The sequence below is a fragment of the Lytechinus pictus genome, chromosome 2 (assembly GCF_037042905.1).
Source record: "Lytechinus pictus isolate F3 Inbred chromosome 2, Lp3.0, whole genome shotgun sequence".
Lineage (NCBI taxonomy): Eukaryota > Metazoa > Echinodermata > Echinoidea > Temnopleuroida > Toxopneustidae > Lytechinus > Lytechinus pictus.
This window is the reverse complement of record NC_087246.1, coordinates 11629738-11739284: the sequence shown is the minus strand read 5'-3', so window position 1 is coordinate 11739284 and position 109547 is coordinate 11629738. Positions and strand designations below refer to the sequence as shown.

General features: G+C 34.9%; 5 protein-coding genes across 12 annotated transcripts; 2 read left to right on the top strand and 3 right to left on the bottom strand.

Moving 5' to 3' along the window:
• Positions 1 to 4991: 4991 nt before the first annotated feature.
• Positions 4992 to 22121, top strand: LOC129253546 (bicaudal D-related protein homolog). Of its 4 annotated transcripts, none has more exons than XM_064109525.1 (5): positions 5023 to 5150; positions 6068 to 6192; positions 9123 to 9827; positions 10671 to 10854; positions 20150 to 22121. In XM_064109525.1, the coding sequence occupies exons 3-5, from the start codon at positions 9616 to 9618 to the stop codon at positions 20453 to 20455; spliced, it is 702 nt and encodes a 233-aa protein (XP_063965595.1). In that variant the 5' UTR covers positions 5023 to 5150; positions 6068 to 6192; positions 9123 to 9615; the 3' UTR covers positions 20456 to 22121. The 4 variants fall into 4 exon arrangements, with proteins under 4 accessions (XP_063965605.1, XP_054747955.1, XP_063965595.1 ...); XM_064109534.1 differs by having other exon boundaries at positions 5031 to 5058; XM_064109535.1 differs by lacking the exon at positions 6068 to 6192 and having other exon boundaries at positions 4992 to 5058.
• Positions 22122 to 34390: 12269 nt separating this feature from the next.
• Positions 34391 to 46375, top strand: LOC129254821 (uncharacterized). 4 transcript variants are annotated; one of them, XM_064109496.1, is made up of 8 exons: positions 34391 to 34506; positions 35612 to 35758; positions 36134 to 37324; positions 37748 to 38092; positions 39452 to 39649; positions 42899 to 42999; positions 43349 to 43442; positions 44465 to 46375. In XM_064109496.1, exons 1-8 carry the CDS (start codon positions 34450 to 34452, stop codon positions 44597 to 44599), a joined length of 2268 nt encoding a protein of 755 aa, XP_063965566.1. In that variant the 5' UTR covers positions 34391 to 34449; the 3' UTR covers positions 44600 to 46375. The 4 variants fall into 4 exon arrangements, with proteins under 4 accessions (XP_063965566.1, XP_054749327.2, XP_063965574.1 ...); XM_054893352.2 differs by having other exon boundaries at positions 44462 to 46375; XM_064109504.1 differs by lacking the exon at positions 39452 to 39649.
• A 6686-nt stretch (positions 46376 to 53061) lies between these two features.
• On the bottom strand, positions 53062 to 65695 carry LOC129275615 (sn-1-specific diacylglycerol lipase ABHD11-like). Its single transcript, XM_054912132.2, has 7 exons — positions 65467 to 65695; positions 61042 to 61194; positions 60138 to 60285; positions 57087 to 57263; positions 56304 to 56474; positions 55711 to 55895; positions 53062 to 55146 (listed from the first exon to the last, which is right to left on the bottom strand). The coding sequence occupies exons 2-7, from the start codon at positions 61173 to 61175 to the stop codon at positions 55005 to 55007; spliced, it is 957 nt and encodes a 318-aa protein (XP_054768107.2). The 5' UTR covers positions 61176 to 61194; positions 65467 to 65695; the 3' UTR covers positions 53062 to 55004.
• A 1001-nt stretch (positions 65696 to 66696) lies between these two features.
• Positions 66697 to 79090, bottom strand: LOC129254823 (small ribosomal subunit protein mS23-like). Its single transcript, XM_054893355.2, has 5 exons — positions 78653 to 79090; positions 72182 to 72343; positions 70675 to 70755; positions 69897 to 70041; positions 66697 to 69287 (listed from the first exon to the last, which is right to left on the bottom strand). Exons 1-5 carry the CDS (start codon positions 78697 to 78699, stop codon positions 69198 to 69200), a joined length of 525 nt encoding a protein of 174 aa, XP_054749330.1. The 5' UTR covers positions 78700 to 79090; the 3' UTR covers positions 66697 to 69197.
• Positions 79091 to 83829: 4739 nt separating this feature from the next.
• On the bottom strand, positions 83830 to 99817 carry LOC129254824 (trithorax group protein osa-like). 2 transcript variants are annotated; one of them, XM_054893356.2, is made up of 13 exons: positions 99691 to 99817; positions 98840 to 98994; positions 97933 to 98148; positions 97346 to 97421; positions 95694 to 95837; positions 95127 to 95278; positions 94218 to 94535; positions 93785 to 93914; positions 93288 to 93436; positions 90693 to 90884; positions 88712 to 89066; positions 87904 to 88403; positions 83830 to 87116 (listed from the first exon to the last, which is right to left on the bottom strand). In XM_054893356.2, exons 1-13 carry the CDS (start codon positions 99812 to 99814, stop codon positions 86970 to 86972), a joined length of 2658 nt encoding a protein of 885 aa, XP_054749331.2. In that variant the 5' UTR covers positions 99815 to 99817; the 3' UTR covers positions 83830 to 86969. The 2 variants fall into 2 exon arrangements, with proteins under 2 accessions (XP_054749331.2, XP_054749332.2); XM_054893357.2 differs by lacking the exon at positions 90693 to 90884.
• Positions 99818 to 109547: the final 9730 nt, after the last annotated feature.

Below are 109547 nucleotides of genomic sequence, written 5' to 3'. Positions count from 1 at the left end.
TGTCAGAATTTGTATTGACGGATGTTTTAGTTTGGAAATACCGTATCTTCATGTCGTCATCGCAGAGTAGAGTCAAAGCATATATACTTTTATAATTTTTTTCTCTGATATAAATGTGTGTCACACTCATCTGGTACGATGCAGTGTCTTTGAATAATACTACATGATGTGCATAATGTATAAGGGTTTAAGTAATTTGTTCGAATTATTCTTTATAATAGTTACTTTGTGAACTGCATTGTATGAATTTAATTTGAGAGAAAAACAATAAAACATCTTTTAAAAAAGTGATAATGGATACGATAAAATATCAAATCCAAACTAGTCGACGATAATTTTATTTGTCGTGCATGCTGGAGACGCATCTCTTGATATACAGCATTCCACACCCTCTCGGCTCTATCTCTCTTTCTCTTCCTGTGTTTTGCGTGGTTACCACGAATTAATTTTACCCCCAGTTTTGACTTGAAAATGACATTATCGATTACGAGCTACTAATTGTAACTGAATTAAATCCTAAAATGCCTCAGGCCTAAATATTAACTTCTCATGAGTCATGACAGTCTGTGAAATCAAATTCATGTTTAGTGCATTCGAGGAAAAAAAATCAAGCGTCTGCAAAATACATGCAGCAACGCTACAATATATGCATTTTGTTCATACAGATCATTTTACATAATAATACCCCCTCCTCATTAGGACGCGCCTGTTGGGAATCATCCAAAGAATATGCTTGTTTTTCCTTAATGATTCGAACACACTTGGGAAGGGAATTCTTTTAAAAACATCGCGAGATATGCTATACCGTGCGTGAGATTGGGCCCTTCACTTATGTTGTTGAAAATTCGGCATAAGCTGGGACCCTTTTCTTTTTCTCACCTCATGCAAGTCCAATATATTTTTTGCTGTTAACGTTTTCGTTATTACCCATTATCCGTTCCATTTTACCGGTAATGTACACCTGGGGAGTGTTTCATCAACATTTTCATCCGACAAGTTGTCAGATCTGACATCTTTCTCTGATGTTGATTGGCTGAGAGGTACTGTTACTATGGTAACTGTCGGATAAAATGGGACTTGTCGGATAAAACGTCCGACAAGTCCTTTCATGAAACGCTCCCCTGATGGGCCCGTATTATTTTTTATACAAAAAGTTGCGATTGATCCGATCAACCACAACTATGGACGGCCAGCAACGTCAACATCTAAATTGCAAATTTGTTCAAAATGTTTTCTCAATTATGATGTAAATTCATACTTTTATTGTTCTCTTGAAGATTCAGTGTGATTCTCTTCGTTTAGCAAGGAGAATGTGCACATTTCCTGGAGAAAAATTATGGTATGGATGGAAGTTCCATAGAGTTGAGATTGATTGGATCAATCGTAACTCTTGAAAAAATAAAACAATTATGTAATAACATAAGAAAAAGGAAAGTGGGGATATGACATCATCAGCCCACCGAATTCATGACGATGTGCATAATTTTTATAACTGTTTAAAAAAAATATTGCTAAACTTTAAAATTCAATAACTTCGTTATTATTTTGTTATCCGATTTTTATGAAATTTTCAGCATTTTGCTCCATGAATTTTACTCTATTTATTTAGATATAAATATTTTCAGCCCGGACCATACCTTTAATGATTGTATAAATGCTGAACTAGGCTATGACGGGGGCGGGCTAGATATGACAAGTAAACGATCAGCAATATGAAAGAAACAACGTTAAAGAAACAATATTCATACTTCACTCGATGCATTCATGCTTTATAACAAAATCACAAAGTGCAAATGGCAAATTCTTCATAAAATAATCCTTAAAGGACAAGTCCACCCCAACAAAAAGTTTATTTGAATAAAAAGAGAAAAATCCAACAAACATAACATTGAAAATTTCATCAAAATCGGATGTAAAATAAGAAAATTGACTGGGCTGCCAACGCTAGTGAGGGCGCGAAGCGCCCGAGCGAGGGAGCGAAGCGACCGAGCGGGGGGAGGGTGTGGGAGGGGGGTGTCCCCCCTCCCACGGTAGGGAGCTTTTGCAATTTTGAACTTGAAATCGTGCAATCTGATGCATACTTAATGAGGTAAAATAACACACACAAGCGCGCACGCACACACACATATACTCACACACACACACACACACACGGGTGCGCGCACCACACACATAATACGCCTTGAATGGACAGACATACATAGACAAGATCTACACACCGTGGCATACGAATACAGAATGGACTGACACATAGTATTGCATATTGAACCACACTACCGGTACGTATTTATTTATCTCTGTGAATTTTGCTGTTACACCTCTTCAGAAAAAAAACCAATGTCAACTGTGTACACGCAGGTATAGTCTTTGTTGTCTTGATATGGGTATGTGATTATGAATGAAAACAGCCTCTGTGGCCATTTGTGAATAGAACACATAAACAACAAACAAATAACAATATGTCTGTTCATTATAATAAGCATAATGAATACGTACATACTATGCTTTTTTTTACCTCAAAGAAACAGGCATAGTATCCATAGATGGATATTGGCTGGCGGCTCATTAACATACAGATACAAAAAACATAAACAGTATCACTATGATCCATGGAGTAACAATACTGCTTTGTAAGTTTGTGAAGAAATCGGAACCATAACGGCATTGCATCGTTTCAAATTAGGGCATTATTTACTTCTATTTGATCTCAGTCTTATAATAGTAATAATAATAATAATAATAATACAAATAAAAAATAATACTAATACAAATAATAATGCTAATACTAATAGGTTTCTTTTATCTCGCATTTCAAGACAGGGTAAATTCACACTGCGCTTTACATGAAACAAACTTCTTTAAACATTTCAAACTTATGTCTTCATGCATCAATCAACATACTTTAAATGAATACAAAACAAAGTGCATCTTAAATAAAACAAAAATAAATAAATAGTTAACAATACAGAAAAGATGTAGCTGCTGCAAGCTTAACAACAAACTAATGTATACCAGTCAGTCCTGATATCAGTATTAGTGTAACAATAGTCATATAGTGGGAGCCTGTTCCAAACCACAAGATAACCACAAAATACTTGTAAGATTTTCTTTTTTTACCGTCTGAATTGGCTTTCACCGTGTGAATGCGGCTAATAACAATAAACACAATTACAATAATGATGAGGATTATTATTATCATCATCATAATTATTATTATTATTAATATTATAATTGTTATCATTATTATTATTACTATTATTATAATCATTATGACTTATTAAGTAACCAAATATCATTCCCCAAAACCTGGGGGGGATGATTGTACATGCCATCCCCCCCACCTTGTGAGGTGGGGGGGATGCATCCCCCTCATCCCCCCCGTTGTCTACGCCCCTGCCAGTCAGTCCTGATATCAGTATTAGTGTAACAATAGTCATATAGTGGGAGCATGAAGTTGAACAATTCATGATTATACATAATTATATATGTTTGTTTGAATAATACTTGTTATAAAGATAGTAGTATGGTACTCTCTGTCACGAATTATTATGTATATTGTTGTATCACATTCATTTTCTATTCTGTTTTAGATTGCGCTGATGCATTTTGCACACAATGTATAATGCCTATAACACGAGTGGGCCAGACCACACATGTATTTCAATAAAAACCGACTTGAGAAAATAACGTGTATATAAATATATAAATAAATAAATAAATAAATGCATATAATGTATATATATATGTATAAATATCATATACCTGTAATATAATCTGATATAAACTATTAAATAAATAAATAAATATAATACATATCATATATTCGAAGGTATTGCTAGTACTCGGTTCGTGCCTGAAAAGTAGTCTCGATGAAAAGAAAAAGTTGTTGCTTCATTCCCATACCAAAAACAGCTTGATTAACAGTTGCTAATCAGATAATAGAGACATGCGGTAAGTTGGTAAACTTACTTAAGGAGCATTCATGGCTCAACAAACAAACATATCGGTCTCTTAGTCAGTTTTACTTTTGTAGTCTTGCAAATTTGTGTCTTAGAAACCAAATATCTTGCGCCTCTTTTCGTTCCTGCCCAGTAAATACTTGTAAGATTTTCTTTTTTTTACCGTCTGAATTGGCTTTCACCGTGTGAATGTGGCTAATAACAATAAACACAATTACAATAATGATGAGGATTATTATTATCATCATCATAATTATTATTATTATTAATATTATAATTGTTATCATTATTATTATTAATATTATTATCATCATTATGACTTATTAAGTAACCAAATATCATTCCCCAAAACCTGGGGGGATGATTGTACATGCCATGCATCCCCCTCACCCCCCCCCCCCCCCGTTGTCTACGCCCCTGCTCCTCTGTATATATGGTGGCCCCACTTTTTTAATACGCGAGCCAAAAATTTATGGCATAGGGATGGATTCCAACCTGAAAACTGGATATTCTAAGCCGGGTAAGCATAGGTTTGTAACCAGGAACAGGATGAATATAGGCCTACCTTTAATACTGACAATAGGCCCTAATTGATGCGAAGCGCGAGCCAAAAAAATTGTGATTTTCTAAATAAAATTTAGGCTTGCTTAATTCATAAAGGTTATATTTCATTTTGAAAAAAAAGAAGGCATTTTCCATTTTGAAAAAAATATGCACACTTTGTTCCCTGGTCCGCTGCCCCTGTGCATGATTTTGTTATTGTATTTAAGTCTCTATCAAACGGGACAGATCCCGGGGACAGATCTTTTCCCTTCTCTCTAACTCATATACTTCCACCAGGGACTTCCACTTCTGCCCTGTCTGATGGATGAGAAGAAAATCAATGTCTATAACGATTAATTGGCATTCTCGCGCCATCTCTTTCCACTGGCCCGCCACTGCCTAGTACGGTACCGTACGGTACTGCACTCGACTCCGGATCCGCCGGAGAAATACCCGAGCAGCGCGCGCTCGCTACATACGTACCCGTATACCGTACCGGTATTATGCAGCGCCGATATCCGACCAACCAAACAACATAACTACCGGGACGGTAAATGTAAGTTGCACGGTTTGTGGAATAATTTGTGGATTATTGTAGTTTTTTCTGTGATTAGAATCAACCCATCATGTTAACTGCCGGAATACAAGGTGAGTTATGGTATTTCGTTAAGTGGACTACGGTATATGGCAACCCAAATTTACATTGGGAAGGGCTTCAATCATGGAACAAACAAATCGTGCAGCAGGCTAGTAACGCGGGATCTTCGTCGCCTCTCGCTGCGGGGTACCCGTAGGTCAAGATCCCGAACCGGTGTACTAGCGGGGGAGGGGGGGGGGGGGGTGGTTCAATTTTTACGTTAACATTGAGCCGGGGGGGGGGGCAGTCAAATATATTGATGTACACATGTGTGACCAAAAAACATGTTTAAAGGTTTTTTTTTTCAGTTTTGGACGCGGGCTGTGCGTGCACTCGCTATTAAAAGTAAATTATTAAGACAAGAAGTACTGAACTTCTGAAGTAGGAGGTCTAGGCCACTCTAGCCTAGGCGACACCCCAATACTTACCCGTGCTAATAAACTGGGACTCCACTCACGCGCATTTGGGCCGCCCTAGCTTAGAACTAAGCTTTGTTTTACTAAAAAATAAATCTTGTAATGATTCAATAAATGTTACTTAATAAATTAGTACTGTTAAATCGGTACTCACCGGTTCTTTTCTTGAATTTTCTGGCAATTTCCCACGCTTCTGGCTTCAATTCTGCGGCTGTTCCTGTCGCGGTAGACAGCTACATATGCAACTTTATTTATAAATAGAGCGCCCCTTACGATAGTTGTTAAGAACGCGGCCAAATTGTTAGGTTTTTTGCACTGTGTCCAAGGCGTTTTTATTTTGTTTGATTTTTTATTTTTTAATAAATATTTTGTTAAATAGCGATTTTTACGTCAAATATTAAATTCATATCACAAAATATTTTTAATTGTAGAAATATATATAATATCATGCAATTATTTATTCTATATATATTTTATAATAAAATTTATATTTGTTGCGGTCTTTAAAAAAGGATAGTCGATCGATCAGGTGATGACTACTCGTATCACGTGATCTGAAAATCAGCTTCGTACCGCTTTGATCGCACTCGACGGGACCGGACTGACTGCCAAGAAAAGATCGAAAAAGGACTCAAATGTAAGTTTCCCTTTATTTTATAACATTTATAGTATGAGTAGGATTATAGTTAATGGGTAATTTTTTAATAAATGCTAAACAAATGAGGACAAAGCTTGCATTTTTCGAGTAATAATCACTAATATCATAAAAATACTTGGGTGCAGGACTTCTAACCTGTTTTTAACGCATTGTCGCCTATGAGGTCCATACATGTTAATGTTTGGACCTCATTGGTACTAGGAGTGGTCTAGGCCTATATCTAAATCTAATGTCTGACTTGTTTGTGAAACACCCCCCCAGACTAATTTCTCTCCCAATTTACGTTTACTTTTTGAAATATTTTCATACACACTGACTTTCATTCTGTACGTTTGATTCCCCTTTCAAACTTTCTGGCAGAAGTGAGGTAATCTCAAGATATTTCTCCAGACAAAAGGAATAAATAAAATGTTTTAATATTCAAATTTTACTTTGTTATTATTAATCTTGTTATTAATAAACACATGTACATGCACATGCAGACCTACCAATTTTCATTTTATGTAGAAATTAAAATTAAATTTTCACATTTTCAAGTCCTTTTAAAAGTTTTATATAAACAATAGATCTAGAAAAAAGATGAAATGTGTGTTAACTTTAAAATTAATGTTATCAAACTGTATTAAAAACATTATTGGTAAATCAAACTTCAAGAGAAATTAAAATCGGTATGATTTCTTACATGTATTTTCAGAGTTTGAATATATTGGCAGATATAAAGATTGTAGGAAAGATGTGATGTACATGCACAATGATATTATACGTCTATACAAGTGGAATTAATATTTAAATGACAATATTAAAAAAGGTGAGTCTATGGTTAAACATGTATTAAAAATACATTTTGGCATAAAATGTCTTCTCGACCATGGAACGGAATTAAAATTTTAGAATACTATTGTGTCTATAGTTTTTTAAGAACATAACTCTGTAAAAAAAAATTTCTAGAAAATATGTGTAGTATTGCAAGTATCTAATTAATTAAATAAGTAAATTTGTATTGTTTTTACAAGATTCATTAAACTCTGCACTGTTGTTACATTTGAATGAAAGTGTAGCTTAATCAATATAAAAATTCAATTCCTATGTACAGTATTTTTTTAATACATGTAGGATAAATTCACTTTACTCGTTAAAAGGGGAAACAAATCACAAAATTAATCAATGAAAAGAATGCCTGACTAAGTACTATTAAGTGTACATACATGTAACTGGGAACAATTTTTTTATAGAGGGGGTGCTGATTTGAATTTGGCAAGCAAAAAAAAAAGAAGGGTTTCACTACAAAATGAAGGCCATTTTGGTTGCAAGAAATTTGACAAGCAAAAAATAAAATATAAGGGTTTCACTACAAATGGAGATACCTTTTCGTTGTATTTTTCCATTTTGGCACACCTTACAATTGCAGGGGGTGCTACCTATGGAGAATGACACACGCACACCCCCCATGAAAATATTGGGGTGCTCTTTAGCACCCGCGCTTTCCAGGGCCATGAACATGCTTACCAAGGCTGGAAGTGGGGGGGGGGGAGGATGGTGGAGGTGGAGGGGCACTGGGGTTAGCAGTTCTTTATATTCATTGGTTGCCTTTCATCTTGAACATTACTCCTGTACTTTTATTAAAATGCCATCACCATCACAGTTTTTCTTATTTTTTGCTGCAGCCAACGTCAGTTATTTATGATATTGTTAGATACGTATGCTTTCAGCAAATGTAGATAATTTTCTTCATTTCGATAGTTCTTTAATGTCAAAAACATAATTATATGGAACTGACATCCAAATCCGATCAAGTCTATCAATACTGCTAGTGTTTAAAATGTGTGCATGTACAGTGTAAAACAGTGTACACAAAATTAAAGTTCATTATTCTTTTATAGATCTACAGTATTATACAGGGTATAAATCTGTTTAATGCTAATTCAATGTATTTTCACAAAACACTGGAATGCACAAACAGTGGAGTCTATGATGCAATACACTCCACATGGTCAAATTATTATTGTATTTTATAAAATATGAAATGTTTTCCATTTTCCCTCCAATACAATTATGTAAATTATGATTTGACCCCTTCATGGGGAAAAAGGAGGAAATTGTCATTCTTAATTTAATCATTTTGTACTTTATGAAAAAATGTTGATGAGAATGTATTAGAATGTACAAAAGAAATAATGGGGTCTGACGTTAGCAGGACGCCAGGACCCCATCTTACAAAGGGTTACGATTGATCCAATCTATCTCAAGTATATGGAAATCCATCAATATCATAATTTTTTCTTTAGGAAATTTGCTCAATGTCCTTTGAAAACAAAGAGAAGTGCTATACTACCGGTATACTGAATTGTCAAGAAAACAGTGAATACATCATTTCTAGAAAATATTTTGAACAAACATGTATTTTAGATGTTGACATTGCTGGCTTTCCATAGTTACGATTGATCGGATCAATCATCTTTGTAAGACGGGGCCCAGCTCTCTCTCTTTTGCTTACTTATACTGTATGCCCAATAAACCTGTGTTTGATATCATACATTGATGAAATTTCTAGTTAAATCATCCTGTTTGATTTTCTTTTGTTTTAATTGCTATTCGGCTGTCTACCCTTGTAAATTCTTGTTCTGCAAGTATTTGTGAAAATAAAAATTTGTTCTAGAGTGAACAATATTGACTTATTCTTAAAATTTCAAATGTTTATGAAAACCAATCAAAGTGGCTCTTCGGCATTTGCAAAATTTTAACACATTATTTTCATACTATCTTTTTATCAATTTTGATTTATCCTTGAAATTTCAACATGTAGATTGAAATGATGAATAAGCAATCATACAAGATTACGATCTGAGTCACCTCGATGCTAACATGATTTTAATGGCAGTTTTTTCCCCCTTTTTTTTCTCTTGTTACAGATTGTATGAAGCAGAGCCAATAGGATCAAATCATGTAGGAGGCACATTGAGACCAAGTGATGTACATTTGTAGATAATTATCATTATGTGTACATGGCTTAAAAAGGGATGATCTAGTGTAAAAGTTCTACATTGAAAATCTCAGTCCTGCTATAGATCATTGTACTACTGTAGCATCATTATACTCTGCTGTCTGCACCGCAATTAATCTCTCTATATAATTTATTCCAGTAACTTCTTGCCTACACATAAGATATTGGAGTTTAGGAATATTATACCCCACACACAATTTTATTAGAAACTTAAGGAAGGCTGAACTTTAGGCACTGTAAATTTAAAGAGACTTATCTGTATTGGAACAGGACCATGCATTTTTGGCATATCTAGTGGTCCCATAGATCTTATAAAAAAAAAAAATAGTTACCAATCCTGAATAGTATATTAGGGCCCAAGATGTCTACCCTACTTGTTGGCACTTCTCTATGGATCCAAGATGGCAGTAGCGCGTGAACCAAGTCCTCCCATTGCCATGCCTCACTCCATTCAGTCATACCAGGGCTCTTCGGCCGATGGCGGAGACAATGAGTCTGTCATGAGTGATCTGTCTTGGGATGGTACCCCTGATGAGAATATTTTGAGTGGTTCAAGCCGTGCAGCGACATCGCTTGCCATTCATGAAGAAGACGAAGGGGAGCCTAATCTAAGGTAATGATGAGGTCACTTCTGTCTGTAATTAAGAATCCTTCTTTACTGCCCCTAAAGCTTGCCAGTCATTGAAATCGAGTAATGAAAAAAAAAAAAAAATCAAAGTTGTCCTTTTGCAGTTTATTCTGAAATGCTCAAAGAATGTGAAAAAAATCCTCCATATTTAATTACATTGTACAAATCATTGAGATACATGTATTAGTCATTTGAGACTTACTTACATACATGTACACCCTTATTTTAGTCAAATCTTTATTGAAATGAATCCTGCTTGAAATGCCGTACATGCTCCAGTGACAGAGAGTGGATGTTTGATTTGCTATCAAACAGTGAAATTCAAATAAATATGTGCATGCATAATGTAAGTGTAATCTTGAGCTGCATTATGCACACAGAGAAATGAGTGGTTTTGTTGGTTTACACTATTTGCTTGATGAGTTCTCAATACGTGACAAGTATTGAACCGTTGATCTATGTTTAAATTATCTCAGACAATGTTTTATATTCCACTCCAATTTGTTTGTTATGATTAAAGGATTTATACTCCAATGAATTTCAATAACTATTGCATGAATTTCATGGACAGCATCCTCTGTTAATAAAAGAAGGTTCTTTAATTAATTTATTAATATATCTGCCCACTGCTCCCACAAACACAAATCTGATAAGATGTACTAAGTACTTGTACAAGTTGATACCTTTTAGAACTTGTCAAAGTGTGACATATTTATTATTCATAGTCCTACGGTCCTGAATAAATGTGTAGAATTTGTATGAATATTTGCTGAATAGTCGTGAAGTTGAACTAAACGTGACCTTTAACCTCTGCACTTTAACCTGTAGGTTCCTAGATGACCCCGATGGTGACCACACCCTCATCATGGAGGATGATGTCTACCACCAACTAGCCGAGATGGAAGAGAAGCTCAAGATGGCTGGAGAGTTTGGTAATGCACTCCTGGAGGAGAACCAGGAGCTACGTATCCTCAATCAACAAGCTAAGCAGGAGACGAGCGCAAGCATTGAGGTGAGCTTAGCGATGAATGAATATGAAATACTTTCTTCATTTTTTGTTTAGTATTGTTTTTCAAATTTCAAATATAATAGATATTATCAGTGAAGATTGGGAATGATATACTTCCTACAGTTATCTTGGATTCTCTTAAAACATTTCCCTTCATTTGGTAATATAGAAACCTGCCGTATACTATTAATAAGTGTTTTGCCCTAAAAATGTACAATAAAGGCCTGATATCTTAAATTGCAGAGATACACAGAGAGAAGTATGTATGGGGGGGGTATTTACAATGCAGTGAGTCAGAAAAAGGGAGATATTCCGAGATTTTAGACATGTTGAAATGTTAGAAAGAGTTTGAAAGATCAGGGCTCCGTAACACAAAGTTTGCGATGAATTGCAAATATGAAAATATGATTGGTTCCCGGTCAGTATTTTAAACAGAGTGCGCATGCAATGATGATCTTGATTCAGATTGGTCATTAGTATTTATCAAACATTCGTGTTATGGAGCCCAGAAGATAAAGGGGTACAAAAAGTCAAGAGGACATACAGCCAGATGAAAAAAAAAAGTACATTGTAGACAATAAAGCAGCTTGAAGATACCAATAATTTGAGTTTATAAATTTGATTTATCAGCAATTTTTTACTTCATTATTTTAATTACATTATGCTTTGATAGAGACACATTACAATGTGCATGTTTGCCTCTGTATGAACGAAGCAAAATGACGGGAAAATGACATTCAGAAGGCTAGATAGAGCTCTTAAAAACATAAGTGCTTCATGTGTATCTACAGGTAGAAAATACAGCTTGTAAGACAGTCATTTTGACATACACTTTTATGGTTCTGTTATATTCTTTCAACTTGATATTAAAATGAGTGTTGTTCAATACGTCAAAGTACAGACCTATTTCTTTTGAGAGAAAATGAAAAACAGAATATAAAATTGAAAACAAAAACTGCTGGATTGGAGCCAAACAAAAAAATTGTTTGATTATGGAAATTGTATATTGCGGCTTGTGTGTGGGTAGGAATCACACTGAAAACCACATTTAGCTTTGGAATGGTATTTGAATCTTCAGAATGTGGATGATTTGAATGTCTGTATAATGCCAATATGCTGACATTCTGGTGAATAATTCCAGATCTGGCTTTAGAGAAATGAAGAATTTGTCTTTTTTAATGCATTGCTTTATTAGTCTTATTCACATTGTTTATAAATTTAGTTTGAATAGTATTGTGTTTCATTTATATCATTTATTTTTTGTTAATATTCTATCTTGAATCTTAGCTCTATTTCTATTATTTTCTTGTCCTATTATTTGCGATAAATTTTTTTTCTACCCCTTTCACGCTCTCATGTGCTCTTTTTTTTCTTCAAAGTTTCACCTTATTATTCATTTTGTTCTTTTTCCATTTCCTAAAAATAAAAAATAAAAAACCTAAAATCTTCCTTCAACATTGTACTGCATGTACCATGCGAGTTATCAGCAAAGTGAATAAGGAAAAAAGTGATAAAGAATGGGGGAGGGATAAAGAAAGAATATGAAGAAATAAAAAATGCACAGTTTGAAAATTTGTTAAGATTTCCCAGTTTTTACTGATCATTGGAAATTTTACTTTAATAACAAGTTTGATATTGTTTCCATTAATATGGATTAAATTTCACCTGAGCATGGTTAAACATGGGTATACTTGTACCATATTTGATATTTCTTGCTAAGCTATGGCAACCAAGGTCATTTAAAAAAGCACACATATTTCTGGTCATTTTCATTTATTGATATCCATTTATTATGCCACCCTGTTTAGAATGATTGATGAGGGAACACTGCTTGAAGTAAATAACCTTGATGCATTTCTCTATTGTCACGCGTGCATATGATTACTCCAGTTTTCAAGGAATATGATAACCTGTGAGGTTATGATGAATGACCTCACTGTCTACATGTACTGTTTGTACATGTATGTATTTTTTTTCTTTTGTCAAAATGAATTGACTTTATTTGTCCATAATACAAACTTCCAGTTAAATTCATCCTAATAGAGACCAACCAAAAAAAAAAGAGTTCACAATTTAAGCAAAGGAGTGTAATATGGTTTTGGCGAATGTGTTACATTTATGTAGATTGATCAGATTCATGTACATTAATAAAGAGACTGCATTTCTATAGGAGAAAAAAAAAAGATCTTTAGAAACCCAAGTCTTATCTTTTATTCTTGTGGTAGAACTATAATTTAATGATAGAGTTTCTATCAGCCCCTTAGAAACAGGTAATTGAGACCCATTGGAAGTGAGAGTTTATTAGCATGCTGTCAAATTGAAAACTTTGTTCACTTTATAAAATAATTAAGGGATCAAAGCAGAAAATATATTCTTGGAACAAGAGAGAGAGAGAGAAATAGAGAATTCAGATGAATGTAGATCTTTGTTCATGACAGGTAATAAAAAAGATAAACACATGAGAGAGAGAGAGAGAGAACGGGTGCAGGTGATAGATGTAGGCTTGATATTGAGAATTTACGATGCTGTACACATCAAGATTATTTTGCATATCATGTACAGTATGTTAATAAACGTTCCACAAACTCAAGATTGCATCAGTCCCAGGTATTGTATTAGATGTAGGCTTCCGAGAGTAAAGATGCTTGATTTGTTCACCAAGTTTGGCGTAATATTAGATATAGGTAAGAAGACGTGCAGTTAAGAAGCCATCACTGTTTGCTCAGGTGTATCATCGATACCAGGATCATGGCAGTCAGAAAAATTGTCTACAAGTCTAGATTGGAGATTATGTAGCAAAGTAGAAGAATATGATAGAGAAGGTGTTCAGGAGAAGGGGAAGATGAAGAAAAGATGATGTTGATGAAGTTGAAGAATGGACAGGGGGAGGAAGTGGAAGAAGAAGAAGGGGAAAGAAAACAGAGAAAAATAACAAAATAGGAGAATAAGAACTAGTGAAGTCATTCCTTTTAATTAAGTTGCTTTAAACTATGGCAAGCACAATGGTATAGATCTGAACTAATTATACTGGTCATTTGAAATGACAGTTGATATAAAATGGAGAAGCAGACTACCCAAACATTTAAAAAAAAGTAACATCTTTAGTGTTGATTCTGAATTTCAATTACCATGGACATTGTTATTGGCTCACTTTGGCTGGATGGTGCATCACTGCACTGAATATGATCATTATTATTGTTGTTTCTATAGCAAAATTATTTATGTAATAATTGTCAAATTCCAATGCCACAGAACAATGCAGTATACGTCATGATGCAATGCATCAATACCCAAATTTTTTATCAAAAGATCAGTCGGTCCAATCACACATACAGTGCCTTACTTTACCTGGTCCTCATTTTTGTAGCTCAGAGTGATGTGTGCATACATGTACATGTAGGCTATATTCAAACTGAGAATAATCATAGAAAATAAAATGAACATAGAAAATATGGTATACTATATACTTTGGTATAAATATTCAGGAGTCAGTTTCATTCATGCTGTTAAAGCTGAAAATTAAAGTAACCCTGTATTATAACACTGTTTCTAATTCCTTTATATGCTGTACGACTATTGTTGCAAATATACATGTATAAAAAAATACATGTAAGGTTAGTATTGATTGTACGTGTGTCTGTTTTGTGTTGAGCAGATGTTGAGATATTTTAATTGATCAAAACCATTGTGTAGTGGCCTGAACTGTGAAGCCTTAAATAAATACTGCTTGTGTCAATACAAAAAAATACAATCATAGGCAGTAATTTTGACAAATAAAAACATTTTTTTCAGACTTGAATTTGGTTTGTAATGTAAGGAAATTATTACGCTCAGAGTCTCAGATTTTGAAGAACATATAGATTATAATAGTAGTAAATTAATTGTTTAGGACCAGTGTGACAACAAAATGTCCATACATGTACATTGCACAGTACATAATGAGTGTATGTCTGCCTAAAAATTATATAAAGTTGGAATATATTTATAATACATATTTATTCTAACTTTATATTTTATGAAAATACATTGATGTGAAAATTATAATGTTCCCTTTTAAATATCAGTCTTTTAGCCTTTGACTCTGGAGTTTGGTTACTGTTATTTTAACTTGATAATTTATATGAACTTTTGAATAAATGTAGATATTTGCAAGGGGTAAAAGCAATTTTTATTTTAGAATTGAAAAATTTCATGTTTTTGTAATGACATTTTTGCTACGCACCCCACCCAAACTTTATTTTCTTTCCCGAATGGCTTGGTCAAGTACTGTACATGTACATGTGAAGTTATGTCGTTTTTCTCTTTCTGCATTCACAGGAAGTGATTGGTTTTGATTACATCCGGGTTATAGGTTCATGTCAACCACTTATCTATTATAAATCAGTGTATTCATTACAAAACCAACCAGGGGAAATACCATATTTTCTTAAGTTCTGCACTTTAGACAGAAATTAGTGAAGTCCTAGTAAATTTTTTTGTGAGTCATTTCTAGTTCAACTCAGCATTATACATACAGGTATGTTTCTAAAAAAAAACTGTAAAGGTGAAAAGATCTCGGTTTTAATTTGGTCATTGCCCTTTTCTCAGCTTACTTTATGCTGTACATGAACATGTATATTACATCAAGTCCTATAAGACACTAATTCGTTCATGCTTATGAATTAGAAAAGGAAATCTAAAATCGTAGGCTTTAAATATGTATGTAGAATCATGTCCAATGACTGTTCATTTGTACCACAACCATTCCAATCCACCCGCACATCCTTGTTTACATCCATAGAGCATCAAATATATATCATATATACATATATGTATATATATATATATATATATAATTGTGACGAGCAAGGACCTAAACATTGCGTGGGTGCTTCAGTGAGTAATATATTGGCGAAGAAGCTCAAAAAGCATTGAAGCTAGAGACGTAGCCTGGATTTCTTCAACTTTTATTAGTACAAGCTTTCAGCCATTTAGTTGGGCCTTCTTCAGGTATCTTCACGTCTCTAGCTTCAATGCTTTTTGAGCTTCTTCGCCAATATACATGTATATATATATATATATATATATATATATATATAAGCTGTTGTACATTTATAACTTTACACATATTTGTATACTTTCTCCCATACGTGTACTGTATCAAAGCAATAGCTTTGATCCAGCTGAAGCATGGCGGCTTGTCATTGTTCGAAACCCACCTTCACCCGACAAAGGAAATTATAATTGGTATAGTGTCGAAAATCTGTCTATCTGACGGTCAATCGGATCGGGGTTGCCCTAGCCACTAACCCGTCTCTGTGGTCTAGTGGTTAAGGCACCGGCGTTCAAAGCTGGGGGCCCGGGTTCGATTCCCGGCAGAGACATTTTTTCGGCGTCACCAATTTTTCCAAAGGGTAGATAGCTCTGGGGAACCTTGATTTAAGCTACGCCTACCATTGTTCTCTTCATCCATTTCTTTACAATATTTAAATAAAAGAGTTGCCAAAGCTGTTGTACATTTATAACTTTACACATATATATATAAATATATAAAATGTTTCTAGGTAATTGGTTACATACCAGCTTGGTGTTTACCAGCAAAATGCTGTCCTGCCGAGTTCCTACGGGAGTTACCACAAACATAAACATAAATATCCAATTAATTAAAAAGTGCATTACACATGTACATGTATTTCACACTGTTAAGTGATTAAAATTTGTGTAATAGTTTTTGTCTCACCTGCATTGCAGAGTGAGACTATAGGCGCCGCTTTTCCGACGGCGGCGGCGTCAACACCAAATCTTAACCTAAGGTTAAGTTTTTGAAATGACAGCATAAATTAGAAAGTATATGGACCTAGTTGATGAAACTTTGCCATAAGATTAATCAAGTATTACTGAACATCCTGCCTGAGTTTCAGGTCATATGACTAAGGTCAAAGGTCATTTAGGGTCAATGAACTTAGACCATGTTGGGGGAATCAACATCAAAATCTTAACCTAAGGTTAAGTTTTTGAAATGTCATCATAACTTAGAAAATATATGGACCTAGTTCATGAAACTTGGACATAAGGTTAATCAAGTATTACTGAACATCCTGCTTGAGTTTCACGTCACATGACCAAGGTCAAAGGTCATTTAGGCCTTAGGGTCAATGAACTTTGGCCAGATTGGGGGTATCTGTTGAATTACCATCATAACTTTAAAAGTTTATGGATCTGATTCATGAAACTTGGACATAAGAGTAATCAACATCCTGTGCAAGTTTCAGGTCACATGATTAAGGTCAAAGGTCATTTAAGGTCAATGAACTTCGGCCAAGTTGGGGGTATTTGTTGAATTACATCATGACTTTGAAAGTGTATTGGTCTAGTTCATAAAACCTGGACATAAGAGTAATCAAGTATCACTGAACATCCTGTGCGCATTTCAGGTCACATGACCAAGGTCAAAGGTCAATGAACTTTGGCCATAATGGGGGTATCTGTTGAATTACCATCATAACTTTGAAAGTTTATGGATCTGATTCATGAAACTTGGACATAAGAGTAATCAAGTATCACTGAACATCCTGTGCAAGTTTCGCGTCACATGATCAAGGTCAAAGGTCATGTAAGGTCATTGAACTTTGGCCATTTTAGAGGTAATTATTAGATTGCTGTCATTACTTTCAAATTTTATAGATATAGTGTATAAAATGTGGATGTGGATATAGGGGTAATCAAGTTTCACTGACAAGTTTTAGGTCACATGATCAAGGTCAAATGTCGATGCACGTAGTATTGTTTCATTATAAATATGAATGGTGTTTTTTGTGAATAATTATTTGTAGTAGTTTTCAAAGTCAGCACTACTGCTATATTGAATCGCGTGTGATGCAGGTGAGACCGCCAGAGGCATTCCACTTGTTCAATTTATTGATCAATCTAACATTTACGCCCCCCCCCCCTCCAAATGGAACCTCCAGGTCTATTAGTACTGATACGTAGGCCTACATGTACATGTGTTTTGGAGCTAGGTTTCATTCCAGGCTCATTTGATCGAGTATTTAAAAGTTCATAGTTTTTCCAGTGCATGAGTATTTGAATTAATAAGATACTACGTTTTATCTACATTACATTCTTTTATATTCAATCAGTTTCTACTTTGTATTTGACCAGGAATCAATAAATTCAACAAAGAAGATTTTATTCTTTAAATGGAAGACATTTTTACTTTGCCTGCAAGCTGTCTTAAAAAAAGTCTTTCTACATGTACATGTATACACTTTGCAGAGATAAAAAAGTCATAAGAATGAAGGAGAAATGTTTCAAATGTTTTTTTTTATTACAGTGTACATGTACATGTACAGTAGTCACTCTGCATGCACTGGGCCACTTCGTGTAAAACTTTGTGTACATTCGAATATCAAAATGCATTTACAAAAATTAATCTAAAGGCTATACAGTGCGTATCAAAATAAAGTTTACACTTATAAAAAATCCTGTAAAATTATACATTTGTAATATCCTGAAGATTTTTCCACAATTTAACATTGGTACAGATCCATTTAAGCAAATGACGATATAACTGTCAAAAATATTTCCGCTTGAGTGAGCACCACTTACTTTTGAAAAGTTAGTGAAAAATGATTTGCGCAGAACTTTGAAATAGTTATGCGAATAAAAGTAGACCTTAATCATGAAGAACACGTTGAATTTAGCTAGTAAAATTGATTTGAAGATTTCTTTTACCTTTTTAACTTATTTCCTTGCCCAAAACACTTCAAAGAGTGCATTGCGCTTCATCCCACTCCCCCACACACCAAGGCCATCGTGACGATATTTGATTTACACTGAGCTGTGATTTACATGAAATGGCTTAGGCTTGATTTTCATTTTGTTAATCATTGTCAAGCTTGGAAAAGGTGTGGAGAAACAAGTATTAAATAAAAAATGAAATGTAAACCCACTTTAAATGATAAAAACTTAGTGAAAAAATGCTGGAGATGTCTGATATAAACTTTTGTTCAGATTTAGTTATGTCCTCAGATCCAGCTGGCACAAAAAGGGTAAAGGTTGTGCTTACTAAGTGTTGAAATATCAATTTGGGTGGCAAAATTGTTACAAAATGCTTGAATGTATCTGTTTTATTTCAATTGACTAAAACTGCAAGGGAAATGTATGAGAAATGTTTCGCAGGGTAAATTTGATTTTGCCCTTTCCCCTTGACACTGCGTGAAAACTAGCATTTCTGCGCAAACAGATTTCTGCGAGCTTTACAAAAATGGACAGTGCTCACTCAAGTGTAACATTCTGTCAAAACTTATAGTTTCATTGGATAGATGAGACCCAAACCTAAGATTATATGTGAAAAAATTACCCACATGATGTATCTTTTTTAATTCCCAGGGCTTTTTCAAAGTGTAAACTTTTTTTGATACACACTGTATAATCAAATAGATTATTTTCATTTTAGGGAATGTATTTTGTAAGATATTCTTAACTGTAGGCTTGGTAGAGAGTACAAAAGTGAAGATTACATCACCTTTCCATTGATCCCCTTTTGTTTTGTAACACCACAATTAATGTCTGTACATATCGACTGCAAGGTCATACTGCTTCGTTTCAAATAAATCAATCAAAATTGCCTAACGCAATATTCTCATTGTGATGATTTTGATCACATTATGATTGAAGCACATAACATTTGGGCTTTTATCCATGCATTGGATGTTCAATGTACATGTATATACAGGTTGCGTGCAAGCGAATGTCCTTCAGCATTGATTCTCTGCTGCGTGAAATTGCTGCATACTTTCTAATGGTCAACTTAGTTCTACCTGCGTGACTTGCACAGCACCAAGTATGCCGCCAATGAAGGTGAAAGTTGAGAGCAAGTGAATGAGAATGCGAGGACGTGATCGTTCCAGGACAGATGCTTTTAATACTTGTTGAATTATGAATATTTCTTGTAATGGCCAATGGGTTGGGTATTGATTGTGGGATTTTGAGGCAGAATATTGCATTGAACATGTAGGAGAGAGGAGGGAGAGGGAGGATGAGGGAAAAGATATGGAGGAATAAGGAAAGTAAAATGAGACAGACAAGGAAGGCAAGGAGCCATATCTATATGTAGATAGAGACAGTGAGACTTAAGAAATGTAGAGGGAGGGGTGGGATGGAGAGAAAGAGGGGGAGGGAGGGGCAGAAAGACATTTAGAAAAAGGAGAGTGAAATCAATCAAGTTATAACTCAATTATTATGATAGAGTTATTGATTAAAATATTTTTTTATAATTATACGATTGTTGATATTAATTTTATTCCAAATTCTCCAGGCCCTGGAGCAGGAGAGGCATGAGCTCCGTATGAAGCTGGAGACTGCCCACACCGAGAAGGAGAACATGTCGTACGATCTCCGCATGGAGGTGGAGTCTCTGCGGAAGGAGTTAGCCAATCAGAGTGAGGTCCTCAAGGTTGCCAATAGCAACAAGCAGGGCATCATTGGAGAGCTTTTGGAACAGAAAGATCAGAACTTGAAACTAGCCAATCAGCTTCATGAGGTAGGTTATATTCTAAAGTTCAAAGGTAATTTTAGGTTCAAAGGCATCTCTGGTTGTATTTATTATAGAATTGTCATCTAAATGTATATCAAACGTTCATACGTCTACCTTCTATATTAAAGTCAAATAGATATCTCCGCCTTTTACTTTTTTTTAATCCTCAATTATTACCTTCAGTTTCCCCAAATTGCCACCTTTCAAATACAAATATTCAAATGCAACACCGACAAGATCTGACTGAAAACAACACTACATGTATAATCATTGCTTCCTTTCTCCTTAAAGTCTGTGCCTCTCCATCTCTCTTTGTAGTCACCGCCTTTTACTTGAAAATCCTCCCCCATCCCCATCCCTTGAGGCCCAGTCATGTAAAGGTAATGAGATGAGGCTTTCTCGTATTGACATCTTTTCTCTTCCCTTCCTGAAATTATTGTATTTACATTAGTAGATAGGATGTTGATCCCAACATCAAGATCTTTGGATTTATTAAAAGGAGAAAAATCTGAGAACTATAACAGGTTTGACGAAAATCCATCATAGAATGTGTTCATAGAATGTGTTCTGAATGCATACCACTGGAAATGTGAACTTTGTTTTTTGCTGAGAGCGGTAATTGTCAGTAGAATCTATTTTGGTTCTTTATTTACTGAATCATGCAATTGTGACAGTAAGATGGGTATTCTTGCTTGTTATGTCATGCTACATTAACTGTCTTCTGTTTGACATGTTAGAGAGTGGAAGATAGAAAGTGTCCGTATTGTATGAAAAGTAGAGAACAAAAAGAAGAGAGAGAATGAGAGATAGGGGAGGTGCATTGAGGGGTGATAATAATTAGGAATAGAGTAGACATGAAGGATATAGAAATCAGGATTCAAAAGGGAAAAAGAGAGGTAGAGTGAAGGAGAAAAATAGCACTTCATGAAGATGTGAAAATGGGATAGAGAAAAGGAAGAGGAGGTAGGAAAAAAGGTTTTTCCAAGGGGGATTCTGGGAGTGTGATTTATTAACCTTGACTCTACTAGGCGCTAGGGCTATTTCACGCTACAACAGTTACCTCTCCACAGCGTCTCTCGATTCTGGTAATCAGGAGGCCAGTTTGTATCCCACTTGTACTTTAGTGATGTGGGTGATGTTTATTCTTCAATTTCAGGATGACTGCAGACGAAGAGATAGAGAATTAGGTACAGAATGTTGTTATTGAGTGCACAGATTCAGAAATGATGAATCGCAAGCAGTAGATAAATGAAGCAATCAGGAAAGCACTGTATTTATAGATGTTTGGTTTGGTGAGTGGTTACTGTTAAAGATTAATATATGGAAAAAGAGTACATGAAAGGCACAAACACAGAATGGGATAGTTTAGAGAAGGAAGATGGAGAGGAATCGAGAGAGAAAGAGAGAGGGGAAAGCAAATCAGATATTATACAAATGAAATTATAAATCTAGAGGGTGAAATGAAAACTTGGATAGTAGTGAGTGATTTTATTCGGAGATAAAGAGAGAGAGAGAGAAATAGAGCAACAGGTTGTGTTTACAGTCATCAAATGTACAGTATACAAATGCTCACAGTAATCTTATGAAGATATGAAAAGACCAGCACAGGTGTATTAAAGATATCCAGATTCTCATAATACTTGTAAATGTAAGGTTCTGTGTAATAAAAACATTATTTGGTACTTTCTAACTACCTCTCTTTGTTTAATTTGTTTAATTTGATTTATTATTAATTAAGTAATTGATTCCCCCCAAAAAAAAAAAAAAAAAAAAAATAAGAAAAAAAATAAAATAAAACATGATAAAAAAAAGAATAAAAAATTAAGGTCTCCTAGATTTTTGAAATACTCTAAACAAGAAAATATACGGACTTGATTGTTCATGATTTTTATACCAGTCTGTGGCTCATCAGATTCTCTGTGTTATAATTTACAATTGTTCATTTCTGTACTTTAATACTTTTGAACTGTCTATTTTGCTGAAAATTCATATCCATGTGACTTTAATCTGTAGAGAACTCTACCCCCATATCTGTTTATGCCACATGAGGAAAGTCATGAAAAAGTGGAAAGCATTAATCATCTGCATGCTGTCAGATTTTGAATGAAATAAAGATAAGATCAAACCATACATATATGTACCTGTAGTTGCTGTTGATATAATTTCCCATATTATTATGCCTGTAACTCTAATCAGGAAGTTTATCAGAGAGTCAAGTTGATTTTAACACCTGATCAGTCAACCATTCAACCATCCAATTTAATTAATTTCATCTGATAATTTTTTTTGTCATTGACAGAGGATTCTAGACGTAATATGTGAGTTTATTCATCCATTAATTAATACTTGGAGATATTTGTAAAAAAAAGGTGTGGTGATTATAAATTCTGGTGTGAGAAGCATACATGTACATGGCAATGTCAAATCTGTCAAATTCTTAAAGATTTCCTGACTTCTTCTGTTAAAGCAGATGAAAAGTGAGAAATATTTTTAAAATGCTATGTTGGGCTTTTTATAGGTAAGCAGGGGGGAGGTTGATGTTCAGTTAATCAGCCCCCCCCCCAAAAAAAAAAAAAATCCCTGTGAAAATTCATTTTTAAGCGAAAAAAAATCAGTCACCTTATTATAATTTGTCAATGTCTATACATGTACGTGAACCAAGATAAAACCTGTCCCTTTTCCAAAAGAAAATATTTGATTACATATGTGGGGGTGGAGTTCATTTTGATCAGAATAAACTAGAAAAGGAGAATGTGCAGTGCTATGCAATTTACAAATTTGATTATGAGCTCCAAAATGCTGTCTGACAGAAATTGCATGTGAAAGATATGAAATATGATGATTGAATTGGGTTATGTTTGATGATGATTCAATATATTTTACATCCCTGAAACATAATATGATCCCCTGCAGGCCAAATGGGCCATGCTGGTTATACCATGCATGCAATTATAGATTGGATTACAGCATTTTCACTGGAGGCATGTTTCAGGGGTTCATGTCAAGTGTGAACATTGAGGGTGAGAAAATCTGTTTTGAATGGTGGATTAAAGGGTTAAGTCTTTAGTAGTATATTAAAACAAATAGGAGTATGGTTTGTTTAAATTCATTATTTCCTATTCGCCCTCTTGCCTAAAGCTGTGACATGCATTCAAAAAAATTTATCTCTTGCAGAGTTCAGGTACATTATGGTACTGTCATTGTATTAATTCTGTTTTAAAGTATTTGTACTTTTCACTGAAATGATAGCAGTTTAGTTAGACCCCTTTTACATACATGTATACCACTTTAAAAGCAGGCCTTGGAATTGGCTTAATACCTGCAATTTTAAGCCATCATTTCATCCCTCCACCCCCAGTATATATCTGAAAAATATCATTTATTGCTTGAAAATTAAAATATGCACAACTATGTTTAGTGTCAAGGAGTAAATTTGTGTAATTAAACATCTCACTTGATATGAAAAAGTGTTATCCTTTGTTCCCTGCTATTTCTGTTTTGCAGGCATGTACAAGTTTTAGAATTACATGTATTGAACTTTATTTTAATATAATAGTCCTGATAACGCAGATAAGCCCTATAAAACACGACAAGGTTTTGTACATTTTCCCATTGTGACATCAAGCCCACATTGAATACTACTAATATGTTTGGTGATTTGTCAAAATAACATGTTTTTTGTGATAAAGTTCTTATCATTATTGCTGGCTCATATCTTTTCAAACAGGCAGTCAGGCACCTTTACTTTAATGTCGTAAACACTGCTAAAGTCCAAAGTATGTTTGCTAATTATGAATTCTGAAATTAAGTTGTAAGATATTATTGGCTCAGACTAATAGATAAGTAAATGTGCCGTGTCATTAATATTTTTTAAACAAGAATTGCTGGTTTTGTGAGAGACATACATGTACGTGTAACTAAAATTTGCCCACATAATTATGTACCCAACAGTAAAATTGGTTTTTTGGTTATCCAAAAAGATTCTGTCTTGAGGCAAAGATTTGTTTAGGATTAATAAGTTTAATTTTGCCTAAGTGGCCAAATAGCAATTCCTCAAGAAAATTTGTATAAAAAACAGCTTGATTTGATCTTCTTCACATAATGATAAAGATGTTACTTTGAACCCTATAATGTCCAGGGCATTCTATAAGATTTGACTGAAAAGCATAAAAATCTTTATATTTCTTCCCTTTTGCCCAATAATCATTAAATTAGCAACACATTTCTTTTTAATCCTAAGTGTTGATATGGAGGGATGGAGGTGGAGCAAAGTCACTGATTGAGGTGTTAAGATTTTGTCACCACAGCACGGAAATTTGTAACACCAACTTTGACAGTAGACTGATCAGTAATTTACTTTTGAAAAAAAAAATCTAGTTTTCAATGAAATGGTACATTCATATATTACACCATAAAATATAAAGTAAACATGAATTCTTTGTTGCATCGAGTTGGTGCAATGCAAAAAACAAAAGAAATGGCAAGTATATTTTCTTAAATGCGTCCAAATGGTAGACGACATGCAGACAGCCATTTGATCGATGGTATCAGTAGCGTTGAGCTGCTGTATGGGAACACACTTCAGACCATGGGCCAACACTCAATGTTGACTGGCCAAAGTTGATTCAAAGCGTGTTTCCACTGATATAGCCCACACCGTCAAGTGTGCAGTTGGCATGGTGCCAGGGTCTTTAATTTTCAAGCGTTCACGATTTGCATTCTCTGCCCGTTACGATCAGCACTGTTTCAATGCAGCTGTTTTTCGTTTCAATCTGTTAGTGTGAAAGGGCTCCATGTCAATATTGGTGGATGCAGCATGTGCAAAATCATCTGTCAATCATTGTATTTAATGCAAAAGGCGTGTTTCCACTGGATCATGCATTTGGTACAGACCCACTCTTATATTCTTGGTATTATGATAATTATTGCAGAGTTTTGAATGATATATTTTGATTATTCAGCTCATTATTGAAGAGATGATTGAAGAGATAATTGGCCTGAAAATGATTGAAATTATACTCAAATTGGTCTGACTTCTATGAAAATATGCATTGTTCAGCTCATATTTTACCAACAATCATGTAATATTCCACTAGTTTTCTGGTGACTTTTTAGTGAAATGATTTAAATAATGACATATCAACTGTCACTTTCTTTGCAGTCATTCATGTGGAATTCCCTGCTATACGCACTGCTTGGTATATGATGTTTCATCAAACAGAAATATCATTGGTTTGTAAGAGTGGCTTTTTTTTAAACAGTAAATGCTATGTGCTTTCATATTTTGTAGTCATTTAAGCCAAAGAAGTTAGAAATGTGAGTGGACGTAGGTAAGCTTCAATAAATAATAACATAATTAAAACTATGCTTCCTTGACTTTTATTATCTTTTTTCAAAATAAAAATAATGATTAGAATTTCACACATTTATCTTTGTGAATTGATGCCCAAAATTTATTTCTGAAAGAAAGCTTTGAAACAAAATGTTGACAGAAGGACTTAACCTTTGGAGTAATGCATTCCTAGAATTCAGAATTTTCATGATAAAATCCATGTCAGAAATAATTATTAAACCTTTTCCCCATTTCATACGCTTTCTTACGATTCTCCTTGTTGGTAAAATATCTGTGGTTCTCTTTTAATGAATATTTATATTTCACGAAAAATCAAATAAACCATGATAAGGACAATTAAGGGGAAAATCTTTTGATATTGGGAATCTGCCAAAACTCTTGATTTTCGGCTATATTGCTGATTCTGAATAGATATGGTCAGCATGGTATTTTTCCTTTTGCCAAGTCATGCTGTTCTCACATCCATTATTTGCTAGGGTATATTTGCTTATATCCGACCCTATAATGTGTCTTTCTCCATTACTATGAAAGTGAATATCCTGAGCTATCCTAATCATTAGGAGATTGATGGTTTCTGCCATGCTTTGCACCAAACTGAAAGTTCCATGAATTTTTAAAGTTTATATTACCAGGGGCAATTTTCTGTAATCAGGTTATTAATAGTTACCAGGTTAAAATATGTAAAACTGTATACATCAATTGAAAAATATAAAGATAATAATAAAGCAGATCAATTTGATTGCTTTGTTTTTTTTTAAATAAATCGAGAAATAACAAAGATAATAAAGTAATAGTAGGATGATATTATGGAACAGTTGTGCTGTAGTGGTTCTGACTCTTGCATTGTAATCTGTGTGTTTGCATCTTACCACGACCTAGCGTCCTTTGGCAAGGGCAGGCATTAATTCACACTTTGCCAGGGAGTGGAGGATGTGCATACAATGTGTGCAGGTAATACTGATTGAATTTGATGACTAGGGTAATAATACATTTAGATGATAATGTATTTGCAAAAGTACAACCCTTGTTGCAAAAGATGTAACTTGAGATGTTATATGAAACACAAATAGAATCACATATACTTGATAACAAAAATGAAAATATTCTTGTGGAGATTGAGATTTTAGAAATTGATATGAATAGTTTGAATGTTCTATACAGAGAAAATGAAAAGTTGTAATCCAATGCCAAACCACGTTGGTTTTTCACCCGTTCTGTCATAACTTGTTTAAAATATCTAATAAAATCATGGTCTACAGACACAGTTAATCCCCAGGGATGATTATTATGTGTCCATGGCAACAACGGTAGATGCTGGACTTGTTTTATTCAATGGAAAAAAGATGTCAAATAAGTGACACCCAGGTACGTTATAAAAGGCTCTATTAAAGTGTGGACATTGAAGGGGGTTGTTACAGGGAAGAAAGAGAATAAGTGGAGAAAAATGAGAGAGAGAGATAAAGAGATGAGATGAGGGATGGTGTTCAGAGGGATGAGTTGGGAAAACAGGAGGGAGATGAAGAGAGAGAGAGAAGAAATATAATGTTATTAGTTATTGTGGAAATTTGTCTTGAATGTGCATGACATCACATGTTAAGGGGTGATATCCAGAATGAAAATGAAATCTAGCAAAATACTGATTTAGACTTACAAAGTCAAGTTCATGTAGGTCTTTATGTGCTGCATCAGTATGCAGGCATATGGTTTTAAACCTATATTGGTTATCCTCAAGAAGGGATCAAAATTCATGAAAATCATGACTCAAACATCTTACAGTTCCCAGCCCCAAACCCTCGCAAGAGTGAACACAAACGAAAAATCTGCCCACTGGATAGTGCTGCAAGTCAGGCGGCATGTTCGGGTTTGGTTCGGCAATTTTTATCCGAACTTTGGTTCGGTTCGGGGTTCGGCAATAAATGCCAAATTAAATTTAACACATAATAGAAAGTTCGCCGACCCACGAGTAGATTATCTTGAGAACGATCTGTCATGCATTTATAATAAATTTTGTTTCTAAAAAGAATAGTTATGAAAATTGTTGCATAACTTTCTTTTGTTCTAATCTTTAAACAAAAAATAAGTCATTTCTACTTTCATTTTTAAAATGAAAATAAAAAAAAATCAAAAGAAAAAACTATTGATAACGAGAGAATCAGGACAGAAACAGAATTACAAAGATCAGAATATTTTTTTTCACAATGATTTCATGTAGCTATGATCATGATCGATTACAATGTAATTGCAAACGCTGCACGCAGCTTCTCCGATTGGAAAGTATTGATCGAGAATGTCGAAACAGTAGACAAACAACCTCCACTCATTGTTATTATACTGGTAAAATTCACATTCCAAAGAATATGAAATGTTTTAGAAAGTCCCTATTTTCTGAAAAGTGGTTAAATCTGGTCATTGACTTACTTTAAAAAGATAAAATATCAGTCCATTCTTGGTCCAGAAAGATCGACGCTACGTGACTTCAAACATATTTCCAACACGAAAATGAGTACATGGGACTGTACTGTGTATTTTAGTATGAAATCACTCGGCGTTGATCGTCGGAACTAAGACGGAACTTATAATTTATCATTTCATTTTCAGTAATTGACCAGATTAAATCACTTTTTAGAAAATATTGACAAGGGAAAAACGTTTTAAGTTCGGATTACGAATTTTACCTGTGTAATAGCAACTGAGAGTAGGTTGTTTGGACGTCCTGTTTCAACTTTTCTTACCAACCATTTCCGGAACATCGATCAGGGAAACTGCGTTCATTTGGTTTGAATTTTTATCTTTTCTGTTTTTTCAACCTCATTCCTTCATCTCTTATTTATTTATATTTTATATTAATATGGAAATTTCATAATATATATACTTTACCATTACTTTGTCAGTCACAAGGAATTAGTTTATGTCTTCTCTTTTTCTTTTTTAAACACAAAACAATTATTTAAATGTACCTCCGATTACAGCAATACATGTACGTAATTCAACTACACTTTTTAACTGAGTTAAGCTTAAAATGTCCCCACATTTTATGAAGAAAAAATAAATTCATGTTTATAAAAAAAAAATTGAAAATGATAAAAATTTGATCAAACACGAGACCGAAGCTGTCATTTACGAGGAATGAATTTATTTCTTGTTCTTTTTCTTTATTAAATACAAAATGATTAGGTCTGATTACGATCATGATCGATTACGGCAATACGTAATTACAACACACTTTTATACCGAGTTTAGCTTCAAAATGTCCCCTCATTTTATCAAGAAAAAATATATTCATGTTAATAAAATGTTCTTGAGTTCATAACAGTTCAATCAAAGACGAGATGGGAGCTATCATAGTGGATTTTAAAAATATATTGAGTGGAATTCTTTTTGTGCACAATCACTAACCAATAATTTTTTTTTAAATTTTATACTTAAATCTATGTAGTCATCGGGCCTACGCAATGTGTATTAACATTTTTTTTTTTTTACCGAACTACCGACCCAGTGCTTTGCGTTCGGTTCGGTCCGATTCGGAAGTGCCAAGTTTGGCAGGTTTGGCAGTTCGGCTACAGCACTACCACTGGATCAATTTTCAGTAACCAGCAACTCCAAGATCCAAATATAAATGCAGATTTAATAAGATGGTGTTATTTGTGAATGATATGGTATGGAAATTAAAAATGTGATCATATTTTCAAACCAAAGCATCTCTGGCCACCAAGCACATAATGGACTTCCCTGACTCACTGTCCTTGTTGAAACAAAATTTGTAAAACCATCCAAGATATTTCCAAACATTTATGAAAATTTCAAATGATTGTGTAACAGATGCCAATGTTATGTGTGTTGGAAACCTGCTTGTGTTTTTTAGCTAAAGCATCTCTGGCCACCAAGCACCTACATGTATGTTGGGAAATAGCCACCCATACGTGTTAATGTTTTTCAAACAAAATCAAACAGAAACAATGCAAGATATGTCAAAATATGAATGTTAATTTTTAATTTTAAAATGATTCTCAAACTGAAGCATCCATCATTTGCAACCAAGTAGGCCTACATATGTGGTGCAATGGCCATCCATCCATGTTACTACTTAAAAAATAATGTCCCCAAAATCATGCAAGATTGCAAGGCTACAGGCGAAAGCACGTCTAAGACAATAAATTGTGACGTTTTTCTGAAAATAACCCATATAATCACATTTGAAAAACGAAATAATGCAAGTTTTGCTAAAAGCAATAAACAAGGAACCCGAAGGTAATATGTGGACAATCTTTCTGCTCAAGATTTGAAAGGCATATTGATATTGGATCGCAGAAGATGCTGTGCATTGTATTAGAAGGATATTCGCCCTATTATAAAGGCGTTGCCACGGCAACTGCCCTCTGCTTCCTGATGTGTACTATTCCAATAATCACTATTCAAAAGAGCAGTCCTTACTGATGTGAAGGGTTAGAGAGAGAAGATGTATGATATTTAATTTACAATATTCAGCCCAAATAGAAGAAGAAACACACATCTGGGTACCGTTTCATAAAGCTGTTCGTAAGTTTAAAATAAGAGCGAACTTAAGAACGACTGGTGATCCTTTCTTGTGGTAAATGGTATAATAAATTGGCGATGGTTTAGCACGTAAGAAAGGATCACCAGTCGTTCTTAAAGTCACTCCTAACTTACGAACTGCTTTATGAAACGGCCCCCAGATGTGATTAACATTTTCATTCTTGTCCTCAACATTTGTCAGTTAAATATTTTGAACATCAGTGACTTATAAAGGTGAGGTAAATTTTCATTGACTTTTAGTAGGGGACTAATTTATTAGGGGCAAATTCAAGTGTGACATATAATACTCAAAATACATCAGATAATCACAGAAACCTTTGCATATTAAAATCTCTTCATTTTTTATTGAAATTATTAGAAACAAGGTTTACATGTATTGGTATTTAATACAAATGAGTGGTATTAAAATGCAATCGGACCATATAAAAAAATACACTGTCTGGTACTGATACTGTCTGGTAAGTGGTAAAATGACCATGAAAAATGAAAATATATATAAAGAGAAATTTGTTGACATTATTTTCTATGCATGGTGTCTGTCTGGCTGTGGCTGTGTCTGAACTCATTAAAGAGCTGTTGTATGTTGATGATATTGCTTCAATAGTTTGCTTTGGTTTGCGTGGGAGATAACCTTGCTTGCATTTTTTTTGCTATGCTGATGTACATGTACATGTGTGAGGCATTAATTATGACAATGGACCTTGCATTGAGAGAGAGAGAGAGAAAGAAAAAATGGAATGATGGGGGGGGGGGTGGTGAGGAGATAAGAAATAGGGAAAGGGGGACAGACTGTGCAAACAAAGTCACATGACACAATATGACATCATGCCAAGATTTGTCACTTTAAAGGACAAGTCCACCCCAACAAAAAGTTGATTTGAATAAAAAGAGAAAAATCCACCAAGCATAACACTGAAAATTTCCTCAAAATCGGATGTAAAATAAGAAAGTTATGACATTTTAAAGTTTCGCTTAATTTCACAAAACAGTTATATGCATATCCTGGTCGGTATGCAAATGAGGCGACTGATGACTTCATTCACTCACTATTTCTTTTGAATTTTATTATATGAAATATTCTAATTTTCTCATTGTCAAGTGAATCAACGATTAATTCCTCCCTGAACATGTTGAATTAGCATTGTTTAATACTATATGGTTCTGTCAAGTTGGTCCTTATTGTCAAATCTGTAAAAAATTGAAATATTGTATAAATCAAACTATAAAAAGCAAAAGAAATAGTGAGTGATACACATCATCGACTGTCTCATTTGCATATCACTAAGTTATGCATATCACTGTTTTGTGAAAATAAGCGAAACTTTAAAATGTCATAACTTTCTTATTTTACATCCGATTTTGGTGAAATTTTCAGCATTATGCTAGTTTGATTTTTCTCTATTTATTCAAATCAACATTTTTCTGGGGTGGACTTGACCTTTAAAGACGAGTGTTATCATGCATGGATAGAGAGTAGGGGGCAGGGAAAGGAAAGTGGGCAAACATTGCATAGTGAGAATCCAACTTTAGTTGACTGGACAGGATGCAGAAAGGAGACTGAGAAAAGAGAACAATGATACATGAGAGAGAGAGAGAGTACGAGTCAGAGATCAAAGAGAGAAAGGGGGTGGGAGATTGAGTGACATATGGCAAAAAGTCATTGTAAGTGAAAGACATACTGAATCATTTTTAAAATTAAGATGAAGCATGAGAGAATTCTCTTTTATTCCAGTGGTTTTTTGCAGACAGATTTCCTCTGGTAATTCTCCAATAAAAAGCCGTAGTCGATGGAAACTGAAAATGCTACCTGTTAAAGAAGACCCCTGTAGACAAATGGTTTTTAAATGATATTATGAAAATTAACAAGCCTAAGAACCCTTCTTCATCCAGAATTGCAAAGGTTTAGTTTTTACTAATATGCTGTCACATATTAAATGGCTGAATCATTTAACCTCCATTTAAAAGAAGTAGGGCTCTGTGTATACCCCTACCTCGCTTTCATATAGGAAAGGCAGTTCTATTTCCAAACAAAAGGCATTTGGGGGACTTAGTAATTGAAATGATGCCATCAATTGATTGAAATACTTTACAGAGAAGCATAAGGCAGGGTCACTTTTCTTCCATACAGTCATCAGTTATAATTATCTGATGGATGCGAGCTATCGTTCTGACATTGACGACGTAATTATGTTGATGGTGGTAGCCATGGATTAAAAGGTTTGCGTGTTGCATAGCGTTCAAGGTGATGAGAAGGAGATAGAGCGATGAACTGCAAATTGGCAGCACTTTCTGGATCAGTAGCATTTCACATTATGTTGGGAAGTGAAGCCATAAATTTGTCTGGATTTTCCCCAGAAGTTATGCAACTGTATGCATAAGAAGAATAGTCAAGTGCAAATTTATTGTGATTTTATAATAGTCAGGAGTCAGTTTGGATTATAAAATTAAAATAGATGATGCAATGCCACTATTGAGGACATAATGCTTTATGCATGTTAAATTGTTCTTGATTTTTGCAGACATTGGAATTACAGTTGAATAGAATGCAATGATATGAAATTACAGAGAACAGTATTAAACAGAAATTGCAGTATTAAAAAACTATATTGTATATTGTCAATCAACTTTATTGTTTATGATACTGTTCTTGTTACGAGGAATCATGAAATCATGATACTCTGTGAACGAGGGCTATTTTCCTACATCTGGCCATGCAGATTATACTTTGTATTGAATTCAGTCCAGGGACTCTTTTGCAATTCACCAAGGCTATTAAGAACAATATGGGGTGAATTGCCATTTTTTTTCCTTTTTGATGAGTTTTATAATTGCACTGAGGAGAAGGAGTGTGGCAGATCCTTCTATTCAAGATACCCAAGGTTCGATACTAATTGATGTTTATGATCGATTGGGGCAGCATCATTTCTGCTGTTGAAAGGAGACACTGTAAACAGACGTCAGATTTCTTATATAAATACTCTTGCTTATTGTTGCATTCAAGTTGACCCATTTCTCCAAACACTATTTATACCGCATTCTTGTTAATATGGATCATATTCAGTGTCTTTCAATTTTATACATATATGCAAGCACACTTTTTGTTTGTATGCACAATCATCGTCCATTTGCCTCTGATTTTATTTTTCTTTGCCCAATTTGACATCCATGGCTGTGCAATATGAAGCTGAAAATGCTTTTCTTATTTTACACAAGTTCTGACTTAAAAACAAAAAGAAAGAAGAGAGAGGGATGGCTTAAAGACAGTAATGAAGCGAGCTTTATGGGACCATGTGCAGAATTACACCCGATGTATCAAACATACATGTATCTCTGTTCCTCTGTCCATCAGATTTTTTTCTCTCTCTCCTTACTCTCCTCTCTCATTTTCTTTTTTATTTTTTTTGCTCTATTCCAATGTCCCCTCCCCTCTGTTAAATCTACTTTATAACCCTCTCCTCATCATGTTCTCTCTCATTACCCCTCCTCACTAGTCCATCTCACCCCCTCTCTCTCTCCGCCCATTTATCTCTGTCCATGTATTTTACATTAATTCCCTGAATTCTGTTATGTCTGACATGTACACCAGTATCTCTTTGCATTTTAATTTATAATTCATTTCATTTTAAAAAAGCCTGTAGGCTGACAAGTTGAATTCAATATGAATGCTTCATTTAGATACATTTGAATCTGAATTCAGTATAACAGGAGTAAAATTTGATCCCCCCCTCCATTTTGCAGTCACTCCAGACTATAACTGGTGAATTACGTATTTGTATGATAATACTTTCCCAAAGTTAATATTAATTTAACTATTATGGTGCTCTTGATATTTTCTGTTTCTATTTCTCTTTTCATTTACTATTCAAACCTTAAATGTTACATCATCGAAACCATGGACCTGCTACAACTACAAAGCATTTCATCAAACGTATGATATGTTAGCTATATTTACAATATTATTTGTTCAATAATAATAACATGTGAACAATGGCTATGATAATCATGATGATTGATGCCGATGGTGGTGGTGGTTGTGGTTACGATAATGAAGCATCTCATTTCATAATGATTTTCATGTATTTTTATTGCTTCTTTTTTTGTTTTGTTTTAGATGACACGTGAACGTAATAACATCCATGATCGTCTGGGAATAGTTCAAAAGCAAAATGAGAGTATGTCACTCTTTCATCATGAATCAAGTCTTGGGAAATCAGAGCAACTTAGAATGGAGGTAAGAGGAAGGAAAAAGAAGGAGGAGGTGTTTCACAAAGACCGATAAAGTATGGCTTAAAGTTGCAATTTGGAGTTGCAAACAGTATATAATGCGTCACCACATTGGTCAAGTTATGCCAGAGAATGTACACCACTGCATATTAATCAATGAGATTGACATACCATGTCCCCACGGGCATAGAAGCATGACTTTAAAGTCCCATTTTACTTGTGAAACACCCCCAGATCTTCCAATACCAATTTCGAAACTTGTTGAAATGATCTGATTAGCGCTTTAAGTTAATTTGCACTCCTATTCATATTTACTTCACTCAAACTATGAAACATACACCCCCACTTGCCATGAAAATCTCTTTGTATATATTGTTGGCGTTCATCCTAACCGTCGTATCAGTCAATTTTGTTTTTTGTTTTTTTAATTGATTTTGGGATTTTTGCAGAAAATGAGAGTACAAGTTCTATTCAGAACTAAATTTTTAGGCAGCAATTTATTTTAGTTTCTGAGATATGAGGGGATTTTCACGGTGATGCCATACAAATTTTTGATAAAATGCACAAATCCCATTAGAAACATGTACTGTAGCAGAGCAACAGAGCGATGCGACGTTTTGACTGACCACGATTTTAATGCGCATGGTCAGCCAAACCATCGTATCAGCACTTCGTTGACATTGCACGTGAAAAAGCGATACAACGTTTTGACTGATCGCGCCCATTGAAATCGCGGTTGAATTGAATTTAATTGAATTTAACTTGTCGTATCGCATCTGTAGCGTTTTTGTACAGGGAAAATCTAAGCCGCTCAAACCAAAATTACAAGCATGCAGCTCTTTTGCGATATTTTTTCTGATCCTTGGTTTTATGGAAAAATAAGTAATTGTCTTGGTCTTTCCAACCATGTATTTTTTCTAGCAATGAATATGTTGTAAGGGAACTAATTGTGAAAATTATAGTAAACTTTGAAGTTGATTTTCTCTGAAATAGGTTTGCACCGTCGTATGTGTCATACGATCTGATGTGTCTGATGTTAAGTGGGGGCATCTGTGTCCTTTGGACATGTCAAATTTCTAGTTTTAACGTGGTATTCATAATTTCTCTTTTAGGTTGGAGTCCTGAAAGAAGAGAACAGGTCATTGAGGGAGAGGCTGGTTGTTGTATCCAGTGAGCACATGACCATGATGTCAAAGGTCGAGGAGGCTAAAGAGAGGAACATGATGCTGGAAAAACAGGTTCTTGAACTAGAACAAAGGGTAGGTATAAGCCTCCTAACTATAGGATTTGTACACCAGAGACACAACCCATACATATTATTAAAATCATAACCTGTTCGTCAGAATTTAAGGAGGCATTATAGCTAGAAGCAGGAGAAGAAGAAGATGGAGGAGTTTCATTTTGATGCATCCTTTAATTGCCATTTTTGTTAATCTTGTAGAAAAAAATATGACTTCAAGTTGTAAACATTAACAGCAGTTTTTGTGAAATAGAGTGTTAAAGTTTGAAAATACAAAATCAAAACGTGATGTAATTTTGCTTGTATGACCTATTGCATAAAGCATGATAGTTTTTGTGACATATACTGAGTGATCATAATAACATAGTATTACATTGAACTTGTTTCTTTACAGTTGCAATTCAGAGAGGCGGAGCTTAGAGACTTGAGTCGTCTGCATGATGAAACAATGCAAGAGCTTGGGGCTGCACGTTCACGTGCCAATACACACTGCAGTAGCTCCCTCTATGATGAGCTGGAGACAGCAGAACTAACAGGCTATGAGAGCTCGGAAGAAGACCTGGAAGTCGATGACAAAGCTGATGTGATGATTTCCAAGTTCCTTGGTAGTCGTGACTTTGGCAGGCAGATGAGTCTTGCTGAGGAATTAGCCCAGTCCCTAGGAGAGATGGAATCATCTAGGATGGACCAGAACCAAGGGATGCAGGAGGTGAGCTTGGCTGATGAAATGAATGCAACTGACACTGACCACACGCCCCAGCATGAGAAAACCTTAGAAGAGTTTGTAGACAGACTTGATAGAGAAAGTTTGAATGACAGTCAACAATTGCAGGATGACCGTTTGGATCGTGAGAAGACTAGCTTAGCTGATGAGCTGACGGAAGCTGGATTTGGTGGTGGAGGGCATCAAGGGGACTTCATTGGTTCTGGAACACCAGAACATGATGGAGCAAATTCTTTAGATAATACAGCACAAAATGGAAATACATTGAGCCTTGCTGATGAGCTGTCACAAGTCTCTTCATCTATGCCCGATGTAAAGTTGGGGTCGTCAAGTACCCTGGTAGGTTTGGGGGGAGATTTGGAAGTTGGTGGTGATAACGATGAGAAAATGCAGAGTGGCTACATTGTTGGTGGAGATGATGATGATCAGGAGGAGCAGATGATGCTTGGGGTGCCCATGGCAACACAGTGTTTAAACCAAGGACTAAGCTTAGCCGATGAGTTGGCTGGCATGGGATATCAACAGAGTTACAACGAAGATGGAGCAGAGGGGGTGGAGGAGGAGGAATGCGGTGATGCTGAAGGATGCGATACGTTTGGAAGAAGTGAAAAAGGAGCTGAGATGGTTGCAAGCAGAGTCAGAGAAGGAGGCGGCACAGGTTTCCTCACTCCTGAGCCTAAAGGCCAAACAACTGTAGGAACAGGGGATGGAGGAAGAACTCTAGGAAGAGGAGGGAGTAGAGGAGCAGAAGGTGAAGCAGCAGAGGAGGATGATGATGCAGACATTACCAGTTTGGAGACTCCTAAAGCATCTCCTAGCAGGAGTCCTAAGCCAGGAGACTTGCACATGAAATACAGACAGGTATCATGTTAACACTTACTGCTTCACTACTGTAATAAAAGGCAGTTACAAACAGTCATGTCATTTGGTGTGTTTCTTCTACTATGCAACATGCTGTCGATAAGAAATTGTTAAAGATATGTTGTCCAAATAACTGATACTCTAGAGTCTTATGATAAACATACTTTGCATTCCATATTTTACAGGGCAAGTAGTGATGTAATCATAGAGTCATTATTTGAGATTAGTTTCATCCACTTCATAAAGGAAGATTGTATTTTAGTCATCTTTTTATCATCCAGTAAAGGATTGTAGGGGTTTTGAAACCAAAAATAGGATTTGACCACTATTTATTTTATTAACTTCTACGTAACTTGTTTTTGAGGAATGTCAGTTATGAAAATAAATTGAATTCTCTTCATTTCCTTTCATTTTTCTTTGAAGATTGAGGATGTTCTCCACTGGGTTCATGTTACACTCACCCACATCATCCTAGAGCTGCACTCCTTAGTCCGGTTACCCCTCACTGATCTTGGTATCATGCATGCATCCAGTGTCCTTCACTCCGTACACCCGTCTCCCACAACTCACCGTTACTCTGCATCCTCAACCCCCTGGTCTACTGCATCTAACACAGGGGTTCACTTATTTGATGATGACGAGGAGGAGGAGGATAATTGGGACATGGATGAAGGTCGGAGGTCAGAGTTGATAGGTGACAAGGTCAAATCTCAGTTGAGTGTCTTGAGGAGTATGCTTAGCATCGTGGTGAATGGATCACCAAAGATGGTAAGAAATATTCATTTTTTTTTAAAACTAACTACAGGATTTTAGAATTCTAATCCATCAAATTTCTAGCTCTGAAGTTTAGCAGATTAAGGTAGAGGAAGTAGTCTGGGTGATTACACGTTTGTGTTGGAAGCATAATGTACATGTAGATTGCCTTCCCTAGCTCCTAAACCTGCTCTGAGTTTACAATAATAATGTAAATGGCATTATAAAATAGCTTGACACCTTGTGAGATTTGTCTCAGCAGCAGCTTCATTTTAAGTTTGATGCTGTGCTGAAATGAAAACTGAAGTGAAGATACCGGATACCAAATGGTCAACACTGAACTTCAAATCACCTGCTTGATATCTGCACAATCCTTTTCTCCCTGAAACAAAAAGAAAATGGTACTTTGGGTGACTTTATTAGCAAAGTGGTCCCTTTGAAAAAGCCTTCAGATAGATGGCTACCTCAACAAGTTTGACCATGCATTAAGAAATGGATTTCATTAATGGCTAGATTATGAAACTGTTCCCTCCTTGACTTGTAATTCCCATAGGTTTTGTATAAGAACCGTCAAATTCCAGTAGGATACAGGTGAAGCTGTCTCCTGAAAATAAGCAATAACTTACATATATATCATACTCTCCGAAATCCCTGATTATACAGTTAAGGGACCTGTGTCTGGATAGCTTTATGATTGATTGTACTTATCATTATTTTATACAAACAAGCAGCATGACCAATTACTTTTCAAAAATAGTTGATCCGTATACTCACTAGCCCATTATCATTATTGCCTTTGGTGTGCACAAATTTCTGTCCAATCATTTCAGTATCATAACGATAGGCTGTGGGAAGGATTTCTTTTGAGTTTGTCTTCCCAAGGTATCCTTCCTACCCAAATATTCAATTAGTTTATCAAATAAAATGTCTTTTGACAATTTAGAATAGTCAATTCTGTTTAGGAAAGTGATTTCATAAAAAAACAATCTTTATGAGTGCACACATGCTGTTATTTGTTGTATTTCCACAACAAAGAAAATACATGCTGAATCCTTGGTAAAGCTGATTATATGAATGTGTAATAGTTTCTTAATATTGATATCTTGGGAAGCATGAGGTGCATAGTATACAGTAGTTTGGGTTTATCAGGGTTTGTAGAAGAAATGAAGGGACATAGCTTGTCCTTGTGATAATTCATGCATCTTTGTTAACAAAATTTACAGCATTTATATTTTATTTCATTTTAGCAAATAGTTTAAATTAAGAAGGTAGCAAACAGGTTTTACTAATTTTACTGGGTATATAAAGAACTTAGATGTATAGGTATAATGACACACTATTAAGTGTAGCCTGTGCACCGTGTGTATCTCCTAGCTTAATGGAGCCTATAGAGGGCGCCAGGAGGACCAGGAGCGTATCGCTCAGCTTGAGGGTCATGCAGAGGCCTTGGAGAGGGAGCTGAAGGATACTAGACTTCAGGTGGATCTCCTGGAGGCAGAGATAGAGAGATTGGACAAGGTGCTACTTAGGAAGGATGAACAGATTGATAGACTCCATCAAGGAAGAAAGAGAGTGAGAAACTGATTTGTGGTGTGGTGGATGTTTTGTAAAGCAAATGTCTGAACAATCTGGGTTGCATAATATTTATCATTGATGATATTAACTGTTATCAATGGTGATCATGTTGAATCCTTGAATTGATTGTCTACTGAGAGTTATGTTACCATGGTAGTTGCTAGGCCTTATATTTTTAAGGCATGGTTGTTTTTCTATTGTGCACATTTCTATATTGCAGTACAATTGGGGGGGGGGGGGGGGGGACAAACACATCTCCAAGGCTAGTCAACAGGGCATCAGTGGTCATGTCAAATGATTTGGGTTTATTTAATCCCCATGTTGTTATTGAGGCGATGTTACCATTAATGATATATTAAATGCTACAGAGCCCAGATATATGTTATTGCATAAATTATCAATGTATTTTAAAGGCCTACTTCACTGCCATAATACATTAATCTCATTATGCAGTTTCTTGTTTTGATCACTAATGATTTCCAGTATAAAGTACCAGAACATAGCAAACGTAACATTTTCAACTTCTTGTCCTGCACACTAGAAACATTCACATTTTTCTCATGCATACTTCAAAACCAGGGAGAATGAAGATATAAAAAAGATACAAATTCAATTTTTCAATGCAAAAATGTCCTTTTTTGTTGGTTTCATGTGTATTTTTGTTTGATGTACATGAAAAGCTGTTAATTTGAATTTTGCGATACTACAGTACGGCTAAGTGTGCAGTTTAAAGAGATAGTTGAAAGTGCATCACATTATACCAATAGGAATGTGGGTTGCTTTGCTTGTGCTAACTGTAGTTCTAGTCTGCTAAATGCAATATAATCTTGCTACCAATATTGGTCAGTTATATGCCTGATTGTGCTTTGTTATATGTGAATATTTTCTTATGCTGTCTATGTGCTTAACATTTGCTTAGATCAGTAAATAATATTCTAAAAATTTATGTTTATGATTTGTATCATTTGTTCCCTTTGTAATACAAGAGGTTTTTGATCAGGGGCCTGTTTCACAAAGAGTTGCAATCAAACGCAACTTCAAAAATCAAACGCAATTTGATTTTTAACCAATGAAATGTGCATATATTAGGGTCTTGTGCTTGATTTTTTAATTTAGTTTTTGTTTTAAATGCAACTCTATTTGCAACAGGACCCAGGATAATGATAATCTGTGAAAGTCTTTAATGTGTGCGTGTGTCTACATATATGTGTATAAAATAGATTTTTGTAAACATTATATTTCTAGTGTTTGACTGATTTAAAGCAAACGTCAAGGATTGATTTATTATGTTTACAAGCAAGATATACCCTATTGCCATGGCTGCCACATATTAATGAAAATTATTATTATGATAAGAATGAATAACGATAATAATGGTAATGATAATGATATTAATCATTCTGATGATGATAATAACAATAAAGTAATAAACAATGAAAAATATGTAAAAATTATAATAAATTGCATGCCCTCACCCCCTCAACCTATTTTACTTCAACCTTTCTTTTTTTAATGATTTTTTTCTCTTACTCTCAATAATATTTAAATGTTCCTATATTCTCTCAGACTCTATATATTTCTCGTCTTTGTTTCCACCCCATCCTTCCATCCAGTTTTGATTCCAGTCTCCCCAAACCCTCCCCATTTTCATCCCCGCTTCCTCCTTTCTCTTCTGTCTGTCTAAATAATGTATTCTCTTGGTAATTAAATCCTTGTTGAGCCTTGAATACAGCACTCTTCATAGCTGTACATGTATATGCAATGTATATATTATTACCCTTTACATCTGTGTGTAATATAGACATATTTGCATTGCATTTGTTGCCGCCTAACTTACACTTTTTGTGTATGTGACACATGGATGACATTGGCAAATTGCGCTGTCACCTTGATATATGAATATCTCATTATGGATGTAATTGAAGCTGTCGTGAAAGCCATGTTTACATTCATGGTTAAACTTGCACAGTTAAAACATCCGACTGTTATGGCCCTAAAAATATAGACAAAAAAGTGAAGTAATGAAAAATTAAAGAAAGCCATGTTCATATTCAAGGTCAGACTGGCACAGTTACGACATATGACTGTTGTGGCCCTAAAAATATAGAAAAAAAGTGAAGTAATGAAAAATTAAAGAAAGCCATGTTCATATTCAAGGTCAGACTGGCACAGTTACGACATATGACTGTTGTGGCCCTAAAAATATAGAAAAAAAGTGAAGTAATGAAAAATTAAAGAAAGCCATGTTCATATTCAAGGTCAGACTGGCACAGTTACGACATATGACTGTTGTGGCCCTAAAAATATAGAAAAAAAAGTGAAGCATTGAAAGATAATAGAGATCCATACATTTTGCATTGGCAGGAACTTCTGAAAATCTGATATTTAATGAAAAAGCCCCTCGAAAAGCTTCCCATTCCAGTGTGTGACAAATTGACCATGGTAGTAAATATATTTTGATTCCAGATCAAAAGGAATAAACTTTACCAAGAAAATGAATGCAGCATTAAACGAAAAATATTAATGTTGCCAAAAAGCTAATCAAATAAAGTCTTTGGATAATTCATGAGCATGAATTGATTAAATTTTCAAAATCAAGAGGCATGTTACACATGTATATACATTCTAACTTTACCATACATGTACTTTTGCTTTATGATAATCAATTGTCAATGAAATGAATACACCATATATTTCCAGAAATGCAAAATATTTATAATTAGATATAGATATGCCTTTGACATGTACATGTTTGATGCTTTAGATAATATGATTTCTTTGCAGTTAATATGCAATTATTAATTTTGCAACCTCTGTTTTAATATGCATGGCTTGAATGATAAAGACTGAAGTATGTATTTAATGTCATTAATGGTAACTAATTGAATTGTGTATTGCTGGTAAAGAGTTAACAATTCCTATTCATGCTCCTCATGATATTCTGTTTTATTTAAATCATTAACCATTTTGATGTGCCAAGTTTGTATTTTTTATAGCAATATGAATAGCATCATTTATAGTATAACCTTAAAAAAAATGTGGCCTGTATTTAAAGGATGAGTCAATTCCAACCCAATTTAATGTTTTCCTTCTTACCCTAGTCTCTTGATTCTCCTGTAAAAGAGTAGTTCCTTCTTTTGGATTTTCTTTCATCCTCCTCATTCCTGGCCCTTGTCCCCTTTTCTAATAGTTTTCAATTTCAGCTCCTCTAGATTGATTTAAAGTTCATATTTCTGTTCATTTCAGATTGAAGACTGTGTGATAGAGATTGAGGAGGAGGAGAGAGCGAGGAGGATGGATTCTAGAAGCAATGCTACAAGGTCTCACTCAAACATGGATAATAGAAGGTGAGAACAGTTGGATGCAATGAAGAAACGAGAGCAAGTTATTTCAGTCAGTTTACAAGTTAAATCTTCTGCATTTTCCTCCAGTGAAGGAGAACCTAATGTATAGAAGTCTTTCTGTACTATATATAATCAATTAGAGAGTTAATTATGGGGGGGGGGGGTGATAGATTTTGTATCCAAGTTATTCATGTAGCTGATGCAAAGCTAATGAAAATCAATAATTCATATTTGATATACACTTTTGTCACATTGAACTACAACACTGATTGAATGAAAGTGGTGTTTTACGAATGGTAGGGGGAATAACATGGTACATTGGTAACCTGTTTATCTTTTTTTATCATACTAGAATCCACCGTTCATTATCAGAGATGCAGAGCATACATGTGGATGTGGATAGTCATCAATATGGGAATGAACCAATGTGTGATGATAGATGGCAGGTAAGGGGTTAAATTATCATACTCCCATCCCCAGGATAGGGTTTACAGATATAACTTCCCTATTCAATTATAAATATGTACTGGTGGGTAGTCACACAGGAATGAACCAATAGGGGCCAGGGGATGATAGATGGCAGGTAAGGGGAGTAAATTATCATCCTCCTGTCCCTCTGATAGGGTGTTTCCCAATATTAGTTCCCTAGTTGTCTTATTGCATGCATGAACATATTTTCTGAGCTATTGATTACATTAGATAGCATGTTTTGACTATAAAATCCATGTTTAGTGGAGAATTTGTAGACATCTAAGCCTGTTAACCCATACACTTCTATATCCACTCACTATGAAAGATTGTTAACTTAGGGACCATCGACATCGAGTGACACAAAGCCAGTGGTTGATACTTGATAGCCCATTGTTTTCTACCAGTACAGTCGTAAGGAAATGGGTGGTCATGTTCCACGGCACTTGCTTCAGCTATAATATCTCCTGTGGAAAATCTATACATTAAGCTTGGAGGAATTGTGGCTCAGTGGATAAGTCACCGGACTTTGAACCGCAAGGTCTGGGGTTCAAATCCTACCGCAGCACTCGTGTGGGAAGAAATTCCTTGAATGCTCGAGTGCCCTAAAAGAGTTACTGTATGCTTAGAAACATTGTATTAAGTGCTATATAAATGTTGTATATTATTATTATTAACCTAAACATGACAGGGTTAGGTTTTTTCTGGACCAAAGACCATATCATGACTTGAACACTAATCCTACTTCTTAACATAGATTAAAGCAATTTCAAATGTCAGATAAGCTGGAATCCACCTGTCCACACCCAAATGATTATACATAGAGAGAGATGTGAGTCACAGTGATTCTGTTCATCCTTGTTTTTACTCTTCTGTTTTGATTTTTTTCCTTTCTTCATTTTCTGCTCTCTCTCTCTCTTTCCCTCTCTATCTTGCTCTTTGTTCCTCCGTGTTCCCCCCCTTCTCTCTCCCACCCGTCATTTCCTCTCCATTTCAGCAGACAGGGCAAGATGGACGTAGCAGTCAGTTAATGAGCATTCCTCCTCCATCTGATCAGCTGTCAGCAAGCTTCTCATCTCGTAGTCAGTCTGCTCCTGAGTTTGGACCCAAGACTACATCTTCCTTCTGGAGATGATCTACTGCCCCCTATTGCTAGACGTAGAAGATGACTTCAAGTATCCTGCCACATAGGCCTTGATGATTACGCATGCCACGTTGTCTACTAATATAATCAGTGTTATTCAAATTAAAATTTATTTCTCACAAACACACACACAGAAATCATGTGATGTTGCTTTAAATTGTGGAGTGAAAATATGAAATTACAATTTGTCTCATAGCTGTGTATTGTATGATGATGTCATAATTCAGGTAGGAAACTCACATTTTCTTTAGCCTTATTACACACATTCCATATTTTTCTTTATATATTTACCTGGTGGCATTTGATTTCAATTCTTAAGATCAAGTAAATCATTTGGAATCAAACCTCACTAAGTGTGTGATAATCAAGTCCTATGCCATTATGTATGAGGATATAACCAAAGTAGATGACTCCAAAACCTTTTCTTGCCAAAGTGTACAATTTTATTTCCTAAGAACTCCTTTTATATCATCAAAATTGCATCAAGTCAATAAATATTCAAGATTGATTCAAAAGAGCCTAAAGTGTGAAAAGCTAGAAAAGCCAGAATTCCTGATCAAGAAAGCATACATACTTTGCTAATATAATGAAATAAAATCATGATAGTACCGTACATCATATTTCAGAAGTAATATGATCAAACATGTATTTTCTAAAAGGCAAATTTTAGCAACGCTGGCTTTCATATTTAATATTGATTGAAATAAATTCTGTTCAAAGACGGATCTGTGAAGAATGATATAGGGAATCATGAATTATGGCACTCCCATCTCTCCCAATACCAAAATATGACATGGTCATTTTCACCTCACAGGATGACATATCCATCAACAAATCAATAGCGAAATGTAAAACTGATCAAATGAAGTGACAGATCCAGCTGGATTAGACACAATAATTTAGAGTAGCCCACTATATTGTGCACAAACAGTTGGGCCAACAAATTGGATCACATCTAACCTGGCAAGATCTGCCACTGAAGTGCTAAGGAGTTATGTCAACATGTCAGTTTTTCTGAAGTCACAACAAAATATCTCAATTGATATTTTATTCAAATATTTCCCACAATCTTTATTGCATTTGCTCTATTACCAATTACATCTCAAATGTGCTACTGCAAATTTGATTTTGTGTGCCTTTTTTTTTTCATCTAACCTTGTTTTTCAGAAACATATTTAGCATTCCATGATTCATTCATCCATCCATTCCAGAATGCCTTGTTCATCAGAAGGTACCCTAAAATGATTCCATCCATTAGCTTTTTCATTTATTCAACTTGAACTTCATAGCATGGACCAACCAATTACCAAGATGTCATTTCAAACTTTCAATTGCGTTTGCCTCAATATATATACTACCATTATAAACTTGGAATCAATTCCTGAACCAGAGAAAAAATGACAGCTTTAGGGAATTAATGAAAGATAAATACAAAGGTTATGAATTTGAGAATTCAAAATTTGATTCTTGAATTTCACAGATTCAAGGGAAATCTCCCTTGAATGATAACTGTTGTTATCCAGTTGATATTTTTATTGACTAGGAGAGACTTTGTTACTGTACATGATTTACCCAAATCTTTTCTTTACCAAAAAAAAATCCACAACACATTTTAGACAAAATATGTGATTTAGGTGATTATGCTGATCAGGATACTAATAACAGTAATAATAGAAATTAAGACAATTTTGACCGTCAGTTAGATATCGACTATCACTTCAATCATCATCATCTATGGTAGTATTCCTGATGATGATTATGATGATATTAATAATAAAATAACAACAATGACAACAATTCAAGACATAAGAGAATTGAGAATAAAGTAGAAAGTACTGTTGTGAAGATTTGTCTCTCTGAAATATAAAACGCCAATAGATGGAATAGAACTTGCCAAGGGTTAAGTCTGAAATAGTTTAAAACTAAAACCAGTAGAAACATTCCACATCACATAGTACCCACGTCAGTGTGAAAATCTAAATGAATAATTTACTTAATAGCATGTTTACTTTAGTTGTACAAATGCTTTTGCAATGGCTGTGAACGCAGTTATTTGTGGGTTATGAATGCACTTGCAATGGGTTATAAAACTAGCACTGCTCTTTGATGTTTGCAAAAATGTATGTCAAAATTTAAAAAAAGTAAAAAATGTAACAAAAATGCCTTACTAATACTAGGATGTATATATCCTGACAAAATGAATGATTTTGATAGATTTGCACTGTGTCTTTCAATTATTTAAATCAGAAATTTGTGGGGTCTTTTTCGGCTCAATTGAAAAAGAAAGTTTTAAAATAATGGCAAATTGTATTCTCACTATAAAATCATACTGTAGTAAATAGTTGTAACATGATAGCCTTTGGTGTGATGTAAAAACTATGAAATGGTTTTGAAAAGAAAAAAATGAAAATTGAAGAAAAAAATTAAAAAGGAAAAAAAAAAAAGTGTCTGTGAGATTGTGCAAATATGAAGAAAAAAAATTGTAGCACATGTATGTATAATGTGTAGTGCCTAAAATGCTAAGTGTAAATTGATAAGTAGGGGGAAAATTATATCCTGTAGTATCATATCATGTGATACAAACTGATCTTTTGATTTGATTTTAATAGAAAGTGATATGTATGCAGAAAACTTTATCTAGTTTTAGTTGAGTTTATTTTTGGATTTGCATATAGATGAATAGTGTGTGGGAGAATGTGTGCTGCTAAGCTATTATGATTCTTTTATTTCACATTTAATTGTTGGGTGGGTGATTTTTTTTGGTTTTTGTTTCGAGAATGTCCAATCTAGTTCGCCCTGTAATTGCAAACTACAAATTATGAAATTTTAAGTGTTACTTAATCAAACTAGAGGAAATTTCAATTCAGAATTTTGTGTGCAGAGATAACTTAATTGCAAATATGATAATATAAATATGGTACTTGGAATTTAGGATTTACATTTTTTGGCAAATAATTGTACTAAAAAATACTAAATCATTGATTTTAATGTCTTGATTGTTTCTCCAATCCATTGTCAAACAGTTTGTTTCTTTATGCTCATTATAGGTAAAAATGTTAATGTTTGTTAGTGTTATAGAATAGTTATATGTATATGAATGTTCTTGTGTTTTGCAGTAAAAAGCTGATAATGGTCAGTGATATGATTGTCCTAACTGAAATATGAGATGAAAATGTGTCATGTGTGTAACAGCAGCTAGCAGCAAAGGATATATTTATGAATAAAAATATGTAATTCAAATCTGATTTGAAGGAAATTTAGATATTTATATTTTCCGTACAAAGAAATGTACACATTACAGTTTGTTTTGTGCAATATAGGCGTCCATTATAATAATTTGTCCATTTCTGTGTGATGTAAAAAGAACGTCTGCAAGGACAGGTATATGTTGTGCATATATGTACATGAGAGAAATGTGATATTTGTAAAGTACAAAAACAAACAAATTCATAGGGCTTACCGTTTAAATATGTACAATAAGTTGTTCCCCGGGGCCATCCATATTGGAACAATGAGGTCCATATGTAAATTATTTGTCCAAATTGTAAATGAAATGATTTTGGTGTAAATTTGTATAGGGAAATATATTCTTTTTTTAAAGATTTATTTGTAAAGGATCTGAAATTCCTCAAAGTCTTACCAAAATTGAACTCTGTTCTTGCCCTGTTTGTAAAGATAAAAATATATTGCCCTCTATGTATAAAAAGAAACAGAGCATGAGGTGCTATATGTCATGTGACACTTTATAAAAATTTGCGGACTTCCTTTCATAGAAATATGAAGCCCAAAGCCTGGCTCAGATATGTAATGGAATAATGTTTTGGTGTTGTTGTTGCTATGATTACCAAAAATATCTGTATCTTGTATCCAAGGCACTTCCCCCCCTCCCTGATTAGGAGTTTTAAATTAATTAAATTTCTAGCAGTGAAGCTATGTACTAAGTACTTAACCCTTTGAACCTGATAGGCAAGAATACCGGCCACGCAGTGAACTTACAAATACCCAATAGGCTGGAATACCAGCCTGAAGCCATGTGACTAGAAAACATGGCTTCCAAATGTCGGATGTTCTTTTAAAAGTGATATCATCTTTCTAGTACGTTTAAGGATATTCAGTCAAGATTGGTATTAATTTCAGGTTTTAACGTAAAAAATGACCAAAGCATACTGCTCCTCTGAGGAGGCTAGTGTGGAATGTGCGGTAATAGACGGCGAAGTATTAGGCAAGTCTCCTGTGGAGAAGCTATTGATAATCTTCCTTCAGTCAAATCAGTGATTTTGAGGATAAAACAGACACTAAAGATGATATTTTTGTTGGTAGACTAGGTATACAGGAAGCCAAACAACTTAAGCCAGACCAGGTCAGGCCAAGTACTGGTGGGGGGGGGGGGGGGATCATGCGTGGGGCTCGAATCATGGGATTTTGTGATTGTGGTTGATGTGCAAATAATTCAGGGTATGGGTCACAACAGCCCCAAATAATTCAGGGTTCAAAGGGTTAAGGAAATAAGGTAGGTGGGTAAAAAAGGTTTAAATCCCACATTGAATTAAAGAAAATTGCAATCAAATATACTAGTAAGCTCTGAAATTAAAACAATGATAATCACAACTGCAGATTCATCTGACAAAGTTCAACAAAACTATTTGCTATTTGTGACTTTAAAACCAAATTAATGTAAATTTATTCAAAATGCACAATTTTTGTCAAGGTTCTTTATTTTAATCCTCACCTTAGCATCTTATAGATACACATTCTCCAAAGCTATATTCATCATTAGGCCTTCCACTGCCAGTTGAACCTCCGCACTTTAGGCTATTTTCCTATGGGTGTATGATACACAATTCTTCATTAGTTTCTGGTGCTTACCTCTCTCTATCTGAGCCAGGCTTGATAGTGTATAAATCCATGTAAAAATTAATGGACATGTATGTAAAGAGAAAGGCTGTCCTTTAAAAGTAGGGATGTACTGTATCTATCAATGTGAGAAAAAACCCTCAAAAATATATTTTAAAAAGGACATTTCACCACCACCTTTGACAAGATTTGTAAAAAGGCACACATGAACAAGTGTAAGGTTTTATGAAGCACTGTATAATGAATGCATGTATTAGGATGGTATGTGGATAGTACTATTCTGTATAGTTACAAGAAAAAAAAGGTGTGTTTAGCAACATTATAAATATATGACAAGGACTCGACGTAATTTATCTAGATAAATATTTTTAATGTTATTAAGTCTAGAAGTCCCCATTGGGCTTACTGGTACAACTCAATTAAGAACTTAAATTCCATTAATATTTAATAGTGAAATGTGAACTCGAACAGTACAATGTAGGATTTTCTAAAGAACAGATGTATGAAGCTAATATCAGTGATGCATTCATCATCAACAGAATGTTATTATTGTAATAAATTTATCTGTGAGATAATGATTCTGTATCATTCAGAGAGCTGATGATAAACTTATCAGTTTGGATCGTGCTTCTTCATTGATGTTACTTTAACCCTGTCTAGTTTTGTATAAGTGTAGAAAAGGAAAGTTATCATAACTGGCAAATTGGAGTTTACAATTGCAGTGATTAAAACTCACATTTCCCTGATATTTTCTACACCCCCTTCAAACAACACCCCCAAACCTGGCAGAGATAATTACTGTTGCAATTCATTTAAACCATAGGGCTGCTTGGAATGTTGGTCCACAGACAAACTGTAGATGTAAAACAATTAATGAGGCAGTTTCACAATGAGTTCAGTTGGACTTAGCCTTTCTTAAAATTGCCAATGTGCATACAATATTTAGTATGGAATATCGCTGGTTGACTACCCATTAGTTACTCTTAGGAAACTTTACAAAGATCTGTGTTTCATAATTCTTAGCTTAAGCTTAGTATTCGATCGTAGAACAGATTTTAACAATTGATTGTTAAATCAATGTATCAATTGATTTGATAGTACAATTTTGTACTAACAAATGTGACTATCAATTGAACTAGACCCTGAACCACTTTTAACTATACCTTTTCAGTTGAAACCCTGATTATGCCATTAAGTCCTTCAATTTCTTTGTAAGAAAATCAATGGAAATCAGATATGGTGAAAGGGATTCCTTCATTCTAAGAAGCTGTAGAAAATGATGGACATCACCTTTTTTAAAGGTCTTGCCAATGCTGTTTGATATAATGCAACAGCTAGGATAAGTGCTGCTATAAGTACAACTTTAATCTTTGTGAAGCAGCCATTAGGTGTGATACAATATATATATATTATCTTTATTGAAAATTATGAATCAGTGATATGTATATTTTGGCACTCATTGTGTAACATAATGGAAATGAAAATTATTTTTGAATTTATTTTCAGATTTTTATCTATTTAATATGTACTATATCAGAGGGGTAAAGGGATATTTTTGCTTTGAAGATTTACGTTCCGTTTGAGCTAGCATGCTCTGGATTTGCAAGGAATGTTAATGAGATAAAAATGGCCATTGTTCATAACGTTAAAGCTTTGATTATTTTTTTCCGGTATTGAAAGTAATTCTGCAGTATCATTAATAAATGGCTTTGTTGCTGAATAAGCTACCATTATCTGGCTACTGTGTGTATGTACACACATGCCTCATTCTGAAAGTAGGTTGTCTACACTGATGTGGTTGAGGTAATTGTAGCCAATAATCAAGGCAGATGCTGCAGCTTACGGTATGTCTTTACCTTTAATACAATTCTGATGCTGTTACGTGAAACATCCACAATAGCTTGATGTGATAGCCTATACAGTCTGGTCTTGTATTACTTGTTTTCTTTAATCAATTAATGTCTGTTGGCAGTTTTTCGTTATGAAAAACGTGCACCGAATCCTGGTCGATAAAAAGAAAATGACAAGTAACACAAGACAGAAGTATTCGTAGTCTTCCATATCAGGCTATTGCTGGTGTTTCGCGTAATAGCATCAGACTCGTATAAGGGCAAAGATAAAAGCTGCAGCCTCCGCCTATATCATAGGCTAGGTATTCTGCAACTCTTTCTATTTTTTTTCTTCACACTTCACACCAGGTGTTCCAAAATGAATCTTGCAGACATTTCAAGTTTCCACAATTTTTGTTTTCAGCATTGGCATTCCTTGCAAATTGGCCATAGCGAAATGATTATAGAACATGTACTATTTTCTCATTACTATGTAGTTCCTTGTTCTTGGTTTTACTAGATTAAGGTTATTACAATTGAATTAATGATTATTAGGCTATTTATTGTGGCTTTTTTTTAGAATTATAGTTGATTTACGGTCATGTTTGTGGATAAATTGCAATATCTCTTAGAGCAATCTGCTGTGCTTTGATATTAGTGAATGTGTATTGGTATCAGAGTATGGGTTGTTGTAGTGCAATCAAGATGGTTTTGTAGTGCTAATCACAAAAGTAATAGTTGCAATATGTAATAAGAATAGAGATGTTGGTTTTTAATGCTTTGGCAATAAAAATTGTGTTTACTTCATTGTACAACTGGTCCATGTGTTGAGTGGGTAAAAGGGAACATAATTTGGTGTAAAACTCATTGATCTGTCAGCTCCCAATATTCCCTATGTTCCTGAGCTAATATGCTAAGATATAACTTTCAAAAGTTAGTTGAAATTTATTGATCATCATGATTGTGAAAAATCAGCAATTTTTTGTCTGTATTTTAATGAAAAATGACAGAAAGGGATATTGGATTAAAATCTGCTTTGGGGAATTATTCCTAAATTTTTTCATATTTTCAATAACTTCAGCATCTGTGCCAGATTTCTTGATGTATGCATTTGATTATATTGTGGTTGTCAGCTTTGGCATTCTAACAGATGTTTAATGAGGGAGTTATTTGAAATTATACTGTAATTGGGATTTTAAAAAAAATTATAGCAAACTTTCCAATTATTCCCTTTTGCATACTTCTTTTTTTTCCTTCTTTTTTTTTCATCATGCACTTCACATATTCACTTTCATTCCATTTACTCATCTTTTTGTTCTCTTCCCTCATTCACATTGCCTCAGAGAGTTCTCTCTCTTTCTGCCCTTAAACAAGGCTACCTGTTTTGTCATATTTTACTCTTCAGTAACATGTTCATTAAGTCTCTTCACTTTTCTGTCAATCTCTCTATTATTGAGTGTATTCTTTCATCAGCCCATACCCTCAAAATCTCTTTAAAAAAAATCATCTTCTTGTCAGCCCCTCTTCTCTCTCTTCCTCATCTACCTTTTTACTTTGCTTTTCTCACCACCACTCAAAATTTCTCCTTCGTTCCTCTCTCCCCTCATTTATTTTTCAATCTCTTACGGTTTCTCACCTTCTCTCTCTCTCCCCATCTCCCTATACCATGGGCTCTCCCATTTCTCTTCCTATTCCCTGTTCACTCTTTTCCTTTACTCTGCAGACTTTAAATAGACACAACCAATGAGGAACAAAATAGTACTAAAATGATAAAGTCAATAAATATTATTTAATATAATATATAAATTAATATTAATATAATCAATACATGTAAAATAAGCAGCAATATAATGTCAATCAACTTTGTACCAATTATATGTCAACTGCACTTCTGAACGTCTCCAGGACATTTGCTCTGGCGAAAATTGCTGCGATTGAAAATCTGCACGTTAAGCCAAATATAAAACCTAACCTCCAAATTATATAAATCCTGATCATAATCTACATTATTCTGAACAAAAAACTCTATTACAATCCTAACTTTAACCCTATGCCCTCTGAGATATACACACCGGATAATTTGTCGCAGGAACAATTGTGGCAGAAGCAAATGTTGTGTCTCCCTTCTGTTCAGGATATTTGTGATTAACAAAACACCTCTGATCAAGATCCAAAAGTTGGCAATTGTATCATACTAATATAAAAAGAATGGTACCTGAGAATAACATACAACAAAGTTCCTGATCCAGGATTTAAATGGCTGTCTAGTAATGCTCGTGTGCACATAAATGTTGTAAAATGATAAACACAATGTTTTCTAGATTGTTTTGTCTTCTGGTGGTAGCTGTAATATTTACTGCTCTCTATCTTTAACTGTGAATAAACTTGCATTTCTTCTATAAGATTTGTGCCCATTGTTTTCATTTGAGTTACATTCAAGCATGTTATACTGTAAATTCACAATAGAGTGGGAAGTAATACAACTTGAGGAATTTGTATTTTCAAGAAAACATATAATATGGGTGTCATAATCCATACAGAATACTCAAAATGGAGCAATTGATTTGAGTTGTTGGCAAGGAAAACTTCCAGTGATAATACAAATGCAAGATATTGGATGTATAAGCATGGAAAAACACCCCAATCTAGGGTGTAGGAGCATTTCATAGAGGAACCCAATTATTTTATTGTCAAAGTGGATAAGTTTCCACTCCTCTGGATTTTATTTATAAGTTTTTAATCCTTAAATTATGATTTTGTTTCATTCACATTGTGTTGCCAATTTAGAGTGCAATGATCAATTTAAGTTTAATGGCTTTCATTAAGGAACAGCAAATACATTGCACTTTAAAATGGAATATTTTTCCCCAGCCTTGTTTTCTCCTCTCTTTCTAATCATATTTTATGTGTAATTGCCAGCAGTCAAGATAAAGTTGAAAAAATGCCTCTTAAAAGAGACACAGTACCTCTGCATACAAAGGAAATATTTTATTATTTTCATCAATCATTTAAAAAATAATGTCCAAACTCTAAACGTAATAATTCTTGATATTTCACCTCTCTTAACGCTACTGAATTTAAATTTTAACCTTTTATTATTATAAATGAAATTGAAATACAGAAGTAGCAAAAGTGTGGCATATTTCTTCATACTCTAATCCACATTTGGTGTTTCCTATGATGGAGGTTACAAGAGATGGAGGTTACAACTAAATATATGCTCTTTACCCACAGTGGACACAAGCAACTCTATGATTGTGATTCACCTTGCACGTCTCAGATTTCAAGCATACAAATAGGTATAATAATGGGGAATTCGTTTACATGAGACAACATTGAAAACTGGAAAGACTTGACTTTACTGGAAATACTACTGAATTTGATTGGCCAGAGAAAGCAAGAAAGTGAAAATGTTGATACATGCCTTTACCTTTAATATTTACTGTTATTCATTAACTGTAAAACCTCTATAAAAAAAATCTTCTTAAGTTACACATTTCAAATGACAGAATTAAAAAAACGGTAAAGAACCTATCAATCCATTACATCAATGGCCAGGTTAATTGCTGTGTCAGTGTTAAAACTAAGAATGACTGGCAAAACACAATATCACATTTAATGTTTTCTTCAATTTGTAGCCTGTTCTCCACATTACCCTGTTTTTGTTTTCAGCAGAACCGTTAGAATCCCAATAGCTCACTCCACACATAACGTCATGAAGAATCCTTGAGAAATGGAAGAATGGTTTGAAGAAACTCTGCAGGCTTCTCAGAATGGACCCAGTGACCAGCACCCTCTATAGATTTAAAACTGGCATTGGGGAAGAGATTCTTGAGCTCTGGATAGTCTTCAGGTCTGGAATAACAGAGACGATGGAGGGGGAAATAGAGAGAAAACATAGGAATTAGGATATATATTTTCCTTTTTATATACTACACCATATATATTTTCCTTTTTACATAATACACCGTATAATCCTTTAGGTACAGGCACATAGTAGCACTGTTATAAATGGTGTTATATCACTACACAATTCAGTACAATAATACATTAGCAATGCTATTGGTCTATTGTTATACAATCAAATAAGTGTCAAAACCCTCTTTATGCTCTACCAACCTGACCAAGAATATATCAGTATTTTAAAAGCTGAAAATCAGTATTTTGGTGAGGAAATCACTATTTTTTTTAAAGAAATAGCATAGGATAACACATAAAGCTTAAACTTTAAAAAATATGTATTTTCAATAAAACCATCAGTATATATACTTCTCATTTTTCAGTACTAAATACTGAAAATCAGTACTAGTTCGCAGCTCTATTCATTTTATTCCATAAAAGCCTGTGTTTATCCATCTAAACATATTGCCAAAAAGCAGCTGTATAATCAAGGAATATTAATAGAAAAAATCCTATTACCTGAGGTAGATAGAATTAGATCCTCCTATAAAGAGTGTATCTCCTGTGTAGCATGCTCCTGGTGGTATAAGGAGCCTTTTTAGATGCTCCATGTTTTCTCCAATAGCATCTAGATTAACCCTCCATCTAAGATGACCATTCTCCTGGATTAGGTTGGTTAGTAAAAAGTTCCGTACACCAGTATCCTGTGAAATATGGAGTAAAATTTAATAAATTGATGAACATCCTCTCTCCTCTTCCTCAATATCATTCTAAAATTGTATTCATCATAATCATAAAGCTCATCATATTATATCATATCATCATTATCATTACTACCATCATCTCCATTGTCTTTGTCATCATCATCAGCATTGCTTTCATCATAATCATCACCATCAATATCATCATGTCACCATTGCCATTATTAGCATTATCATCACTATCTGTCAATAGTTTACCAAATAAAGTGCTTGTATACTACTGTCTTGAGAATTGAATAAATTGAAATGAAATACAATGAAAGTAAACAACAAAAAATGTATTAGATATCACTATCATCAAATCATTAATTTTAGTGAAGGCCTATTGTTTGTAAACCATCGTAACCTTACTGGAATCTCAGGTTGTAGCTGTACATTCAAATCCTTCTTAGCCTGACTCAAAGACACAGAATGATCCAGCTTGGCATCTTTCATGATTTGGATGTAGCTAACTGTATCTCTGCCAGTCTCAACAGCTTTATGGGTGACATCAACAACCACAAGCTTGTTCAGGACTTCAGGCTACAATAAAATAAAGCAACAAACAAAGGTTTAATGAGTTTTAGGTACAATTGGACATTTCTTTTTAAAATACTAGAATTATGAAACATTCTGCCAATTGCTACATAAGCAATTACCATAATTATTACCATAATTACAAAGATATGAATAGCATACATTGAGTTTTGATGTACTGAGACCCACTGTCATGAAAAGCAGGGTTCAGTGTGCTTGTGCTAAGAATAAGTTGGATGAAAACTAGTGACAAATGTGATAGGGGGTTGATATCATTAAAATGAGAATGAATACACTCTTGCATTAAGACCATATCACGTGCATAAACTGAGCAAACAATATGTCTGGTTGAGACTATACAAATATCCTTCCTGAGTAAAACTTCTTATAGCTGTGATAGATTCATTTTCAAATCAATACTAACGTGGGATCAATTTCATCACACAACACGTTAAACAAGGGGCAAGAGTTCCTTTCACAAACCTAAAATAAAGATTGATGCAAGGAAAACAATTATTAAGAGAGACAATTGATCTTGCTTACTTCACGCTTGAATGCATCCTGATTTAAACAAATTCTTTTAAATGGAACCTATTTGATCACACATAGTTAACCTACATGAGACAGTGCAAGAGCCATTGCAGTGCGACCTCCCATGCTGTGCCCCACGAGGTCACATCGATCCGTCATGAGATCAAGCTCCAACAGTGATAAAATATCATTGACCATTGCTTCGTAGTTCATGATAGCTGAATGGCTACTCTGGCCATGGTTCCGAGCATCAATGGTCACAATCTATTAAAGATAATTCAATAAGACAGATTTAAAAGATGATGATAATGATGATGATTATGATGATAATGTGTTGTGTGTATATCTGTTACAGTGCTGCGATGCATCGCCCAATTGTCCTGTTTACTATGTATTCCAATTTCATATTGTATACTTCTTTAACCTAAGTTGTCCTTGACATGAAAACTCTCTGAGGCCTACCAGACAGAGCAACAAGTAATGTATGCAAACTGGATTTGAATTATTGTACAGTATTGTTGACAAGATACGCAATCCCCTCATTACTAGGCTCCTAGAAAAGAAGCATCCATAGATTTTAATCACTTAGTAGACAGGCCTATTCACAGATATCTCACATTATTTGCATTTCATGAAAAGTCTTGACTATGCTTATGCTTCCATTATTTATCCGGGCCACTCTTTTTCCCAGTTGTATGGCCTGGTCAACCCCCCTCTTTTATTCTTCATTTCATTTCACCAAAAAGGCAAAGCCTACATTTGTCAGATTCATTTAATTCTATTTTTATTTACTACACATAGAAGAAATCACCAAGCAAATAAATATTCTACAAGACAAAGATCCATCAACAAATCCAGCTACTATGCCATATATCATAATGCATACAGACAAGCCCCAAAGGCTCAATCCCAAAGAAGGATGAACAGTCTGACTCTTTTATTACGATATATATACACAACAAAAAAAGTAAGTCCCCCCTTAAACAAACATCAATAATTTCCGAACCAATGCGAGTTTTTAATATATTTTTACATGAGCGTGTAGGTAATTTTATAAGCTATCCTCTGAGTAAATGTTATGGACATATTTTACGTCATGCTTCAGTGAGCACCGTCAGAAGGCAAAAATGTCACTTTTCAAAAGTCACAGGCCAAATATCATTACTTTGATTCCATTTTATTGGAACTAATTCCACATTCTCATCATGAAAAATAGTCAGAAGGCTTGTAAAAGGTACTTTCTAAAAGACGATACAACTTTTTTGTCTAAATTTCACGGTTGAATAAACACAAGTCCAAATTTGCTATAATTGGATGTTTTACACATTTCTATAAATAAAAATGATAGAATATGATGACAGTTATTTTTGGGAAGAGTATCTTCAGCAATATTCATCGTTTCACGGTTCAATAAACATTTATTGAATACAAAAAATACGATTTTCAAATATCATAAGCATGTATTGTTTCATTTTGGTAACTGAAAATGCTATTTTCTCATCTTTTTCGTTATGTTCATGACCAATTAACATGCTTCAATGATTCAAAGGCGTTTAATTAAACGTTCACGCTTGAATGAACATGTGGAATGTGATTAGCTCTTTTTTACGTTATTGGAAAAAATGCAATTTGTAACTATGGATATCTGTCACAAACCTCCATGCATAGTTCATTTGATTTGATTTTTATGAAAATCCCGATGTTTAATGCATCAGTGAGCACACAATATTCGAAAATTATGCAAATGAGAAAAAAGTTCAAGGCCTTGGCCCCACTCTGTGCCGTATCGAATGGTTATTTTGGTGTGCGCGCCTTTTGGATAGTGTTACTCTGAAGCCATGTGCGAAGTTTCATGAAATAACTGTTGGCAAAAGTAACAAAAACCGTCCATGAAACAAACCCTCATTTCATATTTGTTAGAATGTTGACTTCCTCTCTCATAGACTTGTGTACATTATGGGTGCATAAGTTTAAAAATACGTAACCCCTTATTCAATATGGTGGAACTTTTTTTCAAGGCTGTCTTTTTTAATGTCATTTGGTAGTAATGTTTATCAACCCATGGGCAGAATTCTGTGCAAAAATGAAATCGATTTGTTTATTTATGGATGAGTGAGCACGCATCAAAGTGGGGAAATTGGTATTTTCAATGTCACAGACTCATTTTAAAGGGTAATAAAGTGAATTTTGGGGGCAAATTCGGTTTCAAATGTGACTTTAATCGCTGTGTTTTTATCATCCATCATTTCTATCAACACATAATTTCCGAACTTTAAACATTTTCATGGTTGAGCGAGCAAAAAATTAGGAATAAATACTCTTTATACTGCATAAATGTATTCTTTCCTTACAATTTCTCATGATCAGTTTAATTTATGGACAAATCAGTGGTGGATCCAAAATTCTAAAATGGAGGAGAGGCCTATAATCGGGGGAGACACCAACATTTTCAAATTTTAACATGATCTAACAAGTTGTAGAGGATATTATCATAATACGTCACAATACAGGGGCCGCGGAACGGTTTTCAAAGTGGGGGGGGGGGGCTGACCATGCAAAAAAATCACAATCGTACGGTCATTTTTACATTTTTGTACATGCTTTTGGAAAAAAGTGGGGGAGGGGGGCTGAACCCCCCCCCCCCGCTGCCGTGGCCCCTGCAATACATTGTGCTCACTCAACCATGAACATACGATATCAAAATTGTGTGTGGAGTGGCTAAATGATGTAAAGTAAAACAGCATAACACCATAAAATTCACCTAAAAACAACTTTTGCCCAACTTTGTATTTGCACAATCTGAAAAACGACTCTTGTGACTTTCAAAAATGGCCATTTTTAATCCAATCTTTAATTATTCATGCATGACTCAACCGATCAATCTCATTTTTCACCAGGAGTTGTTTAATGAGTGTAGAAAACCACCTAAGAAATATCATATCTCAAAATAATTCCGTTCAAAAGTTACAGCAATTTGATTTAGGGGGGACTTACTTTTTTTGTTGTGTATAGTTGCATTCCTTATGTAGGTGTACATATACCTCAACACAGAATGTGTTTGGATGATTCAGACAAAATGGTGTATTTTGATTGCAAATATGTATCTACTTGATGGTACCCATCTGTAGTCCTACTTACTGGTCTGGACAGCTCCAATGCCATACGTTTTGCCAAAGACTCCCAATTTTTCCGAGATCCATACACACCATGTAAGACAAGCACTGGGTGATAACTAGAATCTGTTACCCGCTTTGGTTCATGAACACCATAAGATAAACTCACAGACCTGAAATTGAAAAGAAGAGAAAATATACATCTTCACTCACAAAACTAACAATTCCTAATTTCATTGATATCTGTCGTACAGTGGTTCAGAAAACCTGACAACTTTGTAGATCTAGAGGTTTAAAATGAAAACCTGCCACAGGTTTGCCAGATACAAGTAAAGCACTGAATGATCAAACACCAAAATGTGAAGAAATTGTTGAATCCGAAACTCATGGTCACAATTTACATAGTAAACAAGGCAACTTTATGTTACCCTCACATAAAACTCAATTAACCTATGGTGACCAATATTTCATGTGTGCAGTCCACAGATGGTGGAATGAAATAACTTTTGAAATATGGAAATCACTGGAAAATTTAAATTAAATTCAAATTAATTTAATATTTTTTTTGAAGGGTTCAACTTCATATTTAGGCAGGACCACTGATCAAAATTGTAGTGTATATCAAAGGGATCACTTTTTTAGGACGGTCCAATAAAATCAGATTGTCTAAATACTTAACTTTTAAATTTGATGGGTGAATTTTGTTAGTTTAACATTTCTAATGTTACAAATTATATATATCTAAGCCAAAGTTGTCAATTTTGTGCATATTCCAAAAAAATTCTCACAAAGATGCTTAATATCTGACAACTTATGGAAAGGTGGATCACTATACCGGGCTATCACATGTCCTTTATTGAACATATTCCCTGTACAAAGCATACCATATGGGAAACTACAGAATTCTATAGTTATAGGCTTTATAATACCTGTTATCTGAATAGTTCCTTGCTACAGACATGGTTTGGGAAACAGCTTGATGGTTAGAATGACAAGGACATCTGCACTGTGTGAGGGCCTTGCTCATCAATGGAACACTTCTGGAGAGCCTTCCAACCAGCATTTTTACATTTGTTCTTCACCTGCATAAACAACAATTTATTGGATCCACAGAAATGATTAAGCCATCAAGTGGGTAAAGAGTTCCTATGATATTCTCCCTGGAGTATCCAGTCATTAAATGCAACCAAAATGGGAAAATGGAAATGGGTATAATATATGCAAATGATAAATACCTCAGCAGGAGGAATGCATAAGATTTTCTGTGACTAGGCATAAGATTACAGGCACTGTGAGTAATGTATATACAGTGAGATTTGGGGGAGGGGTGGAGTCTCATGCCTAAAGCGTAAGTATTGGTATGTTTGTAGGAAAATGAAATTCACATCACATATGTCAAGGTCAGGAGATAATCATAAATATGTAAAGTAAAGGGAAAAATTTACAAAACATAAGGAGACTTGTACACAAAATTTGCCATTTTGAAGCATGTTTGCTAATTTTTCCCTAAAAATTATTGAAAGACTTTTTAAAATTCCATAACTTTCTTTAAACCTATTTTTTCAAAACTTGTTTTAAATTGCTTCTATCATTTTGTTCTTTAAAATAAGACTGATTCTCTCCTTGGGTTTTGTTTTCCTCTAGGGCCTAATACTGATTTTTAGGTCTGAGCAGTAGGGGAAAGTTTTCAGGAATCTGGGGCCTGTTGCATGAAAGGGTCTTTCGTAGAACCATTCTACGTAAGAACGAGATATCGCTCAACTGTTTCACAAAGCCGATTTGGGCGATACGAAGAATGGTCCTTGGAAAGACACCTTCAGACATGTCCTACGTAGGCATGATCTTCTTTGCACACCGCCCGCCACCGTCGGCATTGAGAGAAAATGCATTTACGGCAAGCCACACTGACATATCACCTCTAAACATTTTTTTTGGTTGCACTCTGATGCATTTTATCTGGGATGGTGCCAAGCTATGTTTTATATGGGGGCTATAGTTGTCATCAATTTCAGGTCGTCTTTTTGCACGACAGGACGACCAAAAACGGATGTCATTTTAACTTCTCCGGGGTACATGTATTATTCCCGGGGGTAACGTATAGGGCCAAATATTTTTTTAAATAATATGTTTTCTTCTATTCTCCCTCCGTCTTATCCCCACCCCTTTTCTATTAAAAAAATAAACTTGAAATACTTGAAATGGGCGGCACTATATCTCTTTAGCCGACCCCAGTCATGCTTTCTCATTAAAGATAAACAACAAATTTCTTTAAAAGAAATTATGTAAGGTAAGAAACGTGTTCAATAACATTCAGCAAAAAAAAAACAAGACAAACAAAACTAAGATGTTAAACATGCTAAATCGTTTATTTATTTTTATTTTATTTTCATTATAATTATTTTTTTTTGCTGAGATTTATTTTAATCAATGAAAATTAATTGTTGGATTTGAAACAGTGAAACAAAACAAAAAACCTGCAGCTAATATTGAATTTAAGATACAAATTAAGCCTATATAGCTTACGAATCCATCACAATCATTACAAATGAAGATAAGTTCATTAAAGAAAAGATTATGGAAAGTCCATACGAAGAGGCGCATTTTAAATCTTTTATGTTATTTCTTAAACCTTATATTCTTATATAAACTTCCATAAATTAAGTGATCATCTTTAAATATGACCAGCGTTTATGATCGTTGTCATATTTAGCATTATTTCTGTAAAAGTATTTTTCCATTGCGGATTGATTCACACCCTTTTCTATGTTTTAATTATTATTGCAAAGTACTACTTTATCCACTTGGACATGTTTGCAGCAATTTTCATATTTTCATTTTCTTCTGTTACTCATCATGCAACTGAGCTATGTTTATACTCTAAACACTCACATTTGTATTTCTTGCGTTATATCTGACAAATAAAATAAATAAATTAGATTTTTCACACGCAGCCTCTCATATTTTCCTTTTTAGTCTCATACAATCAGACACTGTTGATTTTGTTTACTCCATTCAAACCCTATATTTACCTCAACAAATAACATATTAACGCATAATTTGCAAAATTATCATTATATACAAGTATTCTATAAAAATACAGAATATTGAACTCATAAATGTCGAAATTACTTAGTTAAATCAATTTTTATGTCGGACAAGGGTCTCTTTCGTTGAAATATCAATAAAAGGTGTCTCTAAAAAGACACCGTGTTCTAAATAAGGGAAATAATGAAAATTTCGATTTTATTTAGTTATGTTTGTGAATCTTTAAAGTTTTTTTCTCTTTTAACCTCATAAAGTAAGCTCCATACATCAATTCTACTATCAGTAATAAATAAAACATTATTTGATCTCCTTTTATTGAAATTTCGGATTTTATGTAAAGTCGTCATTCAGAAATAAAAGGTTCAGGTGACGATGAAGACTAAATATTTTTCCGATACTATCGATATCAAACGATGTCGCGGACTTGGAAGACAAAATTGCCTTCGTGAAACGGAAAGCGCTGATTTGTCGCCAATCTTCCTATCTCGGAAGAATGGTCCTAGGACGTTCCTACGTATCGCTCATCTCGTCATGCAACAGGCCCCTGGATGTTAATTAATCCAATCTTTCACCCTGCCCAGTCACTTCATTTCCTCTCGAATACTCAATTACTTCAGTCGTCAATTGATGACACTGTTATTTGAAATTTGAGCAGTATAACAAGTTTTTCTGGGCAGAAATAATATTACACATTTTACTTTAATTAGCAGACAAATTTCAGATAAGTTTTTGCACAGCCTTATTCTCCAATATCTAATTAATTAATCACAGTGCACATTGGGAATAGCATGACGGTCGCATCTATCTCAATTTCTGTCATATATCAGTCAAAGTCAAACTTTGACTTAATTTGTCTTTGCTGTATTACATGTAGACTTCATCCCGGGATAGCTTTGAAGCTGCTGAAAGGGATTACTCTTCAAGGTTCAAGACTTGTCATCTCTTGATCAATCTAGACATTGCATAGAACGAATCTGTAACTTACGTCTAGACTTAACATTGAATAAGTTTAATATCCTGGGATGAAAACGTGTAGGCCTCTCAGCGTGAGAAATTGAAACTAGAAAACTTCATGCAAACATGCATAAATTATGCATATATTTATTCTCATCAGAGAATAAATTTGTTTGAAATTAATGCAGCTAAAATTGGTTTGCTAAAATGAATGTGCAAAAATCTGAGGCCTTTTCCAGCTTAAAAATCATGAAATAAAAGCCCCACTTTCTCTCTCCATTTTTTTTAGCAGTGAGTGAGTCATCTGGCAAAACCTAAGGGCAAGTTCAAACTTCAAGTGAGTAGATCTAGACTAATATAGGCTCCATAAAGAAACACAAATTCGGTATTAAATGTAGTGTGCGCTTCCGCTCAGCTTAACATAATATTAATACGAGGTCTGTTTTTCAGCCGAGGATCGGCTGACTCTGATCTGGACTGCGACAGACTCACTGAACACTTCGCGGGGGCGTTCCCCGGGGCGTGGCCGAGTAGTCTGCTGGGCAAACCCTTCACTCGAGTTAAGGGTCTGAATGTGCAGCCTACTCATGCCTTGTGTACTGAAGTCTCTCTCGCTCTGGATTGGAACAGCAAGTTTTGTATGTGCTAGTCTTTGCGTGGAGGCACACTCATTGATCAAAGTTCCAATCAGGGTCTGTGCCTGCAGACTAGTGCAGTGTTTCCACTCTTCCCGAAATTCGGGAAATTTCAGGAAATTTTGACTTTTTCCAGGAAAGGTTCGGGAAATGAAAAAATTCCAGGAAATTTCGGGAAATCCGAAAATTACAATCAAACAACAATTAAACATAGCAACTATTAATATTCATGTTATATTTACGTAATTTTTTTACCTCCATACGTAGCTCAAAATTTTCCGCTCGCGCTCCGCGCTCGCATTCTGTAATGTCGTTCCCATTTTTAAAGAGGGCGTGAACACAAAAAAATCTAAATTCCATGATTTTGGCCACCTGGACCAAATTTACACTCGCTGTATTATTGCCCGATTTTTGTTTAAAATCAGAGTTGAAAATTTCAGGAAATATTTATGAATTTCAGGAAATTTGGGATTCAGTTTCGGGAAATTTATTTTGGAGCTGTGGAAACACTGGACTAGTGGCCGAGCTAGCATTCTGGACGAGCTCCGAGAATGCGGCGCTATACCGTCGGGCGTAAATTAATGGATGCGAAACGAAAGCGCTAGTAAAGTTCAAATAATGATCATTGGCAAAATACGCAATTTTTATACCTACCGTACCGTACGGTACAAGTTAGCAGGTCTGCAGCTGATTCAATAATTAAGTCCTTATCATACTTACAAAGATGAAACTGGGAGTACATCCAACAATATTATAAGGTCTTTGATCCAACATCCCCAGCTGTTCTTGTTTAACTTCCCGGCGCCTCGCAATTCAATCGACCGAACCGTACTTATAATGCCCCGTAGGCGGCCAGCGCCAGGCCAGACTAGGCATGTCAAAACTGCCCCGCTGGCGCGCCGCCTGCCTAGCTTCTTCCCTCGCGCTCGGCGCTCTCTCCAATGCATATGAGCTCATGGTATGGTATAAACACAAAGACAAAAAATGAATAAAAATAATGTACCGTACTTCTTTTTCTTCTTAGTAATATTATGAAATGTGGAATGCATTATCTTTTTATTTCCAGTGATCACCTTGGCAATATGAAACAACTGTATCAGAAATATATCATACTGGTACTTTCAATTAGTGAATAAATCAATAATTCAATTTGGTTAAACTTGGCTAAATCACCTCTGAGACATTTGATTGCTGCTATTGCTAATCAAACCCGAGAAAAATTGTATTTACATTCATTTGCCAACTGAGTAATGACTCATCTTCTGAATGTGATATTCGGTTTTCCACATCTGAAACTTTAATATTAGAGAAAGAAAATAGTGTGTTTCTCAACCAAACTGACACTAAATGGCCTATTTCATCTCCTGGTTGCACAAGCACACATGTTTAATGGGCTCTTACTGCACTTGTTTCATTGCAATTTTGGATGAATGCAACTACTATCAAATATTATTCCCTAGATAGTGCAATGCACTTTATGAAAAAAATAGTGCACAGTGCACTGCAATTACATCTAAACTTTCCTCATTCTTCGAAGATAATTGATACAGGAGTTGTGCCTCTGGAACAAAGCACTTAAGCAAACTATAAAATACCACTGGATCATCTGGATGAAAGGCCAAACTACAATTTATCATATCAAATACAGAAAATGGGTTTTCCAGAATTATTATGTACAATCGGAAAAGATTAGAGAATTGAGGATTATATCATCATAACACTTTGTATCACCTTTCAGATTGTATTTCTTTCAACTCCACCCTTTCTCTCCCTCTCTCTCTCCCTCTGCCTACCGACCAACCAATGCCCTTATTTCTCTTGTTAATCCTTTCCCATCCCCCCCCCCTCTCTCTCTCTCTCTCACTCTGACCTTTTACACCAATCTCTTCATATTCTCTTTTCCTTCTGTATCTATATCAGTCAATTATTTATTCATGGAACCTTTACAACTAATATTATGAGTACATGTATTTATTTCTTGTCCATTATTAAATGGAAAATAGTTTTTCAAAACTCTTCATGAGCAACTCATCAATTTTCAAGCAAAAGTTCAGATTTGGTGGGACAAATATCAGCAACCATTGTTTTAAAACATTGTTCAGCTGAGGTGAGGTGAATTGCATAACCTACATGCTGACATATGTATGAACACACTTTCATTGTCATAAAAAAAAACTGTTGACAACACAATGGTGAACTTTGGCTACCATTTGTAAAATTTGCACCCAAATCTGTCACAATCATATTCCTTTCAATAGTGCATCATGTGTACAATTTATGCTCTCTTCCTCCATATTTTCATATACCGGTAAACAGATTCTTTTCCAATATAATTTTCTTCCCTGTTTATTTTTATCTTATCTCTTGATCTAAACTAACCACTGAGCCTTTAGTTTAGTACTATATTGAACTATAGTGCAATAGTCTGTGTTTTCATAAGTGTGAATAAAATGAAAATTACAGAGAGTGGATGAAATACTGATAAGAGCACAATGCTTGTAAAAAGTACTATTACATATATCACTTCTAGTCTTAACCCTATCTAGGCCGGGGTATTTTTGGAGTTCATATGGCTGGGGGGATGGGGGGCCGCCGAGGCCCCCCCTTGAGATCTCAGCCGTTGGCCGCGCGATCGCGCCAAAAAGTTGCACGCAGGTTGTCTTGGACATAATCTACAAGACTGTATAGTAATTTATTTCATGCAAATTGCTATTAAGCGATTATGCTAATTTATGCATAATTAGTATGCGAAATCATACTTTTCCCTCTAACTCCCTAAATAAAGCTCCAAATGGTCCAATTTTTGGTATAAAAACTCTTTTTGGTGTTCCTAGCAAGTGAACAAGAAAAAAAATGCGATATCAGATCAATTTCTTATGTATTTTATTGTTTTTTGCAATTTCTTATGTATTTCCCTGTTTTTTGGACCTTTTGTTTTTCATTGTTTTTTCAATGAAATTTGTTGGGGACTCTTCTGAGATCATAACAGCATAAAATAAATACATTTAGACCAGCAAAACTAAAACTAATCATACATTTATGATTTTTTGTTGTAAACCCATAAACCCAATTTGCATTGACTTTGTACACGAAATCATGTTTTTGAGCAATTTTTGGTCTGACATGCACTTACATATTGTTACGTAATTTCGAAAACCGCGTACCCGGGTGACGCAAAACTGGTCTCAAAAGTTGCGCAAGACTTGAAAGTAAAAAGTCAGCGAGCGGCCCGGTCAAAAAATTTCGCAAGGCGAAAATATTGCGCGAATCGTTGAGGGGGGGGCCTCCAAGGCCCCCCCCCCCGGCATGGATAGGGTTAACTCTTGTTCGAGCAAAATATTCACTTTTCTGTATTTCCCATTATATGTCAATTCCAAAATGAAGTATTAAATCATTTAGATGCCAGCAAATTGAAATGTAACTTCTCACCCAATGATTCTTCCCATCAACACATTTTGTAAATTAGTAATTACATGTATATGTGATGAGTTGAAGATCATATTAGATGAATTTTTACATGAAATAGCAATCAACACTCTATTATCCCCATATGGACACATGACGATGATCAGTCTGGATTACATCTTGTGGATGTCAGTGCTTACTGGGGTCCCATTGCTTACAACTTTACTGTTAATGACACAGTTACTTGTATGGTAACAGGGCTCAAGAGCCAGTTGAATTACAAGTAACTTCAGTGGTGAAGTTACTATAATAGCAATCTTTATGAAGCAGGCCTCAGAGTTTCCTGATTACAAGTTTCTGCTAGATTTAAACAAGCCAAATTGAATAATGTGTACTCTGATCCTCTCCGCTCAGTCAGATGGTAGTATCTCCACTTTGTAACGTCGGTTCGCAATGATCACAATTGTAAAAGTCGCAACATGATCAGCAGTCTCAGGACCCCACACTTTTCTGCAGCTAGGGCAGCGTGACATGAAATTAAAAAAGCTGATCCAGGGGGCCATTTCATTAAGTTGTTCATAAGTTACGCATGACTGGTGACATTTTTTTTGGTGCCAATCACTTTGAATCCCATCAGCTAAAGTGAATTCCGATCTTTATAAAATGATAACTTTTGTAATATGTAAGCATCTGAATAAGAAGTTGATAAATTGTAAATATTATTTATGGTTATAGGAATTTCACTCCCATTGCAAACAATGGGTATCTTATTCAATGCAAGAAGAGTTCATCATTCATGCATTAATATGTGAAGAGTAATGAGTAACTTATGAACAGCTTTTAAGAAACACCATCCAGGTATCTAACAGCTTAATATGGATCCAAAGCATGAAATGATTGAGTTAAGGACAGAGGGATTTCCATAAAGTATCCCAAAGCAACGACTCTTGACTTGCATCACTGAGAATCCAAAATAGCTGGCACTTTAAAAGAGTTCCTCACTTTACAAGAGCATAAAAATCCATTTTTTTCTCTTCGTATTCGTATCATCTAGTTTGTGGGCCTTCTTTTGTTAAGGCATCTTGTAGGAGTTTTGCTAGGCCACTAATCTCTGGCTTCCGTTCTTGTGATGAAGTCTGCAAAATCAGAGGAAAATGAATAGTTGGAAAATATAAATTACCAGTAATGCTAATGACTCTTCAAAATAATTTGCAAAATCAAGAGGAATGTCTGCCTATGTGGCACAATAAAATATCCTAAATATTGCATTGTTTTGAGCCAAAGTCACCATGGTGTAAATTTAATAATCACAAAAGATGCGAGTACAGGAGCTATCAAACAAAACTTTAAAGTGCTAGCATACTATCCAGATACATAATAAGCATGATTCTTGGACCATTTTGTGGACATCAAAAGCTTCAGCGTGTATTACAGCAATAGAAATTATCAAAAAGGGTGGTTTGGTTAGACAAGAAACTTCTTGAGTAACAGGATGTATAACAATTAAAAGTTTCAATATTGGTCAACATTCATTTTACAAAAAAAAAATGTATTGATATGTCAAAAATTCAAACAGGGTTTAAATAATCTTGATTTATTTTCTTCTTCTTCTTCTCAATAAGTACAGGCCACCGTCTGGAGTATTGTCGTACAGTTGTAAATTTATAAATAACATGGAAAATAAACTAGTTTGGGGCAATGGTTAGCAGTTACATTAATTGTGCTCATTCTTGTATTTGACTTGCCTCTTTCCTTGTTTGCTTTCTTGGCATCCCTCGTCTCTGTAATCTGATTCCTTCAGCTGCTAAAGCTTGCTCTGTTGCAATCATGAGATCTTCATCACTTAAACCTTCATTCTTAGTCTCCAAATCTTGGTAAGTCTGAATGAACCTACAGATGTCGAGACAATTTCGAGGATAAAATCAAAATGGATTCACAACTATCAATATAAAATCAAATAAGTTAGTTTCAAAAACTTCTTTTTTCTGTAATAATTTCTGACAAAACCAATAATTAACTGAACCTATCTCAGTTAATATTAGACAGAAATTTACAAATCTACTCAAATCACACATACGAAAATAAAAAATGAAATAACAATAAACAGTGCTTGTATAGCGCATTATCACACTATGATTATAACATTTCTATGCACTCCCAAAGGACTTTGATATTATTACCCGGATGAAATGAGTTACATAGTGTTGTTACTTAATGCAGGAATGAGGACTTCTGAAGTTCACGCAAATATATATTGTGCAGACTCAATATATCAATGCATCATGACCTTATGGATTGAAATAGATAAGCACTAACACGGCTAAGCTCACAATATTTTAGGATCATCAACAGGGAACACTTTTTATATGGTATACACCTCCCTAAAATGAGTTTTTCCAAGCACTGAAGTGATACAGACATCGATGTCAAGACATTACTGGCGCCGCCCAGTCCTAGGTGCAAGTTATAAAAGTCTTTATATTGCTTAAACTTCCCCTGCCTTTAATGTTTAACTATACTGACCTGCTGCAAACTGAATCCTTGACTGCTGAATGTCTTGTCAAGTCTATGGTTTGCTGGTTTCCATATGTCTGGTAGAATTTTCTGTATACATGAAATATAATTCAAATGAGCACAATATAATATATATCTCATAATTTAAATATGTGGCTAGTCATTGCAATGTAAGATTAATGGACAGGAATTACATGAGAAAAGTTGGTTCAATTCACAATTAGTTAGTACGCATTGTTTGGATTCTGAACATCCAAAATTGACAGCACACTGTCATTCAAACAAAAGTAATTCAATTTACGTTAGTTTTTGTCTACATCTGATGAGAAATTTCATGTCCCTGACACTCCTTTGTACTTATTATCAATTGAGTTTCCAAATATAAAGTTCCAATACAGAAAGGCTAAATAAAAATGGTCAAGAACAGGTATTATGGTTATTGAAGAATCTTTAAAGTGAAATTACAATAAAGTTTTACCAGTATATCAATATATAGCATAATTTATATTGAAAATCGTACCGGTAGTATATATATTACCCAGGTTATACCTGCAGCTGGCGTTTCCATTAATATTCATATCATATACTCCTGAAGCTCTATTCTCCAGGTCATTTTTAAGACTAGTTCTGGAGTGATACTAAGCAAACCATTAGCACGTATGTAATTCTTATATGCATGCTAGTGGCATCAGAATATAACAAGTTCACGACACAGTGTATTCCATTTGCACATTGAGCTAAATTGCCAGGTATACATTTGTTGTGCAAGGGTTAGTATACTATTAAAAAACCTCATACCACACAAAAAAGTACCAGTACTTACAGGAAAATAAACCCTTGAAACCAGAACACAAATTAGTACAGAAAAATTAAAGGAACACATCTATGAAAGTTTAAGAAAATTTGAAAAAAAATATAAGATAGTTATGACCATTTGAATATTGAGATTACTGATGTTATGGAATCCTCCTATTCGCAATGTAACCAAGATGTGTGATGTCACATTTGAAACAACTCTCCCATTAGTTTGGTACATAATAAACTTAAATTATCACTTTTATCAAGCCTATCCCCAAGGGATCAAATGTTCTTTTCATAGGAGGACATGTAATAACATTAAACCAAGTATTAAACAAGGCATTAAACAAAGTACATTATGAACAAAGAGTTTGTACTTGGTACCTTTTTTTACAATGATAAAAAATAGATGTTTTGTGATATATTTTTAATGTTAAAAAGATAGAGTTGTTCATGTGTGACATCACAAATCTTGGTCATATTGCTAATGAGAATATAGTATAGTGATCAACATTCAAGTGCTCATAACTTTCTCAATGTTTGTCTAATCAAAACTTTATTGATCTGATTTATATGCTTTGATTTTTCTACTTTCAGACAACTTCTTTCAAGGATTCATTCTCCATTGACGTTTTTCCTATAGAGAACATGTCCAATTATATGTTTTTCATTTCTGACTTGCTTACTCTTTGACTTTCAAAGTTATTAAAATACTTACGCCCTTTGTTTGTCTTCTGGATAAATAAGTTCCTTCAGAGGTTCTGGAGAGATTGGCTGTTTGAAAGTTGGCTCATCTCTAGGGGGAAAGGTTGCCATTACATCATACCAAAGTGGTTTGTCCATTTCTTTCATGACACCAGCTCTCATCAAATCTCGAACCCTGAAAGAAAAGTTTAAACAATCAATTAAAAATACACATTTAATACTTACAATAAAATAAGTGCCAGGTCACAATACATACCAAATTAGGTAAATTTATATTGTTTTACTTAGGCCAAAGTTGGGTCATACTTGAATCCAACCAATGCAATCAGGTTCTGGTAACAGCGTTTTTATCAAATAGGAATCAGAAGCACAATGCTGATAAATATATCTGAGAATAAAACCTATTTTTATTTCCTTATAGCTATCTCACAATATCGAAATTCAAATTCTATCAATGGAATTTAATTCTGGAAGTTGGATTAGTGTCATACTTTCTTTTTTCATTTTCTTGTCCTAGCTCATTCCTTTTGACATATCCTGTAAACCATGTTCATCATTTAATGCACTTTTATTTGCACAGTGGATGCAAGCCATGCAGGTAAATTATGAACCAACTTGTACTTCCAAGATTGCATACAATCACAGTCTGCAGAAACAATAATGCACAAAATGAAAACCTTACCCATAAGGGACTTCTCAATTCATGCTCGTGGTGCGCAATTAAGCCACACTTGCTTGGGTCACAACTAACCAGTTTACATTTTCAGTTGAGGAAAACCCTGGTAAATATTATAAAGTATTAATAGGTGCATGCCCATGTTCTTTTCATTTCTGCTTTAACAAAAAAGCGAGTTGGACAAAATTAAAAAATCTTGTGGAATGAAATTTCAGCGAGTGTACACAATTTTTGATGGGAGAGCTGATTTGCATGTTGCAGAAAGTTCTTTATATTTAGTGGCATTGCATGCTATTTTTAGTTTAAAAAATGTTAAGCATATGAACTTCAATTATTGATGATCATTTGACATTGTAAATTGTGAGCTCCATGAATGTGTAGTTGTTTCATTATCAGGACAATGCCACTGCCGCTGAAGTGCTACTGTTTGGCAGCGTGATTGATGATTATGACCCCTTATCCTGGCCTGGGCTATGGGGCTAATTGAATTCAGATTCAGTGCGCCGTGCCACATCACGCAGGGAGATCAGAGACTTCTTGAAATCTTAAAAGAATCAGGAAAAAAAGTTTGTAACATTCGAGAGTTTGTGAAATAAGAAAAATAATGGTGCTTAAATCATCTCATTGTTTGAAATATTGATGGAGATATTTTAAATCAAAGAGGAACGGATTTTGTTATGTAAAAATTATTGAAGGCTTGTTTTATTAGGGAATCGGAGTATGACATTTTTAAGGAATCCAAACAAATTTTGTACCATTGGAAAGCTTGTAAAAATATTTAAAAATTATAAATGGAGATCATATCCAGTTATGTTTATAAATCTATGAAGCTGTTTCTCCTTTTATAATGGGGGGTGGGGTGTCCGAACACTTTTGAAACAACCAGATTTTGGATTACAAAAAAAAAAGAATTATAAAAGGATTTCTATTGAGTAAACGTTAGATTAGTTGTAACATCGTCTTCAATTTTGTTCTAAATAATATTGCCTAAAAATAAATCACTGTACTAAAAATCGATAAACTTTTCCTCAAAATGCAGCATTTTTCATCAAATCCCAGAATCGTGTGCAAAGTGAATGGGTGCGCAGACATGGGGTACCATTTTTTTTCCCAAGAAAATATATAAATCTAGATCTAGGCCTAATTCTTTCAAATTTTTATGAGATATTTGGTACACTTAACTTACTCATAATAACATAAGGAACATTATCAACTGAAAGATTTTGTGAAATAAAAAGAAATTCATGTTAAATCTTAAATCAAATCGTTTGGTGACTTAGGGACCACCATCATAATCTTGTCAAGTAGATATAGGCCTAATTTCTTTTTTTAATGTGATATTTTATGTATGGCAGTGAGTCCAAACTTCGCGTGCGTTCATACCTCGCGGATGGTCATTATCTAAAAAACTAGCCAATATCCTTAAAATCTGACATCATCAACGTGAAAAGCAACCTAAAATTACCCTAAGTTTCTTTAGGATGAGTTCAGTATTCATGAAAATATTGACAAAAGATCTGCAAATTTGTCACCATTAGCGCCTGTTCCGAAGAAATCTGAAATTCTCAAGAAGCATCATGATATCATCATTTTGCTAGAAGATATCATCACAAATGTGATTTCAATGTGGTACTGACTGATTCTATAGCATTTTATCGCCAATCTGTGATAAATATTTCACCTTTTGAGCTTGAATTTTTGTTTAAATCTCCACAAAAACTTTAGTCTGCGAAGTTAGGTCACACTTTTTCGGAATGGTTTTCTAGCACAGCACGCATTTGTCGATCAGAATAGAATTTTGAGATCACGATACCGGCGAAACCCCTTGACCTACTTCTAGGTATATTACAACAAAAGCGCCCTCTAGGTGCATTCTGAATGAGGCATTGAGTGTGCTGCCTATAATTGCAGGCTGACTGTGGGGGCATTGCTTTGTATTGTGTTTGCATGTGCAAGGAAAGGTTATTTCCCATGACATTATTGTTTTTACAGTTGAATGTTTATGGCAGCTGTCTAGACTTGAAAAAAATCTCACTTGGTGATCTTGCGACTCTGTGCGCTACTAGAACTTTGGCCTTGCTTTCAACCTCTTGCTATTCATATTTACAGGTATCATCCCACTCTAAAAGGTATTCATTCCGATAGCACAACATTTAAACTACATCCTGGTGAAATTTGAAAGAAATCTACTGACGCTAAGTGTGTTTTTTATGTCCCTGTTTCAGCGGCGTCTGTAATTTTTGGGTGTGTTGTTGGGCACTTCCATATGCCAATGTATGCGCATTGTTGTTTTCTATTAGTGCACTTTAGTCCCAATTAAGGTCACAACTTTTGCTTTCAAAAACAAAGGAATACATAAGAATTGAATAGGCGATTTTTACGAACTTAAAACTACCATAACTTTCTTGTTACTGGGGTTATTAAAATGAATGAGGTATTAAATGAAAGGTCTTGATGAGCTCTAAATGATGCTACATGTATGAAGCAAACACCTCATTTCTCAAATTTATTTTTTTGTAAAATACCTACTACTTCCCATCTTTGTCAATGATAGTTTACGATCTTGCCGTCAATACCGTAAACTATGGTATAATAGCATGGGGGAATTGTGCTGACTACTGGCAGCTGGCAGCCATCTGTTTCAAGGAGTTTTTAAACAGACAGCTCGCGATCGTGGAGCCGCCATTAGGCCTTTAGGCTTATTAGAGCCAGGGTTAACAATCCAAAATCCCCCCGACGGGCTCATCGACTTTTGTCTTTATTTCATGAAAAATATATAAAAAGAACTGGACCAAAATAAAGATTATTATTCCTTGGCCTGAAATGCACCGAAATGGGAAAAAATAAGCTTACTAATAGAGAAAAAAAACAGTGACTAACTACAGACTACGCTGTCGCGCGACTCCCACTTCCCTGGTCATCATTGACATTGGTCATGATCTACCTCGGGCGAAGTTCGTGCAGGCCCCACTCCACTTCACTACCGCTCCACCTACCCGAACTTCGAGACGGTGAACTCGATCGGATATTCCGAGTGACAAAGGTGGGATCAAAAACTGGTTTATTGTAAAAATTAAAGAAAAAAAATATAATGAGAAAGAAAAATAGCTTAATTTCTTACTCTTCACCCTTATTTCACTCCGTGTTTGGGCCAGTATCAAATTCCTCACACGTATTATTCACGGCCGATTTCAAAACATTGTATGCGCGTATTGAGTGGACCTTCCTAATAGCAACACTGATGTGTGTACTGCCCTCTACGTTCTATAGCATTTTGTCGTCAATCTGATATAAATATCTCACCTTTTGAGCTTGAGATTTTGTTTAAATCTCCTCAAAATCTTTGGTCCGCGAAGTTAGGTCACACTTTTTCAAAACGGTTTTCCAGCACAGCACGCATTCGTCGATCGGAATAGAATTTTGAGATTGCGATACCGGCGAAATCCCTTGCCCTTGGGCTTGGCTTGACCAACTTCACATTTTTGTCAATGATTTTAATTTAGTTTACGATCTTGCCGTCAATGTGGTAACTATTTCTTAAATTGGTTTTGCATAAATTGTGAATATTTTGTGAACAAATTTAAGCCTGAAGAATATTTTTGAAAAGTCCGCGAAGTTTGGACACCCCATCATTCATAAAAATCATAGTTCATATGATGGGGTGTCCAAACTTCGCGCACTTTTCAAAAATATTTATCAGGCTTAAATTTTTTCACAAAATATTCATAATTTATACAAAACCAATTCAAGAAATAGTAACCACATTGACGGCAAGATCGTAAACTATAAAATCATGGACGAAAATGTAAAGTAGGTCAAGGGGATTCGCCGGTATCGCGATCTCAAAATTCTATTCCGATCGGCGAATGCGCGCTGTGCTGGAAAACCGTTCAGAAAAAGTGTGACCTAACTTCGCGGACCAAAGTTTTTGTGGACATTTAAACAAAAACTCAAGCTCAAAAAGTGAAATAATTATATCAGATTGATGGCAAAATGCTATAGAATCGGTTAGTATCACATTTAACTCACATTTTTGATGATTTCTGCTTGCAAAATGGTGATATCGTGATGCTTGTTGAAAATATCAGATTTCTTCAAAACGGGCGCTAACGTAGCCAGGCGGCTTCTAGAGAGTGAAAATCATTTACTAACGTAAGGTCACTCTCATACGAAGCCATGGCTTCCTTCATATATGGTGAGACTACCACATATCGACCACCTCTTTTGAAACCGACCACCTTGCGCGCGTTAAAATTATTGCGTATTACAAACGATACGCGCGGGAGAGTAGGCGCAGTGTCCATAGAAACGGTATGAATCGATTTTACGAGAAAAAAAGAAGCAACAAAAAGTAAAAATTTAGTAGAATTAATCAAAATTGTATTGACCAAACCCAAATCCTGCTGAAAAACCAAGAAATCCGATAGGAAACGGCTTTAGAACAAATACCCGTCGTCAATCGTCGAATCATGTGCTGGAGCTCGCACTGGAAGTAGTGAGACGATCATTTAGCATGTTGACATCATAGAAATGATTTGGAAGAGTAAAAATATTTCGCCACCGCGACAAGAATCGGCCGTAAACTTAGTGTATCGCGGGTGGTCGGTTTCAAAAGACGGGTGCAAATGAGCAAATGGAAAATCGTCGCATTCGTTGATCGTCGATATATACGCGGATTGAATCGGAGTCGCCGAGCGAAACATGGGAATCTGATCTGCTCAATTTTCTGCACAAATGAGACGAAAACTTGGTAAAATTGATGAATATTTTCGCAGATACGATGCTTAGAAGATTAGGTGGTCGATAAGGGGTACTTCCAACCATACTTGCGTGTGTACCACCAAAAAACCTGAAACTTTCGCCCCCGAGATTTCTACTTTCTTTCTAAAAGATCTAGCCCTAAATCATGTACATGGGATAAAACTTCATTTCCGACATTTCTACGCTCTCGTTGTTATTTTTGAACAAGAATTCATCAAAAAAATGAGAGAAATATTGTGTAAAGACGGAAGAGACTTGCCCGATGTTTACGCCGCCATCTTGTTTCCTATTGTTCTTCGCCAACGTTACAGACGCGTGCGTCGGGTAACGTTGGGGAAGAACAATAGAAAACAAGATGGCGGCGTAAACATCGGGCAAGTCTCTTCCGTCTTTACACAATATTTCTCTCATTTTTTTGATGAATTCTTGTTCAAAAATAACAACGAGAGCGTAGAAATGTCGGAAATGAAGTTTTATCCCATGTACATGATTTAGGGCTAGATCTTTTAGAAAGAAAGTAGAAATCTCGGGGGCGAAAGTTTCAGGTTTTTTGGTGGTACACACACAAGTATATGAAGGAAGCCATGGCTTCGTATGAGAGTGACCTTACGTTAGTAAATGATTTTCACTCTCTAGAAGCCGCCTGGCTACGCTAACGGTGACAAATTTGCCGATCTTTTGCCAATATTTTCATGAATACTGAACTCATCCTAAAGAAACTTACACCAAAGGGTAATTTTAGGTCGCTTTTCACGTCGATTACGTCAGATTTTAAAAATATTGGCTAGTTTTTTAGATAACGACCGTCCGCGAAGTATGGACACGCGCGAAGTTTGGACTCACTGCCATACATTGAATGAAAAAATGCACACACAGCATCAACAAACACCAAACTTAGATTTAAACAAGTGGGACTGGGATTTTTTAGAACCAGCTCTGCCTCTGACTCTGCTCTTCAGCTCAGTGTCCTTATTCATCATGTTCATCGCAGATCTCGACGATAATGTAGCAGAACATAGATCATAATCGAAAATGGAATTGACTTACCTTGTGAAAATTGTTCCAAGCTTTTCTAAACGACTCAGGCTCGTCATATTTCCCTTTCAAAGTCGTGTCACCTCTAGTTACGATATCAATGTAGTCTGGAGGCACAGACTTAAATTTGACAAGTCTGTAAGTTATGTCTAGGATATGGAGACTACAGATTCCAAAGTCCAATTGGCCTCAAAAAGAAGTTTTGTGTCTTCCATCACAAGCTAAAATACATATTCTGGATAGACCGTGATAAAGCTAATTTTGTGACAGATTTTGACAATAAATGTATATCCCAACAAAATGATATCATATTGTTTACCCTTTAGTTAGTACGACAATACGCCAGACGGTGGCCTGTACTTATAGAGAAGAAGAAGAAGAGGAGTTATATATTTATGTGATCTGCATGCAAAATGGGTAAAGCAGCCACAGTGAATCTCTGACTTCAGCAGAGATTCCTACCCAATATATACACATGCATAGAATAATTGTTACAGCTGACTCAGGAAAATTAGGCCGATCATACAGATCCGGGTCGTGGGCTGGGGGGGGGGGGTACTTACGAATAATGACAGTTTTGGTATGTGTGGCCCTTTTCATGTCTTACCAGGCGTGCCAGCGATTCCCAAGCATAACATTTCCACGGCCCCTTTTTTCATCGACCAGCCTGTTCTCCCTGGCCTATATAAGCCCTGATCATTTCCCCTCATTTGGCTTCAGTCCTCGAGACCACCAGTTCCCAACATGCCCAGATAACCCCATTTGTAGGGCCATTAAACTTGTTAGTTTTAATTTATAAGCCCCTCATTTCATAAGCAACTTCCATTAAAGGGTATGTTGAGGTCACTCACCCTGCCCTTAATTTCCAAACCCGAGTTACATTACAGCAAACACACATTTCAAGCTGCAGGCATGTTCAAATATAAAAAGGGGATTACTTCCCCCTTATTTTAAATATGTTTACCCTCAACAACACCATCCACTCTTATCCAACATGGAACTCCACAAGTTTTCATTTAACAAATACAAAACTAATAATAGCACACAAATCATTTAGACATTATGGTGCAGATTTATGGAATGATCTATCACATGACAGTCATGCAACAATTCCTTCAAAGCTGTTCTGAAGAATCCAACCAACTAATAATCCATCCCCCCCAACACTAGCACACTCACACTTGCACTTTTATTCATATCAACATTATAATTATACCTTTATCATACCATTCTCAATTAATATCTTAATTAGAATATGTTTATCATTATGTTGTTTGCATTATGTAATGTTAAAAATGATTATACTTGTATATACTTTTGTTATTGGAATGTAGATATAAGACAAAATCAAAATTAAATTAAATTAAAATTAAAACAACTGTTATGAGCCGGCCAGGTAGGGGCAGAACCGAAATCTAAATCAATTAGTTACTCAATCAATTAACACGTACAGGGTAATCTAAATCTGAAAAAAAGTCAAATCAGCAAGAAATTACAAGTGAGAAATAAATCAAATGATTATTTTTCAGTCAGTCATTTTAAATATGTCTGCACGAATTTGATTTTTTTTCTTCCTGGATGTTTTAACCATATATGAACAATATTAAACACAACACAGATCAAAGTTCAAGATTTTTTTTTTAAATCAGCCCTTTGTACTGTAAAACTATGTCTTTCATCTATCAATTGTACATTCTACATAGCCACAAACACACACATAAATTTGAAAAGCTCTTTGATTCATTGATACATATGCTGGTGTTTGGACTGGCTGAATATATATATTTTCAAATGAATTAATATTCTTTGCATTTTTAAGCAAAACAAACAATATGCATTGACCATGACAATAGCAGTTCAAGGTCATTTCGTTCTAGCAAAAATTTGAAAGCTCCCCCCCCCCAAAAAAAAAGGTCCTCACTTGGGTATGAATGACAAATTCCCCATAAAAATATTTTTGGGGTCTCTCAAAATGGGGGGGGGGGGGGGGAATTAAAGGCCGGATGTACCCCAACCTGGATCTGCCAGTGCAAATAGACAAATGTTCCAAGACTATAGCTATTTAAATAAAGAGTGTTGTATCTTCTGGGTTTTGCTATTTCTCTACGTAGGACTATTATCACAGCATCTCATAAATATATCATCATTCAGCAAAAAAAAGACATATTTCGCGATTTCATTCATGAAGTTATAGCATTTATTTACAATTCCTCGCATCATGATCACATTCCCTGCCTTTATAACTATGATATACAACATACAAGTGAATGATGAATTAGCTGTTGTCATACTATAGAAACTTTAAAATGAATATTATATTCATTTGCTTCAGTTTATGCAGCTAGGCATAAATAACATAATATATGAGGCTGAGCTGCATGGGCAGATTAAAAAGAAAATCAATTGGGAGGTGGGGGGGGGGGGGGTCCTTTAAAACAAGCACAAAAAAATTGGTTTTAACAGCTGGAAAACCAAGAAGTATTATGGCTCACAAATTGAAAGGAAATGTATTGATTTATGGGGAGATTTTTCCCAATCAAACTTGTCAATAATAGTTATTACATTACATATTTTATATTACCTTTAACAATCGTGCTCTCTTTACTTCAATTGATTGTCCAATGTCAAAAAGATTAAAATGACAAGAGCATCATACATGAATGAGATTATTCACAATATTGTTATTTTCTAGGTCACAGACATTACAAAAAAATATAAAAATTAACAGAATGTAAATTATTTTTTACCAGAACTGAAGAAAAGTAGATACTATAACCATTTCCTACATACATGTATCTATTGCATTGCATTTGATTTGACACTCTGTTTTACAGTTCTATGGAAGATATGTTATAATTTCGTATTGTATTTTTTATGTTGGAAATAAATTTGGATTTTGATTTGAAATACAGATTTGAACAGTTTATTTTGCAGATAAAAATTCCTGTAATCACTTTGTTACATCAATAGACTTAATAAAAAAGACCCTGTCATATTGAAAGATGGATTAAAGCATGTTCTCCTTATTGGATTTTTTTCTTTCTCCTCAATTGCAACACTGATAAATAATCCATTGTCATCAGATATTTTTAATGATAAATCATGATCATCCCAAAGTTTAATTGAATCTCAAACAGACAAATTATACATATTTCCTGTTGTTGAGGGGAGGTATGTGAGGAAAAGGTGTGAAATCAAACACTGCACCTCATCCTTGAAATACAACTTTCTGAATGTCAATGAGGATTTAAAATTTGCCATTTCATGCATTACATACATACTTAATTAAGTTGGAGTGAAATATACTCAATCCTAGTATTGGGTTATATGAATACATTCTTGTTTACTGAGAACACTTATTAACACTGTACACATTACATTACCTTATAAACATGCATGTTCCCTCTTCATCTAATTAGTAAAAAAAAAAAAAATCAGATTTAGGAACTTTTTATTACCCTATGCATGACTTCAGGTGATATTTGACAGCAATTGCTTTTAGGATTGATATTTCCAACAGCTAAGAGGTGGTGTACACAAGGTAAATCACTCGGGCTAAGAGAATGATGTCAAGGTTCATATGGTACTCTGGCAAGCACAGCTTCACTTGAAAAATCCTATGTGCTTATACTTTTCTCAATATGCAGGAAAAAAAATCATTGATTATGATCAGACAAATTAATAAAGTGCCAAATGACCAACAGTGGTCAAAATCATAAATTGACAGTTTCTATATTTAATGTCATGTTTGTGGTTGCCGGCTAAAACATTCTTAATTCATCATTTGGGAGATTATAACATTATTGGATCACATTAACTGTCAGCTTACTATACACTTTTAACACAAATACACTTCTTACGTTGATAAAAAATAGCAAATTGAATATTTTATTTTTGTTCCTATTATTCACAAATTTGATCTACATATTCAAATAGATTTACACCAAATACATGTAAATTTTATGATTTTCAAAGCTATTTCAAAAGCGTGAATACATGCATTTTCTGACCACTTGAATAAAACAAATGTTAGAGCTCAGTGATGGTTTTGGAAGGACCTTAACTAAGATTGGTTAGAGTTTCAAGTTTTTAGCTTGTCAGTAGATATATAGCTTCAGAAATGAGAAGCAAAATATGCTGATGTTAACAATTCTTTTGGGCCTAAACGCCCTAGATATAAACAGAAGCCAGACAGGTGAAGAGAAAATAGACAAATCTCTTAGATTAAACCAAATGACATACTGGTACTAGCCTAAATGGCCATTAGACCAAATGATATGAGGATCTTTTTTTAATAACATTAATAGATGAGGTATAGTATTTCAAGTACTAAAATCACAATAATATCAGACATAGTTGATTATTAGACACAATCCTTAGTTCTTTACAAGTTTCAATTTTACTGTTGAATCTAGCTACTCCTCTACAATATCATAATAATACAAATCACTGGAGTCATTATGATATCTAACTACCAACACAATCACAAACAATGCTATTTCATTTTGTAACATCAAAGGGTACAAACTACACATTGTCAAACAAAAATTACCAAGTAAATGCTAAGAAGGAAAGACTATTTTTCAGCTGAATTTACATGCGTTGCAAGAAAACCACATGCACACAGAAAACATTCAATTATATAGAAAAACACATAAGTATGGACTTGAAACTTGTCCAACGTATACCATGGTTGTCATATTCACACAAATTGGGGACAATACATACTTGTATTGCTATAAATATTTATATATAGACACATTTCTTATATATACAAAAGAAAACTATATACATTCTAAATTGCACTTTGAAAGTTCTTTTTTATCAAGGTGGTAGTGATAAGGCATATTCTTAAAACATGAATTATATGACAGCAAAGGATTGTAATATATACATTACACAAACAGGTTCTTTTTTACATATTTGATAATTATTAACACCCAGTGATAATTGGGCATTTTAGCTGAAGGATTAATATGAAGTAAAGCATATATAACAAGATTCACAATCCTATTGGGAGATGACATTCGTAAGAATTAACTCAGGTTATGGAAAAACAAGTCAGAAGAGAAGATGAGATTAGTCAACATTCATAAATTAATATCAACTCTCAATTGATGACCTCTGCTAACACCAATTTTCCCCCCAGGTAAACCATGCTAATACCAACATGTTTTTTTTTCTTTATATATATATATAATCTAAGTTGAACTGCAATGTCATTACCATCACAAAGAGAATATACCCTTTGATGAAAATACAAGTACAAGCATAGGTAAGATATGTTCTCAACATTTTACCTGTATTATGACACTTGTGATCTCAGTTTAGAATTTCATAAAAGAAAAGGATCTAGGGCTTGAGATTGTTTTTATCACCATTGGACCATGAACAATTGATTATTGAAATTCCTAAGAAATGTGTGCATTTGGATCACATGATTTATCCTTGAGCTTATGTATATGTAAAATGTTGGATAAAGAAACCAAATATATCTTATTAAGAGCACTAAAACATGGTGATTTTTATATTATGCAGTAAGTATAAAAATACTAAAAATAGACTCTTGGTAGAATCACGGTTTAGGTTAAAATTCTGGGGGGTATCTAAATATTTTTTAAAATAGTGTTTTATGGCAGTGTTTAATAACTATGCCACAGGACTTTACACAATAAAGTTGCAAAACTTATATAAATGGAAATTACTTGTCTTCTTGAAGAAACAATCATTCACTACCAGGTAGTTATGTTCTTCACTTTTAGTAAAGGATTTACCAAGTAATTGCTACATTATTTTCCCCGCAAGTTTCTGGATTTATTTTTCTTTCTTCAATTCAAGGTGAGACTTAAAACATAATAATTGACAGGTGGAATAAAAATAAACTTAAAACAAGATCATAATAAAGAACTTGGTGGGGGGGGGGGGGCTCACATTTTTCATAAACTGCATATGATTACATTGGATTTTGTAGTTTGTTGATGTTGGTGCATATCCATTTTATCCAGATATATTGATTGAATCCTAACCATTTATTTCATAAAACTCCTCAATGTAATAACAAACTCCTCTATCTATGAAGTAAAGTGAATTTCAAAATAAAAAATGACAAATAATCATATCTAGCATTTGTAAACATGCTACATTTCTCTGATTCATATTGTCCACGCAGTAAAAAAGGAGTATATTTGGCACACTCTTTACATAGTATTAACAAGCAAAACACACACATATAGATGCATACACGCTGTAGAAATTATAGAACAGAAAATGTAATGAAAGACATGTGATCTGAAGGAGTACTGAAGCAAAATTTCATAGGTTACTACTTCCAAACAATTTCATAATAAACAATGCAGTAGCATACATCTTCTGAGTCTGATCTGATTGTTACAGTGAAGTGTTAGTATGATTTTAAGATGCATTCACCTTTTGAATCATCTCTCAGCTTCATCACTGACTATAGCAAGCTCCAAACCTATCAATTTTATCACATTACCCTGTAAAGCCTACTTCTGCAAAGTCTTTTCTTTTCCACACAATGGCCTACAATCACTCCCTGGTGACTGCAAAAACCTGAAAAAGTTGGTATCCTATTTACTACAATCTACACACTTGAATAGGTCTTGATTATCTTATACAACCGAAAATTGTTGCATTTGAGGTTAAGTAAATAGGGACCAAGTAGGATTAATTCCATGAATACCCTGAGCTCTGAGTATGGCTGCTGGAGTTAAAGCTGAGATGATAATATGTGATAGCACTAAAAATCATTTGGAGGTGCAAAAAGATATTTTACAAAACTTATCAAGCCTGATGGACTGCAAATTTTTGCACCGGCAGATGTGAATAAATTCCATTCAATATGTGAAATGCAAGAATAATTTGTTGGTCATTAGTATTTCCTGATCAAGATTTTTTTTGCAAAATCTTATATTTTTTGTCATTGTGGGAAAAATTGAAATGTAAAAATAAGTTTTGGTGAATCTCATATGCAAGCTGTCTTGTTTGGAATCAGTAACCTATAAACCAAGTGAATGTCACCTTATCCTCTTCAATACTACACAATCAAGGGTCTATCTCAGATTCTATATACAATCTGCAAGGTTCTAACAAAGCCATTACAGCAAAACATGAAAGACGTTTAGCTTTTCTTCTAAAATACCAATACATTATACTGTGTACAGAACTGAATACTGCATGAAAACAAGCTTTTTGAGAAGAAGCTGTATGAATTAAAACAAAAAATAAGATTCTTCTCAAGGTTTGACACAATATTGAAATACGAGTTGCAATGTCAAATTGAAAATACTGTAGTTCCCACAAGCAAGTGTATATTAAAGTAAGTTCCAACACTCCAATATTAAACATAAGCATGCTTTAGGGCTTCCACATTAAAAAATGTTTATATCCAATCTCATTAATACAATAAATAAATTCTTGAAAACAAAGTTTGCTTTTTGGCAGGAGTAGAAAGATAATTGAGGTATAACATTATACATGCATAATTTTTTTTTTATTGTTACATCAGACAATAGATGTAAATATATTTAGAACACTAGCTACATCTAAATCACATTTATTCTTGTAATGATCTAAATCAAGAAAGTGTTCAATGTTTAATTAATTGAAACATTCTATTCAACATATTTGATTAAAAATATATTTTGGTATTTTCTAGAAACAAGCAAGATACTGCATTCAGTCAGTTTTCAAAAAATAGGTGAGCTCTTTTTTTTAGAAAACAATCTTCCCCAAAATTTGTTTTGTTTCAACTTCCAACATTGATAAACTATTAGATAAATAAGCAAATGAAAGCTTGAATTAATTCCTTTACTGGTAAACAAAGTAAATAAGTTACATAATCTCTAAGTTCTGATAAATTCAACACAACCGGCAAATCTGTGGCTTACCATGCAAAGTTACATCACATTTATGAAGCACTGATAGAATTAAAAAACTTTATCTTCCTGCAAGATAAACATGCAACTTGAATATGATTATTTTATAATATGATTGTTTATTACCCATGCATGAATACATACTCTCTATTATCAATGATGAAACAGATTTCTAGTAGATATCCATGCATTTAGAATCTTCACTTGCTTCTTTGTCTACTTCAAGCTGAATCTTTATCATTGAAGACAAAAAATACCTTCCTGCCATATCTCATTGATCATCATAGTAAAGTCTATGAATAAAACTGGTCGAACTTCACATCTATTGATGACAAAAAGAAGCCTTACATACAAAATGTATGTTTGAATATCAGTAGGCTTTGCCAATAAGAAATGGTGTAAAGCAAGCAGGAGTCGGAAACATCTACCATTCAAGGCCTTCCTGGGGGTGGATGGGCAGGGAGAGAACCAGAAGTGCGCCCTCGTGTGTCAGGGAATCGTGCAGTGACGGGCATCTGAGGTGTCCGTGGTCTCTGGAGTTCGGTGAGTCCGCCCTGGTTGTGGCTTCCAGATTTGTTCTACAGGAAGCAACAAATGGAATGAAAAGTATTTGGGAGTAAACTCATTTTGAAGTCAAAGAAGGAATCTGAGGCCTAGGCCCTGTATCTATCTGATTTCTATGAAAGATTACATTGATTATTGTGCATGATCAATCACTATTAAAGCATTATTTTAGAGCCCTGATGCACAAACTCAGGTAGACCTTCCAAGGTAAATAACAAAATGGGTGGTATGTCACAGGCTCATGTGCTCAATTGCAGTCTGGATATACATACCTTTTCATAAATACAACTACAAATATCTATTATGGCAGTTATTCAATCTTTATGAGAAATCTGAAATGTTTGGGAAAGGAATGTTATTCATGTGTTCCTTGTCAACATATTTGTGTTAATAATATTGTACTGGGTGGCAGAAGAAACTTGTTATAGTTTGAGGGGAATATAATGGTGATGATGTCGCATCTTGGTTAAAGAATCATGAACAGAATAATACTTTACAACTATGTTCTATTCAAAATTGAGAGATTGCTGTGGCACTGTTACTTTTATAAGGGTTTCCATTTGATATTTCAGAAGTATGCCAAAATACATGTAAGAGGCCCTAACAAATACAATACAGTGATTAATGCAACATATGAACAACAAGACTAGATTCTATGCAAATGAAAAAAAAACTAAGGAAGAAGATAACTTTAAAGATTCAAATGCTTAGTAAAAACACAAATTTTTCACAAGTGCAAAATTTGTACATTTTAATTTTTTTCCTATAAATACATTTGACTGATGTTTATAGAGCACTAACCTTACTACCCCTTGGGCTGATTTGGGCTGGCTGGGGTGATGAACCTCTTGGAGACTTACCCCCACCACCACCTCCTCCTCCTCCAGAGTTACCCCTGTCTAGGAGCATACCTCCCTGAGATGTGGCTTGTGGTAGGAGGGATCCAGATCCTGGAGACGGTAGCCCCCCTCCTCCTCGGTTATCCCTGGGTGTAACAGGAGGAGCAGGCATACTAGGGCGTTTGGGTTCCCAGGACACCTCCCACGCCCCGTTCCTGTTCTGACCCTGATGCTGCTGGGTCTTGGACACCCCACCACCGGCTTGAAGTGGTGCCACCTGGGCTAGTTCTTGGGATTGATGGGGTTGGTGGTGGTTGACAGGGGGTTGTGGGGAGCGGTTTAGGTTGCGTGGGGTAGGGGTAGGAGATGGTGAGTGCTGACTGCTGGGGGAAGGGTGATGGTTGTTTGAATTTGGTGGATGACCTGGAGCAGATAGGAACCCTGGACTTGGTGGCCTTAGAGCTGTTAAGAAAAAAATAAAACGAAAATTGAAAACAAATAATAAATGATATTTCAGACTGAAATACAGTGTAATTATCATTGAAAAAAAATATCACTCAAATTAATGACTTAATGACTCAGCTACCAAAGTCATACTTCTTAAAAATGTTATTTAAATTACCCTACAAACATCCAGAACAAGGTCAAACCCCCCCCCCAAAAAAAAAAAAAAAGAACTAGGTCAAACCCTGGATAATCATTTTCACATCCTGAAAAAGCCTTACACATTAAAATAGAAACAAAAGAAATGGATTCAAATATTCACTTACCAAAATCAGGTTCTGGTGGATTAGTGGGTGATCTGATCGGAGCAATGGGTTGATGGGGAGCCACTAATGATCCCCAATCATCTTTTCCTCCACCAGCACTGCCTTTCCTCTTTTTCTTCTTCTTCCCCTTCCCTCCTAAAGCAGATGACCCTGTCCCTCCACCTGTCTCAGGGAGAGCTGGGGGTAAGGTCTGGGGAACAAGGGGGTCAGCCAGGGGCATGAGACGACGGGGTGAAACCCCAGTCAAACCTTGCTGTTGTTTTGATTGCTTCTGTTGTTGCTGCTGTTGCTGAGGGGGTGCAGATGGAGGTGGTGATTGCGGTCCTTGAAGGGGTGATTTGGTGAATGGAGCAATCTACAAGAAGAGAGTAAAAAAATAATCAAGGACTTTCAGCAACTTGAATTCATCTTCACAAATCACAGAGAGTGCCAACATAGAAAGATAAGCTACAGTCTTTCCTGATATAGGAGATCTTTTCAAAACTAGTCTTGTGAGAAGTGAAATTTAAAGAAAAAATTAGTTTCTTTCATGTGCCTGGTCATGATCAGAATTGGAAGCTTTTTTATATAAAAATTTCATTAACAAAAACTCAAATCCTTGTGAGATATTTGTTATGTTTCATTTGAATATAAGCGATGGTCAAGAAGACCCACAATACCGGGACTTATCAATTGGCATTTTATGATAATGAAAAGGGTTATCACTTCTTATGACAGGCACACCAACTATTAATGTTAATACATACCCATTTAAAGTTTTTTCTACCTTATCAACATCACATAATAACACACACAAAAAAGGTGGAGTATACAGAAAGCAGGTTTTTCAAGTAAGGTGCAAGTGTTGATTTTGATGATAGTAGCATTGTTCTTGGTTCTGAACTGAGCTCCGACAACTATAGGGACAGTGATTTTCCGTTTAAAAAATTGCTTTTTCTGTTTCAGAAAATCTTAAATTTCGTTTCAGCATGTCAGAAAATAGAAATTCTGTTTCCCCATAGACTATGTGTACATGAAAGTGACAATTCCGTTTACACATTGAATAGCAATATCACAACACTCGCGCTCGTCAAAATTTGTATCTGCCCCTGTACCAACAACGCATAGAATCCGTTCTTATCGGATCTATGCGGGTACACAAAATATTTGACAAACACATTTAACATGAATACATCCTCACCTTTCATATTATTAGCATTATTTTACGGTTGAATGAAATTTCATCGATAATTTTGGGGATTTTTAGACATCGTTTTCAGCAGTCAACGATTTTCGCCTATTTGCCATTTTGGATTTCAAGACCTCGATATCGTGCTGTTATATCTTCGAACATAGAGGGCAGCAACACACGACCATGTCGTTCAAACGACGTGTGCATGTGAATGTTGTTTTTGATGAGCCCAACCCGGCCCAGCCGCGCTGGGTACAGTATGGGCGAGGGGTACATTCGAGTGTGATGAAGTCGAGTGCAGTCATGATGCGTGAATTGTCATGATTGTAGCGAAGTGAGATCGCGTTTTCTGGAGTTTTGTGGCCATTTAATATTCATATTTTGTTGAGATTTTGGAGTAATTTCTGTTGCTGTTCTGTGTGTTTTGAGGAAAAATATGTTTTCTGTGATTTTCCGTTTGAAATGCCACTTTCCGTTTCAAAAGGCGCTTTCCGTGAAGTCTGTCCGTTTTCCGCAATCGCGGAAAATCACTGTCCCTACAACTAACAGTGGTTATACAGAGATAATATTAAACACCAGTGTTTAACACAAAAACAGAAATTTGTTATATATATTCCAAGGTCAATCCAAACCAGGAGCTTCATTGCAAGATAGGTGTAATTAATGATGTAAGTGTTGCCGAACACCAGGATTCAACACCAAACTCCAAATCACCCAGTGTGGGAATCAACTAAATAGTATAGCAAGATCTTTTCAGCAGCAACTGTGAGTTCTATTTTGTTGCTGCAGCAATGGTGTGTTTTAACTCACCTGAGGCATGGGCGGGGCTGATGGAGATGAGGATGATGGCACGGTATGAGATGGAGATGTAGGTGATGATAATGGGTTGGGTGGACTAGTAGGGGCCAGGGCAGGGCTGGGTGGGCGCGTTGGTATGGGAAGCTTCTGATTGACTACCGTTTGACTTGTAGGCTGCGACTGCCAGCCGGGACTTGTGACAGGCTGATGAGGAGCGAGACAATGAAGATTACAAGAATAAGGATGATGATGGTGGTGATGGTGGTGGTATTGGTAGTGGTGATGATGAAATATATGAGATAAAAAAATAAAATGATTATAACAATGATTGAATAATAGAGTAAATACATACAATTTAAATGCTATGAAAATAAAGGTGATATAACATATTTATGCTTTAAGGACGTTCCACAGTTAAAGTGAAATCCATGTCATTTTCACCAAACTTTGCACATAGATACTTTAGAACCTTAATATTCGAAATATGCAAAAATTAACATAGGTCCATGTGCTTGATTTTTTGCTATAGAGCTTCAAAGTTCACCCAAATTGATGTTCTTAAGAATTGCGCATTCAAAAGAATTTGGCATTTTTAGACCGCCCAAGATTACTACAATGAGTTTAAACCTCCATTACTCATTCAAAATACATGAAAAATTCATCAAACTTCGCAAGAGAGTTAATAATTGTATCGTTAGAATGGAGAATCTATTAATAGTGCTATTTGTTTGCAACTTTAAGTTTAACAGCACTGTCAGTTCTTGAAAATGGCGTAAAAGATAACAAAATCCCAATCTGAAAAATGTAAAATTTCAGTAACAAACTACAAACGTACAATAAATGCTGCACTTTATTCAAAATCCATGTCATTTTCACCAAAATTTGCAGAGTTGTAGAGGAAGGTATACCTAAGAGGTACAAACATTAAAAAATAGGGGTTCATGTGCTTGTTTTTAAACTATCAGCATTTTTATTATAGCAAATGTGCTTTTTAAAACACCAAAAATGGGCTGAATGCTTAGTATCTATGTGAAGAAAAAATCAAAACCACTCTACCATTTATTCAAACTCGGGCTAATATTCGTGATTCTTGGCAGCACTGCAGAGTAAAGTATTTTGAAATTGTAGAGAATATTTTTTTGAATGGTCCATGGAATAATTCAATTTTTTAGCTTCATGAAATAACGCATCGGATCTGCAGTTAAAGTGCAGAAGATGAGAAAAATCAGCTCATACCCGCAGCTAATTAATACCTGTTCATCCATTGTGACGTCAGCGCGCAGAGTGTAAACTATGCGCAGATCATAATGCGCACAAACATAACTGTGGAACGTCCTTAAGCGTGGTGATCATGACAATGACTGAATATGACAGAATAAATACATACAAATAAAATGAAATGAAGGTGAAATATAAGGTATTCATGATGATTTATGCAAAGTGATTCTGATCAAGAACCTACTTTAGCAATTGCATACCTTCATTATAGTGATAGCCAACAATATTACAACTTAATTATATCCTGATTAATAATTCATTAACTGTACATTGAAGCCTTGGATCAGGACCAGAGTTAATTCTGCCACAGCAGTGAACCACCAGCGTCTGGATTCAATCAACCAAGTGGGACGAGGGAGATAAAATTACAATGCAGGATTTCTCAGGTGTTTTTTTTTCCTTTGAATAAACCACCTGTAACATGACGTTTTTAAATTTTAGGTGGGCACATATAGATTATTTTTTTACAACTGATTCTACTAATATGTTCCTCCCACACCAAGAGATGGCACTATTCTCAAAACAAGTTGGAATGCTTCTGGCAGTCTTGCCTGCATCATATGATTCAATATAGCAGCAATGCTGACTTTGAAAACAACGAAGATGAATAATTATGCACAAAAATCACCATTCATATGATAATCAACTACGAGGTTCACTGACCTGTGACCCAAGATTACTTGATTACCCTTATGTCCATGTTTCATTAATTAGATCCATAAACATACAAAGTTATGATGGCATTCAAATAACCAAAACATGGTCAGAGTTTATTGACCCTATATGACCTGTGGTCTCATTTATGTGACCTGAAACTCACGCAAGACGATGAGTAATACTTGAATACTCTTATGTCCGGATTTCACGAATAAGATCCATTTACATACAAAGTTATGATGACATTTCAAGAACTTAACATTGAAAGATTTCAATGTTGACAACGCCGCCATCGCTGCTGCTATGCAGGCAAGACAAACATGATTATGAGTTGCAGACAGACAGAATATGGCCATGCCCATACATAACAATCTTTCAAAGTTAAGAAAGAATATTATTTAAGTAGTCTTATTTCATTGATTAAACGTTTGAAATTTAATACCATGTGAAATTTTTATTAAAGATATTGAAATAAAATTTTGAACTGATTAATTTTCAGTCTTTGTTGATACTGAATTTCTTATATATTTATTTATCTCACCAGTCCATCGGTCAGTGTCAAAAAACATACTGGCTGGCACTTGTAATAAAAATGTTTTGACCAGGGTCTAGTATGATCCGTATAATTGAATTGAAAAATAAAAAAAATCATGTTTATAACATTGATCCTACCTCTATAAGCCTCTCATTGACCCTGCCGGACTCCTTGGTTCCATCTTCACCCTCAATATCAGAAACATCCATCCCAAAATTAATGCTCTGTTCACTCATGTCACTCACCACGCTACAAGACCGCCCTCTTGGGTTACGAGGACCTTTTGCTGTAAAATGAAGAAGGCACAAAACACACGGGTGAATACAGATTGTATGTTTAGGAACATGATGTACTTCAAACTTCTTATGCTTAATAATTTATCTTTCCATGATTTATACAGTCTCTATTAATCTTGTTAAAATATCAAAAAAATACTTTTCTTCATATTATGGGACATACATGAATTCATAAAACCAATACGGTATGATGAAGGAAATCCAAAATATGAATTGATAGGAGTGAAATTTGATGTCTGAGGGGAGTCAATGTTTATATTCATCCTAGTTTTACTTTTAATCTGATGATGTATATAGGAAAAATAAGCTTGGTACTCCACTGTGCTGCAATAGACTACCTTGTTCTTCTTTCTCAGCGACCTGACTAGATGGCTGCATGTCGCTGTCGATGATAGCGCCCTCTTGAGATTGCACGATTTCCCCCTCTGATGGTGGTCTGTATTGCACTACCTCCCCTTGCTCAGAGTCCTAAAAAAAAGAGAAAATTATGAATTCAAAGAACCACAGGAAAAAAAATAAAACTAATAAAATTTCTAGTATTTGAATTGTCAAAATATTTCATATTTCTTCAGACTAAATGTAATTTCTGCAATGCAGTCGACACAAATATCAACAATGGCTTATTCAAGCATATTGTTTCAAGAAGAAATAATCCCATAAAAATAGTTGATTGAAAAGTTCCAAATCTTTTCTAATTTGCCAATTTTCTATTACCTTGAAAAACACAGTAACATATCTGACATATAACATACAAAGCTACGTTCTCCTTACCACAGGACTAATAACGATGTCACTTTCCAAAGGTGCACTACCCTCCTCCTGCGTGGAATGGTGTGGCCCATCTAATGGCTCATCATTCAACTGTGACTGGGGTGCAGGGTGTACCATTCCTGTATGGGGGTGTGTTGGTCTGTTTGGTGAGGGGCGCCTTGGACTATGACCTCTCTTTGGTGGAGGCGGTGCTTGGATGAAGGGGCGTGGCTGGTGGGGAGGGGAGGGTATCCTACCCTCGTGATCAGGTGAGAGTTGTTGATGATTTGATTGTGAGGACGGATTATTCCCTGAGTTTTGTATAGAGTTATTATTCACCTAGAAGAATAAAACATCAAATACAATAAATGAAAACCTGTTTGCACCCTTTATGCCTGCACTTATATCACCAAGGCTCGAGTCTAAATTGGCAACAAATATATTGAACCAGTTGATCTTTGACTGTCTTCAACTTTGGAGTTTCCAATGAATTATGGACTGCTCTCTTTAAAGTGGAAAAGATGGATGTGAAATTGAAATCATCACTTTTCAATTTTCACTTTTCTGGAGTTCATACAGATGCTGGGTTTGGAAGAAGCAATGGACCCCTGGGCCAGGCAAATGGGGTACCCTGGTATGGGAATGTGCTAAGGGTTAAGGGAAAGGTTTAAAGAGGGACTTCTGAGTTTGAGGTGGGTGGTTTGAGGATGAGCAGAAGGCCAATGAAGACATAGAAGAAGTAAATGGGTTGGTTTGAGGATGGAAGATGCATTGAATAATGCAAAGTGGAGGGAGGAAGTAACCGTGATTGCAGTGATTGTATGGTGAAACATTTAACTCTGTGGACTACTTCCATTCAGAACCCCACGTAACACATGGTCATCTTTCTACATCAATGAAAAATACACACATGATGATAGGTTAACATACCTCTGTTGCTCTATGTCTATTCCTTCCTCTACTAGGTGTTCTTTCTCTGGGTGAACAATACGATTCAATGATCAGCTTACAGTAGTGTAAGTCTTTTTCCTCCGCATAGTCCCATGGTGTCTTTTTCGAGCTGTCTAATCTGTTCACATCAGCTGTCAAAAAGAAACAATCATATGAACTGTTATCATTCATCTCATGAATTACATCTTTTTGAGTGGTATAGGAGCTGTATTTTAGCTCTGATTTTTCCTTTTTATTTTGCCTCTTCTAAACAATGGTCAATAAATCTATCAATTAAGTTTCATCTTCAACATTTCCGTACATGTACCTTTCTTCTATATTCCCCAAAGCCCCCAAAACAGTCATATTTTGTTGCTGTTTCCATTATTCTACATAATAACCAAACATTCTTCCAAAAGAATGTGCATATTTCCCAGGCTTTTATCTTGAGTGGTGCACCCTTGGAATTAAACAAGATTGTGTATCTATTTGCCATTTTGTTTGCAACCTGTGATAGGCAATACATCTTTGTTGGTTTCAAAACTTAAAACATATCTAGTTACATACCTCCATGATCAAGAAGGAAATTAACCACCTCTCCATGTCCGCCTATAGTGGCCAGATGAAGACAGGTCCTATTATGATTATCGGTCTCATTCAAAGAGTCTGGGCCAACCTTTGATACAACCAATCTACATGCATCAAGAGCACCTTGAAAGGAAGAGAAATTAAAATGTTATATTTCAAGCCCTATACCGTGGCTTTGATTCCTAGCCATGGTGTGTTTTCCTTCAGCAAGAAATTTACCGACATTGTGCTGCACTCAACCCAGGCGAGGTGAATGGGTACCCGGTAGGAGAAAATCCCAAATGCTCGAGCGCCTAGGTAGCTGAGTCAGTGTAATACTAATAGCTGGGAGAATAGTTTTTAAAACTGAAGTGGCTACCTTGGGAAAATATACCATTATTAATATTATGAATTCATTGTGCGGTTGAGATGTTAAAAGGTCACAGTGGTCATTATATACCTTGAGCGATCTGCTGTAATCCGAATTTTATTAACAAATCACAATAACATTAAATCTAAGCACATTTATTTCTTTCAGTCAAATTGAGCCATATTCAAATTACCAAACTTTGGTGGTATATGGAGATATTATGATTTATGCACTATAAACAAAAGCTGAAGACAGGAAAGAATGGAAATTGACTTTTTTTTAATAACAGACATGTCACACTGATATAACACTAACGACTAGTCACAAATGATTTATAGTTCTGTACACTCATCTAAATTGTTAATTATTATGACATTTTTGACAGCAGGCTGTCATTGTCCTCAAGTGGCTACTTATTAACAATGGGATGTGCATAAAGAACTCTGTAATCATTTATCCCATGAACTTATTTTCAGTGAATTTTCCAAGAATGGCCAATTATGAAACTCTAGATTCTAGATGGAGAATTCTTGCCCCAAAATTTGCTAAATCTCTCACAATCAATCCACACTGCAGAACCTAAGTACAATCAATTCAAATGCAAAACCAGTCGATTCCGAAATAGCCCCATCCCCGACTTCATAGACTTACTAAATGAGAACTAGATAAATTTGTTGACCCCCTGACGATATGATGGATACAGTTTTCTTTATTTGCTTGGATAGTCATTCTCATTCTATACCGCCTTCACGCCTTGCCCCACTCAGTCTACTCTGTACTTAATTAATTTGTTGTCATACATGCATGCTTTCGTTTGTTTTTAATCTTCGCCACTACTTTCTTCATCTTTCTGGCCCAATCCCCTCTCTGTACTTTCTATCTACGGGTATATCTCCTTTTAATTACCCTTTCCCCTTACTCAACTTTTCTCTGTCTGTCTCCCTATGCCGTCTTTATCCTTCCCCTTTTTTCTCTTTTCTAATACTTTTCATTCATGCATGTACAATGTGCCTCATTGTATTGGTTATAATTTGCGTACTTAATATTTATAATGTTCAATACAATGTATGATTTTTTTTTTTCAACAATTTATTTCCTTGTCTTATAATAAGAAGTACTAGTAATCACATTCAATTTATATCATTTTATATCATATAATTTCATGCTTGTACTTAAGTATTATTCTGTTATTGTAAATTGTACACATCTTTTCATTCAGCCTTTGGCTGCGAGGCATGTTTTAATAAACCATTATTGAATTGAATTGAATTATCATTGATACCTAGTGAAGCAGCAAGATGTATAGCTGTCCTCCCTTCTTTGTCTTTTATAGCAGCTGTAGCAGGACTCAGTAAGCTCTGAAAAAAAATATATATATAGAGTTGATTATATATAATCAACTGGCCAAATATTACTGTTACTCAATTAAATAGCAGGCAGTTTTTTTATAAAGTTACTTTAAATGAACTGTGGCTAGTTTCATTAATGAAAGACAATTATGGCAAATATGCCGTTGTGGTAACTACCATGGCAACAGGACTTGGCAGCCAACAAAATTAATGTTTTTCATCGTAGCAACCACCATGAAAGAGTTACCATATTTTAAGTCTTTATAGACAGGCACCGGGTAAACAAGAATCACGAAGTGCTTATTAATCACCCAGATCCAGACACAGGCACAACACATTGAATTGAATCATCCGCTACATTTTATTTTCATTTCTTTGATATTTTTACCATTTTTTATCGCTTATACTGTGATTTAAATTCTTTTACTCCTTTGTTGTTGTATACTTGTACATATGTTTTTAAAGTACGTCAAATAAATGAATTGAAAAAAAAAAATCAGGTTTTGATCGTGTTACGTACATCCAAACATTCCAGTGACTCTGATCTTTTCACAGACCAATGAATCCACGTCCTTCTGAGCAGGTCACGTTCTATCCCATCATCCTCTTCAACCTTATGTTGACCTGAGGTTATAAGGTCAAAGTGTGTCTTATTGTCCACGTGACACGCCCACATGGCTGGTGTCAGTCCGTCACAATCTCTGGGGCCTCTGTTCACACCAGCCTTTAATAGCATCTAGGAAGAAGGTGATAACAAGATGGAAATAATATCAAAATGATCACAAGGGTAACTCATTTTGATTGAGAAATGTAACCCAACAAAATAACAATGATCATAGTAATTTCTCAAAGCACATTACAATGCAGACAATTCTAAAAATGCTTTGCATAATGTGAAATGTAACGAATTTAGTCAATGTAGCAAACGAACTTAAATCAGTAAATACAAATGTGGAAATATCCAGTAAGGGGGAAATTCAATAAATATCTTTGAATGTCCCATTATCTTTAATTTTTATTTCACTTTGATAATTTAAAGGCAAACCAGAGAAAAACAATTTCAGGAAGGTCCTGAACATAGGGGGTTAGATTACAAGCTTCATCATAGAATGGCTGAAAGGAGCAATCAAATAGGAGAATAGCAAACATATCATGATCCAGCAGTTGCTTATCTATCACTATAAATATCTAGGTAGTGTTATGGCACTTTGGTAGCCAAATTGTTTGTCTCTCCTCTCCTGAAAAGTTTTTAAATCTCATCTCACTGATGGTTTGTCTCTCCTGAAAAGTACAATCGAAAGCAATATATTAATAAAGCATAATATCATATCCTATTTTTGAACTAAACTCTGATAAATTAACCTCTAACACATATCCCTATCCCCTTCACATTGCATATTTCTTGTAACTGTTTCCAGACTACTTACATCTAGACAATCGATGTCTGGTAGTAATGCAGCCCAATGTAGAGGTGCCCTTCCTATGTTGTCCTGAGTCTCAGTATCAGCATCATGGGCTAGGAGTTTCTCTAACGCCTCCCAGTTCCCACCATGCACTGCAACATGACACGCTGTGTAGTTATCTACAGGGATTCATAAAAGAAATTGACTGCCATGATAAATGTGACCATAGTGAAAATATCGCATAATACAACATTGATTTGGTTTGATTCAAACTGTCCCTTTCCTACTTCATTTGCCATTTCTCATATTTTTTACACTCTGTTTTAGAATAATCCATAGAATTTCAGAAGCACCCTAAGCCTGCATGGCTCAGAAGGCCAATTAATATACTAACTTTTGGCTTCTCTGGAACTGATACAAATATAAACTTTCTTTGAAACACAATTATATCTTTCAAAGGGAAAATCCCCCCTGATGTCTAGTAAGTTCAAAGAAAAGCATAAAAAAGTGAAAAATATCAATGAAGGTTTTACAAAATTCCATCAAAGAATAAGATTATTTTCAATGTAAATTGATGCAATTTACATCAGAACATACTGGGGAGATGTTAACATTCATGCGACCTCACAAAATAAAAAAATTGTAACTTCTTCATAATTCTGTACGTAATTTTTGCTATGCCCCTTTCAAGACATTTCTCTTAATTTTGTGTCTTTTTCAAAACCTTCCATACATCAGGGTGAAGTTCCCCTTTATAAATATTTAGGGATTAATCCTAAGGCTTATATTTGAGCATTTCAAATTCCATTCAAAGAATCATACATGCAACTTTTATGAATAGCTTTTCATTATGAAGCACCCCAAATAACTTTTACCTTTTGAGCGCACACTTGGATCAGCATGGGCTCTGAGTAGGACGTCCATACAATCAAGTTTATCATAATGAGCAGCGTACATCACAGCATTCCTACCTAAGTCATCTGATGCATGTACACACATGGGTTCTAGAAATGAAATAAAAAGAAGCATGAGCATAATCAATGCATTGGTAAAACAAGATTTAGAGTGGTAATGATACAGAGATTTATGAATTTTTAGTGTTGCAATTTCATGACACATCATGTATGAACACTGAACAGGGTCCTAATTAAGGTTGTATTTAATTAAACATTGAGACGGTGAAAAAGGCACTTCAAAAAATTTAGAAAATATTGCTTTATGCCTATGGTAATTACACTATGTGACTTCATTGGGTAAGCTGCTGAAATGAAAAACTACAACTTGAATAGAAATGATCATCTGAATCCAATTTTAAAATCTGAGGCAATTTGGCAGATTTACAACATCTAAACACATTATCTTTATGTAGAAATCACAAAATAAGCCAAAGAATAATACTGTTGTTGAGTTGAAGAGAAGCAATTCAAATGGAGATTAAAACTGAAAATAATTCCTTGACACAAATAAGTAATGAAATGATCAAGGACACCATTCCAACAATGTAAAGATGGACATGTAAGATAATCATAAACCATCTATTTTTCTTTTTCTTTTTGCAAGAAAAAGGCAGAGAAACACACTGGGATAAAACAGATAAAATCATTCAAGGCTAGCATTCATATATGCACTTAATTTTCAAATAGATAGTATGTATACAAGGAGTAGTAGTACATGTATCTCAAAATCTGGTAATGTACAGTGTAAACCTCCTTGGATGTAACTTTGCACTCAACTGGTTGAGTTACAATCAAGCCCCTGTCCTCTCTCTCTCCCGAATTCAATCACTCAAATATTTCATTTTAAATTTGATTATAATGAAGTGCAATATGTTGCAGCGATACAGTACCTATCAAAGTGGAGATCATACACTGTGCAACTCTGAAGCCAAATATTGCCAACAGAGATCTATCTTAGTTAACACTACATACATTTCATATGGGCAAACTACATGTACTGTCGTCATGTATGTATGTCTTTCCCTGAGGATTACAATTTTTCATATTCTTTGAAGCACTGATAAAAATATGAAGGGTTAAATCAACTGGAGGGAAATTTCTGTGTAATGATCAATATCAATACACCTAAACATGATGGTGTGTGTACAAGCCCAGGCAATTTTTTTTTTAATGTGAAAATAATAAACTACAAGAAGTGCATGATATTCATATAGTCATTCTTCATGGGAAGAAATCCTGTTAGCATTTTTCTGATATTTTTTTCCTTAAATCTTGACAGGGAATTGAATTACATTGCAGCAATTTATCAATGTCATACTCATAGCTCAACATTGAAAGCCAAACATGAATCCTTATAATATACATACATGTATGAAATCTACCTGTGCAGATTTTCATTACAAATTGCTCCAATTTTCTAATGAGATGGCATTCTCAATGATTTAAATTCATAAAGAATGCTTTACACTGGAGTCAATTCTCTCAATGTATTTTTCATTTAAGAAAGTATGAACATGGCAGCTTTAAGTGCTTATTAAAATTCTTAATTAATCTTCTCTCACTATCCCCTTTTCAAGAGCAGTTACAAAGGTGTAACATGTTGTATGGTATATCATGCAGCCAAGTACTGTTACAAGGGCTGTAGGTAATTGATGCCAGAATTGACTTCAGGTCTCGTTGTAATCATCCAGAGCCCATTGATGAAGAGCAAATGAAGTGTAATGAATATCATCAGTTTTCAGCTGGCACGACTGTTTACGCTGTTCCCCATGGAAATGACCATGGCCAATCAATTCATGCTGGTTATGTTGGGAAAGCAATGGAAATGAGGACTATGGGATAGAGGAATGAAAAACAGTTCAATATTGCAGAGAACTCCGAGCTCCATCGCTCCTGATCAGTTCAATATCTATTGCAGTATGCTTGGGAAAGCTTTTGTGTGTATTGATTAATCAGAAGCAATGACGTGCTGCATTGGAAAGTTCAGTCAGGCTAGAATAAAGCACAATCTTAATTTTACATCTAGATGTCAATACCAATAGTAAGGGGAAAAAAAGCAAACAAAAAATTAAGCTTTTTTTCATTCCTTGTTATAATGCTTCCATTCATTAAAATTTATCATGGCAAATGAAACAATTTCCTAAGATAGATAATTATACTCGATAGCTCCTGTGGTAAGTCTTTTTATAATAAGAATTTACATGTATGATCAATAATTGAAATCCATTAAATTCATTCAGGTATTTAGGAGGGGCTTCATGGGGACTAATCATTAAAAGACAGTAGAGAAGAGACTAAAGTTGAACTTTAGACATTTTTAAAGTTGATAATGATTTTTTGCCAATTTAAGTAAAAATAAACTAAAAAATAAACTTGTTGACATTTAATTTGATATAGGATTGTAGGGCCTACCTTAATAATAATTGATAAATATACATATTTTGTAATCTTATAGTTCTAAATATATATTCGGACATTTGCAGTAGATCTATGATCTAAAAAAGACCCACATATATACAAATGTTGGACCTCAACATTCTACAGAGCAGCAGGGCTATGTACACTACTATCATCTCCAATCAACAATATCCCCCTGTCACGTACGTTAATCCCTCCAACTCAGTGTAAAAAGTGGGCGGAGCTTAATCGGATTTTCGGGCCTAGCAACCCTGTTAGCAACGCCTGTTAGCATCGTTTGGCTCAATCTCCATAATGTCTGCGATATTAAAATCCTACAAACTGATGGAATTATTCAAATTTAGTAATGCTATGAATGTTTATCATTTACACTGACTATCGGTGTACAAACTCATACCGAATTTAATGGCAATTGCCTGTTATATTACGAATTATCAGTCATTTTGATGAGTGATGCAAAGTGCCAAAATTTATGAAATTATAGCGTAAATTTTATATAGCATTTCAAAATCCTTATTTTCAATATCCCCATAATTTTTTGTTGTTTAAAAAAATATCTTATTACATTTACCAGAATTTTCCCGACCTGATAACGTTAATAGATTACTGTTTCTCGGCTTTATGAGGAAATGCCAGACCTTCAAAATCAGGTTAATTATTGTTATATTTCTAACAGAAAATTGTTAGATTCGAACTACTATATACCAACTGTACGCCCGAATGAGGGTTATCATCTCGTATTGTTGTGTAAATGATACATATCAATTCATTTTAGGAGTGTAGTAATCCATGTTAGATAATCTTTTTCACGATGAGTTTTGTAATGAAGAGAAAAAATCAAGTTCATTCTTGGCACGCGAGCCGCAGAATGATAAATTTTAGCGTGCGCAGACGGGGCTGATCCCTAGTGTGTCGGACGGGATTATCTAGTCCCATACTGGTCATGCTGGTTTCGGGTGGTATATTCCACGATGACCACTGTCCAGTTTTATAGTGCTTAATGTTGATACTTAATCTGTGAAATGAATAGTTTACCGATATCTAAAAATGCTCTAATATACCTGACACATGAATGATTTCATTTTTGAGAATTATCATTTCTTTCGACCTGCATGAATCACAAAAAGTCAATCATTAGTCCCCTTTCTCTGCTACTGAGACTGACGAGGTGGTAGAGGGAGGGGGGGGGGGGGTAATCATCTCACCGTGCTCACTGCCGCCCCAGCCAAGTGTGTTTGATACATTTTAATTGCAAGGGCTTCTCCTCCTCCTTTATCTCCCTGTTCTCTCTTTCTTTGTTTTTGCTTTCGTGCCATTATATATCTCAAAGATCAGCTCTCCCTATTTAAATTTCCACTGTCTTGTATTTTTCCTTCCCTCCTGTTATGGTCAAGCTCTCAAATAAAGCTTGCCCTTTTAATATTTGACCCTCTGTCATTCTACCGGCCTGCAATCTCCTTTTGGCCCCTTAATTCTTTTTTTCTCTCGGCCTCGACCCCTCCCCATGCAATCTATTTCATCCAACCCTTTTACTCCCCCAACTCACCATGATTATAATTTATAATCACAAGAGCCTGGTAATAGGCATATTGAAGGTCTATAAATATTGATACTACTTTCATTTTAACAAATAATTTGAGTCCCCCCCCCCCCCCCGGCGGTCATGCAGGTTGGCTTCATATGTTCCATAATGGTAAAGGCGGTCGTGGAATTTACAAAACATATAGTTGTTTTATATTTTCTGTTTAACATATACCGAGATGCTGATGACATTGGACAAACTTAACACGATATTTCCCAAACCTATATTTTTAACTATACAGTCAATGTTACACATTCTTGACATCAGTTTGACTTTTTGTAATTAAGGAAAGAAATAATAATCACCGAAAATGAAATAATTTATGTGTCAGGTATATTCCAAGTATTTTTAGACATCGGTAAAGTATGAATTTCATAGACTGAGTATCGAAATAAAACACTAAAACTGCACAGTGGTCATCGCGAGGGGAAAAGGTACGTGAAATATATCACCTGACTCCAGTATCGGACTGGATAATCTGAACGGACAGCCCGGGCGATCAGCCCCGTCTGCACACGCTAAAATTTTGCATTCTGCGGCTCGTGTGCTAAGAATGAACTTGATTTGTCTGTTCATTACGTAACTCATCGTGAAAAATGTTATCCAACATTGATTGCTACACTCGTAATATTTAATGTTATGTATGATATACACAAATTTATGTGATGATAACCCTTCTTCGGGAGAACAATGGTATAGTTGTTCGAATCTAACTATTTTCTTTTAGAAATATAACAAAAAATAACCCGATTTTGAAGGCCTGAAATTTTCTTATGAATGATGGAGAAAATAAGCTACCAACGTTATCAGGTCTGGAAAATTCTAGTTAATGTAATAAGATATTTTTTAAAACAACAAAAAATTATGGGGATATTGAAAATAAGGATTTTTGAAATGCTATATAAAATTTACGCTATATTTTCATAAATTTTGGCATATTGTATCACTCATCAAAATGACTGGTAAATCGCCTTCTTACACACACTTGCTTATAATTTCGATATAGGTTGATACACCGATAGTCAATATAAATGATAAACATTCATAGTCTTACTAAATTTAAACGATTTCATTAGTTTTTAGGATTTTATAATATCGCAGACATTTTGGAGAGTGAGCAAGAAGATGCTCGTAAGCGTCGCTAACAAGATTGTTAGGCGACCTACCGCGAGAGGGCTTTTATAATGGCGGGCTCCACTGAGTTGATACATAGCCTATAGGCGGTGAACGTACGTGCTGTAACTGCCACTGTCTACCATCTTACAATCATCTCTTGAGGACAAAGAAAGTGAATCCAGTCCTACATTATTGATTTCCCAAACACCATTGTTATGTATTTATAGCCTCTATCTCTCTATTCTTCATCAGATTAGAGGGCCAAGCAAGGATGCACTGAACTCAAAAGAAGCACTCTTTCCCAAGGGTGGTTTGATAGTCTTCACAGAACAAAGGCAAGAATCTTGAGGACTTTCCATCTTTCCAAACACCCCATGATAAAACTACCATGTTTCATTTGGTCAAAGTTAGTCATTTATGGTATATTTGTTAATGTAGCAGAAAACAAATTACAGAATCATCAAGTCAGAATTTCTGGTAGCATGATGATGTGAATTATGATATTTCATCATTTCTTTTTTAATCTGTCAAGAATGTAGGCCTACTTTGTAACTTTTTTTTAATTCCTTTATAATAACTGTTGTCATTATGTCTGTGAACTACTATCAAGGGGATGAAAAGTGGAAGGAGAAAGAGAGATAGAGAGAGAGAAAGAAATGAGAGTGGGGAAAATAAATGAACCGATGTAAGGGAAAGGAAGACAGGAAAGAGAGAAGAAAAAAAAGATGCAGAAAAGGGAAAGGAGGATCGGGATAGAAAGGAATAACGAGAAAGAGAAGGAACAGGAAAGCAAGAGAGTAAAAGAAAGGGAAAGGGGAGACAAAGAGAAGGGAAGGGAAATGGAGACAGTAAAGAAAGGAAGGGAAATGAGAGAAAAAGAAAAGCTAAGAAAGGAATGTGAGAGGGGAAAATGATAGGAAAAGGAAGAATGAAAAACCAGGGAGGAAATACATGGAAGAAAATGAAACAAAAATAAAATAATATGAAATACACTGTATATGAAAAATCAGCTTGCATAATTTCATTTCTTAAAGGAGAATGAAACCCTTGAAACCAGCTGAATCCATATCAAAGAGAAAAATCAAAGAAACATATTGTTGAAAGTTTGAGGAAGATTGAATGAATAATAAGAAAGTTATGAGCATTTGAATATTGATATCACTAATGCCATGTAGATCCTCCCATTGGCAATGCGACCAAGATCTGTGATGTCACACACGTACAACTCCCTCATTACTTTAGTACTTATTTCACTTATATTCTCATTTTTATAGAGTCTATCGCAAGGTGAGGTGTTCTCTTTATGAGAGGACAAGTACAGAGGTTTTACAACATTATATCATTGATGAATCGTTTGTCATATGATTATAGAATGAGCAAAAAGAGATGTTTTGGGGTATATTTTCAGTGTCCAAAAGGGGAGAGTTGTTCATCTGTGACATCATAGATCTTGGTCGCATTGCCAATGGGAGGATCTCCATAGCATTAGTGATCTCGACATTCAAATGCTCATAACTCTTCTATTGCTAGTCCTATTTTACTCAAACTTTTGTTAATCTTATTCTTTGATTTTTCTGCTTTCACAAAAGCTAACTTGCTCCAAGAGTTTCATTCTCCTTTAAACTCACTAGCTTCGATCGCTCAATCGGTAATGTACATGAGTGGAGATTTGTGAATGTAAGCAAACTTTCATCTTTGAGATAGGCTGCAGCGCCCTTTGAAGATTATACATGTAGCAGATGATGATGAAACTGTGAGGGTACATGGCTGCGTTTATGCGACTTCAAGCCAGAATCATGATTTGAATCATGATTTGAATCATGATTCAAAACACAAACATGAATCACAATATCACAGAATCAGCGTTTAGACGACCTTCATTCCAATGCTGTTTCTCCTCAAATTCGGGCCAATCCAGTGCGCATCACTAGTGCGCAGTTTGACAGAGGAAGTTTTTCGCACGTGTTTCGGCTCTCAAAAAATCTTTTGCTTCCAGAATTAAGTTTATACCTCACTTTGTTTACTTCTATCATATAGGGTACATATGCTTCTATTCATCTTGTTAGTTTATCCAAAATGGTGTTCGGAAGTGAATTTCAGCGTAGAACCAATTTAATATTGATAATGTATACTCAACAACAACTGAGATCATTGTCTGTCCAGTTAATTCATTTACTAGAACTTGAAGTTGAAGACGTGACCAAAAAATGAAAAGTAGTGGACGATGCGATGACCAACGCAGAACTTGAACATGACAAGAAATGCATGCGTAGTAAATAATCATGTACATACAATGAGCATATAGAGCGCCTTGAGCTTGGCAAGAGTCAAACCGAAAGTAGCCCGACACAACAGTGAGGTCATAGAATCATGATTGTAATCACGATATCGTTTATTCGAACATTTTCGTACGTGATTCTGCAGAAACGTCTTTCCAAACGCCCCTTTTTTCGTGTTTCATGTTTGTGATTCTAATCATGATTATATTCAATTTCGACTAAACGCAATCGTGATTCTGCAGAATCATGATTTGAATCATGATTCAGATCATGATTCTAGGGTAAAAAAGTGGCGGATAAACGCACCCCATGTATGTTGTATGTTCTTGCATATTAATTTTTAACAGTTTACATACATGTATTTTCTGATCTTATTCTCTCCACTTTTTTTTAATGTTTAAAGGAGAATGAAACCCTTGAAACCAGCTGAATCCATATCAAAGAGAAAACTCAAAGGAACACATTGTTGAAAGTTTGAGGAAGATTGAATGAATAATAAGAAAGTTATGAGCATTTGAATATTGAGATCACTAGTGCCATGTAGATCCTCCCATCGGCAATGCGACCAAGATCTGTGATATCACACACGTACAACTCCCTCATTACTTTAGTACTTATTTCACTTATATTCTCACTTTTATAGAGTCTATCACAAGGTGAGGTGTTCTCTTTATGAGATGACAAGTACAGAGGTTTCACAACATTATATCATTGATGAATCGTTTGTCATATGATTAGAATGAGCAAAAAGAAATGTTTTGGGGTATATTTTCAGTGTCCAAATGGGAGAGTTGTACGTGTGTGACATCACAGATCTTGGTCGCATTGCCAATAGGAGGATCTCCATAGCATTAGTGATCTCGACATTCAAATGCTCATAACTCTTTTATTGTTAGTCCTATTTTACTCACACTTTTGTTGATCTTATTTTTTGATTTTTCTGCTTTCACAAAAGCTAACTTGCTCCAAGAGTTTCATTCTCCTTTAAGAAATATAGCGTACCAGGAATCAACCTGAATTATTTCATAATACATTCAATCTACGTACATGTATATTGATTCATAGCAACCCCATAAATTTGATGTACCGGTAACTGATATTTGATAATATAGGTTTCTTTAACTATTATCACTTCTGAATCTTCTTTCAATTATTTTGAACAAATCAATACACTGCAGAAAGACTTCCTTTCTCATCACTGTCACTGCTCAGTCTGTCAAACACATTTGCATAAGTACACTGTTACTGCAAATAGACAGCTAAACAAAAGTTGTAGACTTTCTTCATAAGGGATTCTGTGCCAGCTACTGCTACTGGTTTACATTGTAAGATAGGAATCGTGTTTACATAGCTGTCACTGTTATGGCATTGTCAATTAAGCTGTGAAATACATCACACCTTTCAAACACACCAGACTTAATGGGCTTTGCATTAATTTGATTCAATTAACATTGAAAAAAAATAAAATGCAACATTTGATTATGATGTACAGGTGTATCAACTTCAAAAGACACTGAATTTCAATAATTATGCTCCACGAATAACCATGTACTGTAATGAAAATACATAATAATTATTTCATTTTAATGAAAATGAGAGCCTCTCTTAAATGAATATCGTCCAAGACGTGGTCTGGTCATTATCAAAATTGCTTAATGCATTTGATAATGTTGATGACATGAAATAAATTTCACACCAATACCTGCACATTTGTTTTTCTTTTTGGCATCAACTAAAATTTTTGTAGGTATACATGTAGAATGCTAAAAATTTCACAATATAAATCATATCTTTATGATGGAATAACCAAATCTGCAAGATAAGTGTTAACATGGGCTTTTTACAAGAAAAATAAATAACAAATCTATTACTTAAAATTCAAATATTTTCATAAGAATCAACATAATAAAAACGTAATTTACTGCAGTGTGGTAAAATTGCAATATTGAGATGATACACCAGTACAGCTCACAACATTGAACCATCAGCAGACAGTTCTTTAATATGAAAACAAAAATAGATAGAAAAAAGTAAGTGTGGGTCAACTCACGTGATCGTCAGATTCTGACTTAGTAATGGGGTTCTCCCTTTTTTACAAGTTTACCATTGCAATAAAACATTACAGTTTTTCATTATAACTTAAAGGCAAATATGAACTTTGTAGGGCACTATGCTCTATGATTCTCTTGATATTAATCATGCTGGAACATCACTTATTATAGTTAGAATACATGATTGTTAGAAAAGTGTTCAGACTGGAGAGGGTCATGTGGGAACTATCAGATCTAGTAATATGGTTAATACCTTAAAGGTAAAAGACAGTAGAAGCAGCAAACATTATTTCATGAGAAAGTCTTTTAAATCAAGGTTAATTGTCAAAA

Excerpts from the sequence above, each read along its gene's own strand:
- LOC129253546 (XM_064109535.1), top strand. The coding sequence starts at position 9,616 with ATGGCAGTAGCGCGTGAACCAAGTCCTCCCATTGCCATGCCTCACTCC. Across the intron at positions 9,828-10,670 it reads GAAGGGGAGCCTAATCTAAG|GTTCCTAGATGACCCCGATG; the intron begins GTAATGATGAGG and ends TTTAACCTGTAG. Across the intron at positions 10,855-20,149 it reads AGACGAGCGCAAGCATTGAG|GCCCTGGAGCAGGAGAGGCA; the intron begins GTGAGCTTAGCG and ends CAAATTCTCCAG.
- LOC129254821 (XM_054893352.2), top strand. The coding sequence starts at position 34,450 with ATGTCACTCTTTCATCATGAATCAAGTCTTGGGAAATCAGAGCAACTT. Across the intron at positions 34,507-35,611 it reads CAGAGCAACTTAGAATGGAG|GTTGGAGTCCTGAAAGAAGA; the intron begins GTAAGAGGAAGG and ends TTTCTCTTTTAG. Across the intron at positions 38,093-39,451 it reads TGAATGGATCACCAAAGATG|CTTAATGGAGCCTATAGAGG; the intron begins GTAAGAAATATT and ends TGTATCTCCTAG.
- LOC129275615 (XM_054912132.2), bottom strand. The coding sequence starts at position 61,175 with ATGCTGGTTGGAAGGCTCTCCAGAAGTGTTCCATTGATGAGCAAGGCC. Across the intron at positions 57,264-60,137 it reads CATTGGAGCTGTCCAGACCA|ATTGTGACCATTGATGCTCG; the intron begins GTAAGTAGGACT and ends TATCTTTAATAG. Across the intron at positions 55,147-55,710 it reads TCTAATTCTATCTACCTCAG|ACCTGAAGACTATCCAGAGC; the intron begins GTAATAGGATTT and ends CTGTTATTCCAG.
- LOC129254823 (XM_054893355.2), bottom strand. The coding sequence starts at position 78,699 with ATGACGAGCCTGAGTCGTTTAGAAAAGCTTGGAACAATTTTCACAAG. Across the intron at positions 70,042-70,674 it reads AAGGATTCAGTTTGCAGCAG|GTTCATTCAGACTTACCAAG; the intron begins GTCAGTATAGTT and ends CGACATCTGTAG. Across the intron at positions 69,288-69,896 it reads GAAAGCAAACAAGGAAAGAG|ACTTCATCACAAGAACGGAA; the intron begins GCAAGTCAAATA and ends CTGATTTTGCAG.
- LOC129254824 (XM_054893356.2), bottom strand. The coding sequence starts at position 99,814 with ATGTGTGTACATGCATCAGATGACTTAGGTAGGAATGCTGTGATGTAC. Across the intron at positions 98,995-99,690 it reads TCCAAGTGTGCGCTCAAAAG|ATAACTACACAGCGTGTCAT; the intron begins GTAAAAGTTATT and ends GAATCCCTGTAG. Across the intron at positions 94,536-95,126 it reads ATAGACATAGAGCAACAGAG|GTGAATAATAACTCTATACA; the intron begins GTATGTTAACCT and ends TTATTCTTCTAG.